Below are 144,179 nucleotides of genomic sequence, written 5' to 3' on the forward strand. Positions count from 1 at the left end.
GTGTGCAGGTAAAACCAGGTTGCAACATAAAGCAATGTGTTTTTTAAGTTTATTTCCTTATTGTGGTTTGATAATAAAATGAACAGATGAGTAGACCACAGTTTTTCAGTGCATGATTTAAAGAACTAAAACTTTGTGGAAGGTCACATTAGCAACTACAAAATCTTTGTGGACCACAGTGCAAAACTATAATTACTGTTATTTCCCCAGCTAATGCTGCTGTTCTGACAAACTGTGGGTGTTTTTACAAACTGGAGGAACAGTGTCCAGTGCAGTGTAACTGGAAAGAGCAGAAGGGAGTGCTCTGGGGGTCCTGGGCAGCATATGGCCTGTGGTTCGTATTATGAGGACCACCTATTAAATGGCATAGTTAAAAGCTAAAATGCTCTTTAGTCGGGGAGATGTCCAGGGAACAAGCTTTTGGCCAAACATTCTACAAAATAGTTCTAGATGTCATCTAAATATTGGTTTAAACTAGCTGCTATATAAAACACATGCACACTTTTCAGACGTACAAAGTTATAATGTGTGTAAAAAAAGCATATCTTTATCAAAGGTTTAGTTTCTAATTCATTATAAATGCCAGACAATGATTCGCTTAGACATTTTGGATTCTGCTTCCAGTTTCCAACATGCATAGCTTTTCATAGTGCTGGAGATAAATGAGCCATTGTCAAACCCAGTGGAAAAGCACTTTCAGACCACGAGAATGATCTCACTTTACTTATCCATATCAGTTATTGTTTGCAGTGCATGTTCCCCCGAAATGTGCCTTTTTTTTCTAGAGGCTTAAGACGTTTACATTGTAGGTATGGTCTCAGGAGTGAAATGTTTACATTAAGCTTTGTACCCGATGTGTGTAATAATTTGGGAATGGATTCAGCAAACATTACTAAGGTTGCACATGTACTGTTTTTGAAATGAGCTATGAAGGAAAAAATGCTAGCCATGCACAAAGTATGCAGCTGTGGTGCAACAACTCTTTCCTCTTTAACACACTGATTTGTGTATTGTATCTGTGATAGAACAATACAAACCTGTGAATATCAGGTAAGGGTAAATACTGGTTGGGTTCATTCTGTGGACACCTATACAGAACTCACAGACTAGTTTATCAACACCAAAACGTTTTAGGCCTGTATGTTTTTAAAAGTGTAGTCATCCTGTCTCTATCCAGTTATCTAAAGTCTGCTTCAATGCCTTCTCTGTGTCAGGCCTGCAAGGCATATCTGAGCAGGTCATAATGCAGGAGAAAACATGCCGACAATGGAAAGTTTCACCTGCATTTCTTTGAAGATACCCACAATGGAATACAAAGATGCCAATTTGTCAGATTGCTCTGTTCTGTACTGTATAATCTCTAAATTAAGATGTTCTCCTTAGACATTTGCCAGGTTTCAACAGAAAATAATGTCATCACAAATCATTTTTCTGTTGAAGGTATAAAGGAACTCTCCCGCCTAGACTACTGCAACTCCCTCCTGGCCTACCTGCCTGCGTCCACCACCCATTCACTCCAGCTCACCCAGAACTCCATTGCTCACCTGGTGTTCTCTCTGCCTCACTTCTCCCATGCTACTCCACTGCTCCTCTCACTCCACTGGCTCCCGAATTAATTTTGTAATGTGATATTTTGTAACAACTGTAAGTCACCCTGGATAAGGGTGTCTGTTAAGAAATAAATAATAATAATAATAATAATAATAATAATAATAATAATAATAATAATAATAATACCTTGTGGACCAAAGATTAAATTGCTTTTAAATTGCAAAACAAACAAACTCCTTGACAAGCTTTTCAGAAATGAATTGTAGTGTGGCATGAGATATCTCTCCAATGATCTCATTGCTGACTGCTGTATAATGGAGAACAGCTGGCAAATTTGTCATTATGCACACTGTAACTGAATTAGAAATACTGTTGAAAAGAATAAGGAAAGGCGAAATGGTGGGAAACATTTTGATGATAGATATATTACTCCTACACAACAATGTATGAGAATAATTGGAGGCAGTGAGATTGGCACTTGAGTTGCCCATTAAAGTGCTCTGTGTGAATTCAACATTCATAGCTATCCAAGCTCTGTATATTAAATCGTGAATGTTACCTTGTTTGATGTTTGATGTTTCAATTATTATTATTTTTTGTTTGTTCCCAAATAACTGGACTGTATTCATTATTCTATAGTGAAAAGACCTTTACATAGTTATTATAAGTACCTGTACACAAAATGTGATTTTTGTTAGAAGTAACATTAACACACAAAAATGTAGAAAGCAGTTCTCATGCCTGTCAGTCACCAGGCACTTCAGCTCATCTGAACAGCATTTCGAACAGACAGGGGTATCGATATCATGAAACCTTTGTTATACAATGTGTTATGCATCACAGCGTGTTGCCCCTTTTATTAAATGTTTCCACCTGCAGAAAAAATAACTTCAGTCCCAAAGCTAAGTACAGATTTCTAAGGTTTCTTAGAATGATGCAGCTTTCATGGAATCTCTAATGGAGATTCCAACAGTTCAAATTATTTGAAACCTTCCTCATCCTACACAATCGCATATATGGTAAAACACCACTTCTGACTGCATTGCATATCTTGATTGTCTTGTCTCCCAATCCACACACTCCTATCTAAATTGAAAGGGGTGAAAGATCTGTCATCACCCCACAGGATATTCAATGCAGTCTCAGTCACTGCTCAAGCACCAGTTTCAGGAACTCAGTTTGGTTATACCACGTTATAATCAATAGCAGGAAGATTCCTAATCTACTGTATGTATTGGCCAGACTTCCTGACCTTTTGGGTTAACTCCTCTGTTATATATTGAAGACTGGAATGCTGGGTGTTAGTGGCAATCCTGTGCTGTATCTGGTGCTCATGAAAAGTGACTTTCTGGGGTCGCTCAGGGCAGCTGAGCAGCGTATAACAGTAGTGTGCTAAAGTAATTGTCATGTGACCTTTGAAGACCTGACCTCCATATGTTTACAGTTTTTTGAGTGCCACAGGCAAAATGTATGTTAAATATTTGGCTAGTAGTACAATTACCTAAATATAATTATTTGATGGATTTCCCAACAGATTGCAGTACTTAGTATGTACAGGAGGTTGTGTGGTTTGGTGGTTAAAGAAAGGGGTTTGTAAGTAGGAGGTCCCCAGTTCAAATCTTGGCTCACTCATTATGTGACCTTAGGCAAGTCACTTAACCTCCTTTTGCTCTGTCTTTTAGGTGAGACGTTTTTGTAAGTGACTCTGCAGCTGATGCATAGTTTACACACCCAAGTCTCTCTAAGTCGCCTTGGATCGTCTGCTAAATAAATATACAAATACAGCTATCAAAGTACAGCTTCCACAAGTTCTTTCATACTTAATAGAAGGCAACACAAATAGCATGGTCTTGTAACTATGACTCTCGACCATAGCACTATATTATGGTAAATGTGTATTTTTTTTTTTTTCATGATCTTGCAGATATTCCAATGCTACACTTTTGCTGCATCCCTACATTCTACTTCAGTAAGTTGCTTGAACGCAAATAGAGACATTTGAAACTATTTTGTTAGCTCTGTGTTCTTTAAGTGCAGAACAAGTGTGTGCATGTATATGCATGTGTGTGTGTGTGTGTGTGTGTGTGTGTGTGTGTGTGTGTGTGTGTGTTTGATCAACACATATACACAACCAGTGGCACTTTCAGATTGCAAGATTAAGCTGTAAGTGGACACAGTCAAGCTCTCAGGAACTTTAGTGTTCTTTTGAAACAATTGCTTCATTACAAAAAAATTGGACCACCATAGCAGAAGGCCCAGGTGGACAGCTAATAGAACACTGGTCACCTCAGAATAACCTGTACATTAACCACAGTCTAGATAAGGAACACACACTACTATTGTCCAGATATTTCTTACAAAAGCCTTTGAAACGTTAACAGGTACATTTGAGCCTAGAGGCTATCCTTACATAAAATTGATTTTGTACACAAGCCACCTGTTGTAATATCTAATTTAATGTCATTTTTGTGTGGCACAGTAGGTGCCAAAATGATTTGAAGATTTATTGTGCTAGGTAGAGGAAAACAGGTTAATACTGAAAAAAACAAAACAAAAAACAGTAATTTACTTTTGAGACATGAAGGTCTTTCTGTGAGGAACTCTTGCACAGCTGTATGTATAACCAGGATTCCCCTTCTCACAATTATCTCTTACAGGTTGTTTGCCGACCCAAATTCATTTCAAGGACATATTTGCAGTTTCGCCATAGTGGTCCCATTAATCAAAGCTTATCCAGTTGTGACAGAACATTGTTAAAACATTGTTAAGTTGTTCAGCATATCAGAGCCTGAGGGATTTTGGAGATGCCTGTCTTTACATATGTAGGTATACGGCACGTTTGTGTGCAGGTCATGGTTATCAACTTTTTTGTAATACTGGTATCTCTGATTTCGTATTTACAGCTGTGGCTGAGAATGTATGGCTCCAGACTCTTTTTTTGGTAACATTTACTAGTGCACAATGCATCCAAGTTAAACCAGTGTTAAACTGCCTAGCATCTTCAAAGTCAACAAGATTAACATAGACCCACCATTTGTGTCTTGAGTGAGAGTAGAGCAGGATTCTTCTCATTGGGTACACACTTCACCTTCTCAAAGTCAGAACTGATATTTCTATGACTGTTCAGCTGATCTGCTTGTCATCCACTCATTCAATGGAAATATGAAGGATTATATGACAAGAGGAATCTTTCTTTCATTTGGATTCCAAATTATGTTATCCTGCAACAACAGGACACAGTTCAGTTTTAATAAACAATAACAAAGGACCCCTTTCACAGCACATCACACACAACCTGCCGCTGAATGACTGATTCTGTTGAAGGAAGACTTCAGAGCGGAAGCAGCACATGCCTCTTGCTTTAATTAAAAGCATTGGATATCATTCCTTCAACAGTTGATTTTCTTTTTGCCAAAAATTGTAAGGACCTTGAAAATGAATATATTTAACATTTATTTGACTATTTTAATATATTACATATTAACTGGATATAAACCGCAATACTGCAATTGATTAGGGTTAATATAGGCTCTATGTGTGTCAAGGTTGTAAAAATCAAACATACCAGTACTGTGTAAATAACTCCTAAGTTTATTTTTATCTATTAAAATACACAGAGGAGGGACTTATTTTAATAACGGAGTGCTTTATAATTTGAATAGACTCCACTATTATTTCAAATGTGTCATTATTTTATTATACATTGCTGTATATTAAGAAATAATATTTTTGAAGAATCAGATAAACCTCTTTGAATTTAGCTTTTATCTATTTTACTGAATTCAAAAGGCCATAGGTTTAAATCCCGAGGAGACTGGGATTATAATCTACTTACACAGTGAAGAGCTGAGTTTTGGCTGCCATTTCATATTAGCCCATTGATGTATGGCAGAACATCTTATTTAAAGGACACTTTGAAACTGCAGTTCCATTCACCATTGAATAGAGGGGTAAAGATGATGGCATCATAAAGAATCATGTGGCTTAGCTTTGCTGTTGGTCTGAAGGATTAACTGTGAATAAAACACTATGGTGCTGCATAAAATAAATGACATCTTAAAATAAAAGATTCAATACAAATACCTTGATTTAATTCTGCCTGCACGAATACATTTTTGCACATTAGAGATAATCCCCCTCAAGTCATGGAAAATCTGCTGATATCTTTCCATAATCATATGTTGAAGATCATATATAGTTGTCAGACTTGATGCCTAAAAAAAAGGTTATTATAAACGACTTAACGAACAGCAGCTGTAAAACCTTATTATTATGAAATAGTGTACAAAAAACTCACCAAAGCCTTGCAGTTGCCATTGGATTTTAATGTCATTTTACTTGTTTATCAGACCAATGTACATTTACCACTTACTGAGATCTCTATTATTTTTGCACTTATTGTTTTAAACCTTGGGCTGTTACACTTTATAAAATACAATCCAGTTGCCATGCTGAGGCGTTAGGGAGACCACATGGTGGTTGATCCCTGGAGCCAGCATCGCAGCCGTTGTGTGTGCTGATGTGCCAGGGAGGCAAAATAATCTGATTCCTGGAGCCAGCGTTACACTTTGGCCATCAACACCAGGCAGAAGAATATCTACATCATCAGAATGGAAGGAAACACAAATGCATGGAAACAGGTGGATCCCATTAGTTTACTGTAAAGCTATGTCTTAGTTGGTGCTTATCTTGGCGAAAGCCTAGTTCAAATCAGAATGAAATAAGTTCTACTATCATGTAATGGAAATCATGAAGATCTGGACATGTCCAGTGACTGCTGTGAATAGTGCAGCTGGTAACAAGGGGGAGGACTATGTGACAGCATGGAGAGACAGCTGACAGGAGGAAAGAGACCCCATTGGGGCTGGTAGAGGTTAGCTACCCTTGTCGACAGTATCCAGCTCTGTGTTTTCAAGGGGAACAGGATGCTAGAGGAACTAGCCCAAAGCTTCTAAGACATTAAACAGAAAAATACCCCTAGAGGCTGCAAGAGCAGGGGCTGATGATGACTGAATGTTAGACAACATGGTTAACGACTTAGTAAAGTAAAAGGATATGAGAATGGAGAGTACTTCACAAAGGACTAGCTCAAGATCTGTAGTTAACAAAGACTATCTGCGGCTGGAGCAAGGCGACAATGGTCAGGTGTTTGAAAATTCATCAAGGGAGAATTAAATACTTGAGGGAGAAGGGACAAGGGCCTCAGATTGATCAATACTTCTTATGAAGTCAGTCAAATCAGTCGAATGTAATCCAGTGACAGGAGGCAAGAATATCAGCACCCCTTTCATATACGTGAGGAGGACTTGCATCAATACAACTAGTGATGAAACTAATGATCCTTGTGAACTTGATCAGACAAACCAGCGTAAGAGAGAAAATAACCTCAACAGGCACAAGCCTGGAGTTAAATGACCAAGAGCTTGTGAGAAAACTGCGGGGGACACAGTAAGGATCTTTGTTTTGCGTTGGAAAGGTTAAGTGGAATAGTTGAAAAGAAGCCGGATAAATTTGGTGACATCATCTACACATATGGAGGCAAGAGGTTAGGAGTTGGAAAAAGGAAAGAAAAAGTATAAACTATTACTAGAAAGTCCACATAGCAGCAGGAGATTGAACGCTTAGTTAGAGAAAGGAGGCAGCTGAGGAAGCAATAGAGAAGAGCAGAACAAAGTCTGAAGGAGGCACTCAATCAGTTACAAAGGGTCATAAAAGATAAGCTTGCAACATTGCGCAGAGCTGAGCGTCTAAGGAAACGTTGAAAAAAGAAGCAGCGTGCAAGAACTAACTTTTATAAAGACCCATTCAAATTTGCAAAGAAGTTATTCACCAGTGAGAAAAATTGCACACTAAAAGCATCGAAGTTTGAGCTGGAGAGATATTTTGAGGAAACACACACAGATTCAAAAAAGCACGAGCCCATGTCAATTCTTTCAGACATCCCACCTATCAATCCACCAGAATACCAAATGGAGGAATGTGCACCTAAGTGGAAAGATTCCAGGGCCTAATGGAGTTCCTTACAATGTACAAGAGTGCTTCTGGAGTTCTTTGAATCCAGTGGTAATTGATGAAAGTAGCATGGAAAAAATAGGTTGTAACAAGAGCATGGTGCAGAGAAGGGGGAGTCGATGCGTCCACAGCCCAAGAGGGGGGAGACAGTGCGTCCACAGCCCAAAAGGGGGGAGACGGTGCTTCCACAGCCCAAAAGAGGGGGGACGGTGGGTCCACAGCCCAGGTACCCAGCAGCAGAGGGAGAATACCTGCTGATTCCACCTCCACCTCAATGGGAGGACTGCATGCCGCTCCCACCTCCACCAGTAGAGGGAGAGTACCTACTGGTGGCACCTCCACCATCTTGGGAGGACTACGTGCCACTCCCTCCACCAGCAGAGGAAGCATGCCTGCTGGTTTCCCCACTGCCACCAGATGGGGAGGTGCTCCTGTTGCCTTGGCTGCCACAAGGTGAGGAGCCCTGGCCGCCTTCGCTGCCAGGACGGGAGGAGCCCCTGCCGCCTTCACCAGGAGCAGAGCAGCAGAAGCTGCCTCTGTCTCCACCACCACCTGGGGAAGAGCAGCAGGAGCTGCCTCTGTCTCCAACCCCACTAGAGGGAGAGAAGCAGGAGCTGCTTCTCCCTTCAGCATTGGAGGGACCAGGGCAGGATGCTGCCGGACCTCGGCAGCCCCTGCATAGGTTGGTGAGGGGAGCACGGGGGAAAAGCACCCGGCCACAGTGGCTGTGAAGAGGGCCAAACTCCGCACCACAGCCTGGCCTTGCTCGCCTCCAGCCATTGGCTCCCGAGGGTCCGCTGCTGCCCTGCCTCGCAACGCCCAAGGATGCCTGCATCACACCACCCAAGGATGCCTGCCTTGTACCACCCAGATGCCTGCCTCGCACTGACCAAGGATTCCTGCCTCGCACCGCCCAAGGATGCCTGCCTCACACCGTCTAAGGATGCCACGTCCGCATCGCCTGGGGCTGCCTGTCGCTCTGCATTGCCTGGGAATGCCTGTCGCTCCACTTTGCCTGGGGCTGCTTCTCTCTCTCTTTTATCCCCAAGGGTTGCCGAGGGTCCCGCTTCGCATGGGGTTGCCAGTCTCTTCTCTGCTCCGCCTGGGGCCACTACCGGCACTGCTTCGCCTGGGGCCACTGCCTGGCTTGCGCCGCCTGGGGCCACTGCCTGGCTTGCGCCGCCTGGACCTGGTACTAGTCCTGCAGGACCTCAGGAAGCACCGGGGCCAGCGCCTCAGAAAAGGGGGTGGCCGGCTACAAAGAAGGGGGGGGGGGGGGTCAGGAGACCAGTTCCACCAGCCGCACATTTGCGGCAGAATGTACGGTGGCTGGAGCCCCACAAAGGGGAGCTGCTGGCCATGAAGAAGGGGGGTGGGGGGTCAGGAGACCAGTTCCCACTGCTACAGTTCGGCTGGAGCCCTGGAAGAAGGATCTACCAGCCAGGAAGACATGGGGGAGGAGGACCTCCCACCATGGCCACCCCCATGGATTACTCTAGACCCCTCTTCCGGGACATTGAGACTAAGGGGGGAGGTGGCCGTTGGGGCCATGTGTGCTTCGCACAAGGAGGGGGATATGTAGCAGGGCTGTAGGAAAGCCCTGCTGTTTATCATATCGTTCGTTTATTTTTAGAAGGGGGTCTCCCCCTCCGCCCCTGTGTTATTTTGTATTTGTTTATTGTATTGTGTTTTATTTTGTTTATAGATGATGGCGAACCACTGTGTGTTTTGTTTGTTTATTATCTATTGTATGATGGTGTAGCTGTGTTTTAGTTTTGTTATTGTTTTGCAGCGTGGATGGGAAGCCCTGTCCTCATTATAAAACCTGTGCAGAAGGTGGCCATCTCCCAAATTAATTAATTGATTAATTTGTTGCTAATTGGGAGATGGTCACCTGCATATATACCTGCAGCTCTCTGCACTCTGGGTGGGAGTTCGGAGGTGGAGAAAGGAAGAGCGAGAGGAGAGAGGTTCATTTAAAAACAAAACCAGAAAACTATAGGAACAGTGAAGGCGATCGCCCAGCCTGACCTATAGAGTATTTTGTGTTTGTGATTTATTTTTGTTTATTTTATCTGACATCACCACAACGCCATTTCCTGCCACAGGGCATGAATCAAATTCAAGCCTGCTAAATTAAAGAGTGTTTCTATACTTAAAGGTAAAGTAGTGGATAAAAAGTTCTACATTAATGGTAAGGCAATACCAACAGTGTCTGAGAAGCCAGTCAGAAGTCTTGGGAGATGGTATGACGGTGACATAAAGGACACAGCTCATGTTGGATAAGTGAGACAACCAGCAGTAGAAGGGTTGAAGAGCATAGACAGCAGCACTTTACCTGGCAAACTGAAACTCTGGTATTTTCAGTTTGGTCTACTGCCAAGACTGCTGTGGCCACTGATTGTGTACGAGGTTTCTTTGACAACAGTTGAGAAGCTGGAAGCTTTAATCAGTTCATATGCCAGGAAATGGTTGGGAGTTCCACGCTGCCTCAGCAGAGTGGGACTTTATGGTAAAGGAACGCTGCAGCTACCAGTCTTCGCTCTAACAGAGGAGTTTAAGTGTGCCAAGGTACGACTGGAAATGACATTAGTAGAGTCAAGTGATAAATGCATAAGGAAGGAAGCACCTGTGTTGAAAACTGGAAGGAAGTGGGCAGCAAAGGAAGCTGTGGAAGATGCTAAGGCTGCCCTTCGAATCGGTGATATAGTGAGGCAAGTTCAGGTCTTGGTCTTAGTTTAGTTCCTCCTACATGGCACAAGACAACCCCAGTTCAATGGTAGCAGCTGGTAGTCAATGAGGTGCAAAAGCAGGAGGAGAGGATGAGGTGCGTAAAGGAAGTTTCCCAGGCTAAGCAGGGAGAATGGATGAGATGGGAAAGTGTGGAACATCGCCAGATTGGCTGGCAAGACCTATGGCTAATGGAACAGAGCAGGATTAGTTTCCTCATCAGGTCACCACAGAACCTAAACCTCGGGGTAGGCAAGGATCTGTCATAAACTTCGACCAGATATTGTCTTCTGGTCTCGATCAGCGGATTCAGTGGTCAAGAGTTGCGCCACACAGTGAAGAACTTATCTGAAGCAGCAGAGAGGAGCAGCAACTGGCTGTGGTTGAGATGGAACGATTCTGATTGGAGAGTCCAAGTAAAATAGGAAGAATGCAATGTTGATGCACAGGTAAGTCAGCTGGGCTGAGCTGAGTGGTGGAAGGAGGGGGGTGATGCTGGGACGCCAGAGTCACTGTCAAGCCCTCTTGAGGTGTTGTCGGCTAGTTGATGAAACACCAAGGATGGAGGGTGCTCACTTGAAGACCCCAGAGATGTACCCTGCTCAGCTCAATCCAGACGGTTGTCATGCAGAGGTTCTTGGGAGACCACACTGTGGTTGATCCCCAGAGCCAGCATCGCAGCCATTGTGTGTGCTGATGTGCCATGGAGGCAAAAGAAGCTGATTATTTACAGATGGATCACATTGGTTTACTATAAAGCTACATTTTAGTTAGTACTTATCTGGGTGAGAGCCGATCAGCATGAAGTTTTTTTTTGTTAAATTTAGAATTTAGTAATCACCAATTATTTTCTCCCAATTTGGCATATCTAATTATTTTTTAGGCTCAGTTCACCGCTACAACCCCTGCGTTGACTTGGGAGAGGTGAAGATGAGCACACATTGTCCTCCGAATCGTGTGCCGTCAGCCGACTGCTTTTTTTCACATTTCACAGTTACCGTGCAGCCACCTCAGAGCTACAGCGTTGGAGGACAACACAGCTCTAGGCAGCTTACATACAGGCAAGCCTGCAGGAGCCTGGCCAGGCGCTCTGCCAATTGTGCGCCGCCCCCTGGGAGCTCCTGTCTATGGCTGGCAACAGAATAGCCTGCACTCGAACTGGTGACCTCCAGGCTATAGGGTGCATTCTGCACTTCACTTGGAGTGCCTTTACCAGATGCACCACTCGGGAAGTTTTAACATCTACTCTCATGTAATGGAAATAATTACTGGTCTACAGCTACAATGGGATACCAATACCAACTTAATGTGCCAGCAGTACTACGTTTTAGTTTTTAATTTAATCTTTTATTAAGCTATTAAGTTGAATGTTTTTGCAAAACAAAATGTGATAAATAATTACACTAATGTGTGTTATTGAGGACAATATATGTGTACTGTATCTAGGAAAACAATTTTTCAGGATCTCTGTACAGTATTGTTTGCAATTCATTATAGTCACTAGTCCTAGCTAAAATGTTCTGGTTAATGCAATTGAATATGTGGTACATATGTTTAATATTATGTTAACTGAAATATAAATGAAGTCTAGATTTCTAGGGAAATGGGTATTTTTGTCATTGTAATCAAGCAAATTGATAAGCACAGTAACAGTTGGTTGTTTACAAAGCACTATGTTAAATAATAATAATAATAATAATAATAATAATAATAATAATAATAATAATAATAATAATAATAATAATAATATTTTGTGCATAGAGTTGAGATATGCTTTGGAAAACCAATATTGAACTGAGTTTCTGGATGCAATTTGGAATGAATGAGCACCGAATTCAATATTTAATTTTGTACTGTACCAAATAATGAATGCAGCATACTTATGGTTTTGTATGTACTGTATGTATCCACACATTGATGTAAAGGTTGCCCTTATAAAAGCTTACCATAGTAAAACCATTGGTGAAAGCATGGTACAGCATAAGTAAGCATTGTAAAGAATAGAGAGGTATGGTAAAGTGTATACATAAACATGGCAAACAAATGTAAACTATGGTAAATTCATAGAATAACTATGGGAGAAGCAAAGGAAAACTGCAAAGATACTGTGACAAAGACTTTGTTAAACTTTTATAAGGTTGTAACCTGCAGATAAAGACGGAATTGTTCTTCTTAAACTTACATACAAACAAAAGCATTGGCACCCTACATTAAATATAAGACAATTCAAGAAAACATGTTGAATGCATGCATTTACTTACATTAGACACTAATTAATATGACAAAGACCACAATACACAATTTCTGGTAGTTTAACAAACAATCTTTATAACATTTTTTTTTTTTTTAAAAAGCACTTAAGCATTATGAAAAGTGAAATTGGAAATTACATTATTGACCACTTTGACACAAACCGTACACTACTTTCAGCTATTTAAAGTAAAGCGACTTATGCGTAACGCATACAATAAATGCTGCAAGAAAGTGAACTAACATAAAGACAGTGTGATTCGAAAGGCAGTCAGTTGAATCTTTCTTCGGTTTAGTCTCAGTTAGACTAGATTTAGTACGACTTCTACCACTGCAACTGTAACAACAATAGAATGCCGGCAGCCGCAGTTGTGCAGTGCAAGTGGAAGAAGTGTGTAGAAACAGTAGTATGTAACAGGCTGAGAAAGGCGCACGTGTGATTGGCGAAGCAGCCCCAGGGGCGGACCTAGTGTTTGATGTTGGCTGTGGGGTAGGGGGTGTTCTATGGATGGCCAAGGAAAGTTTAGCTGGCACCGATCCCTTCTGCTTACAACAAGTAGCTAAGCTAGCGAAGTAACAATACAGCTGTTCGATTTTTGGAATGCATGGTAAATCGTACGTTTTGCTGAAGATGGTGGATGTGGCTGCTTGGTAATGCGATGAAGGGACTTCACTTTCCGAGATTTGTGCTGCAGAGATCATCCACAGACCTGACGACCTGCTGCTGCTGACAAGCCGGGAGAGCAGTTGGGGAGACGCCGGGTAGATTGAGCAGGCACTTCCCTGGAGACTAAAGCCCTCGTTTCTTTGCGGAGGGAATCATGCAGTTTGCAATCTGGCTAGTTGGGCTCCTGTGTCATCTCTCAGCACTCATCTGGAATTCCATGGAATTTAGATTTCATCCCAAACAAGGTAAGCCTCTTGATTCAGAGGGTAAAATACACTGGTTATAGAAATATAAAATTGAAAACGTTTGGGGATAATGGCGCTGAATAGAAAGCGCAATGTTAAAATGATGCTTAAATACTATCATTTGTACTTGCTGAAGCAGTTACTTTATCTGTTGTGTGGCTTGAAAAGTACTGGAAATAAAACTGCATGGTATGCTAACATAGAGTAATCGGCATCAATTTTGCAGGCAGTAGGTTACAGTACGCATAATATCTACACCAGCTCTAGTCATGCTTCTGTATAATATACACCACATTTTACAGTATTACTAACTAGTTGGATTAGTGTTAATACAATTTTATTTTTGTTTTAGAAAACTTCATCAAACAGCTGTCATCTTATGAAATTATCACGCCTATCCGTGTGAATGGTTTTGGAGAAACATTTCCAACCACGCAGCACTTCAGGAGGAAGCGCAGAAGCTTAAATTCAGACTTTTGGGGGTCAAGAACTCATTACAAAATTGATGCCTTTGGGGAGCACTTCCACCTCAACCTCAGCGCTGACTCCAGATTTATCGCACCGGCCTACATGGTTTCACATTTAGGGGCAGAACACAGCAACAGGTCGAATTTACAGGAAGATAGCTCTGAGATAAGACATTGCTTTTTTAATGGGCATGTCAATGCTAAAAGCGAATACACCGCTGTTTTCAGCATCTGCACTGGCCTTGTAAGTATTATTGTTGTTGTTGTTTATTTATTTATTTACTAAATGCCCTGCTAGTTGTCATAAGTACTGCTGAATGAGTTTGCAAGAGCATTTGAACTTCATTTTTGAAAGGCTGGCTGTTGAGTGCTGGTAAGTAGTAAGTAAACCATATCAAGTGACTTACAACAAAACCATGGTATTGTCACTAGTATGCAGTGGTACATGATGCATTAGTCAAACTGTATTGGAAAAAAGTGAAATATGGGCTGATAGCTTAAGACACAACAAAAAGCAGCAAAGTGTAATTGGTAGTCTAAAAACTAACTGCAAGAAGGGGGGGGGGGGGGGGGGGGGGGGGGGGGGGGGGGGGGGGGGGGGGGGGGGTGGAATGAGTTAATAATGCGTAAGAGATATCAGGAGTTTAAATTAGCAGAACACATTTTCTATCTGTGCCAAATCTTCAAAGCTTAACCTGGGAAATGCAACCTAAAACATATTACATTTTCTGTTGACTGTGTGATGAAAGCACTTGGGACTTGTAAAAATAGTAAATACTTGGTTTAACAGGTATAAGGAAAAAATACTGCAGTATGTTTCCTGACAAGTTTTATCTGAATGTTGTGCTTCTGTGGACTTTTGCCACTGGCATTTAATTAGCTCATTGTAGAATGTAATCTGTGACCTTTCAACTCTGTTGGTCCACCTTGTCTATTGGTAAATAATAACAAATAACATGGTGTACAGCTATTTATACATAATGGTTTCCTTATAAAGTATGAGGTGAAGCCAAGTACTGCCAGTATATCAGCAATAGGAAAAATATACTAAACATAGTAAAACGCTTCCTGACAGCTTCTAATGTTTATCTAATCAGATAGATTTATTCAGTGCCCTTTTAAAAAGCTGTATAAAATAACAGGTATTAGATGAGTCTATACATTTGAAAACTCTTTGGACATACTAGCTTGTCAAACCCAACAGGACTAAGTCTGGTGTGATAACAGTAGCGTCACTGTGCAGCATGTCTCAAAACGTTTATCAAACAAGGGAAAACCTTGTCAATCGGGAAGTTATTGGCAGCAACACCTAATTTCTCTGATAACCTTTACAGCTTTTCAAGTTGACATGACATGACAGGTTTTGTTTTAAAAGCTGGTTAAAACTGTCCACGGAGCGATTTCTGTAGCTACTGCTGCCATCTATCATTGACTGTAGGTGGGAGCATGTCACAGAAGCTGCATAACATATGCACTCTGAGAGATGAACACAACTCTCAAATTCCTATGCTGAGGTAGGATTATATTGAGCTTAGTATCTGAACAGTAAGGAGGAGCAGGTGAAGCCTCACAACAGCACGTGACTTAGCTGACAGACAGAAACGACAGTATATCTGTATAACTACTGGTGCAATGAAACTTGGAGCAACTCTGTAAAATGGTAATGGGGAGTTAAAACAAAACTAAATAACAAAAATAAGTAGTATTTTAAACCATCAACTCTTCAGACACTGTCCTATTTCCTAGTGCGGTGGAAATCAAGTAAGCCCAATGACTTCAATGAGAAGATGTTAAATGGTTAGTCTTTCCTACTTTCAGTGCTGTTGACTGCCACCCATATTTACTTTATTGCACACTTGGTACTTCAAGCACTTTTTCCATAGCACTGCATTAATGCAGCATTTTCATACATTTTTGTATCCAATGACTGTATGCTTTACAACCCTGTGAAGGATTTGTAGCCAGGTTCTTACCCCCAATGGTCCAGTTTTTTTTTGTTTCCACCAGGAGCTAAATATGTTTTATTATGCATCACTTTCCAGTTGTGATATAGTATGGGGAAAAGTAGTGGATGGGAGGTACATAGGACCAAAATTATTATGGAGCCTGTGTCCATAATAAGGAAAATGTAGTCCTAACTTAATTCCTAGACAGGAAACTACATCTCCCAGGAAGCTCCACGTTGAGGGTCAAAATGAGGTACAGCGGGAGGGAATTATAGGGTCAAAATAAGAGATTATGTGGGGTACCTCGGGGAGGAGTAATCAGGAGGTGTGGTTGGAGGTGAGGATAAAAGAGAAAGGAAAAACAAAGAAAGAATTACAAAGTAAAAGAATTGCGACGGTTTTGAGAACCCGAAAATGGATTAACTGTCGGGTTATAGCAATAGCCCAGACGAAAAGTTTAGTCAGCACTCCTTGTTGGAGTTAGGCTTTTGTTTTGTTATTTTGTGTTTTTGCATTATAAATAAATATACAGGTACCGCCCTTTTTACACCTGTCTGTTGTTGTGAGAAGTGTTCCTTTTACACAAGGAAGACCGTGAAGACTCAAAAAGTGGCAAAGCAACCCCACTTTGCCACACAGTGCACACAAGACATCACTTACTGCCTCTGGAACTCTAAACTGTGTGCCGCTACAGTGATTGCTAGAGCATATCTTCATCACCAGACTGCAATGCAAATAATAATAATAATGGACTGTTGACAGTGCTTGAAGACCACAGTAGGTTCAAAACATCTTGGAATTGTATGGCAATAGCAGGGTTTATCCAGGATAATTAAGGTCTTCTGTGAACAAAAATCCCCCTTTCCTAAAGTCCCCTTGACAAACTGAAAAGGAGAGGGTCTTCATAGTAAGCTGTTAAGTATAGATACCTGTCTCCATGCAGAACAACTTTCATAAAAATGCAGATAAAATTGACATTTAAATTGACCACCAAAGCAAAACTGTACAGTACAATTTTATGACCATATCTCACCACAAAGCATTGCACTGTAATGACAGGTACAACCTTTGTTTTTAATTTTGATTCAAAATGTACATTGAGCTGAAATGTAAACCAAAAATTCCTGAAGTGACTCTAGGGGATAGTTCAGACAAAACAAATACTGTGTGCTTCAAATCTAAATGGATTAAATTATTGAAAGAATGCTGAAGAAAAAATATTCTACAGGGGAAAGGTGTGACAGAAAATGAAGAATCTCGGAAACTGAAAGACAATAGCAATGTTGAGGTAGATGTCATTGTGTTGAAGCAGCTGTTGTCCATGTCCCTGGGGGAAGCAGAAAGGCCCAATTGTTTGATTCACCTTTGAAGTGTCAGAGACAGCACACAGAAAATGATTGACTTGGAAAACAGGGCTGGTATTTATACAGCGTAGGCATTCTCCAAGAACATTCTGCAGAAGAAGGTAGAACAATGTTCTTGTTAAAATGTGTACTCTGTAGAGTGCTCTGTGGCTTCCTGTTCTCAATTGTGTGCTATGGGGCCCTATTCACAAAACCTTAAAGAATTTTAAGTAATATTTAATATTTAAACACCATTTCAAATGATTACACCAAGTTTGCAGTTTAGTATATTTTTCAACTGTATTACACTAAATTCACACTACCTATATAATGAACAAACGTCACATTTTGAAAATGTAATTGTGAATTAAGTAATTGTCATATACACAGTAGGTAGTGTGGGCAGGTTATTAGATCAGGTTTAATTTCATTTTTCAATGCACTGTTTGGTAAGATTATGTTTATAAACACTATTCAAAAACAGGTCAATGGTTATGGACAAACCCCCAAGACCTAAAATTTGGGAATAGCGGTATTTGTATTGATGAGTATGGATTGGAGTATCCCTCTTTTTTGTGTTAAATTGGTACATTTATAATGATGTTCCCTCTTGGGGTACTTTGGATAAGCTACACGTAGCTCTTGTGGCACTTTGTTTCCTTAGTTCATAACAATATTTTCAAAGAAAATTTTAAAGTTCTTCAAGCAAACATCTTAAAATTACGCACAGGTACGTTATTATGGAATAGCTCTTTTCTCACTTTTTATGAACTTTACTGTATCCCTAAATGACATTGCATGCCAACACTCCTCTATATCTTCATGTTAGGATCTAGCTGATGGTCTTCTCTATACAAACTGAATGCCATCATGTAGTAACAGTAACATAGCTCCTTTTTGTTTCTACAATGTACTCTTGTAGTGGTACCGAATGGTCCAATAGGTCAGAAACAAAAGTACCAGTATCCTTTACATCCTGCTTCCTGATTTAAACTTTTAGAATGTTAAGGTTCTCCTCGAGTGATGTTATCCTCTAATGGTAGCCACATACAGTACTGTGCTTTCTTCTTGCATCAGTAACATGACATCAGACCTGATCTGTTCAGCCTTGAAAACCATTATACTAGCAGTCTCGTAAACTGAATAACAGTACTACTTGAAAGTAAACTTGAGTGGAAGTCATTAGTCATCTAATATTTTGGTGTGTAATCATATTGTAAAGACCCAAGTGTACTGCACATCGCTGGCTGGGTGCAAGAGCATTACAAACAGAAGATACTTCATGAACATTCGTAGAGTACTGCAGTTATTAACCCACAAGCCCCTGAAGCGATCAGGTAATAAAAATGTTCACTCAGGACCACTGAATATGGAAATGTTGTTCGATGCTAGATGTCTCAACTCTTCTTGTATAACTGCAATTATTAAAAAAAAAAAAAAAAAAAGTGCAATTGTATTTTATCAAAACTAATGTTCTTGCTCTCAGCCAGTGGCATGTTAAATACAATGTCTTAATCACTAAGGTCGGTGGATTACTATAGAGATGGTACTTTTCATTCTGTGTGTGACAGTGAGGGGTACCAGATCAGATTTTTACTTCAGATCATGACATGCTACAGGTATGCTACAGTAGTTTTTGTGTACAGTACTGTGTGACTAAGGTAGTGTAAAAGAGTATTTGACTTTTATAGTACTGTGTAGGTTTTTCAAATGAACTTTGATAAAGCGCAGAAACTATTTCTTAGAACGGATGTGTTCCAAAACACATAATGGTAATATTTACATTTAAACATGAACTGGAATTACTGTTAAGTTGCTGGAGCCATTGCCTTTCCTGATAAGCACTATTGGTTCTGCAAGATAAAGCCACAATGATAAAGTTTAACTGGGAGATGGGTTCTGTCTTTGAGAAATTAGTGTAAACACAAAAAAGGGATTGGCTTAATATACCTTAGATGAAAGTAAGTTTGTAATAATTGAAACCCTTTTTTTAATTAAACCTAATAATAATAATAATAATAATAATATGATAATAATAATACTAATTGTAGTTTTGATTATGCCTATATGTTTCGAGATTTGATTTGTAAAATTGTAACCAAATTAAAAAATAAATAAATTATTTCACACTTCTGTTCCTTTAGGACAGCATGACAGTATACATCGCAGAATTGCAATGGATTGAATCGCTGTAATAGTCCTGTGGTTTTGGCATATTTGTGTGGGGGGTCTAGTTCAGGTGAAGAGCTCTTAAAATCTTTGTTTTGGGGAGAGGTTAATTTGTGAGCATTGCCTAGGAACATGTAAGTCGACACTGAGAAGAGATTTTAGCAATAATGTTTGTCTAAAAAGTATTACTGTGTATGCGCTTTTATTTAAAAATTGGGTACTTCTATTCAGGTGTACCAGTTTCCTTCATTTCAAATGTGCTACTTGTGATCACACCTGGTTGTCTAATTCTTGATTTCTAAGTACTTTATGCGATCAATAATAATGACCAGTCAGGTTATTTAATATAGGGATTATAGGGGCTTTTTTTTTTAATGTATCTTCCGTTAAGGTAATTCATGGTTAAATTATAAAAGTTTGTTTTGTGGGTGGGACTACATTTGATATCACATTCAGGTTTTTACTTGCTGCCTGGCATTGCCTTTCTTTAGCATTCAATTTTAGTGTATCCTGCTTGTTCACTGGGTAAACAGGATCAAGTGTGTCATCATTATCATGTTCACTTTAAACTTCAGCTTCTTCTTTTATAAATAACAGACTGTAGCCTGGTGGTTATGCTCACCTTCATAGAGCAACATAACAACTTAACAATAGAGTACATTTACATTGGACAAATCTGCAGTAGGAAATGCTCCAACATGAGAAAATGGGCTTTCTGTAATTAGGGATTGAGCTTTATATTTTAGTCTTCAGCAGACAGATGTTTTTATAAGTCACGTGCTCCTGTGTGATGTTTAAGTACATTCTTTGGAGTCTCTTTTGTAGAGTTGGGATAATGTATAACCTGCCTGGTTGTTTTAAAGGGGAGAGCTTAACCAAGGCTACACTGAATGTGGTTGGTTATTACAAAGACGTTCGTAATGGGTATGTGTTTTTCTATTGGATTAAGTCTTTTATAGGAGTTCTAGCAGACGTGTTGCAGCTGTAGATTATGGTACTTCATTAATTGTTTTGTTACTTTTAATGTATACAGTATGTGATGTTGGATTGTGTTTAAATATCACAAGTACAAGTGATATTGGAGAGGGGGATATTGAGGGATGCCAATATATTTACTTAGCAAAGGTCAACAAATACCCACCCCCAGTTTTCTTTATTTATGTTGCTGCCATTGTGACTTCAAACACTCCTATATGGTGACAATTGCAGAAACATATTTTTGGGATAAAATGAGATACAAATGTTCCAACCAGCCATTCTGCATTCCTCGAAAACATAGGGGTAGCAAGGCTTACTCATTCAAATATTTTCCATATGTTGAAAGTGGAGTCAGTTATCTGTTTGGGGCTACTAAGATTTTTAGTAAGAAAGGCATTAAAATAAAAAAATGCAAGATTCTGTTTTATTTCATAAACATTTAAACTTTAGGATTAAACACACTTCCACTTAACAAACATGAAATTAGAAGCCCTCCATTTGGGCCCTCTATATTTGACATTTTTACTTTTTTTATTTTATTTTAGCAAAATCTGACCACAAGGAAACCATTCAACTGTTAACATCCCTTTTTTGAGTGTTGTAACACAAGCACAAAATGGCCAGTCCTCTGTTGTTTTCCATGTATTTGTAGGTACCAGTGCTTGTTAAAATGATGTAGTTTTCAGTGCTGACTCCTTGATGCGGGTCTGCTATGACACAGTTTGGCAGTGGCCTCTATGATGAGCTAGCTCTCTGATGTAAAGTGGTGAAAGCACAGCTGACATGTCACCAGTCTAAAGAATGTTCACTACGCTGTCAGAGCCCACAAAGCTGAAAAGTGTAGATCCGATTCCAGTTTCAGGTGTTCATTTTTTGCCAGTAACCTACAGAGCTTTCATTCAAATCAGCAGTTCATTGTCGTTTTGTTCTCAACTAGAGTTTTATAATTTATCATGGTAACGCACAGTAAGAACATGGTTTAACTTTACTGCTTGGGGCATTACTGTTTCTGACCATGATTAAGTTGTTAATTGTTTCGGAGTGATGTTCCTTTTTTTTTTTTTTTTTTAGAAGAAGCCCAAACCATATTTTCTTTCCATAAAGATGATTTTTTTTCATGTTAAACCTCCAGAAAATCTGAATTTCTGTGACCTCAATATTTAAGTTGGTCTTGCTTTGTGTAGTTTGTCAAGTAAACCAAGTGGATTAATGTAGACAAATGTTTTGGCTGAAACACGTGTTTACTTGCCGAAACAATTTTTTTTTCCCCTGCTTGACTTTCTTGCAATTTTTGCGTTTGAATCTAGGATTGGTATTTTATCAGCTTTTTAAAGTGATATGGTAATTTTTGCTTTTTTCCATAGATTGGCACATTTAGAACCCACAATGGTGAATATTTTTTAGAACCACTCTTGAAATCGAATGGAGAAGATTATGAAGACGAACACAACAAACCTCATCTCATGTACAGACAAGAAATAAAGAAAGAAAAAACACTGGAGGAAAAAGTTAAACCATGTGCAGCTTCAGGTAAGGATGGCAAAACCTGAAATCATTTTGTTAAAGAGGTTAGGATTGAAGCCCTACAGACAACAGCTTCTTTTGTTCAGTTTCTTTTGTTAAATTGAAATGTGTAACTAAGGTAGTCGGTGCACAGTGTAATTTACCAGGACCTCTGTGTTAGCCTTGGGGTGCTTTGGTTTGACCTCATTGCTTTAAAATTATGCCATTACAGACAACATAGTATGTCATCATTATATCTTTTGTGAATTGCTGACTTAGTGAAGATCATTTATAGTGTCTTGTGAGGTTTAGGATTTGACACTTTGGGCTTGATATATTAAGTAAAGTAAAATGTGCTGGTGGCAGGAACATTCACCACCAACACTCTGCTCTATTGTGGTTACTAATGAGAGAACTTGGGCGTTTACTAAAATCCCCAGAATGAACTTGCCCCAGCAAATGTATTCAGCCCTTATTATTTTGTAGCCAAAAAATCAGTTACCTCCAAGGAACAAGTTATATTTCCGATGACTCTAACTCTAAAATGTTGAAGGTGGTTAGAATTAAGCAATAATACTACACACATTAGTCCAATTTTAATACTGCTGTATAGTTGTACAAAGGTTTCTCTGTAAGAAAGGCTGTTTGGAAGAGACCAGTGGGTACTTATGCATGTAACTCACTGAAGGTTGAACGATAATAATGAGACAAGAAAAAGACACCTGCAACCATCATCAAAGTGCAAAATCCAGACAATCAAGCTGGATTAAAAGGGATTTAGTTGGAATAGTAGGTGTCCAAAGCTCTGGTTGCTAACGCCGTAAGATACCGTCTGTTTTCAGATATAATGATAAAGAGGCCTTTGAAGGGCTGTGTTTGTGTAGAGCACTTCTTAACCCTCAGCTATTGTGCCATTTTAGAAGTGGTTCTTTCTTCGTCTGACTTGACACAAGTGTACTCTCTCTGCTGCATGGTGTGTTTTAGTGGTTCAAAGAAAACATTGGTGGATAAAAAAATGCAGTATTGACAAGGCTAATGAAGTAGAGAAACTCTTGTCTGTCACAAAGGAATCACCAACAAAGTTGCTAAATATACACAGGTCTGAAGAATGTTTACATGTCTCTTTAAGTTCACAGCTAGTGTCTTTCCCCAGGGGTAAAGTGGTCATAGGATGCCATAAACCTGTCCATTTCCTCCCCTCAAGCACAATGTAATTAGAGGCCACAGAGCTATTAGGCTTCTATATGTAGGTGTGTCATTGACTTTTTATGGATTCTGTGCTGCTGTAATACATTGAAGCAGAATCTGTCAATTGGTGTAATTGTTACACTTTTAAAAATAATAATACATTGTGACCTTGCGATAAATTGAGAGATACTGTGTCATGCTAATTTGTGTTTTGGACTTTTTTTATCTCAAGATTAACTCCATTACACCAAGTGGTTTATTTTTTAGAGTTCAGTGGGAAATGTTGGCATGCAATTCCTGCAGACACTCCTATAGCAAGTGTCTGTTAATTACTGCACCTGGTACTCAGCCAGGCAGTTTTTGCTTGTGCAGAATCTTTGATGAATTTCCTGTCTCCTCCTGCAAACATTCAACCCATGACCCAGTAATGTGAATCTCTGACAGGCTGATATGTGGAGGAAAAAAAAAAAAATCCAAACAATATAACAAAAGCTTCTGCTGTATCCATTATGCTGGTATTCCCTCTACAGCTAGAAAACATGTTTTTAAATAACCATGAAAAGCAATAAGTGCATGGTTGCTCTTCTGATTTAATATGGAAACGGTTCACTTTAATTGATGCAAATTAAAGGTGTTTGTATTTGGCCACCACAGGGGGTTACACCATAGACCATAGAGATGAGAGCAGCATGAAGCCCAATGTATATATATTTTTTTAAATAATGTTATAATTGTTAAAGATGAAAGTCTGGCATTACTCAAGGCTGGAGCCCCCTCCACCAAATCCACAGGCCAGGTACCTACTGCAAGTTGGTATGTACAGGCACAGGCATTCTCTATTGCCCTGCCAACGAGCATCACTCTTCATAGGAGGGACCACTGTGGGAGATGAGACGGGAGTGTAGCCTTGGCTTATTCAGTCCAGGGTGCGCTTTAGCAAACACTGCCAGTTGTGCAGAATTATGTCAAATTGTGTGAAGATTTTTTTTAAGGTGAGCCCCAGTCCGTAAAAGAACTACCAAGCTCACTTTGCTTGTGAGGTTAGCATTGCTCTATTTTTATTATTATTGTCTGCAGGAAGAAACTTTCCATTTAATCCAATGTTGTTTATTCAAAGACACCCTGATTTTGTTATACAGATATTGAATAAATACAAAGTTTGATCTATTTTTACTGATGTGACCAGACTGTCCAGATCTTTTTCCCTTCGGGTGTGGTGTATAATCAAGATCCCACTTCCTCTGTGGCTGTCATTGACCCCCTGGCATGTGACTCCCCCGGCACCCTTGAGGCTTCAATTGCATGGAGAATGTGTTCAGAAAGGCTCTGCAAAATCTCCAATCACTATTTGCAGATATCATGCAGGACTCAAGACTTCTTCATTTTGATTGCTATGGGCACCTGCAGTAAAAAGTGACTCGTTGTCTAAATTTGTATTTGAATTTCTCAGATAGACGAAAATGCCGGTAGTCAACAGGCCCAGAGGCCACAAACATTGATTGCATTATTTTTCATGCTGGAAGCTGTTGTAACATACATCTGAACCACAGCGTGTTTTGAGCAAACTTGAAACCAATCAGAAATTATGTCATATCTCCAACACCAGTGTCTGTTACGATAAACAAAACAAAAAAACTCTACCATTAGACAAGGATTAGGCCACTATTCATTAATGTATCTCCAAAAGGATTACACTTTGTTTATTTGCCTTAAATTAAGCATGCTGTAATAGTGTTGTATCTCAAATTCCAGTTTTTGGACTCTGTGCACATTGCTCCTCTGTGTATTTAGTAATGCCTCTGCTTTTCAGTGTTTTCTTTTGTCACATTGTGCAGAGCCTGAAAACCAACACTTAAATGCAAACACTATTGTCTAAAAGCCTGGGCAAGCGTTTTAGGTTTGCGTCAGGTAAACTTGAAGTAATGCGTCTTTTAACATGCTCTACTGGCTTGGAAGAAAATCATTTTCACTTCAGAGTTTCTTTATTGGTCTTGAATTAAAAAAAAATAAAAATAATAATTTGAGGATGCCTGCTTCTGTCCTCAGAGTCATCCATCTGTTGCAAAAATACAATTGAGATAACTTTATTCTGCTAATTTAAAACCCTTAAAACAAGATGAATCTCTAGAGACTACCACATTATTCCCAACACCATTTTTGGGAATTTGATAGCATTCCCAAAACTGAAAAAAACACCTGATGATTGATTTTATGTTTTTATATTAAAACTTTTCCAAATGGCAAATTATTTTATCTTTGGCTCAGATTGTCAGTAAGCATCTTGCCCTACCATATTGTATAAATACATTGCACAAGATTTGAAGTGCAATGCAAAGAGAAAATCTGCCAGTTGGATGGGGATACAATAATGCTGAGTTTTCTTGGCAGGTGCTGGCTTCTTGTATCAACTTGTTGCTAAGTAACTGGAGGAGGGTTGCAGTAACGTGGGATCTGCAAGAAGGCTAACCCAGAACACATTCAGCATTAGCTTGTGCCAGCTTTATGTGACTCACCCAAGACTTGAACAGATACAATTAACAGATTTAAGTTGCGTAAAACAATTATTGAACTCATTTAAGATCACAGTTCAGAGAATGCAAAATGCTGCACCCTGAAAATATTAAGCGGCATTTTTAATTTGGTGTTTGTTCTGCTTAAGATTTTTGTGACTTGATGCAGACAGTGATTTTTCAAGTCTTCTGAAGTATAGTAAACACTGAAATACTTGCAGTACTTGGATTCAGTCCAACAATACCAATTTCATGGTATTTTCCCCCTGTAGTTACCAGTGTCCTGGTCTAACTGGACTCTAGAACCTTTCACAACGCTTTTACTCAGCCATCTCTCATTTTAATAAAATATGGATTTGTTTTTATTTTGTTAAACAAACATTCCTCTTGCATTTATTTGACTGTATTGGGTTTTCTGTAGTAGTTCTGTAGTAGTTAGTATGTTAAATCTAGCTGCCTAATTTTTTTATATATATTATATACATACACACACGCACAGACACACACAGTAGATGCCGGTTATTAGCAACCCTGATAAAGACAACTTTTGGTTATTAACAACATTTACACAGGAACCTATCCCATCTCATCGACTTTAATGTTGATGGGTTTCGGATATTAGCAACTGTCTGCCGCTTAAAAACTTTTTTTTTTTTTATTATTATTTTAAAAATTTTTTTTACAATTTTTATGGCTACATTGCAGCGTCTATTTTATGTCGGTTTTCTGTAGGCACTACGTGAACCCAGTGCTAAGCAAGAACGGGCAGCAGAAAAGATTAGCATCTCAAAATCTGTTGGATCCTACATTTTGAAATTGGCTACGAAGCTGTATGCAAAATGGAGAGTGATTTACAGCTGAAGGTGGTGAATCATAAAAAAAAAAAAAAAAAAAAAAAAAACATTGGACTAGTTCTTTTAAAATGATGCTTCAGTATTAAATGTAAGCCCTGTATACCGAGTGTGTTTTTACTGCTTTTAAGGATACTGATAGTATGTTGTTGTTGTACTATGTGTGCAATACAGTACTGTGTTTACATTTTTGTTTTACACATCCGTGTAGTATTAGTTAACAGTTGTTTGTTCTGATATTTGGTGTTTTTCATGTTTATTTTTTTAACACTGTAATGAACCAAGACGTGTATTTCAGTGCGCTGTTTCTACAACTATAGTATACATTGTTTTTTCCATATACATACACTTGCAAATGTGGCTTTTCACTTAACAACAACATTTGGATAATAATAACTTTTCGCTGGGAACCGAGTGGTTGCTAATAAGTCTACAGTGTGGCAAAGCCCCCGGCCAAGGTGGGTTTGCACCCTTGAATTAGTTACCAGACACAAGAATTGCAGGTTTAAGCAATTGCATGCACTTTTGTTACTTACAAAACAAAACCTAACTCCCCTTGGAATACTAACTAACTTTTTCCAAACCCCTCAACTATGAGCCGGATGGATAAGCCGTTTACCAGCCAAAACCACATGTTTCATACACAGGACTGTGGGCTTCACACAGACAGCTCCTCACCTCCAACACCTCTCTATGCTGAGAGCACAGGCCTGCTTTTATGCCATATGGCTGAGACTTAATTGATAGGCAATTACCAAATCATGCCTCAGCCACATTCCAGTCAAGGACTCGTTAAGGCAGGATACCTATTTTCCTGCCAACCAACACTCACACACGTGCATATACACAATCTTCCTTCTACAGTCACCCACCATGCCACTATATATATATATAGTGTTTATAGTGATGGTCCAAAAAAACAAACATACACACGCACACACACACACACACATAACCTTCTCTGTTTGTAATAAATTCAGACATTTCCTTTTTTTAGTTATACAATTACAATATCTCCAGGCCATTTTTGTAAAACGTTAATCTTTTTTAAAACTAAAATACTAGTTCTTAATACAACAGTAGCTCTACTAGTGATGTTTTATCATCTTTTCCCATCTGTATGAAACATACATGGTTACTTTTGAGGATCAGTTTATACTTAAAATAAAAATAAATAAATAAATAAATAAACACTGAATTAGTGTTAAATCACCCAAACAACAATTCCATAAAAACAAAGTGTACCATTTATTTTTTTTTTTTTTTACTGTACTGGTGTTTGTGGCACGACTATAAGCCTGCTGAATATTATCCTCCATTATATATTTATTTCACAAAGCAATTTAAGCTCAACAGCATTCTTTTTAAGCAGTTTAAAAAAAAATATATATATATATGTATGGGCAAACAGTTTTTAAAAATGTAAAGTAAAAAAAAAAAAAAAAAAACTATTCTGCTCTTTTCAAAATTGATGCTTTAGTTTAAGTCAGCCTTCATTTGTGCAAAACTTGCATGTAAACAAACAAACCATTACAGTAATTTTTTTTTTTTTTTTTTTTTACTGTGTTTATAAAACCCTCTTATTTTAGACTGCGTCAAACCTTTCTCAGGTTAAACAAATCGACCCGTTCCATCAAGGTAAGCTGTTTCTTTTAATCCATTAGAATGTCTCTGATTGTTTTTTAATTAACACTATATGCCTCAGTTAGGTGAGAAAACATTTGCGATGTCTTGCTGACTTGCTTTCTTATTTTCAGATGCATGCATGCAGATTTTTTTTCTTTTGCTCTGGTGTTAAATGTGGGGTCGACTCGCCATGTTGTACTTTCTGTTTTGCTTTGGGAGTGGGAGTGCTGATGACATTGGTATCAACGTTCAGTTAAGAACTAATTAGGAAAGCGAGTCAAAGGTTAACTGCATAACGTTGTTTTAATTGCCCATGATTATTTCGCTGGCGCTACAATAAGGGAAACTACAATGCTTATGTTTACGTTTGCTTGGCTTGGGAAGTTGGCAGGTGGCGGACAGCGGGGTGGCGATGTAACGGGTACAGATAGCACTGTTTTTATATTAGTGACATTTGTTCAGAGAGAATAGCTGTCGGAATGCGAGGGTGGTGTTATAAAGGGGGCGGTATAACACGGGACAAGTGTGAGTGTGTGTGTCTCTCTCTCTCTCTCTCTCTCTCTCTCTCTCTCTCTCTCTCTCTCTCTCTCTCTCTCTCTCTCTCTATATATATATATATATATATATATATATATATATATATATATCAAGTTACTGTTGTTACTGTAATACTTCCTGTGGTGTAGGTCAAATTGACTGTAATGGGCAGTTGGCTTCATGTCTTAAAGCACAGGTGGTGATTAGGTATGTATTAGTAAGCAGTAGTTAATCTATATTTAAGTGGAGGCTACTGTTTAATAATTTCAACAGATGTTTACTGGTAGTCCTTCACCCTTTCAGTGGAAAATCTTTAAACATTTTTTTATGCATCATCAATATTTACAGGAGCTGGGTTATAATATATCTTCAGTTTGTTTTGTCAGGAAGTCTCACTTAGATCTTTCACCACAGATCTCTGTTAATAGTGGCTGGCTGTATTGAGGACGTCAGCTAGAATTAGCCTGAAGTGGTGTTGAAATTGGACAGTGATATGGGTTTTGAAAGTAAATGTTTCAGTTATACAGGTTTGCTTTTCTTTTTCTAAAATCTATTTATCTTTAAAGAATCTGTCATTGAGTAGTGCACCATTAGTTTTTGGTTTTACGTACAGATCACACAGACATCCCCTATAATACTTCATCAGGGTTCTCAGCAAAGAAAAAATACCCAAATATGTTTTGAAATCTTACTTGACAGGCAATACATTTGAAATTGGATACTAAGTATGCTCATAAATGTTTTCTTTGTTTGTAACAATTCTGTCTGCTCATACCAAACAGTTTATTGGTTAACAAAGAGTAAACCAATTACAGTGTTTTCCATAAAGGACCATTTTTTTTTTTTTTTTTTTTAATAAGCAATAGAACCTAAGTAGAAGGCACCTACCGTGTTGAGCTTCCTGATTGATAGAGTTTTTTTTTCTTCATTCAATTCATTGGAAGAGGGAAGAGAATTAACTGGATCTGGTCCCATTCTCCACAGAAGACAAACACATAAAAGGCATTAGTCATCGGATTCATTTGAAGTACCTCAATTATAAATAATTAGGGCATGTATCTGAGGTGCAGTTAATATTCCTCAGTTGTACGTTGCCATTCAATGGTTGTCACGCATCCTGGAAACATTTACACTACTATGTATACACTAACAAAATATAACACTGTATACTTTTGTACACATTTAGAAATAAATAACACCAAGAATGTGGCATTGCAATTTTAGTAGGTGATATTTCACCATGAGATAATTGAGTTAGGTCATGTTTACAGCATGTAAAAAGTACCATATTTTACTATATACTCTAAGAGCTCTTCAGTGTTTTCAGTATGTCATGTAAGACTGATTGAAGTAAAGATAGAGCAATGGATTTTATGATAATGTGTAGCCTGGTATTAAATGTTAGAACTAGCTATGTGTATTTAGACCAGTAGCAATGGTGCTGCTCATTCAGCCACTCCCATTGTTTAACATGCTCTCTCTGCAGAGGCATGCACGCCACAAGGACCACACCCCTACTGGAAAATGAAAGGCCATGAAGTTCAGGGGTTATGCATTGAACACAGAGCTATGAATAGCCTGCCACACACACAACTGAGGACACTCTTGAGACCAAAGTTTAATACATAAAACTTTGAAAGGACCACTCAACCAGAGTTTGTTTATTTGTTTGCAGCCTGGTTCTGTAAGGGAGATTGGCACTCTGGCTCTTTCATTTTCATCCAACTATATGCTTGCCAATACGAACAGATTACCCAGTTGAAACATTTTGTGTTACTAGGTTCTTGCATGTTTTAAAAGTATTACTTTTTTAGACATAGCCATCTTGATTTGCTGCAGATAATTTAGCCTTCCTATTTACAGATTCATAACAGATTGAATACAGAATCAAAAATGAATGAGAAGCTCTAGCCAGCTGTGATGTACCGGGGAAGAATACTGTATGTTGCAAGCAAGTCTTTATTTCCAACTTGCTTTCACTGTTGGTCAAGCATATTTTGTTTGATTTCTTAAATAATTGAGCCAGTTTACTCACAGTTGCCTTTACTGGTGTGCTCAGTGGCTAACCTAGTAAAGGCACCATGCATGCTCAGTGCAGACTGAAGACTGTCCGGCAGACTGACTCTCCTGCAGACTGAAGAAATAGGCTGGGTTTGGTTTGCTTCACCAATCCACGGTGACCCACACTGGTGATGACTAGACTAGACCAGGCAAGAGACCAGTCAGACTGAACTTTTGCCTCCAGGGTTCTGTGGCTTGGCAACCTCTGAAGAAGTATTCAGAAACACAAGTAGTACGAGGAGAAACTGTACTGATGCACTTGTATTTATTAAATGAAATAATACAAAACAAAAAGGCACAAGGGCCAAAATAAACCAACAAAAAATAAACACAATAAACGAAACGAGTACCTTTCAAATAAATACACCAGCAGCATTTGTTTGTCTTTTCTTCTCCGAACAGTCTCCTGTACTCTCCAACTCTCTAACTCTCCACTACCCAGACAGAGGATTTCTCCTGGCTTTTATAGTATGGCTGGAGCCACATGATTTTTATGGCAGGGAGGAATTTAACCAAACAATAGTAAAAATAATATATATATTTGAGTCATGGCATGATTTGTTTTGTCCTTTGGTTAACCTTGGTATTGCTATATGGTCAGCATGGATGGTAAACAAAAATCAGTCTATACAAGGTTCATTTATTTATTTTACTGGTGGAGTTTGTAATGGCCTCATCTCATTTTGTTTGTTTTACACAATAAAGAGCACCTTAACTGCTGTAGTTTCTCCATTTTAGATTTGGATATATCCCAGGAAAATTAATAATTTGGCTTTCAATTCAGAGTTTACACTTGGGGATTCCCAAACATTTTAAGCACAGGGATCAAAGCATACTTTTCATTTTGTTTCAAAAGCAACAAAGCAAACAAGAAAAGACAGACAAGGCCTTCTGAAATGTTGTTCAATCAATTTTTTAAGATGTATTGTATGAAAGTTCCTAAACTTTCCATGGCTTTAGTATTAGTGTGTGAAACATCATCACCAGCCCCCTTCCTCTCACTGGATGACAACTGGTTCATTGCTTATTCTGTTTTCTTTGAATAGTGAAATGTGTTTCAAATTGCCTCTGAGCAGCACACACTTAAGAGATAGAGCCCATTGATATTGGCCTTACCGTGTGATAGTTGAATGCGATGGGATTTACTTGTCCCGAGTCGAAAGCGAGGGCGCTATTGAAAGTCAAGGTCAGCTAACACACAGTAGAGCCATCATCGAGAGGGCACTATTGTTATTAGAAAATTATTTTACCATTGTTTTTTTTAAAAAACAAACAAACAAACAAAAAAAACACACATATTAAAGCGTAGATTTACCTTAAACTTGTACTGATTCGTCAGGTACCTTTCCGCTGGTAAAGACATTCTAAGAAAATAGTACCAAACATTTTTTAAAACAAAAAACAAGGATGACGTACATATAAAGCGGAAAAACAATGAGTTTTTATTTAGTAAATTGATTTTTTTTTTTTTTAACTTATTAGGGTTTTAAACCCCTATTTATAATCCGGACATCGCCTAAGGAATGAACGGAGCCATTACTGAACAGTTCGTATAAGATGGAGTCTGAGCTACCAACACATCTCATTAAATACCACTCTAAAATGCCTCCAAACTCACCGTGTTTCTACCATCAGCCAGAGCCTTTCTCTCCTGAATATAAATGAATGGATCAATATTACTGAGCTGTCTGCATCTCGCTTTGTTTTAGTTGAAAGATGCTTTGTCTGTGCTCCAGTTGAGCTGACAGTCTGTGATTAGCTCTCGGCAGTTGCAGGTACTGGATTGGTTGCTTTCGTCAATGCAAAGTATTGATTCATTGGTTTTGGTGGATAATAAAATGTATTTTTTTACTGTCCAATAGATGTGAACTATGCTTAAAAATACAGCAAGTCAAAAAGAAAAAGCCAGCACATTGATTTTTAAATTTGATTCACAGCTGGTGCTGAAACGTTCCAGTGGGCTTCTACCGTCCATTAGAGCTGCTAGAACTGGAAGCTGATTGGCTGACGGTACTGAATTGTTTTCTAATTTCAACCATATAACACCCAGATTAGACTATAAAAACAAGCATATAGCTTACTATACTCTATGCTTGATACTAATAAGAGATGGAAAATTGATTTTAAAACCTGGTTATCACTCTCATAAGACAATTTAAGCTGAGAAAAGTGGCATGTGACTAATTCTGATGGAGTAGGTCACTAATAGTGATACACAGCAAGTCAGCTGTTACATTTTGTGCAGGATTGCAACATGGGTCACTGATAACAACGGATGGTAATGGTTGAAAGCCTAGCAAACAAACTTCCCAGCCGTTTGAATTCAGCCCTACCTTCCTGTCTACTTTTAAGCTTTGAGCATATCAATGATTTACTGTAGACATGAGGGCCAATGTTAATACGTTAAAATTGTTCCTTTTGAGAAAACTGTATACTCGTTTTTCAGAATCTGTGACTAAAAGCAATAACTTTTCTTTTTTAGAGCCCTTACCCTACTCAGTATTGATGTTTTCATTAAAAAATGAAACTGCCAATTTTATCAGTATGCTACTGGCAACGTTCTTTATTCACAGTAGGTTGTAAGGGTTAAAGAATGTTAATGAATATACTAAATAAACAGATGTCTCTTTTTATGGTAAAAAACATGTCAGATATGTAACCAGTAGATTAGTGTAAGGAAAATACATCTTTTCACGCTTTTTCCACTTTACAAACTTGCTTTGAGAGAGAGATTTTTTTTTCTGCTTTTAGGCATCTAGCAGTCAAGCGCCAAACTAAGCTCCTAAATGATTAATAACTAGCTCTGTCAAATTAAGCTTGGTGTAAAGCTCCCCTGCAATTCGCACGGTGTTAGTAGCAGCTAATTCTTGCATGATAAAGTAAGCAGATTTCTTAAGAGGTTTCTGGCTAAATTGGCATGATTCAAATAATGGTATTATGGTGATGACTGAAGAGAGGCTGCTGAAACCGCTGAAAGTGTTCACTTTAAAAGCTTTTAAAAGAATAAATATTCAGATTGCATAGCATTAAATTAAAGATGGCTGGTTATATGTATGTTTACTCAAAGCAAGGTCATATTACTCAATTGTGAAAGAGCAAGTAGCTTCAAGTGGCATTTTTACCATTTGCTTTACACTCCCTTACCTGTAATGGATCAGTCTGAGAAGATCGTATGTCTGTCACTCAAATATTTGCGTTTTATTGCTTTCCCCACCATGAGATGGGACTGAAAGGTCAAAGAATGCTACAGTACAGGTAGCCATGAAAACCCCTACCACTAGGAATCATTACACATATCCTTAAAGATAAGGGAAAGTTAAACAGAAGAACATATAAATATGTTAGTACTATATGGAGTTATTGCTCACCTTTATTAAGTCTTTGACACATGGGGGGGGGGAACAGTGGGAGGGTTAACGCATAATTCACACAGTCCATTTGTATTGCAGTATTATAAATAACTACTGATCTGTGCAATCCAGAACCCTTCACTCAGTGTAAGGAAGTCATTGGTCTGCTCACAATCGAAGGTCTTGGGCGTGTTGTCTAGCAGAAATGCTTCAGCTGTTTCTCAAGGGCACAGCATTGGTGAGAAATATGAATACATATAGTACAGTAAGGAAGCTGGACACTCGGAGCTAATGCAGTGAGTTTGCTGGGCTCTGTGTGCTGTGTTTTCTGAAGAAGTAATATTTCCCATATTTCTGCATATTACAACAAGGGACGCAATACAATCCCAAACCTGAGTCACATTGTCTAACGGCAGTATGGGCTGTAGGGGGTCATTCGTCTGTGGGTGAAACATGTTCAAATATAGGTGAGGTAAGGGTCCCTTAATAAAATAAGATAGTCAGCACACCTGCAAACATATATTGAAAGCTGTAATTCATTTTCAGAGTCATTTGGAAACCCAGTTTTGAGCTGGTAAGAATTGCCCACTTGCTATTTTTTTAAGGACATGCTTCAAGGTAAAAGAATACACAAGTCAGCAGTTTAACCCCATACTGTTAGTCTGGCGCTGCCCACCCAAATACCAACACATTTACACTTCCAATTAGCAGCACCTGGATCTAATTAACATGACATTCCTCTGGGAGCTTTGATTGGATATTAATGCTGCTTTTTATAAAAAATTTTAGAGCAAGTAGCTTCAAATTAAATAAGTATTGGTGGCAACTGAGTAGATAAAAGGGATTTTAAAGTTTTGACTACATTTTGTGGAAATGTATTCCACCCTATAGCGTTTTATTATTTGAATTAGGTATCAGATAAGTCAGAGAACTAAGGGGAGGCCATATCCTTCCTGTTCAGAGAACCACCACAGACTTTTGAAGAATTCTTTGTGTCATTATCTTGTTGAGAGATAAAGCCATGGCTATCAGCTCTGTAAATGTCCCCAAACATTTAAAGGGTAATGGGCTTCAGTAGATTCGGCACCGTCTGTAGCAGTTGCCCGAGGTGACCCATTATAGTGAAAATGATAGCTATTTCTTTTGAGACGGCACTTAATGTAGTTGTGTTTCCTGAAGGCTGTCTGTTATATGTACTTTTCCACTGTGGAAGGAAGTAGGGAAGGGCAACATTCAAAACCCATTTGCTTCTTAACAACAGTGTTGATTTATATATTGTATCCTATTTTTTAATTAATTTATTTTTTGTATAATTCAGTGTACAGCAATGGTGGTCCAGCAAATTGTATCGGTTAACCTAACCTAAAATGAACACGTTTTTTCTATTTGTTCGGAGTTACCCTGGTTTAAATAAGTAGTAGTAATTTTGTAGTTGTTTTTATTTTGTATAATGAAGACCATGTACGTCAGTTTTCCTCTTGACACTTAAAAGGAATACAAAGGCCAGGGTATCCTCGTCTCTCCACACACCAGTGACCACTGTAGACTGGCTGGGTGCCTATGGGTTTGCCTGCAAGCTGTCCAGAGCTGCATTGTCCTCTGACGCTGTAGCTCTGGGCTGGTTGCATGGCAGACCTGCAGAGTGAAAAGAAGCTGACGGCACACACTTCAGATGACGGTGTTCGTCTTTGCTGCTCCCGAGTCAGCGCAGGAGTGGTAGCAGTGGGCTGAGCCTAAATACAATTGGGCATTTTAAATTGGTAGTAAAAATTAATTGGAGAATTTATAAAAATAAAATGCAAAAAAAAAAAAATGGTTTGCCCTGCCTTTCTGTTTAGACAGTTAAAGTTTGTGTCATTATTTTTTGTACGGTATGTAACACTCAGTAGTGAAGATAAATTCAGAAGTTGTAAATGAGCAGAAAATTTCCCTCATGTACTGAATTTTATAGCCAATGATAGCTGTAGAACATACAACATCAACAATGATGGGAAACAAGATACTAGGATGACGAAGCCTGTAAATGGATTGCATGAACTGTTGTAGAATTGCATTTTAAAAGTACAGTGAAACCCGCTCATATGCTGTGCAATAAATATGCAGAGCATCAGCATTTACCAACCGACCAATGGCTGGCTGGAATTGTGTATAACGAAGATTAGTAGCTAATACCAATATACTGGATGCCAATTTATTTTACTTCAGACAGCCTTGAGGTCGATGAAGACAACTATAACAAGGTTTTGTGATATGAGTCCACAAATTACTTCATATATTCAAAATGTTTTACCAGCAAACCCAGTTTAATGTGGTTATAATGTAATTTTCTCCTGATGTTATCGCAGTTTCATTTCCTTGAGTGAAAATGGCAGTGACAATGTCTGTAAGCTATGACATCAGCAGAATGCATCATAATTTGAGTAACACGGCTCAGAAGCTTCACTGTGTTACAGTTAATATGAGAAATTGGGGGGTTTGTTTGGGTTAATGTGAATTTTTTAGTTTACAGTGTAACTTATGAGTTGGATATAAATGTTTGAAAAGCAGCAGTTGTGTTTCATTGCTTAGACTACAGTACATCTGTGGTTTTCATTTCAAATGCATATGCAGGCACTAAATTCACATTCATAAACATGTTCGATGTCTGGGGAAAATGTCTCGCCTTAATATTGAACAAGAATACAGTACACACTAACACGTTCAACTCTTAACTTCCTTATGTTGTATCAGTCAAACTTTGACACATTTTTTGGTTTCATATATATATATATTTTTTAAATCGTCTTTTTCTATTCAAATAATTGTTTTGGTTATAGTACAATATAATTCCTTATCGGTATATGTTATCCTTACTTCCTGTGATACATGTCACTTTTTTTGTTGTTGACAGAAACAAACATCAGGAAACAAATTAAGTTTCAGGACAAGAACAGCATTGGAGAGCATCTGCATTCTATCCATGAAGCCATGATTTCAGAACAGTTTTCAAGCCACGAATCCAGCTTGAATAATGGATCCCGTTCCCATTCACGGCACAAGAGATTTTTGTCATATCCAAGGTTTGTGGAAGTGATGGTAACTGCAGACGCCAAAATGGTAAACCATCATGGGGCAAACTTGGAGCACTACATCCTAACACTTATGTCAGTAGTAAGTAAAATCTTTCTTTAAAAAAAATAAATAAATAAAAAAATAAACACTCTTTTTAGTATTTTATTTGTTAATATACGACTAACCGATAGATGTAATGTGTTTTATTTATGAGTACTGTATATACAAGCCCTATAATATCTGGGGGCCTCTGTTATACCTTATTTTTGTGCCTGTATGGAATTAAGAGGCAGATATAATGGTGCAGTGATTTAACTCTAAATTATGAATACCTTTGATGTTTTCCCTCTGTATGATATATTGACCCCAATTAATACAATTAAATACAATAAAGTCTAAAAGATATTTGTGGTAGATCGTGTTTACAAGTATTAATATCTACTGTTTTTAAGATAGTCCAGATAACACCCTTTCATTCAAAATACCTGCATTTTATACCTAAGCACATCTTAAGACTTTTTTCAAACAGTTGAGTGAGGCAGGAGCAGGTTAGCTTTACTGCAGTTTTGGGATCTCTTGCTGATGGGATATCAAACTCTATAGGCTTTGACCCACAAGGGAGCAGCACCATTTGTGTCGCTGAGGAAGACGGCGCAATCAGGAGAACCCCTGCTGGGACATGAACTTGCAACACTAGTGCCAAGGTTCAGACTACCATGGCATAGTAACACTAGTGCAAGTAACTCTGTGGACGTCATAATGTATGAAAACAGAGCGCAAGAAGGCAGATAATTTGATGAATTTGGGTCTAGCAAATATTATTTGAATTACTGTTTTGTTGCAACTCTTTTGTGTGAGACGATCTTTTTTTTAAATGTTTGCCCTTACAATAGTGCATTTAGCCACTAAATTTGCAAGTGCCACTAAAGTTGGATTGATGGCTTTTGTTTACGAGGCACCAACATGACATCTTCTAAATATTGACATAACAGCAGGTGTCAATTCCATTGTCTACCTACTGTAGGATTACCCTACAGCAGATCTTCTAACCATTTATAACCGTTTACTATTTCGGCAAAACAGCTTACAATGAAATACATTGATGTATGTTACACCATTAGAAACATTACTACCAATGGCATTGTGATTTATGTTGTCTTCATTTGCACAAAGTGCCTTACTGACTGACCTTTGTAAAAGATCCCCTGTGAAGGCATGACCAGCAAAATATTTATAGTCTGCTAATTAGTTCCTGTCAGGGCGGTTGAAATAGCCAAGGGCAGTGAATGAACGAGTAAAACGATGTCTCAACTTTTTAAGTGTGCGATGGTTTGTCTGTTCTTGTAAAGTCCAGTACTTTTCATGCAAAGATTAGGGGCAGAAAAGCACTTCATGATATTTGGCCTGTTAAATATTAGACATATATATTTATGAATTCCTGTCATGTTGGTTTAGTCATAATAAAACCAGTGGGGGATCCATGGCCTTTCCTGAAAGGACTGCTTCCCTTCTATTCCTGTAAAAGCACTTGGTGGATAGGTTTTATTAGTGCAGGTACATTGGGAGTTCAGGTACTGTAAAATACTTGGTTGTTTTTAAGCCAAGCTGCAGTTTCACAATCAAGCTCAATTATAGGGCTTTCAAATTATTTTTTTAAAGCCTTTTTCCTCCTGTGAGGACTTAAAGGATTAATAGCACCAAGAACCCTATGGCGCCAACAGGCATTTTAAATCAATCCCCCCTTTGTAATATTTGAACAGTGTTTTTGTGTGAAAGAGTGAAGATTACTTACACAGTAGCTCGTATACAAATGATGTTCACCTAACCCAGTTTATATACTGTAATTGAATCGAGTACTGAATGTAGATTTAATGTAACTTGACACTCCTAATGTGAATGTCGGTAATATCTAGGTAAAACCTGGATGTAAAAGCTGCTTTATACATTATGAACACAGAACATCATCAAACATCACTCAAGTTGTTGAATTTTCCCCGGTCAGCTATACTTTGCTTTGTACAAGTCTCCCATTAGAAAACATAAGGTTTTTAAATAATGATTTGTCTTTCATATTGTTCCAGGTGGCTGCAATTTACAGAGATCCAAGCGTTGGAAATCTTATAAATATTGTGGTTGTGAAATTAGTTGTTGTCCACCATGAACAGGTAACGTAGAGGCCAGCAACATGGTTCAAGTTCCATTAAAGTTTAAATTAATTTTACACTGGAGATATCTGAAGATGAATTGGAGATCTCTTGTCTACTTTTTGGATAGGAAGGACCTTCTGTCAGTTTCAATGCGGCAACTACCCTCCACAATTTTTGCGTGTGGCAGCAAACACAAAATGTTGTAGATGACACCCATCCTTCACACCATGACACAGCTGTTCTCCTCACCAGGTATTGTTATTTGAACTTACAGGAGAATAACATTCAAAGGGGTAATATGCTGTCTTCAAAACAGTTCAGTATCCAGCTGCAAACTATTTATCCACCTCACTTCTCTTCCTGCTGCTTAGTACTTTATTACAATACCTTTCCTGTCCGGTGCTTCATAACGGCTGTGTTATATGCACATACCCAGTTTGCTTTCATGTCAGTTTCAGAAGGTTTATAAATAGAAACGGCTCAATCCATCCATCACCTTGTTACTCGGGACATGCTTATAAATTGTACACAATATATCATATTAAATATGTACCATTATTTAAGATACATATTGTGCACCTCTTTGCATGTGGAATTGGCACAATATGTGCACAGGGAAGTAAAATTCACACAGCTGCATGTTATATGAGTGTGCTTGTATGGGTTCATAATAATTGAGATGTTCATATTTCAGGGAGGACATCTGCAGAGCACGGAACAAGTGTGATACCTTAGGTGAGTGGATTGCTGATTTCTGTTTTGTTTTGTTTTTTGTTACAGTTCTTGATTTCTGAATTTAAAGCTTGTCAGCTGTTGGGAGACCAAATATTAAAAAAAGTCTGTTTTGACCAGCATTGCTACCTGATTGTGATTTATCTTTCTATTGTGTTTTGACTTCTTGTTCCCTGCAAGGGAAGCTATGTTCTTTCTTGCACAGGATAACATATAATCCCATTGTTATTCATTTGTTGCTCTAATGACAGAGTCACTTTATACTAATATTAAAAAGTGAAAAGCAATACATATCCGAAGAACATCCTAAGAGTGGGCTTGTTAAATATTAGTCGGGTAATCCTTTGTTTTTGCTAACAGCATTTTCAAGAAGACATTTGTTTAACCTGTTTCCAATATTCATTGTGCAGGCTTAGCTGAACTCGGTACAATGTGTGACCCCTTCCGTAGCTGTTCCATTAGTGAAGAGAATGGTCTTAGTGCTGCATTTACCATTGCCCATGAGCTGGGGCATGTGTAAGTATTCCCATGGCTGTGTTAACTACAAATAAAAGGCTTTTATATACAAGCAGGCATGTGCATAATGAAAAACCTAATAACATTGCAGGCTTAATAAATACATATATATGTATTTTATTTTATGTTTTTGCAGTACTGATTTTAAGCATGATATTGAGGCAAGCACCTGTTTTTTTTTTTGTTTTTTTTTTCTTTTGTGAACAAAGCCTTGATAGAAAATCTCTTGTTCTTGATTTAAATCTGTTTGTATTTCTATGGGTTCTGGATACCAGTGTTTGTCTTTTTGGGATTTGCAATTTTTATATTTGAAACGTCCAAACAAAAAGTCCCAGGCCCAATACACTCGGGCAACACAGTTGCTAGGCTACTGACCCACTGGGACATAATTGATGCAGAAGGATGGCAAAAGGTATATGCTATGAGTTACTGAAAGGGGGGTTAACAGGTAAATATAGTTTGAATCTAAATAAATGTAAGTTATGGAAAAAAAAAAACATTTTAACATTAAATACCCAGGGAGTGAGAGAGAGACTTTTACGTATAGAGACATTTGAGGTTTGAAGTTCGAGATATTTTTTTGATACCAGAGTCCAAAAAAAGACTGTACAGAGAGATAATTAAATATTTAGCATCAGGTACTTTAAAATGTACGGGGTTCAAATAATTTTGGCAGGATGCTAAAATGAGGCCTACTTGAAAGCACTTTATGTAAATTTTATCTGCTCTGTCGTCGTTAAGTGCAGATACATGTACTATATAGAGTAAATATAAAAGGGGTCGAAACTACTGGCTAATGGGCCTTGAGAAGTTAACTGCAAGTTCCAGTATTGGAATTAAATATTAACTTTACTCTGCCCAGATAAATGAATGTTAAATTAATGCTTAAAATTTAAGCCCAGTCAGGAGTTAATATTGAAACACGTAGTAAATGTGGGAAATACAGCCACTTACTAAATTTTTTTTTTTGGTTTTTCAAACACCTGTTAAATTATAGACTCACATCCAGTAATCTTTACCACTTCAACTTGTGGTTTGTCTGTCATTTCACATGTGTAATGTTATATAATTAAAGTTCCAAAAAGATGGACAAACCTGACAGAACTGAAAAAGCATTTTTAATTACTTAACCTTTTGTTGTACTGCTTCTTTTAAACTATCATACTTTTGCTTAATTAGTTTAAATAAAGAAGGGCATTCTTGAGCAAGAGTTATGGATAGTTTATTTTTTCTTTTTTTTTTTTTTTTTTTTTTATGGGGGCACAAGTCTGAAGGTCCAAAGGACCCACAGTAACCATGAAAGACCTTGCAGTAAAATGTCCAGCAGGGTGTTGTGAAATATTGTATGATTATTGTACAAAAAATATGTAGACATAGAGCTCCCAGTCCTTCCAGCTGTAAGCATAGCCACAAACTGCTGTACATTTTCACTACAATTTTGCAATATTGAAAACAGTGAAGTACAGTAGTTATAATGTACTGTCAGCATTGTCCTAACCATAAATTCACCATATTTGTAACTTATTATATTGTGAAAAAAGCAGGAGCTCTGTAATGTTTTATAATTGCCAACAATACAAGTAATATGTTGTATGGTAGTTTTGACAGGAATCACAGTAAATACAGGATTTTCTTTTGAATGGTTTTACAACCAAAGGTTGATTTGACAGGAGTATTATTTATTTGAGGTCTATGAGTCAAATAAATAATTTAATGTATACAGGTCTGTATTGATAGTATTACTTTAATGAACACTCATAATCCTGCTATTCAGGTTAAGTAAGAGGGATCTGTGTTTGCTTCCGAATAGATGGGAATGCCAATCATTCTGATCTCCCACAGACTGCCTAAACATTCCTTCAGAAACAAGACTTCAACTGTAACACTTCCTGCTGTAGCACAGATGCTTTTTAACCGAAGGATGTTGTTCATTCAGAAGTTCACACAACTGTTTTTTTTTCCCCCTATTTTGTTTTAAACAATGAAAATCACATTTAAAATAAAAAACAACAACAAAAAAAACCAACTGTCATACTATTTTGGTAGTACTTTTTGGACAATTAAGTTTTACATGTGTTTTTCGTTTTATGGAGAGAGATTCTCCTGCAAAATTCAAATGAGCTAATTAATATTAAAATGAGGGAGGCATATTTAAATATTTCTGTTGCTGTTCCAGTTTGGCCTTGCATGGCTGCTAATAGTGCAGCTTTCTTAAGGTTTCCTACAAATAGGTAGCTTCAGTAATTCTGATCCTTATGGTAGTCGATGAACGGAGCTACAGTCCAGCATCACAGGTGATATAGAAGTTACGTCACAAGCAGGATCTTCACGGCAGAAGTCTCATGTTATGGTATGGCTTTCAAACTTGTTGCCACACAGCTAGTTTTTAGTCAGTTTGCACAGCTTTCAAGCGTGAGGTGATTTACCCACCCTTTTTAGCTGTACCATGTTTTGGCCATGTGCTTCCTATAGCGTGAGGAATGTGCATGATATGTGGGTGCTATGTCACATCATCACGATAATGGAGAGAGAATCTCAAGTTTCTAAATTGCATGCAAACCAAGCAATGGACAAGTCAAAAATAATTTAGTGTAATGTGGGATATAAAAACGAAATAGTCACCCTTTCTTGAGGGGGAAACAAACCTAGCTTTTTACAATAAGTGCTGCTTATTGCAATTCTTGCATTTTTTTCACGTTTTCTTGAAGCAGTCTAATTGCTTTTTCGTTGGTATGATATATTGTTCTCATCTGTCATGGATAAAGCCTAACTAAAAGGTCAATCCTTTTTTTTTTTTACTTTTAGTTGAATTCCATTTGTAGTTTTCCACAGTTCAGATTGGTGAAATCTACTTTTTTTTTTTTTTTTTTTTTTTTTTAATTGCCAGGGCATTCAACAAAGAATGTGGAACTCTACAAGGCAAACGATGCATCCAGCAGGATAGAAATTAGAAAATGAAAGTGTAAACCTCCTCCACTTATCAAGCCTCCCACAGGAATACCTACCCCATACGAGGCTTGAGGTTTTATGGTTCCAGGAATAGTGTAGATTGTGTAGATGTCAGATATTTCTGGTAGTCTTCAAAAACGTCCAGGCAGTATTCCTTATCTTTAACTTAAATCATCACTTCTCTATCGGTGACATTTGCCAGTAGGGTTTGAGTAAGCCTCTAAATGGTTCTACTTTGGTTAGGTATATCTTGTGATTGCTGCTGTTTTGAAAGGACTGTTTTCATTTAACATTTTCTTTTATCTTGAAGAAAAAAACTTGTGTGATAAGCTACAGAAAAAATCTAAGTACTAAAATGTTTCAAGTAAACAGACAGCAAAAAGCAAGAGAGACCCAACTAGAAGCGGCCCCAAAAAGAGGACTCTCTTCTCGTGTCATACATCAAAAAAGCCACTGCACAAGAGCGAAGAGCAGCACAGACAGTCTGGAGACGACTTGCTCTTGCGCAAGTTTAGGGAGCGAAGGAATAGGGAAGTAATACATGGAAATGACTTGAATCTAGCCCTCAGATCCACTTAAAAGAAGGTTGAGATTATACCTTGAAATATATCAGAAACTATTACAAAGAAACTTTGAAGACATGAAGATGCAAACCTGGAAGTGACATGTTTCACAGTTACTGAACAAAAAAAACACCCTTAAACCCTTAAGTCTCTCTGAAGCCCAGTATCACTGCTACTTTCAGAGAAATTAATCTGTGGTCGGGAAGGGACAAGATGTGTTAGCGGTTACATATTATGTAATAAAAGCACTACACTCACTCACTCTGGAAAAATACAGCATTGTTTCATATACGAATATTTTATCTTGATGCATTTGTTTGACCTTCGATGCAGTATATGCTCCCATCCATCAATTATTTGGACAAGTAAATGAACAGCTGGACAAGGGGGTGGTGTCCCACCCGCATTCTGCGTTCCGAGCAAAGGGAGAACACTTTGGAGTATGACTGCACTAGTGAGACGTCTGTTCAGTAATAACAGGATATTCAGTAAGAAAGGGGGTGAAACAGGCAAAAAATGCCCCACCTGCGGTCATTCTGCATTTATTAATCTGTCATCCAATGCATGTGCTTTGTAAGGCCAATGTGTGGAAAATTCTTGTATGATTTACATGGGGCATTGTGAGCAGAGGTTCCAGACACAAAATGATGAAATAGACAGTGATGTCAACAATTGCATCGTGGGAGCTTTAATGAAGGGTGGGAACAGTGGACACATGAAAAAATAGCACTGTTCACACGACTGTCTCACTATTGCCTGTTTTGCCTCTGTTCAAGTTGTGTTTATACCTTAAAGCAAAATCCACAACATATCTTCCTGTCCATCTGCATGCATACATGGCCCTCAAATATTATGTAGTGTTTTTTACAGTAACATTGATTGTTCTAAATTACGTTGTTGTTGTTGTTGTTGTTTCAGGTTTAACATACCTCATGATGATAGTTTTAAATGCAAAGAAGCTGGGGTGAAACATCAATACCACGTCATGGCCCCAACACTCAACTACAACACAAGCCCATGGTCATGGTCCAAGTGTAGTCGCAAGTACATCACTGAATTTCTTGAGTAAGTTATTTACTTCACATTCTATAGGTGCCTGTGCAAAACACGTTTTGCGTGTTAAAAAGTGTCTTGCTCAAACAAATTTGCGTGTTGTTCCCCTTCCTTGCTTGCCCTGTTACACAGATTTAAAAGTGGCTGGACAAACACTCATTTAGCCACCACATATTTTCCCTGTAAAAATGGTAACTAGAGGCAACTAGAGTCTTTCACTTGCTATAAAGCCAAGTAGTGACCACCAGCCTCTCTGAAGGGCTTCCATTTAAGATGGGAAATGTCAGTTATAATTAGATTTCCCCTGATGTGACCCTTTTGATCTTTCTCCATGCTTTGTTGATTGTGAACCTTTTATAAAAGGAAGCCTTGTTGATGAGTGAGTCCTGGGGTCACGTCATTCTGAAAGCGTTATAGGGTTTTAATGTTATTCAGCTCTGCACGTAGATCTCTTTCCAGCCAATTTTGCATGGTGTTTGATTTTAAAGTTCTGGTTTTGTCAAATATCTGCAAATGAATAAAAGCAAAATTACATTTTTGGATTGAGACCTTGGGGCTCTAGTGGAGGTAAACGTGTACATTGTTCTAGAGTTTTTGAACATTTCTGACAGTTGCCTCCCACTCAGTGCTTGGGAATAAAACACGACTAGTCTAACAATAGTAATATTTATAAACATACATGGTTTTTAGGAACAGATAGTGCAGAATTACAGCTTGGTGGGGAAACATTTATGAAAAGAAACGGCCGATGGCTTTTGATGCATATATTTGATGAGTAGCACTGATCAAAACTGCATGCTATACTCTCAAGACGTTGTTAGGTCAAATGCATCAGTGTTTTGACTGCCAACACTTCATTGGGATATTTATAATAAATCTTTTACTAATGATACCAAATTTATTGCTTAAACTTTTAATTAGGGTAAACTAGTGTCTGTTGCAGTTCTTAAGTTTAATACAAATTGTGTGAAAAAAAACTACTGTGTTACTATAAACAAAACACACTTTTCATGACAGATTCATTTAAAGAACATTTGTTTTGTTGCTGGTAGGTTTACTTGACATTTTTAAGCAATTTTGTTGTGAGTAACTACTGAAATATTTTCCGTAATTGTCCTTGGAAGGGTCTGTTTATGTTTCCTTGGAAACTAAGTAAGAGTTGAGTTATTAAAAACTGTAACCTGTATTGTGTTGTAGAAAGCCATTGTACATAAATGAAGTATAGACAAATATGAATATGTATTGTGAAGGTACACTTTCATAGAGAGATATATATATATATATATATGTGTGTGTGTGTGTGTGTGTGTGTGTGTGTGTGTGTGTATATATATATATATATATATATATATATATATATATATATATATATATATATATATATCATATATATATTATATTATATATATATATATCTATATATCGATATAATACAATATAGAAATATGGCACACACACACACAAACACATGCAGTCCACGTTACAGTTGGAACACTGTATTATAGATTTACCTTATAATGACATTATATTTGTGATTAGAGATGATTCTGTAAAGCATCCACAGCTTCAAAAATGCAATACCACTTACATTATATCACTTTGTATTTCCATTACACTCCACCATAAAATCTTTAAGTAAAGACGTTTTTGACAGACTCATCTTCAACCCTAGTTTATATATATATATAAATAAAAAACTAGCTTAGTAACCTAATTCTGTATGCTAACATTATGCTATATTTTTCATCATCAGTCTTTAACCCAACTTGTATTGTGTTGTAGCAAATCATTTTATAGTTTTTATATGATAAAAACAGATTTTTTATATTGATGAAACAGACATCACAGAATCGTTGGTCCAGGTGCAAATAACCCTAATACCAGCAATGGTAGAGGGTGTGTTTTATTTACAGGAACGCAGTCCAAAGCTACAAAAAATACAAATCATAAGTCCCAATGGAGCGAGTCCCCCTCAGCTCTACTGTGCACTTGGGGGGTGGTAAAAAGTGCAGGTGCTCAGGTGCTGACGTGTCCAATTCAGTTGTGCAGGGTGTGTGGTGTCCAAGGTGAAAGTGCTCGCAGTAGTGCGGCAGCTTCTTGCCGTGACGACTCACTCCGACCCTGGTACTGACAATAAACAAACCAAAAACACGTTGCAAACAAACGGCTCAGCAACCCAGATTCAGTGTTACCTCCAAAAGCCCTGCACTTGCAAAATGACTGCCCTTATATACCAGAAGACTCCACCCCATGATCAGCGCAACTCAGCACACCTGCCAGTTGTCTAATGCAGCACAGCTGATCACAGTAATCTCGTTCCCTAATATGGTCATTCATCCCTGCACCAAGATGGCTGACTTCCTTTTCCGCCCCTCTCTCCAAGCCAGCCCGTCTCAGTACAGGGGTGCAAGTACCTCTACTTAGCGCGCTTGGGTCAGGAGGGAGATTTACAGCTCAGATCCTCTCTCTCTCTGTCACCATGACATATTGAAAGATATAAGTATGTTTGTAAAGGCATTTATTTTCTTTCACATAAAATAAAATAAATAAAAATAATATATTTTAAACTCGATTTTAGCCACTTTAATTGCACATGTGGAAGTTTGCGGGCCACATTACAGTTGATGGGCCATGTTTGTGACCCGTAACCTTGTGAATCTCGGCTCTACAGTGTAATCTAAACACCAGGAGGTATTTTAATTCAGTTCAAAACCTTTGAAAAACCAAATCACTCTGTTCCGGTACACAACAATTATTAAGATTGTAAATCAATATAAAAAGGGATTTGATTAAACCAAATGATTTTCCTGCTAACGATATTTTGTTTATCATATAGTAAAGGGCATTTTAGTAATTCATGTTATACAATTAATCAGTCAATCTCATTCAATCACTGTCAGAAACTCAATTACATTTTTAATCTTGATGCAACTGTTGTATATTTGTCTGAGAAATTGACCTTATGATATTAACATAAAGGGTTAATTTTCTATTCTGAAGTCTCTGAAAAGGGTACAGTATATCTGTAATGTTTGCAGTACAGGCTCCTCGCATATTGTTTCCCTCCATTGAGGATGGAACATTGGGTACAAATATTGTAATAATATTTACTTCAAAAGTGAAAAGAAATACAAAGGGCTGCGACAATGGTTTCTTTAGAATTCGGATTTCTAAAAGTGTAAAGACGGTCTTTTGTAACTAACTGCATTTTAAAATTTGAAACTGGTGACAGCCAGGTGCGTTTTTTGGAAAGTTGCCATCTTAAAGAATTTGTGTCCTGTAATGATATATGTATATTCTTCACATTGCTGAGCAGCGTGCTGTATATAATATCTCAGCATTGCTGTTTTTGTAGTTTCCAACCTGGTTTTAATAGTAGACTCATAAACTATTGTCTCCCTTTGATTAGTTAATAAATTATTGGTAAAAGATATCCTACGATAGTTTTTGTTTATCGCGTTCGTTATTGCTATAGATTTTGGTTTGCTATGAGGTGTTCAAACGCTTGGTTGCATAATGTGCATAATTGCTTAATGTAAGTTAAACATAACTGTGATGTAATTTTACAGAAGCTCAATCTGATTTTGTTTCCCCCTTAGCAAGACATTTAGTAGAATGTGCACAATCTTTATTGAAAAACAATGGCTTTTTATAAAATTGCAGACTAATATAAAGAAAACTCATCTAGTCACAAACCAATAATCCTTTGGAATTAATATGTTGCAGGTGGCTTTTGACTTGGCACATGAACAAGTTAGAAATGCTGCAGCAACTTGTCATGTAATTATACATTGTATGGCATATTGTTTGATCTTTTTTTTCCCCTGGTACAGAAGGCCTTTTGAACTGGAATACTTCATTTTATAAGTACCTGGTGTGGGACAGCACTTCGTAAGAGTAGGATAAAAACGGTCTGAAATTGTGGTATTCATTCACACAAAAAAAAAAGACCATGATGTGTACATTGAAGAAGGTAAATGCCGAAATGTTAGTCTACTTGACTTTGTTTCTGATAGTTTTATCTTAATATCCTTTAGGATTATGAATGGTCTGCAGAATCTTCTCAAACGCTTACTGGTATATTGGATTTTTCGTTTCCCTCAGCCATAAGATTTTATATAAAAAAAAGTTTACTTTAGTAAGTAAATATTTTTATTTTCTCGGTGAACAGCACTGGATATGGAGAATGTCTCCTTGATGACCCGGTTAGTAGAACATATGAACTTCCTTCTCAACTTCCTGGTCAGCTGTACAACGCCAACAAACAGTGTGAACTCATGTTCGGACCAGGATCACAAGTTTGTCCCTACTTGGTAAGGCTTGTTTACTACTGCCGGGCTGCATAACTAAAGTGGCAGTGTTTCTGTATCGCTAAAGCCTTGTTTTAGTCTTGTATATTTGTGAATAATAAATTGTGTCTAATTCCAGTTCTTGTATGGTAAAAAGGAATGTGTGCAGTGCTCCACTTTTATAATGCTGTAGTCAGGAATCATAGTTAAAAGGCCATTTCATTTTTGTTCTGCCTTTTACAGAGAATGTGCATTCTACAGCATTTTGAGGAAAACCTGTGTACTGGTTCTGTGGCATAAAGGGCTCTCCTTGTTTTCCATTAGATGCATAAAGGAATAATAAGAACTCTTAATATAATAACATATACAACAACTAGTACAAAATACCCAGTTTGTGTACAGGTACTATTATAAAATCATCAAGAAAACCACTAATAATATTAACCGCACCTAAGATGAAGCATGTTTTCCCCAGGTGCAGACCGATACAATACATTGCATTGGCTCTGTGGAAATCAGTTAAAAATGAATTGCTTATCTTTCTCCAGAACCAGTTCAGTTCTCATGCAGTACAATGCATGTCTTTTGACTTCTAGACTTCTTGCATGAAGGATATAAAGCAATGTAATGCGTAGACAAGGCTGTGTGCCAACCAAATGACAGTATGGGCCTGGTTTTTCAAATTTCTTGAAAGGGTTGGGTAATAATTAGGGTCTTTTTTTATGACATTATGAAGAACATTGTTTCAGCAAGCTTGTAGTCATTTATGTAGAGTTTTCAACAACATTATCAACCTGTCAGGCAGGTCCTTAACATCTCTTTAACTAGCTGCAAGGATTTATTGTGGATAATTAAAGAGGGGAGGCTGCCAAGCTGGCATTAAAAGTTTGATTTCCAGTGGGCTTAAAATCTACGTTCATGATGTATTTAAGCAAGACCGTTCTATTCAAATTAAATGCATATTCTTTTTCTTAAATACTGATTAGTAAAAACATCTTGACGTCTGATTAGATTAGCGTTGATTTTGTTTTTATAGCGCTGGACAGCTCTAATCCTCTTGCCATCTGTGGTTTTCTTTTCACAGAAGCAGTGCAAGAGGCTGTGGTGCACAAGTGCAGAAGGGGTTCACAAGGGCTGTCGCACGCAGCATATGCCTCTGGCTGACGGGACTGATTGCGGCCATGGGATGGTAAGTTTACTCTGGTACATCAGAGTAAATTCAGGGGTATAACATTTTGACTTAACACTCTTCCAACTTCCATATTGCTGAAACTCAGAGCATACCTTTGTGCCATTCGTCGCTATGCATAACAGTGTGTTTTCATTAAACTAAAAGCAAAAACAAGAAGTTTATTTTTGCCCTTATTGACCAATGTGTTACTTTTTGAACACTGGCAAATGTGAGTTTACTGCTGCTGCTGCTTATGATCCAGAAATGTAAACTCGTTCAGGCTACCTAGGTATTCCAAAATTTTGTTTAAAAATGTCATATGTAATTTGGAGAAAGAAGTACTTTTATATTAAATACATGTTGAGTTGTAATTCATAGCTTATATATATATATATATATATATATATATATATAGATAATTATATATATATATAATATATTGATAAAAAATACGTGAAAGAGGATTACAAAAGTTATTAATAAATACCAATAATGTATTTTTATTTTAAAAATAAAAAATTAATAGAAAATGACATTTTTTCCCAAGGAATAGGGAAAAGCAGCTCTGCCTTCGGCTTTTCCTCCACATTTTCCCAGACGAGTTGGGAAATATTTATTTTGGTAACCTTCATTCATAAAGACATAATAGTCTTTCATAGTAGGATAATAAACCAGCATAGAAATCAGAATAAGAAATCCCAATATGGTCTGTGTTCTTTAGGGTATACCGACACACACACACAAACACCATATATATATATATTATATATATATATATATTATATATATATATATATACACACATACACACAGTAACTCAGTCAATATTGTTTGAGTACACCTGCTTGAAACCAGGTTTTTCATGATTATCTATGCTTTTAACTGTATAAATTTGTCTATAAACACTTAATATTTCATTATATGATGCGTGTACTTATATAAACTGATAATCGTAAGTGAATTGCATTCAAAAATTTTATTTTTAAATGAAAATGTAATTCTTGTCAGTTTCAATGAAATGGTCACCCCAACCAAGTGGATTTCAGTTTGAAGCCCAAGTCAGTTAAAAGTCTGAAATGTGTATAACACGGTGTTAGAACACTGGCCTAATATAAGTGTCTTTTTTTGTTAGATATTCTCTGAGTTAACTAGCATGTTACCTAATTAACCTTTTGTCACCAATTATTGTTAACAGGTGAGGGTCCATGGTTACTATAAATATAGGTAGCATAGGCACAACTTTGTCATTCCTCAATGTAAGGGAGCAGAATATGGGAAAATACGCTCAGTTAAGCAAAGAAAAAAGACTAATTACTTTAAGAAATGAAGGTCAATCTTTAAGACCAGGCAGGCCAAGGATGACCTCAGAATCAGAGAACAAGTTCATTCGAGTCACAAGTCTGCGTGACCGACGATTACATGCCCCTGAAATACAAGCTTAGCTAAATGCTACTAGAAGTACAGATGTTTCAACATCAACTGTTCAGAGGCGATTGCATGAAGCTGGCCTAACTGGAAGAATTGCTGCAAGGAAACCATTGTTAAGAGTGCAGAATAAGAGGAAAAGACTTGCCTGGGCCAAAGAACATCGAAACTGGACGTTTGAGGAGTGGGAGTCGGTTTTATGGACCAATGAGTCAAAATTTTAAATATTTGGGTCCAACCACCGAGTATTTGTAAGACGCAGAGAGGGTGAGCGCATGAGTTCTGCATGTGTGGTTCCCACTGTCAAGCATGGAGGAAGCAGTGTTATGGTCTGGGGTTGCTTTGCTGGTGACAGAGTACCAGAGTACCAAGTCCATGGCAAGCTCAACCAGCATGCCATTCCATCAGGATTACGGCTAGTTGGGCAGTCCTTCATTCTTCAGCAAGATAATGACCTGAAACACACCTCAAAGTTGTGCAAGAAGTATCTCGCGAAGAAGGAAAGTGAAGGACGACTCAATCTAATGACCTGGCCTGCCCAATCTCCAGATCTCAATCCCTTAGAGCTTGTATGGGACGAACTGGACAGAAGAGTCAAAGCAAAGCTACCCACAAGTTCCCTACATCTCTGGGAATTGCTGCAGAAGTGGGAAGACATGTCAGGTGATTTCCTGCTGAAACTTGTTAACCGAATGCCTCGTGTTTGTGAGGCTGTTATTAAGGAAAAGGGTGGCTATTTTGAGGAATCCAAGATTTAGAGACAATTTTCAATTTTCTTGAACATTGCTTTGATACTCCTTATGTTTTGTTTTGTATATTGTAACATGTGTTTTCATTTTCAAGTATTTATAGAAACGTATATGACGTAAAACATTGTCAATTATGAAGAAAACCTAGTTTCCAGTGTACTCAAACTTTTGACTGGTACTGTGTGTATATATATATATATATATATATATATATATATATATATATATATATATATATATATATATATATATATATATATATATATTATCTAACCATATAAAGGTATATTTCAAAATGGTATTGTATCTTTTTTGTTCTGTAAAATCAATATTTGGATTCAGACTTACAATAAGCCATTAGGATTATTTCCTTTTTTTGTGTATTGAGAAGAACCATAATATTTGCAAACTTGGAACATTTGCCCACCCCACCCCACCCAAACAATAAATTAATAACTGAATCTGGAGGTACTAAGAACATAGATGGTATCTGATGGAAAACTAATTGGGGTTAAACTATTTAATGTATGCTATACTATTGGTGTTTGGATAAAGAACTTGGTCGCACTGGGTGCATTAAAAGCTCAAGGGAAGAAAATGTCAAGCTGTTAGAAAGACTTTTTTGAGAGGAAATGCAGTCAGGGTCAACTAGCCACCTTGTTCTGAACCCTTGACCCAAACCCATTTGAAAATCAGGGTGAGGAGGTTAGTGGTTTGCATAGTGGAGTACAATGTTAAAGCCAAGTTGAGGCACACAGAAAACTTGTACTGAAAGGATTCAGCTGCAATCGGGTTCTTAATTGAATTCTAAAGTCTGTGAGGCGCAAGGCTGGCTGTATCTTTTTCATGTTGTCCCTTCTTTTATATTTAGAAGTGTCCCAATAAAGAGATTGTTCTATAGGCCGGAAAAGTGTTCTGTGTACTTTTGTGAATGGTATAAAAGTGAAACCAAATGACTGCCACTGTAACAGAGAAGCCAAAGAACTTAATTGTGGTTTGTCGAATTATTGCTCACTCAATCTCATTGCAAATTTAGCTGTCATATTTAATATTTTAACAAATTATTTTTAGACATTGCTTCACAGGTACTGTAAAACTGAAAGAAAAGACAAGCTGACAAACATTTTGAGTAATGCTTTTCATCAGTGTTGCTTCAGAATAATATTGTGCAATAAATACTTTATATATTTCAAAATAACGGTTTTATAAATATTACCAAAGTATGAGATCATCTGGTTTTGATTACGTGAACCATACATCTGTTAGCAGTTTTGCTTGGAAGGCAGTGAGATATATTTTCTTTTGCGATTTGATTGACTTTGTCCTGAAAGGCTTCATTTGGACCATTCTGTAAACAGACATTAAAAGCATTAAAACCTGCATGACCGTATCCTGGAAGACCAAGCATTTCAATAAAAGATTTCCTTGTAGTTATTTTAACACTGGAAAGATGTAGTCAACCAGAACCACAGTGCCTGCCAAACACAGTTACACCATATACTGCAGTGTCCTTTCCAAGCAAGGCAAATATAAAGATCAAACAGTGCTGTCTCCAGAATATTAGCAATATATTATTTTCTTTTTTGTTCTGATATGTCATCTTAACTATAGTCTTTTGAAGTCGAAGAAATGAAAGACAACTGTAAGCAATATTTTGGCTTACCTAAATGTACAGGGAAGCATTTTATGTGGACATGGGGTGTGTGTGCATAATTTGAATGTCTGGAGCTTTTCAGATCCGTTTTTGTCATATTCAGCACTCTGCAAAAAAGTCAGGTGGCTCCAGTGTTCTGTAATAATATATTCTCAGGTCAAAATAATGGGCCTTATTATATGTGCCTGGTTATAGGCTGCTAGGTGTCCCTTTGGGGCACTGAGTAAGCTATTATTACTATCAATGGAATAAGGCAGATTTAAAATAATCTTCAGCAACCCTCTCCCACAGGATCTTTCTGAAATGTAGCAGGCTTTCCTTGGGAGAACAGGCCTGTTTTTTATATTCTCCAGATGGAACCTATCATTACCGACTGCTTGCTGTGTAATTCAACATAATTAACTAGCACAGATCTTCTTCCGATCAGATCAGTATAGTTGTTCTTCATTATGTACAAGAAACTATAAAGAAACACTTACTGCAGTTGTCGTTTAAATATGTTGGTCAGTGCAGGTGCCTTTCCTCCAGGACTTAGTTCTTGGTTTCAGTTCAAAGTTTGTTCGGTAAAAGCATTAGAAACTTAACCAATGTCATCATAGAAAAAAAAGAAGGCAAGCTCCTAAATTAATGTTTTCTTAAATCATTGTAGACTCATTTTGTTTTAACAACGGTATTGTGCTACTTAAATGTAGTAAAAAGGTAGAGATAAAAATGAAAAGAGAAATGTTGGTATGGTTACTACGAGAAGGAATATGCTTCCGTTGAGGTGATGGGCCAAAACAATTTGCCCATATCATTGAGTGGTAGACAATATGTTGTTCCAGAAGTTGTTTTGCAAATATATGCAAATATAATATTGTCCTTTTAATCTCCGTGGTTCTGTTTTATGATTCATTATGTCACTTGGTCATCACTAACCCTGTCATCTCACGGACTGAGGCTTGTTCTAATGAGGGCATCTCATTTCTTGTTGTCTGTAAATACCTCTGCCTCACTCCTTCTCCAGAGTTCAAAGCCTTTCTTATTCTTTGGGAGCGGTGAAGCGGTGAAGCGGTGAAGCATGAGAAATCTGTCCTCTTTCATGCCTGTCCATTATTGCTTTTTCCATTCCTGTCACTGTCATTCAACAAGAGTGGAAATGATAGCAGCACACCGCACACCACATCAACCCAAATAACTACTCTCTCCAAATAAGAATCTATTTACTGACCAACCCCACCTTCTCACCCCTCCAACTCCAATATTTTTGACAGATTTATAGATTGATTTACATTCTTAATCATATCCACACATACATACCCACAGTTTTATTTTGCATAAAAAAGTAAATAAAGTATCAAAAAGACCATTTCAATATCTGCTAAAAATAAAATTAAGTACATAAGGCAGTATACAATAATACATCATATGCCAACAGAGCATAATTTATTATACTTTACTTATTATAGTGTGCGTTATATATAGTATAGTTCTTAGCTGTTATTTTTTTCTCATCTAGATGAAACTCACAGAATAATGTCCTACAGTTCAAGAAGGTCTCATTTTTGTTTACTGTTGCTGACATTGCATTTTCTTGTTTTTAGTACCTTTTCTTCAATGCAGTAAATAATTGTTTCTTGTTTGTTATTTGCTAGAGGTGACACCTGGAGGGATGGGAGACTGACAAGTTTTTTAAAACTTTGTTTTAGAGGAAATCCATTCTGTAGTATTGTTTGGCAGTCTTTAATGTATAGTGGTTGACATCACAGTTTTAACATAAACTGCACTGATCAAAATGTATATATTTTTCTAGAATAATATGCTGCATTATAACATGCTCATTTTGAGTAACAGTGGTGTTAGAGCAGGTAAACTCTGTTAAAATCTAGAACACAGAGTCCTGAACAAAGCACAAACGTGCTGCTTGATTGGCTTGATAAAGCTTGGATCTCCTCTTCACAGCAGCAATGTTCATTCTGATCCAGTATTCACTCCTGCACCTAGACTTTAGTAATCCAGTAAGGCTTGTCTTCCAGCAGTGTAAAATGAGTCGTTAAGAGATGGCTCAGTTGTGAAATTATTCCAGTACATCAGAGAGAAAAATCCTTCCTTTGGTGTTTTGAAGTGAACCGTGGCATGGTATAAATAGGTGTACATTTCTAAGCCATTCCATTTGCAGACGTTTCATTTTGTTATCATTCTGTATTGTCAACATTGCTATATAATTGCACCCATATTATACCTGACTTGTTGTTGCAGTCTTCAGCGTAGTCAAAGCATGGAAATTATTACCAGTGATGACATCAATCACAAAGCTAGTCTCACAGCTCACCAATATACACTGTGCAGTAGTGCCTTAACTAGCTAACAATGTGCCACTTCTAAACCTTCCAGTGCTTCAGGTTGACATTGTTTCAAGTTTCTCATTTAAAAACATGTCAGATTGATAACGGAACAATGTCCATAATCATCACTGCCATTACTGCAGCATTTTTGCTTGTGTTAAAGTGACATATGAAAAATGATTACCATATGATACACGTGGGTAATGTGGGTAATGTGTCCAACCTTAGAGCTGAATAGAAGTAAGTACAGCAGCTGAAAAGAAGTCTGTACAGCAGCTATTCATAATAATTTTGACAAAGATGGAAAGGTGTGGACATTAAAGCTACTGATAATGTAGTCTTAATACTAGCTTATTATCCTCCTGCAGTTTTATGTATGTTAATGTAGGTTCCCGGTATGTTTTTGATAACATTCTCACATCTTCATATATGAGCACATATAGGCACTTGAGGGTATCAGCATCCTGATCAGGGTGACCTAATTTTTCATTTATCTTTTAAGATTGGCTCTAATAATGGCTATATCTTAGGAAGCGGTTGTCTGAACTTTGAGTGGTCATTTCTTAACAGAGTTATTGAGTGTACTATCCATTCACCACAGGAGAAAATTGTTCATGGTGACATTTTCTTTGTATGTCAGTCGTATACAGTTTTCTGGTTATTCTAAAAATTACTGCTGCTTGTAAATACTGTGAATCATCATAATATTTTGTATTTTGAAATTTAATAGTTTAAAAAAATCATACCAAAGCTGGCTGTTACGCAGCTAGGCCTTTTAAATGGTCAGAAAGCAAATACCGAAGATGATAAACTCTGAATAGGATATGACAGTAACAATGGAGCTTTCTTGCAAATTGACATCTGCTGGTGTTTGATGCAGGACTTCAGAGAATAGTATGAAATATCTTACACCTTGTAATGGCATTGGAGTTAGATCTAGCAGGTGCTGCAGACTTTTACATTATCGGTATTAAAGTTATCTGTGATTGGTTAAAATGTCTGCAGCGCTGTAGAATTCCACATATATGTGTCTCAAGAAATTGAACAGACAAAAAAACATATGCCAAGTTTTGTTTGTCAAAACACCAAATGAGAATCACATGTTGAGAATAGCTGGAGAACTTTACCCTCTCACAAAGTATTGATACCCCAGTGCTTTCTCATTAAAGTGGCCTCTCATATGTTCAAGGAAGCTTTCTGATTGTTTCTTGAGGCACAGCACTGTTATAAACTGGCTTTGTAGTACATAAAGCACCTTTACAATCCAGGCCCTCACTGCTTGGAGCACAACTGTCAGGCATGCACTTTAGTACAGCACGTCACTTGTTTCTGACAGTCATTCAGTCTCATGGCAGAGTGCCCCAGTGGTCTTGTTCAGTTTCTAGCTGGTCACAAACAGGCACCCTGTTTTAGCATTCTTAGTACAGTCAGGAAACAGCAAGGTGGGAAATCTATAGGTGAAAGTGCTCTCTGAAAGTTGACAATTTTGAGATACTGTAATCCAGCTTTGCCAGTTATGTGTGTGTATGCAGCATGCTGTTATCTTTAGTCTAATATACTGTTAATGTGATAAGCACCATTTGAGTTATTTCCACTATAATGTATGATGGAAATTTAGAAAAACAATTGCATTTCTGTATTACTGGACTGTTTTAGTTGGTTCTCTAGGCTTGATGAAGCATTATTACTGTGTCATGTTAGGTTGTTGGTTTATTGACTTTTGTTCTGTTATTCATACTAATTTGGCCCAGGGGCTGGTAAAACCGATTTAGATAATCAAATTATTACTTTAACCTCCACAAATAACTGAACCACTCAATCTTTAAATATACTGTAGACTAGATCCCAGAAAAGGATGTAGGTGTGTGGAAGGGTGGTGGGTAATTCACTGACGCACGGGGGACAGACAGGTGTAATTGGAACATCACGCAGGTGTCAAGTTTTATTTATTTTCTGACTCTCGTCAGTGATTTGTTTTAGCCCGCAGAGGGCGCTGTTGTCTGTGGCCTGACTATCAACAATGATAGACAGGAGCACGGAAATATCAATCCTGGTACTTCAGTCAGTTGCGGGCGCACTCGCAGGTGCTCAAATAATAAATGGGAAAACAACAGGAGAAAGAAAAAGGGAAAATAAAACACTAATAAAACTACAAACAAAAGGTGCTGCACTTCGCAGCTTTACCCCGGTCGTTGCTACCAGCTCCCCGTCCTACACTCCCCGCTCCCTCAGCCTTCTACACACACAGTACTTTGGGGTCCCGCACAATGTTAACCCGCTACCACTACGACTCTCTTGTTCCTCCCGGGTTTGTTTCTCCCGGCTGTTCTTAATCCCGGAACAGTGCTTCCGTACACACAGCATGTCTAAAAGGGCAGACCTGAGGGAACAGCAGAGTGTTATTTTATAGGGCTAACAGTTCCCACAAGACCCGCCTCTCGGCCACTCGGAGAGAGGGAAAGCCACACACCCTCTCTCCCACCTCTCCGTGTCACTGCTGTGACCGCGGGGGCGGGTGTTGGACAACCGCTGCCCTCTTCCTGCAGCACTGTGAACACGCCAGCAGAGTCAGCACAGATCTCCCCCTGTTACAAGGTGGTATATGCATTTTTTCTATGGCAACAGGGCAGAAGAACATTACCCAAAACATGACGGTTAGCAGGGAACTTTTATTGATAACTGAGATGTATGTAAATTTGAGGTTCAGATAATATGCTGTATCATGTGTGTAAGAATGTCATCAGCATAGCAGTGCTGGTATTCTGTGTGTGGTATATAAACCACCAAATTCAGCAACAGATACCACACCACAGGGATTATGTGTGTGTACAATTAAATAGTGTATATTGACTATATACAGTATTTATGTATGTACTGTATTTGTAGAATGCACTCATACTTATGACTATGAGGTTAAGGATGAATTAGTAGGCTAGAAAAATTGTCCCATTTTAGGAGTTTACAATGTAGTTGGATTAGGAGGCTTGCTTTTTAACTCACAGATAGATATAGCTAAGTGGCAAGTTTCGTGAAATTACTGCTGTGAAGCAGCTACTATAAAAAGGTCTGTTTTTTATAATATCAGTATGAGAAAAACGCGATGACAAGATAACCATCTGGCACCGGTGCAACCTGTAGTCGTGTGATATTTGAAACATTTTGTATCTCTTTAGTGACAGAAGGTCTTGAAGTAAATTAGTAGGCAACTGAAGGCCTACTACTAAAGAAGCTTAAATTACATGCACATCGATGCAAGTTGTTGCTGGAGTAAGACAACATTATAATGCTAGGGCTGAGGTCCTTTTTGTAGAACTTTTTTTTTTTCTACGATTGCACGTGTTACCTTTCCACTATATTTAAGGTGATAATATATATATATATATATCATATATATATATATATATATATATATATATATATATATATATATATATATATATATGTGTGTGTGTGTATATGTGTATATATATATATATATATATATATATATATATATATATATATATATATATATATATATATATGTGTGTGTGTGTGTATATATGAGGTTAATCAATCCCAAGTAATGTTTAACATGTACCTTTCGTACTTATAAAGTGTCCTAGCAGCTTTGAGACTGGAGCAATGGAAAGTGCTGATCCACAGGCCAAGCAAGACTGAAAGATAGCATAGGAAATGCAGGTAGGCCCACTTTAAGTAGGGTTGTTGTATGAAAAGTAGGACACACAAAACTGCTCATTTGCTATTTTCTCAATAGCAAAGCATTTTTTGACTGTTGCTTTAAGCTGAGCTAAATGAAAGACGTGTATCCCCAGTAAGGTGTTACCTGACTTGCCTAACTGTTTTTTTTATAGTTCTGTGCTCAGACTATTCCGTGTATGTTCCCACCTGTGCAGATCCACAATCACACATCTATTCAGTGCCACAGTAATCTGTCAGATTTAAGTACAGAATATAGAATTTACAGTAATAGAAAAAGTGTATTACAAAGACCTAAGTCCACAGTTTGCAGATGATCATCAAAAAAATGTGAGTGTATTATATATATATATATATATATATATATATATATATATATATATATATATATATATATAATTATATATATATATATATATATATATGTGAAAGATGTGGTTCACCACTACTTTGAATAGGTTTAAAAAATAAATAAAAATACCAGTCATTAAATGCAGCTCTCACGTTGGTGCATGCAGGCAAGCTCACCTTCACAGTTTACTGGCGTATGTTAACATTCTGTTTAATTATCATTCTCACTCAGATAAAGAGCAGAACTTTGGGTTAGAGGTAACCTGAATCTTTACTACAAACACAAATTAACAACGGTATTGTCCAAATATCTCCAACAGGCCATTAAGTTGCCCACACTGGTATATAGACGAGTTGTGTATTCAAAGCAGGAGCGTTACCCAAGTGTACGGTATAACAGTTATAAACAAATGTAAATATATATTTGTTAAAGTTTGGTCCTGTAACAGACTACCAGATATGGATGCATTATAGCCAGAATGATTGCACTAGTCACATATCTTGTAATGCGCTTTATGATGGTGGTCCACCCTCAAGATTATTATTATTCATTTTAAATAGAAATCTAATATTCAGGATCACTTATTATTTAAAATTGAACTGTAATAGTTTACTCTCACGCTTCTGTTTTATTTTTTGGTCTTCCAGAAGTATCCTCAAGTACCCTGTTGTACTTTTGCAAGTTACAAATATGATAGTATAAAAATGCAACACGTATGTCTAAGACTTGCACAGTGGGGTGTGTGTGTGTGTGTGTGTGTGTGTGTATGTGTGTGTGTGTGTGTGTGTATATATATATATATGCTGTATATATGTAAGCAATAAGGCACGACGGGGGTGTGGGATATAGTCAAATATCCACACACCCCGGGTGCGTTAAGTCACAAGGCCAAGCCGAGTTACAGTATATCCCACACCCTGATGTGCCTTATTGCGCTTATAAAATGGATCAACCAACATTACAAAAATAAAAACCATAAAAACATGTTTTACTTAACAAAAAAAGTATTTTTTTATTAAATATCCTTCCACCTTTCCCTGAACTTAGAAAAAATAAAACATAAAAAATAAAAACAAAAATGCATTAATTAAAAAATAATTTCAGCTGTTGAGTTGAACATTGCCATTGAAAGTGCAGTTTTGATTTGTTACACTTCTTGGAATTCTTGGTTTATTCATTACATTTTAAAGTAAAATATTACTGCCCATTTTCATCATGACACATCTCAAATGAGTCTGTCTTTAAATCACGCAGCACAAATAAGACTACCTTTAAATCACGCAGACCTTTCCTCACAAGACCTGCAATAGTATCAGATGAGAGTGCGTTTTTTTTTTTTTTTTAAATAATCCTTTGTTATCCAGGGTAGTAACCGGAGGTATCCATAACAGATTTGTGCTACAGCTTCACAGTGGTGAGAAAGACGTTATTTGCATGGAATACTATCAAACTGACTCTGCAATTTACAGCTTGGTAACGTGGAGAACTACTGGGCCAGTGTTAAGAAACAATTTTAAACAATGCAGGGCACAGCAGAAAACATGATACAGTCGTCCCTGGACACATTTAAAAGGTATGGCAGATACTGTCGAGGTGAATTTATAAATGTTCAGCTTCAGATCACACAGCTGCGAAGGGGGTGGGTTCAGTGACAGCGGGCAGGCAGGCAGGCAGACTAAAGAACGGACAGCGGGAGCAACGGCAACAAAACATCTTTTAACCCCAAAGTCTCTTTTAAGAGGGACCCAAATCTTTTGTGAAAAGCTAAAAGTTTAAGAGATATTTTTTAAACTATTTATTTTCAAAATGGGATAGGGAAACTCTGTAGTTCAGGTAGAAGGAACAGAGCGATCAGAATGATGAGTTTTCAATAACAATCAGTCTCTCACAGCACCGTGGAGGAATTTTGGCCCACTGCTTCATGCAGAACTGCTTCAACTCAGTGACATTTGTGAGGTTTTTGAGCATAGAATGCTCGTTTCAGGTCCTACCACAACATTTCCATGGGATTTAGGTCTGGACTTTGACTAGGCCATTCCAAAACTTTAAATGTCTTGTTCTTCAACCATTCTGATGTAGACTTGCTTGTGTGTTTCGGATCATTGTCTTGCTGCATGACCCAGCTGCGCTTCAGCTTCAGCTCACCAACGGATGGCGTGACATTCTCCTGTAGAATTCTCTGAGAGTAGAATTCATGGTTCCTTCAATGACAGCAAGTCGTCCAGGTCCTGTTGCAGTAAAGCATCCCCAAATCATGACACTACCACCACCATGCTTGACCGTTGGTATGAGGTTCTTACTGTGGAATGCAGTGTTTTGTTTTCGTCAGACATAATAGGGCCCATTTTGGCCAAAAAGTTCCACTTTTGAGTCATGTCTCCATAGAACATTGTTCCAGAACTCTTGAGGATCATCCAGGTGCTTTTTGGCAAACTTCAGACGAGTATTGCTACTCTACCATGAATCCCATTATTGCCTAGTGTCTTTCTGATGGTGGAGTCATGAACACTGACCTTAGCCAAGGTGAGAGAGGCCTGCAGATCCCCGGATATTGTTGTAGGGTTCTTTGTGTCTTCCTGGACGACTTTATGCCTGGCTGTTGGAGAGATTTTGGCAGGATGTCCGCTCCTGGGAAGATTTACTACTGTCCCAAACTTTCTCCATTTGCACAATATGGCTGTGACTGTGGTTTGGTGGAGCCCCAGAGCCTTAGAAATGGCTTTGTAATCTTTTCCAGACTGATAGGCATCAACAACTTTTTTTCTGGAGGTCTTCAGCAATTTCTTTTGATCATGGCATGATGTGCCTCTAGAACCTGTGTGCTGACAAAAAATTTGGTTGGCCCAAATCAGGCCTGATTGTTAACCAAAGTATTCAAACAGCTGACCCTAATTGGGTTGAGTTAACTAGGGGGGCAGTAGCTTTTTCACACCTGAAGATTGCATACCAAACAAATGAAAGAAGCACCAAACTTTTTTGTAATTTTTTGGATAGGTCTCTACTAGCTTTGCACAGTAGGATGGTGAAATTTTTGCCTATTCTTCACAGGAAAATTGCTCCAGTTTTGATAAGTTTGTTGGGGATCGTCGATGGACTGCAATCTTCAAGTCTCGTTATAAATTATCGATTGGATTCAAGTCAGGACTTTGACTGGGCCACTCAAGAACATTCATTCTCTTCTTGTTCAACCACTCCAGTGTGACTTTGGCTTTGTGATTCGGGTCATTGTCCTGCTGAAATGTAAATTTCCTCCCCAGTTTCAGAATCTTGACTGACTCAAACAGGTTTTCCTAAGGGATTCGCCTCTACTTTGCACCACCCATTCTCCCGTCTATCCTGACAAGCTTCCCAGTCCCTGTTGAAGAGAGTCATCCCCATAACATGATGCTGCCACCACCATGCTTGACAGTTGGGATGGTGTTGGCTGGGTTATGTGCAGTGTTGGGCTTGCGCCAGACGTTTAACGATTGGAATTTAGACTGAAAAGTTACATTTTTGTCTTGTCTGACCACAAAACCTTTTTCCACATGTCTGCAGTATCATCTACATGCTTTTTTCGCAAACTTCATACATGCTTTAAGATGAGGCTTTTTGAGTAATGGCTTCTTTCTTGCCACCCGTCCATACAGGCCAGCTTTGTGTAAGGACCAGCTTATTGTTTATGTGTGAACACTGACTCCATCTCAGACACAGAACTTTGCAGATCTCTCAAGGTCATTGTTGGCTTCAGAATGACATCCCAAACCAGTGTCCTGCTTCCTGGCTGCTCAGTTTGGGAGGGCGACCTGATTTGGGTGATATGATGCATCTTCCACTTCTTAATGATGGACTTCAGGGATAATCAGTGCCTTTTGAAACTTGTACCCTTCTCCTGCTCTGTGCCTCTCTACCACTTTATCCCTGACTTGTTTCGAAAGCACCTTGGTCCTTCTGGTTGCTTTGTTGGGTCACTATTTGAGTTGCAGCTTGAAAGTCTTTATATACCTGAGGGAAATGATCTACAAGTTAAACCACTTTGAGTACACACAGGCTTAAACCATTTCACTCATTTTGTGACCTTTCAAACAATCATTTTGCACCTAAGCTGATTTAGGGCTGCAGTACCAAAGGGGTTGAATACTTATGCAACTGAGATTAATCTGTTTTTCTCTGTAAATCTTACTTATTTATATTCTATATGCTTTTTTTTTTTTTTTTTTTTTACTTTATCAATGTTGAGTAGTTTGTGTATATTCTACATGTAAAGTCTAATTTGAAGGCATCGTGGAGTACATATAAGTTGCATTTCCAGAGTAGTTTAGTAGTTATATTTCAGGGCTGAGAGAATTTTCTCTAGACCAATGTCGCTGCTAGAGGAAGTGACATAACAAGCACCCATGTACAAATAATGCACAGTGCCTGGCATGCTACCAGAGTGCAATGATTGTGGTTTGACTTTAAACCAAAACAGAACAAACTATTGTTTTATTCCTTGGTTTGACATAATGTGTTTCAGTGATATGGGCTGAAGTTCATAAAATGGAGGGAACTGTCATGATATAAAAATCGGAGAGCTGATTGGTTTCTGCTGGTGGAAATGATGGCAGCCCGACTATAGCCACATATCAAAGCGAGGTGGAGAATTTGAACATTAGACTCATTTTACACTCTTGAAATAAGTAAGGTGAGTGGGGAAACAAATGCCGAAGGACACATGGAGAGAATCTGTTGCATAGTGTATTTTTCCATAGCTGTTGTGGTTTAGTTTATAAAACTACAATATCGAGATTCTTCACACATATGCTGGTAATTGTATGTAAAGCCTGGCTATCCAACTCGAACCTGACAGGACTCGACTAAATGTGTTGGATTTGGGTTGGGTCGGGTGTATGTTCAGGGCCCGGCTGGCTCTGTGTTTTATAAATAAATGAATTATTACATTTTAGCAAGTGTTTTTTTCCTCTTGCTAATGCAAATGCCTGCTAAAATTACTTATGACTTATCATGGATCCCTCGTGAGCAAATCGTTCTCGTGTTTGTGCTGTAAAAAATACAGCCAAAAAGTGATTCTGCATTACAAGTATGGAGGCTGTTGATATAAAACGAAAGCTGTCTGCTGGAGAATGTTTAGCAGTGGAAAGTTCTGTCACTGGAAAGGGTAAATATTCTGTTTGGAAACATTTCGATTTTGTTGTTTTCCACGATAGTAAAAGTCCAAGTGGATTTGTACAGTGCAGTTCACTCATTGATTTACTGTGGTGGTGAGTTCTTAACTGTCTTGGGATACAGTATATAGAGCACAGGAAACCAAAGCATTTTAATAAAAAATAAAACAAAAACAGAAGGGAAATAATAGTCAGTTTTAAAATACTAATATTAATACCAATATCAGCAATGACATTTCACTTCTGGTTTTTGCAATAATTGTGAGTTGTTCTGGGTTATGTTTCTTTTAATAGTTATCATTTTTCTCTAATCCAAAGTGCCAGGACTGAACAGTCTTCTTCATGCCATTCAAATCATATGACAGTGTGACCTTTCAACTCTGCCACATCCACCTACACTGTCTATATAAATATAGAGCGTGTGTGTGTATAGCAGAGTTGAAAGATCACATGATTTGAATGGAATTCGGAAGTCTGTTCCATCCCAGCATTGGAGCAACAGAATCCAGAACACCATACACCAGTCAGGGGAATACAAAGAAGAGATTCCAATAACAATTGAAGCTGCATTCTTACTCTTTGATCTTCCTTCTGTTACTCCATTCCCTTCCACAGCACTGCCGACATGGACTTTGTGTGAATAAAGAAATGGAGCTGCGCCCTGTGGATGGGGAATGGGGGCCCTGGGGACCATACAGTGCCTGCTCCCGATCATGTGGAGGGGGGATTAGAAGTGCAGCTAGAGACTGCAATAAACCAGAGTGAGTGCCTTTTTAAAATCTCGTATTTATTCGATTTTTTCTCTTCAACTAAGTCAAGTGTGTCTATCTCATTAGTTAAGAGTGAATGGAATGTGTCCTACACTGTGTTTTATTTAAACTGATTATATATATATTATATATATATATATATATATATATATATATATATATATATATATATATATATATATATATATATATATTGTGTGAGCAGGGAGAGGGTTAATTTCCTCCCTGCTAAAAAAAAAAAAAAAAAAAACATGTGAGAATGTATGTCTATTGTGTTAATTGTTTAATCATTAGTTATCCCCTGCACCTGGTGTTCATTGTAAATTAGAGCCAGGTGCAGGGTATTTAGAGGAAGCAGCCAGTGTGCTCAGGGCTGCTGGTGTGTTTGGAGCCCGGTTGTCGGTGAATTCAACCGTAACTAAAGGTAGTGTGTAAAAGCCTTTTTGTGTGTACGTGTTTTGGTGTTACAGGTAAACAGCTTAGCTGTCCTGTTTTGGTTAGGTTCCCATTTGTGTGTAGTTAGTGCTCTTGTAGAGCTAGGTGTTTGTTTCTGTTTGTTATTTTGTGTTTGTGTATTGAAAAAAATAGCACACTGGAAAAATCAATTTCTGTGTCCTGGGTCCTCCTTGTTAAGGGGCAACGAACCATGGAGAGTTGCAAGCATGTTTACAAATGTTTTTTTTATTTCTATATAGTACTCTGCAAAAGTTTTAGGCAGGTGTGAAAAAATGCTGTAAAGTAAGAATGCTTTCAAAAATAGACATGTTAATAGTTTATATTTATCAATTAACAAAATGCAGAGTGAGTGAACAGATGAAAAATCTATATCAGATCAATATTTCATGTGACCACCATTTGCCTTCAAAAAAGCATCAATTCTTCTAGGTACACTTGCACACAGTTTTTGAAGGAACTCGGCAGGTAGGTTGGTCCACACATCTTGGAGAACTAACCACAGTTCTTCTGTGGATTTAGGCAGCCTCATTTGCTTGTCTCTCTTAATGTAATCCCAGAGAGACTCGATATTGAGATCACAGCTCTGTGGGGGCCATACCATCACTTCCAGGACTCCTTGTTGTTCTTTACGCTGAAGATAGTTCTTAATGACTTTCGCTGTATGTTTGGGGTCGTTGTCATGCTGCAGAATAAATTTGGGGCCAGTCAGGTGTCTCCTTGATGGTATTGCATGATGGATAAGTATCTGCCTGTACTTCTCAGCATTGAGGAGACCATTAATTCTGACCAAATCCCCAACTCCATTTGCAGAAATGTAGCCCCAAACTTGCAAGGAACCTCCACCATGCTTCACTGTTGCCTGCAGACACTCATTCGTGTACCGTTCTCCAGCCCTTCGCTGAACAAATTGCCTTCTGCTACAGCCAAATATTTCAAATTTTGACTCAACAGTCCAGAGCACCTGCTGCCATTTTTCTGCACCCCAGTTCCTGTGTTTTCGTGCATAGTTGAGTCGCTTGGCCTTGTTTCCACGTCTGAGGTATGGCTTTTTGGCCGCAAGTCTTCCATGAAGGCCACTTCTGACCAGACTTCTCCGGACAGTAGATGGGTGTACCAGGTTCCCAATGTTTTCTGCCAATTCTGAGCTGATGGCATTGCTGGACATCTTCAGATTGTGAAGGGAAGTAAGCATGATGTGTTTTTCATCTGCTGCAGTAAGTTTTCTTGGCCGACCACTGCGTCTGCGGTCCTCAGCGTTGCCTGTTTCTTTGTGCTTCTTCAAAAGAGCTTGGACAGCACATCTGGAGACCCCTGTCTGCCTTAATTTCTGCCTGGGAGAGACCTTGCTAACTTGTTACTGTGCTCAGTCTTGCCATCGTGTATGACTTTTGACAGTGAACTGTCTTCAGCAACCTCACCTTGTTAGCTGAGTTTGGCTGTTCCTCACCCAGTTTTATTCCTCCTACACAGCTGCTTCTGTTTCAGTTAATGATTGTATTTCATCCTACATATTGAATTGATGATCATTCACAAGTGTTTGGTACAATTGTTTAATCATACACCTGACTATATGCCTACAAAATGCCTGACTTTGTGCAAGTGTACCTAGTAGAATTGATGCTGTTTTGAAGGCAAAGCGTGGTCACACCAAATATGGATTTGATGTAGATTTTTCTTCTGTTCACTCACTTTGCATTTTGTTAATTGGTAAATATAAACTATTAACATGTCTATTTTTGAAAGCATTCTTACTTTACAGCATTTTTTCACACCTACCTAAAACTTTTGCACAGTACTGTATATTAGAGGTTGGCACGGATACCTGAAAACCTGAGTAAAACCCAGGTTTTAAATTACTGGACACTGCCTACATAGATCTAAACTCTCATAGCTCAATTGTTATGTAGACTGCCCACTGTTAATCACACATTAAAAACTACAAATCCAAAAACCTGCCAATTTCAAAGTCTTTTGTAACAAAAGTTTTGCTTTTGTGGATGAGGAAAAAAGTTACAAGAAATGATGTCTAAAATGATTTATTTCAGCAATTTTTGTTTTTTGCAAAACTCCAAAAATACTAATTCAAAAGTATTCATACCCTTTGATACTCTGATAGTATTGTCTACAAGAAATGTCAGTATGATAATGCAGAACCTAATTCTAGAAAATGCTGGATTGTAGGTGAACATTCTTAGAGTATAAAAGGGTTAGGCATAGGATGATTGCTGTCATTACCAATAAGTCAATATGGGGAAAAAATAAAGAGCTATCTGAAGACCTAAGGCAGAAAATTATTTATTGTCATAAAGCTGGAGATACAAGATACAAGAAGATTTCCAAGCATTTGAGTATCCCAATTTCAACTATTGTTTCTATTATCAAGAAATACAAGACTCATGGTACTGTCACAATGCTCCCTCGGTCTGGAAGAAAGAAGGATCTTTCACCAAGAATAAGTAGAATAATGTGAGGAAGGTTAATAACAATCCGAGATTGACAGCCAAAGATATTTAAAGTGAATTGGCTGCAAATGGGACTGGGGTTTCCATAGCAACCATAGGTTAAGTGTTGCATGGTGAAGGTCTGAATGGTCGTAGGCCAAGGAAAAAGCCAGTCTTAGGAAAACGTCACAAGCACAATTGCTTAATGTTTGCAAAACGGCATTTGAATGATGGATATGAGTTATGGTAAAAGGTTGTGGAGTGGTGAAACAAAAATTAAGCTATTTAGTCACGCTGATAGTCCTTCTGTTTAGAGAAGGTCTGGTGAGGCATACAAAGAAAAAAACACCATACCTACTCTCAAGCATGGAGGTGGTAATATCCTTCTATGGGTCTGTTTTTCCTCTAATGGTACAGGCAATTTGGTTCCAATCCATGGTAAAATGGATTCCATAGTATACCAAAAGATATTGGCCAATTATCTGAAACTTGATTTATAGCGCAGCTGGATGTTCCAGCACAACAATGATACAAAGCACAGATCAAAATCTACTTCAGAATGGTTAAAGAAGAATAAAATCAAGGTTCTGGAATGACCTAGTCAGTCCCGATCTAAATCCAATTGAGAAACCTTGGTATGAGTTGAAGAGGGCTGTGCACAAGAGAAGTCCTCTGAATTTGAATGAATGGTCAAAAATCACGAAAGAATCATGCCAAAAGCTCATTGACAAATATCCTAATTGTTTAAAAGAGGTGGTTTTTGCTAAAAGGTGGCTCAACTAACTATTAGTTTAATTTTCCTTGATAGGGAATGAATACGTTTGAATTAGCATTTTTGGACTTTTGAAAAAAAAAAATGCTGAAATAAATAATTGTAGACATATTTCTTGTAACTTTTTCCTCATCCACAAAACCAAAACTTTTGCTTCAAAAGATTTTTCCTATAGTTATTTGTTTGAGAAATTATAAATTTCCGTTGGGGTATGTAAAGCTTTGACTACAAGTGTGTGTGTGTGTGTATATAAATAAATATATATACACACACGTTCATCACGTGTGGACCCCACAAAGTGTTTGCTGTAAACATGCCTATTTAAAAACACCACCTCCTGGAATCCAGTCTAAAGAGTAGACACATAAATATGCAAAATGGTAGTGCATTACGTTTTCAGTACGTCTGCAAATGTTGACGTGAACTTATCTTGTTTTAATGCAACCCATTCTACTTAGGGTTTTAAATGTTTGAGAAATGTTCCTTAACTTCCATGTTTTATAGGCCAAAAAATGGAGGGAAATACTGTGTTGGGCGTCGAATGAAATTCCGCTCCTGCAACACTGAACCATGTCCAAAAGGCCAGAAAGATTTCCGAGAGGAGCAGTGCTCAGAATTTGATGGCAAACATTTCAATATCAACGGTCTACCTCCTACTGTACGCTGGATACCAAAATATAGTGGCAGTAAGTAGCTGGAACAATATTAATATTGCATCAGTCAAAACACATGAACAGGGTGGCTAACCAGTCAGTAGGCCAGCTTGCAATGCTGCTCTGAAAAAAAAAAAAAAAAAATCCTAAGATTAAATAACACTATGTAACACAATTTTTGTTCCTGGGTAGTAAGTGTTATTTTTATACTGTAAATTTACAGTATAATCGTAAATCTCGAAAAACTACTCACTTCTAAATCTTTTGTAGTCATTTTTGTATTACTTTTGTATAAATACATGTTAATTTGGATTCATATGTTTTTTTCTGACTTTATGTGAACGAAAAGACACATTTGCCCGTTTTCTCATTGGAAATAGTGATATTTTGAAATGTACCTGTCCTGGTCACAAAAGCAAAGTTTGTGGGGAATAATAGCCATTTTCTATACTTGAGGCATAAGCAATTAGGAAATAACACTTACTACCCAGGAACAAAAATAAATAAAAAATTTGTTGCACGGTGTAATCAGTCAAGAGGTACTGTTAGTTCCAGAAATGTTACATTCTTCCCTTTTTGTAATGTGTGGACAAAGAAGCCCATCTTAAGAAGTTAATACAATAACTCTTCTAGGTGTCTGCTATGAACAGACAATGGTGGTGGTCCCACCATTTGGTGGAGTACTTGATTAGTTTCCTTGCTCTTCTGTTAATGGTTGTGCAAAGTAGCTGACTGATTTAGAATATGAATAATAGAATAGAATAGTTGACTTGTATTTTTGTTTTGTTTTTTATAAATGATAGCAGGCACTTGCAGCACTAATGAAAAGGTGATCACTTGTCTCTATAGTTCTAATGAAGGATCGGTGTAAGCTGTTCTGCAGAGTTGCAGGAACCACTGCTTACTATCAACTTAAGGACCGTGTGGCCGATGGAACCCAGTGTGGACCAGAGACGAATGACATCTGTGTACAAGGCTTGTGCAGGGTATCCGTGAATAATTACCCATATTTCGATTGGTCTTCCAATTTGTTTTCAGCCCGTAAGGCCGTTGCATACGGGAAATGATTCCAATGGAGTTTTAGGTATTGACAGTTTCATGCTTTCTTTATAGCAAGCCGGATGTGATCATGTGCTGAATTCCAAGGCGAGGAGAGATAAGTGCGGAGTCTGTGGTGGCGATAACTCCTCCTGTAAGACTCTGGCTGGTACTTTCAACAGTGCTCAATATGGTAGGTCGGGTTTAGGGTTACACCAACATTATTCATAGCAGTGCATTACAAACTGTCTTGGTTATCCAAACTAATTGCATCTAGCTCTGTACACTGTAAACATATATACAATACACTATGTAATCCAAATAATTTGGTTGTGCAAACAAAACATGTGCTTTGGCCCGAAGAGTAACTGATTGGCCACTGTAATTGTAAAAGAACTGATGCCCTGCATGCATTTATTTAAATATGTTTTTTAAAATGCTGTTTATATCCACTGCAAAATCAGAATTGGCAAGACATTGGCTAGGAAGGGACCAGCATATGGTACATTGATTTACCCAGAATCCAATGGGTTCTCGTACATTGAAATCCTGAAATCAGTTAAAGTAAAACAATTACATTTGAGTAAAATAAACAAGTCCTCCCCAATAAATGATTCTTAGACTGTAAGAATATAGCATGTGTATAGATTGTATCATTGTTTTACATGAAGGAGCTACTGGTAGCCTAAGGAATGACACCAGGGATAAGAAGGGACTGTATGGGTTAGAACAGCACAGCACTGCTACAGCTACATACGTGCAGCACAGTAGAGTGCTTTTCAAGCTACTGTATGTCAGTATGTTTCATAACTTTGTTGGAAATACTATACTTTGAGCTTTATATCTTTTGATGTAAAGAACAACAGGAAGACTGTTAATGACAGGTGTTCAGTGCTCATTTGCTTCAGTTCCAGAGCACCAAAAGGGTTGCATGTCAAACTGACGTGAGGGCGTTGTTGGGTTAAAAAGCAAATCGCTATTTAAATGGCAACAATTAAAATAGCAATGCTTTTTGTATAGAGTCAGTGAATTAGCAGATCCCTTGTAACTGATTTAACAATGTCGCTAGGCTTAAAAGCAAATTGCTTTTTTTTTTTCTTAAACTAATGCTCCTTACTGCTCAGCGTGACCCTGATGTTAATTTAAGGAGCGATTCTTGGAGACTTTGGTTTTGCTGTTCACAATCCACTAGTGTTCTGTGGCCTTGTTAATTGACATAAGTGGTCATGATAGGAATCTGTGTTTAGAGTCCTTCTTGAGCCTGTGCAGGATAACGCTGTAGACATAACGTGTTTCTGAGGCTTTCAGTTCACTTTTTATGTGTACACTGTCTCTTCATGTCTGTGAAAGATATTTAGCATTGTACTTAACTGGTACTTTACTGGTGTTTGCTATCTATGCTATTGGAATTTAGTTTAGATTATGCCAGACGGATGGGATGGATTTGAAGATGGCCCTGGTGGAAGCTTTGGGATACTTACCAAGATCATTTTAAAGCTCAGAAAAATATGAAACATTTTAAGCTCAGTACTTTTGTATTTACATGTAGGTGCAGTGTTATCCTGTAGTTAATGTTACATCATAATAAAAAGATTACTGTAATGGTATAACTGGGTTGCCTTTGCACAGTTGGAGGTCTGTTATAACTTTCCCTTATTTTAAATGTCCTTCAGTGGTAGTTATTTGGTTATCATTGAGAAAGAAGAAAAAAACTTAACCTACCAGTATATGGTTTATCATTCACATGTATGATTTATGTTTTACGTAGCATTTAGATATTTATAATTCTGTCTTATACTGAAGAAATACCATTGATATGGAAGTTTAACTGTTAATTGTCAGCGTAGGTTGACCATAAAGCTGACTGAGACTGCTATACAAGGGTTAATGAAAGGCTTTATTTTATTTATGTATTTATTTTTAAGTCTACAGCTTGTTCAGTCATGTTGGATATTAGACAGAACCTTTACAAATACTGTCCCCTAGTGGTTGATGTAGAATTAAGTGTATTCAATAGCTAGATTGTAACTTACTAAACACACAGAAACAACACGGAATGTCTATAAAACCACTGACATGTTAATGCAGTTGAGGTAAAAGTGTTTAGCTAATTTTCCTTAGAAATGGCCTGTTTGAGTTGAAGTTTTGTTACCCTAATGTACAGTATATCCGTCCATTTGGCAGAGGCGGATTTACTTTGCCCTCCAGTTAAACGTGTAATGTGGTTTTTCTTGTTTTTTTTTTCTTCTAGCATGGAACACACACACATTATTGAATCCATTATTAGGTGGTGGTGTGTGGTGGTGGTGGTGGTGGTGGGGTGGGTGGTGGTGGGGGGGGGGGGGGCAACATAATGCTTAGGATCTTGAATAAAAATGAGTTTTAAAACTCAGTCTGTACAAACACTTGCAAACTATCATTATTGCTTACATAGTCGTTAATATCACTTTGCCTTTGTCGAGGTGATAGCCTAACAGATGTATCAACCATTAGTTGTTATCCTGCCTCTTAATGAGTTTGTCTTTGTTTAGGTTATAATGTTGTTGTGAGAATTCCTGCAGGAGCTACCAGCATTGACATCAGACAGCACAGTTACTCTGGGAAGCCAGAGGATGACAACTACCTCGGTAAGTCATGTGACCATTGGCAAAATTCTTTAAAGGCTTAAATGAAAGTAAAACACCCTAAACTGTAAATGTACTGTTTTGTGTCTTGCAATGATTTTCACATTTTTTTTCTAAACGTTTAATCCTTTGTAATGTATTGATAAACTGCTACTGGGTGCCTTCTGTTAAAATTCAATACAAAGGATATATCTGTTAGACTAAACACTTTTCTTGCCATATCCAAAATGACATACATATCTGTACACACCCTCAACACCCTGCAAGAAGAGTTAAAATCAGCCACCTTTGTCACTTCTAACATTCAGTCATAGGACTGTGGATGTTACTTGTTGGCAATTAATCCAATGTCTATAATCCAGATGCTGGCCCCAGCGTTCCCTTTTAAAATTGCTCTAACTATACACATCATACATGTTTTGTTTTTCATTCATGTTTTCTAAATAACAATATTGTTTAGGGAGGGTTTTATGATGTAGTAACTATTCTGTGTCAACTATTCTGTAGCTTGTGTGCACCTACTAGTTAATTAGAGAAACTTTTGATGATTCTGAGGGTTTCATGCTGCAGTAGATTCTATTGTAGAATAATCAACATAATGTTCATCATTCAAACCAACAAATAGCAGTACATTATTTAATTGAGATCAATTAATCTATATACACTTTTTTGTATCTCTAGAGAGAACACAGTGTGTGTGAGTGGAAATAGAAGAATGCATGCAGCATAGTGGGCTGTGAAGGATAGGGGCCATAGGGATAAAATAACGAGGAGGGGTAAGATAAGTAAACAAAGGGTAAAGGAAAGATGAATGAAACCAAAATAGGTGATAATTAGGGGTAAACATTCCCAACACTGATAAATGGGAGTACAGGAAGAAGGAGATAAGGATTGTCATGATGACATTTGTAAGCAGACTAGCCCATTCTTGTGCAGCTCCCATTGTTTGCCATTGTTGAAAACATGCATGGTATTTTCAATTTGGAAAATGTATACCCACTTTAAAGCCCACTCTAAAGACAATTCAACATAGTAGCAAGATATGAAAATTGGTTTATGTTTAAAATGTTGTTTAGCAGTTTGAATAAAGTAATGTTTCAATTGTTGTGAATGTTGCTTTACAAGGTGTTACTGCATGGGTGAGGCAAGGCAAAGCAGTCTAAATAAGTGTGGAATTACCTTGAGCTAAAAGGTAAAGCTCACACGGGAAGAATTGTATTATTGTGAATCACACTTTCTAACTTTGTGTATTTTGTTTTTTTTCTTAGCATTATCTGACAGCCAGTCCACTTTTATTTTAAACGGGAACTTTGTGGTGAGCATGTTTAAACGGGAAATCACCTTTCAGGGGACCGTCATTGAATACAGTGGATCAGACACTAATGTGGAACGCATTAACTGCACTGAAAAAATAGAGGAAGAGCTGGTTCTGCAGGTAATAATTTGTCCTTGGCTCCTGCTTTTTGCCATGTACACCTTCAAGGGCATTAATCCTTACCCATTACCTGCCACACTGCACTGATATCTTGAAGGTCTGTGATGACATGCAGCAGCTATTGACACTAAATCCACGGTTTGAATGGTATCTTTAATTAGCAACAGTATTTGTTCACTCGGCTGCTCAGCAAAAGGTGAGAACCATCCTAAGCAGTCAGGATCATTTTGCCCCGCCCCCTTTATAAAGCTGTGGTTAAGAGACCGTGCTGTTTGTGTTCCACCTTATAACAAGACTACTAGTGTTAGTGTAATGGCATTATGGGACAAATGGGATGGACAAATATATATATACTACATAATATATATATATATATATATATATATATATATATATATATATATATATATATATATATATATATATATATATATATATATATATATATATATATATTTAACAAGTATAAAGGGCCACCTCATAAAGTAAGAGCACTGTATATGTTATTTACATTGTACTTTTAACATGCTAAACATTGCAGTACTTGGAAATCCATCAACAATTATCTTAATACTATCCTAAAGTACTGTTACGATATAGGAAGCAGGATAGTCTTACCCAAACCAATCTTAGTACGTGGACTGCAAAGTACAAAGTCAACTTTATACAAACATGTTCTATGTACATTGTAAGAACCTGCATACCCGCAATACACCTTGTACTTAGTGCAATGTAATTAGAAGCTTTGTATTTTGTTTGTTGTCTAACATAGCTTGATGTGAATAATGCATTTAAAGGCATGTCCAGGTTACTGTCTTAGAGGGTTATCAGCATGTATTTGTTTTGGCTTGTTTATGTCTCTGTATGCAAAATGGTTGTCATAGAGCAGCAAGTATCAAGTCCTACCAGATGGACATTTTATGTACTATAAAATGATCAATTTAAGCTAAATTCAAGAAACAAACTTTTAAGCAGTTCAGTTTCAGCTGATTTGCATGTCTTGAAATTTGAAATGATTTTATTTTTGAGGTTTTGTATTACATTTAAAACTTGTTTGTTTCATCAAGGTCTTATGTGTGGGAAATTTGTACAACCCTGACGTGCGTTACTCTTTTAACATACCAATTGAGGACCGCAAGGAGCAGTTTGTGTGGGACTCCTACGGCTCGTGGCAGGAATGTAGCAGTATGTGTCAAGGTAAAGAAAAAAGAGCTTTTATTGTGGCAGTATGCTAGTGTAAAAATGGATTGTGTATACGTATGTTTGTATCACTGCCGTTATTGAACTAGACACAGCTCTGTGCATCAACTGCATTCATACAATCTACTAGCAGTATTAATGGGATGTAATTACATTTTCATCAACCAAAAAAGAAAGAAATATGTAAAGTAGCATAACAATACAGAGGAAACCAGTGGTTTCTCTTTCTTGAAGAGCCAACATTTGGATAACTTCTACTGTTTAGTTATATGGCACTTTAAGGCCTTGTTACTCAAGCATCTTCGTTCATAGTGTCATGCAATTTGTCAATCGCATATTGCTCAAACTGGTTGTTTGAAACTAGACACCAGTTTCACATTATTGTCTACGCTCATCAATTTCATCACTTCTCAAACGAAAGACAGTAGTTGCTTGAATATCTTTTAAAGGAAAAGCAAGCTCACAACAGGCAACAAACATAAGAAATATATATATATATATATATATATATATATATATATATATATATATATATATATATATATATATATACACACACACACACTGCAAGTTGGCTGGTGTTAAATGAGGGCTTCAAAAGGGTAGCTTTGGGCTCCCGAGTTGCACATCCAGTAAAGGTGCAGGATGCGCCCTATAGCTTGGAGGTCGCAGCTTCGAATGTTATTGACGACCGTGACCGGGGGTTCTCGGGGGGTGGCGCACAATTGGCCGATCACCGCCCGGGTAGGGAGGGCTCAGGTCGACAGGGTAATCCATGGTTCACCGCGCACCACTGACCCCTGTGGCTGATCGGACGGCTGCACGTCTGCAATGGAGCCATTCAGATCTGTGTTGTCCTCCGGCACTATAGGTCTGATGGCTTCACTGTGGATCAGTAGTACGAAAGACAGCTTGGCAGGAACACTTTTCAGAGGACGCGTGTGTCTGCCGCCGTTTCCTGAGTCGCCAGGGGCCTTCGGTAGTGAACCGGGATTAATAATATCACAATTGGTGATTCCAAATTGGGGAAAAAATGGGGTAAAATCATTGGTAACGACTAAATTTAAAAAAAAAAAAGGTTAGCTTTGTTTTTGCTTGTTCCCTACAGCCTAGTGTAGCATCCACAACCTCATGCTTGGTTCACAGTTTTCATTAGACCTCAGATACCTGTGCGTATTTAACAGCATACTTGTTTCACATGAAGGTGAACGGAAGAGGAAAGCAGTATGTGTGCGCAAGAGCGATCACCTGGTTGTGTCGGAACAGAGATGTGAGCATTTGCCCCAGCCTGCCCTTGCCACAGAGCCCTGTAACACAGAATGTGAACAAAGGTAAATACTTTGAACATAATGTTGGAGGAAATAGAAAAGTCTTTGTGGAATAAACATGTTATATATATATATATATATATATATATATATATATATATATATATATATATATATATATATATATATATATACATGACATACTGGGGACTGGGGGGAGCAGAGGGTTTTCCAATAGCGTTCTGGAGCGCTATTTGTTTTTTATATACATGGGATAAATAGATAGAGATGTATGTGTCTTTAAAAAATGAGAAAAGCTGTTGTCTTCTGTAGTTTATACAACTAGGTTGTACATGTGAAATGCATTCACTGATAGATGACTGTTTGTTCCTAGGTGGCATGTAGTTGGTAAAAGTGAGTGTTCTGCTAAGTGTGGCCCAGGATATAGAACTCAAGACATCCAGTGCATGAAGTACAGTGCATCCAAAGGGCAGAGTGTTCCAGTAGAAAGTAGGTTCTGCAGTGACCAGCTGAAACCTCAAGTCAGAGAGCCTTGCCATGGAGACTGTCACTTGACCAGCTGGCATTACTCCTCATGGTCACAGGTAAGCACTAGAATTCACTGAGCCAATGCTTTACCGATGTCATCGTATATACTGACAAATGTTTAAAACACATCGCCCAACAATATCGTAGCTAAGCTGCAAAGTAAGTAAATCATTTGTTTCTCTTGGCTTATGTTTCCAATCAATGAGTGGCCCTGAATGCAATTACTTTGAGTCTGTGTTAAAGAACTACTAGCTTCCTTTCTGTTTTATAGTGTTAGCATTTAATCTTAGTGATTCAGTTTTTTTTTGTTTGTTTTTTTACCCCAATGTTGAATTATTCCATTCATAATATCTTGTGACAGTGTGACCTAACCTTCTTTGTCTGAATATTTCCAGTGTTCGAAGACCTGTGGAAGGGGCACCAGGACTAGAGATTCTTACTGCATGAACAACCTTGGACGACGTCTCGTTGACAGAGAGTGTAATGAACACCAGAGAGTTGTAACTCAGACCTGTAATGATATTTCCTGTCCAGAGTGGGCTACCAGTGAATGGTCAGAGGTAAGAAAAAACAGTTACTGTGGTAACACTTGCTTCTGTCTGCCTTGGGTCTGGACTATGAGCAAGAGGGGTTACTTCAAAATAACTTAACCATACATAGTAATCCTTTCTTATATGGTCGTTTCCCTATATGCAATGAATGTGTCCACAATACTGTTTTCTATTTTTCTTTTCTATTCACACAGAATAATAATTTTTTAAAAATCCATATGCTTAATGGCAGTTTTCAGAGATCCTGATTAGAATAGGTAAAATAGCCAAGAACAATGGAAATCGTGGTCTGTGGAGCCAGTCGTAACTCTTCTTTGTAATTGTATACCTTTCACATGGGTAGAAATGCAGGTTATGAGTCTGGCAAGTAAATTTAATGTCCACAAACTTGCATATTCTGCTTTTTAAGGCCTATTTGGAATGCAAGTGGCTAATAGAAGGTCTTTTCATTGTCAATGCCTGTAGGCCCTAAAATCTTTGTTTTGTCATGTTTCAGTGTCTCGTGACATGTGGGAAGGGTGTGAGGCATAGACAGGTATGGTGTCGCCTGAATGAAGATCGCTTGAGGGATAACCTCTGTAACGCAAACAGCAAGCCAGAGGCTGTAGGAGCTTGTGAACTTCCAGAGTGCGCCTCCTGGCAGGTTGGGGTCTGGGGAGTGGTGAGTTAATAAACAAAGTCAGAGTAGCAGTGTGGACGTCAGTGGGTCACTAGAGATGTATGCCTGACTGACAGTTTCTATTCAATATTGTAAACTCTGCTGAACTACTGTATTGTGCGTATATGATACAGCAGCCACAACGTTTGTAGTCACCTTTGTAGTCACCCTTATATGGACCAGCAAACCATACACAAGTACGTGTACCTCACTGATATCCCAATTTGTCTTCAGTAAACTGCCTGCCTATGAGTGGCATACGGTTTACCAAAGTACCCAATGAATTGTTAATTGTATAACAGTTAATTTAAAACAATGACTTTAAACAGGTCTGTACATTTAAAACATTTTAAAAAGTAATGTATAATGTAATTTATGCGTATTACCTGTGACTCAAAAGGTTATTCAGCTGTCTGTTATTTTTTTAATTCTATTTATGTATATTTGGGTTAACCACCTTTACTCATCCTTGAAATCTGTCAGTAGTTATTCAGTAGGGGTTAGGACTGGAGACTTCAGGCAAGGGTCCTATCTTCCACGTACACTGAAGCCTGTTTCAGGTCTTTGTCATGTCGAAAGATATCTGTAGCTTCTTGACTGATGGAATCTTCTGTTATTTCAGTTAATCTGAGGTAACCTTCCTGTCAGTGACAGCTCCCGTCAGTCTTAACATCACACATTCCACTTGAACCCTGTTTCCCCTACTATCACTGTACTATAAAAGCATTCTTTAATGAAGTGTTCTATACAATCATCTGCTAATAAGTGCAATACAGTTAGTCATTGCATGTAGAGAATATATATATATATATATATATATATATATATATATATATATATATATATATATATATATATATATATATATATATATCAACATTATTTTTGTCCTTATTCACCTCGTGGATAACGTTTTTTTTTATTTTGTTTTGTCATATAAAACAGTTTTTATAGAGAAACGGCTCTTTGGGTCGCCACCTTCAGTGGTGTGTCAGAACACATTCTATAAATGGTTAACAAGTAAAGTTGGTGTTCCCTATACAGGTTTGTTTGTTTGTTTATTTATTTATTTATTTATTTATTTTAACTTAGTTTAGAAAGTTCATGCTACATGAAATGAATGGGAATTCAGCCATACAGAATCTATAGGAATCCCCTATACAGCGATATACTGTAAGTATCACTGGTCGATTATTAGCAATCTGCTCGATTATTCCTACTGGCTCCACCAAGTGGTAATCTGTGCGTCTGCAAATTTGTATTTACATTCCAATGTTATGTCTCACAGTGTGCTGTGACCTGTGGGCATGGCTATCAGATGCGGGCTGTAAGGTGTGTAGCTGGAACATATGGGGAGGCTTTAGATGACAGAGTGTGCAATGCTGCTTCCCGACCAAGAGATAACCAGGTAAGCGCTTTTGTCTTGATAGTAAAAATTGATTAGGTTTTCGTTTCACTCAAGCCAATGTTTTATGTCTTTCACAAGTCAAACATTTGACAGTGTAACCTCACACAACAAAATATATTAACTGTATTCCAACAGGTTTAGAAAAAAAACAAACAAAAAAAAACTGTTACATTAACTAACAAATAAACTTACCAATTTGTTACTGAATTACTTAAAACTTTAAGTATGGATGGTGTGATTGTAAGCTTGTTTGGTGGGTGACAAGGAAAAAGAAAACTCACTCAGCAGTGGTTGGATACTGACTTATCGTATTAGGTTTAATTATGGAAAAATGACAAGTTTGGTGACCAGTTTGCAAAAGTCACTTCATTTTCAAAGCCTACAATTCATGCCTATAATCTTTTGGAGGTCTGGGTTCAAAGCTGGCTGCTGCGATCAAAATAATTTCCCCTTAGTCTCAAGCAAACCTCCAGAGCGTGTTATTGTAATCCACATCCTGACACAAACACTGTTTAGATTTTTTTGAATGTTTTAAATTTCTTTAATTTTGAGTTAGCTGGAAAACAAAAATGTAATTTGAACTATGTTGCAGTAAAATAAAGCTAGTAATCCTTTGCATATCGTTTTGATACAGTAATCTATAAATTCTGTTATATGAACGAGCATGGTCATTTTTGCCACTGAATATATTCCAAGCAGTGTTTGGTTGAATGTTTGAATATTTGTCCCAGCACTGTTTTCACTCTAAGATCACTGTACATTATTAAAATGAGGTTGTCCCACTTTCATTTGTGAAGCCGTTCAGATGAGGAGCTACACCATGTTTCTCAGTAGTTTTCTTAATCTTGCCTGATCAGGAATGTGAGATGCCTGCTTGCCCCGAATCTCCCAAAGTTTTTTCTACCTCCCTTCCTGGCACTCAAAGGGGATTCATGACACAGTGGAGATATGGATCTTGGACTCCAGTAAGTAACAGATCTGGCGGCCACCATCTTTTATAAGGTTTCAAAACAACTCAAGTACAGTATGAGTCGTTTAACCCTTATATCCTCATTTCCAGTCTTTTCAGATGTAGGTCTAGACTATTAGCCAAGGTCACTTAGACACCCTGTTATTAGTGGATCAAGATGTTTTGGGCAGATGACATATTGATCCCTGAAATGTATTGTCATGAACAATTACTGATACAATTATCCATGTATTGCTTGTAAAGGAAGGCCTTGTATTGCTCTATAGTTTAATATAGTACAGTATATACTTTCTGTGCTGAAGTTCAGTTCCATGGTCTGGTCACACTGGGCCTGGGTGTACACACAATAAATAATACTATCAAAGGGAGTGACTTTGGCCTTGGTTCAGTAGGCTTTGCCTCCAGATGCATCACTAATCCATTGCTGTCGTCGGCTAATTATAGAGACTGCCTTATTTGGCGTTGCATTGTCATGGTGGTTTTCACTGAAGAATCATTCACTACATCTAAAGAATCTCCCCTTTTCCTTTGATCACTTACTTACCTTGCATATTGCCAACATGATGCAATATGAGGGTACAGACTCATAGATAGGCAGGTGAAAGAGCACAGGCTTCACAGAAACATGCCTTTTAACACCAATACATTTCAAGTTAATGAGATCCGTAACAACCACTGTCCCTTTTCATTGCCTCTTTTTATCAGTACAAGTACCCTGGTGTATACAGTAATGAAAGTCCATCTGTCTCTTTCTTTTCTTCGGTTGTACCCGTCACTGTTGTATTAATTGCAGTGCTCCGTTACATGTGGGAAAGGGAAGCAGGCTCGCTATGTGAGTTGCAGAGATGCTCATGGAGGGGTAGCGGATGAGTCGTATTGTGCACACCTGCCTCGTCCACCAGAAATCTCCACCTGCTTCAGTCCATGTGGTCAGTGGCGCGCTGGCGAATGGTCAACTGTAAGTAGTACTTATTTATTCTATGTTAGATACTAATTCAGGTTGGCAGTTGATTGTGATATTAATGCATATAAGCATAATGTTTATTCCACACCTTATGACCTGGTTATTTATATGTCCACAGTAGAGTTATTTCTGTTTATACAATGGCCGGTTTGAATAGCCCTTAAGTTGTTACACAGTGTCACATTCAAGCTCAGACATTGCGTGCACTACATTTCGATTTGCTTTTTCAAGGAATGCAATCGAACACTAAAATATGAACCAACTAAAAAAGGGGGAGGGTTTTTAAACATATTACAAACCAAATAAGGTGATTAAAAGCCAGCCAAAGCCTCAAATGCCAAACTTAAGAATAACTTTCACATTCCCAACCTCTGCCTTAATATATATTAAACAATGTATCTACATTCATCTCAGATAAAACACGTTGGAAATCTTTTGAGCTGCACCTGATTTCCCTCCAGGCAATTTACACATGGTCAGTATATGTTCCCACAGCAACTAGGTGCCATTACTCCTATTATGTGTTTATTTGTGTGTGTTTCAATTGTTCGGACGCTACTTTTAATATGCAACACTAACTGTAACACAGCTGTACCCATTAATCAAATGACAACACAAAAAAAAGAACAAAACAATTTTCAATCAAAATGAATTCCATATGTGATGAATAAACATAATTCGTGATGTTCGAGTGGAATGCACTAAACAAACACTTATTGGAAAAGCCTTTAATTATAGACTCTGGGGGATACAGATGCCCTGTCACCATCCTTACATTTTGTTTGAAAGTTGCTAAATCTTTAGAACCGCTCACTCAATTATGATGAAACTCAATAGCACATTCTTTTGGGGTATCAGAAGGTCATGGTTATAGCTTTGGAATTACTCGATTAAACTATGGTTTGGCATTTCTCTGATCAACATGTTTTGAATGTTAATAATAGTGCCATGCGTTGTCATAGTACTGATGTTGCTCACATACCTTGTACTATCGTTTGGGCTTCTTAACCAGAATTATCATAGTTAAATAAATGATTTCTTATCAAATATATAAACTAGGGGTGGCCAGTCACTGTCCGGGAACGTGATTGGACAGCCTTAATACTAACCCTAACACTAACCCTGAATGCTGCCATCCTTTGAATCACTGGAGGTATTTATATCCGCTGCTAAATCTCTTGAGTGGACCTCTTTGTTGTTTTACCAGTGCTCAGTTACCTGCGGTTATGGGAGGTCAACACGGCAGGTGGTTTGTAGTGACTACCACCATCAGATTGATGAAGACCTCTGTGATCCAGATGACCGCCCAGCCTCAGAACAGGAATGCATCGCAACTCCGTGCCCTTCCCTGTTTCATCTGTTTCCTAGCAACCAGCCGGCACATTTCCCTTCTGTTGACTACCAGCGCCCCCACCTGGATCACCCTCCCCAGGACAGTGCCAGCCACAATAATTGGAATGTGCTGTCTGCAGACAACCAGTGGAGGACTGGCCCTTGGGGAGCAGTAAGTTGTTGTTCTTTTAAGGGTGTAATTCAACCAAGCCACTGACCATTTGAGTCCACACTCAAAGGCATATAACATGCTAAGTGAATAAATGTCATTGCCTTAGAAATCTATATATATATATATATATATATATAATATATATATATATATATATATTTCACTATACTTGGGTTTTACCGCATTAACATTTATAACTATTATTTCAGTGTTCCAGCACTTGTGCTGGAGGATTCCAGCGTCGGGTTGTAGTGTGCCAGGATGGAGAAGGACGAACCGCAAACTACTGTGATGAAAGAATAAAACCAGCAGAGTCGAGAAGCTGTGATTCCGGACCGTGCCCTCGCTGGAACTATGGGAGCTGGGGAGAGGTATGCAGACTGAAGCTCCAATTCATAGTACCAGGCTCTACAACAGAGTTGTAAAACATACAGCCCACAAATCATGTTTTCATCAGGCCCGCACAACCATCTACTTATTATTACTAAAGTCCGTCCTGAGGCATTGTGCTTGGACTGTCTCTATTGGTATAGTTCTACGTCTTAAGACTATTCCTCATGGCTTCCAGTGCCACATAAGTGGTAAAAATAAAAATGCCTTTATGCACAAGTGGATAGTCGCATCTAAAAAATGTACAACTTGCCAGACATTCAAGAACAGTTTGAAAGAGCAGAAGAAAAGTTAGGTAAGCTACACAGGTTTAGCAGCATAACTTGTAGCTTGCATCATTGTTATTTATATTTAAATGTGAGAACTTTATTATGATTTAATTATAATGTTGCCTAATAAAAGCTAATACAGTAATACAACATTTATCATTTTACCCGTAGCTCTGTTTATTTTAATTTAGTGTGAACGGATTATTGTATTTTGATACTGCATTCAGTCTTAAACGTAAAATAGAATTGTTTCCATTTTTATTTTTTGCCGGCAAAATCAAAGAAAGAATGAGCAACTAAAAATCCTGCCAACAAGGAGCAAGAACACATTTATGTTTAACGTGAGGTTGATTTGCCTCTGCATATTAAAAGCTTGCACAGACATACAAATATGATCTGTTTTGTGAGAACTACACACCAGTTGCCGCAGAGCTGGCAAAGGAAGTTTGACATCCCGTTCTCTACAGCATTATTTCCAGAAGTTTGGGGATGTTGTAAGCACTTGGTTGGCAGGTCAGTCTGTATACAGTATTGCACAAATTACTAGTGTTTCACATTGAAAAGACCTAAACGTGATGTCTCTAGGGTCAATTTTGGAGACCAGTTTTTACCTAATATATCATTGAGACATAGTCACGTATCGCTTTGCATGATTAAACAGTGTTATGGCAGGTGTTCATATTTTTGCCCAACCATTGCATTAATGACTCTGATATTTAAAATGTCCCTTATGTATGTATGCGTGTGTGTATCTCCCTCGTATCTATCAACACATAGTTAAATTAACTCTGGCTCACTGCCGTGGTTCAAGATCACGTTGACCAACCTATAAGTGAAATACCTTTTATAAAAATGGAAAGTGAACAAAAGGCATCTTTTAGAAGCAGGAAAGTGACAAGTTTTCCAGTTTTAGGAGAAACTGGGCGGTAGGTTAATTTACCGTTTTGTTGTTTTTTGAATTCTCAATGTTGACCAGTTAAGTCCCACTGCTGATTTTAGCTGTCAGAAATAATGAGTGTAATACTAGATCTAATCTCATGCATTTATGTTGATCTACTTTTTATTTATTCAGTGCACTCAGACTTGCGGAGGTGGAACAAGAACAAGACTAGTAATTTGCCAGCTGACTCATGGCAAAAGATTAAACGATCACAACTGTGAAATTCTGGATAAGCCTCCAGACCGGGAGCAGTGCAGCATGCACCCTTGTCCAGGTAGTGTTTCATGGCACCGAGGACCATGGAAACCGGTACGATAACATTCCTTTTTTGTATTGTTTTCTTATAAGGAAATATCAGTTGTGCTTGATTACAGGGAGATTATTTCTTCTGAACCTGGCTGATATGTTTCTGTGTATCGAGTCCTAGGTTTCATTGTAATTACAGCCCACTCAGACTGAATTTACATTTTAATCTTACATGCTGCTGGTTAAAATGGTGCTTATAATTGTTACAATTATTCAAAACATATGTATCAGATTCCGAGAGAATCTGAAATTTAAAACCATGAAATGGTAATGTCCTGTTTTACTACGTTCTATTTTAAAAGCGAACAGAATGAATATAATCTGGAGTATATTTATTTAATAAGTTAAACATTCTTTATATCTGTAATTATGATTAGCCTGTAATCAAAGTACACAATGTATATTTGTGTATATGAGTTTTAATATTTATGCCTAAAACAGCAACAAGTGGTGATCATTTTTGTATATTGTATATGCAACTTTTTGTAAATGTGTTTTTTTTTAGTTAAGTCAAACCATATGATAAAAAAAAAAACCCAAAAACTATTTTTATTGGTGCTTCCAGGCAAGTCTCAGGCTTGTCTGTATATACAATTAAAAAAAAAAAAAAAAAATTTGTACAGAGGAAAATATTTTATAAACCAGCAGCAAGACTTGTTTTAACATTAGTTTTTTTTTTTTTTTTAAAGAAACAGTATTTTAAAATAAAATATACAGTCATTAATATGCATCTCCTTTAGCGTGTGCACAGTGTAATACCAGGGGCTGCTGTATCATCTGAAACAGGGTGTTCAAAAATGCAGCATCTATTCTCAGAACTTGCCTTTAAACGTAATTGGACTTGCCAGTGAACACTGAGGCTAAATGTGAGGAGCTGTTTTTAAAGCTAAGAAACACTATACATAATTCCTTACCTGCAGTACTTTATAATTGGCTGTGTGAGTTCCGGCATACGATAGCACTTGTCCTGAAATAAACTTTTTTTTTTTTTTGCTGTGCCTTTTTTAAAATAAATAATAATAATTGTGTACAAAAAATCAACCAATCACAGTGGATTTATTAAAATGTACAGTATATCTTATCCTCTGCATAGAACATTTGCCACAACACCACTTTTTAATGTTTAATGGCCATTTCTGAGTATGAGCTCCAGGTTTTTAGCTTTGCTTTTGCAAGGTGATATGTTATATTAGTTTATATGATGGGCATACAGTGTTTCATATTGCAGAAGAGAAAGCATCTCATGCAGTTTGGGGCGGGAACAGGGTCTGGCTGCTTAAAGTAATTGTAGCTACCAAAATAATTCTGTAAATAGAATGTGTGATTCTTTTCAGAAACTAGAATATACAACCCACACAGCTTATAATAATGAGTTTACTGTCTTACTGTTTTCCTTTTAATTCACATGTATATTGAAATGTGATCTGTAAATACATTGAGTGTCTACAGTGGATTTAGTTTCTTAAATGTGGTCCTGGGAAATTAGGTTTATAAAGAAAATCTAATTGTTTAGAAAGTATACATAGATAAATGGTTATCTCTAAACTTGAATACATTTAAATCATTCAAGAAGAATTACAGGTGGAACCCTTAAGTAGCATTGATATAAAATATTATTTTAGCAAAAGCAATAGGAGGTATCTGACAAGAGGTTTCCATTATATCCGGTGCGAGGCACTGCCATTCACGCAAACGTTTTCACTACTCAACTTAAACGATGACTAGCACAGACAAAATGGAACTGCATTAATTAAGCTTTTTAATGTGAAATGAAAGGACCAGATGCAACGTATTTAGCAGTCGGATTAACTGCCATAAAGTCTCTATGTGAAATAAAGTTTCAAGGTACGAAAATGTCAGTGGGCAGTATAGCTGCCACATTCGTACGAAGCAGGCCCCTTTTGAATGTTCTGTTCTGTGCTTTGCATAGCTTGGCACCCATAAATTATCTTCAAACATCAGGATACAGCTAAATGTACCATCTACAGTGCTCCCCCTTTATAATGCAGCCCTTTATACTGTTTTAAGACACAGTGGATGTGGTTTAGGATTATGTAGCATTCAAAATTCAACAGTAATGCACTGCTACCAGTGAGGTCTGTTTTAATAATTCACAGCAAACATTTCAAATGTTTAACAAAAAAAAAAATGCAATCCGATGACCTATGTCATCTCTTAAAATGTACTTCTTCTACCAATAAAATAACCAGACTTGTGATTAGCAATGGAGATGGGGTTGTGAATGAATCTATGCATCGTGATGATGGAATGGCAGTGTAGTTTTTTTAATGTTTCTGTGAATCACATTAATGTCTTAATATTGAGTGTAAACTACAAGCGCCAGGTTTAAAGAGCCAGATGCCTCATTCCAATGCTGTTTGGTGAACCCAGACATGTAAATACCTCTTTAAAGATTACATTAATTTGTTGCAGTCTTTAAAAAAAAAGTGTTTTTTTTTACCAGTATATTGTATGTCTCACAAATTTCTCTTACAGTTAGTTTTTTTTTAGGGATTAGTGGGAAAACATTTTCTCAAATAAGTTTTAACTTGTTTACAGTGATAAAGAGCAAAGGAGTGTTACCAAAAACCACTCTGCTTTTACACAAGCTGAATGCTATAAGTCTCATTTGTTTTTTGCCTCAGTTCTGTCTTCTCTGTCATATACCACGCCTGTTTGTTCAGTCCATGTTGGTGCATTTTCGCTGTGGTTGTTCTGTTTTGTTACTCACTGTACATCTAATGTGTTCTGTGAAGCCCCGGAGATCCTTATGGCCAATCTGTTTTCAGCCACAATAAATCAGCTGTAGTCCTGAAGATGCTCAGTGAAATTTGTGGAAACGCTGCTTAATATGAAAAACTTGTGTAAAATGTATTTATTTTCACCTTTTTCCAGTGGTTTTATATATTTATTAGGTGAAATAAATACATATGTTTTTAAAATACCTTTTTCAAACTGTAAAATATTAAAAGACGCATAAAGGATATACAATTTGTGTTTTTAATGTATTGTCAACGCCTAGTTCTCATTGGCCAGCATAAGTGAACCACATGCCATTTTGGCACAAACTGGCATATGCTGCTGGTAAATAGACTCCAGTGCTTGGGTATGAGTGGAATATGAACTACCCGCCTTCTGTTTCAACCTCACATAATACATCTCTCCACTACTGTGTTGAGAAGGCTCATTGTGGTGTTGCCAATGTAGCACCTAATTCTCTAGTTTAATCTAAAGTGTTTCAGGTGTGTCACAACTGCTGAAAAAACTGTGCAAGCATGTCTTTGTCACTGATATTTTTAAAACCTGAATTTGAAAACTATAGCCCACCTTGTTCTTTCTATAAAACACAAACATCTCAGTCTAGTTTGGCAAAAACAAATTCTTTGTAATCCTCGTTTTGGGGTTAATGTATTATAATTTGCAGAAAGACGTGTTTAACAGTAACTATTGAAAATAAAGATTCTTGTACCATGACAAGTAGTTATGTACCATGTTTTAGGCAAATATCAATAGCAAGTGCAGCATGTATACAGTAAATTTAATAAAAAAATGTACATCAGACAATTTCTCTACTTTTAAACATTCTCTGCAATGTTTTCTGCTCCACCTACATTTTCCCCAGCAGCACATATCGGTACAAATGTAATTTTAGCAGTTTTAGCAACTGCATTTAAAGTAATTGTAGCTAGCAAAGTTGTTCCTTGAATGTACTCCGCCATGCACAGCCATTCATTATAAAGGTTTTAATTGTGCAGTTTTGAAAAACACATGTTTTAGCAAACATGTATTTTCATTTTAAAACATGATATCTGATGCTACGCTAAATTAAATAAATCTCTGTTTGAAATCATTCCAGCCCTTCCACTGGCTTCTTTCCTGTCAATCACTAACTTTATTATTATGCAAAAATAATTGTTTGCATGCAAAACTAATATGTGTATGTAAAGGCTTGCAGCAGTTCCATTGGAGAAGCCCAAGGCTGGTTATATAATTATCTATGCAGCAGAGAGCAATTAAAAAAAAAAAAAAAAAATGTGAATTTAGAAGAGAAGTATCACATCAAATATTTAAGTCTGAGGGCTGTAAGGGGCCCCTGTATTGTCTTCATCATTCACCCCTTTAATAATTGCCAGTTGATTAGTATCGCATCTCTGGGAGCCTGCACTGTGAAGGCTCATATTTAATCTGATTTGGCAGAGCTGCTGTTATGTTGTAGTCTTGCAATGCTTTATTGTAGTTCGTTCGTCCATAACTCTGAAGTAATGCTGTAGCAAACTCAAAGTCCAGTTGATGTATTTCACAATGTTTTTATGTTGCATCTACATGATAATTATTATTCTTTGAATGATACAATTTGATAGCAATTTATTCATCGACTATAAATAATTTGAGTTTGACCCAGCAATATACATAGGTTAATAATATTAATAATACAATAACAATATCATTATCAAGCTTTTTTAGTTTATTAACTGTTACCAACAAGCTTATCAACACCTTAACAAATGTTGTCTATTTTGTTTATAAATTCATTAAAATATATGAACCCGTAAACTAATAAAGAAAATGTATAATAAAATGAAACCTAATTTGCATAATATTGCTACAGTAACCTCGAAACAAATTATAACCCCATTTCACAGATATGATCAATGCCTAAGTAGGGGTCTGATGTTTACTGAACAGTTTCAACTTTTTGTATTAGTTCATGAATAGGATACCATATAAATAAACATAATTAAGGACAAGCAAGTTGTTAATAGATAAACAAAAAATACAAATGTGATCTCCGGGGTTACATTTAAAAATAAAGTAAAATGAATAAAATTAAGCAAAACTACTTAATCATTCAATTTGTAAATAGAGGAGACCAAACTAGTTATGTGTTTTTAATTGTTATAATTTTTATTTCAGCCTATTGAAGAGGCATACCCAGAAGAGGTTGAAATTGTAACATAGAACACTACATCTGTTGATCATTTATTAATAAGCCTCATATACCTTAACTTGTATTTACTTGACAAGCAATTGAGAAGCCATTGCTTTTACAATAGACATAATTGCTATTAATCAATGCAGGTATTTTTAATATTCTCAGCAGCAGCAAGTGAAAAACTTTCAACTTGTATTGGCATGGAAATAAGTGTTTTTATTTTTGGTACCTATTGTGAATTGTTTATTGTTTTATTCAGTACATTTTATATCCCTCAGCCATCGGAGATAGTGTTCTCTTTTGTGTATTGTTGCAGTTTCATGACTTGGCATGTAGTGTCGTTAAATCATTTTAATTTCATAGTATCAGTGTGTTGCACTTACCTTTGCTTTATAATCTTTTTTTTTTTTTCTTGTGCTTTCCTTTCTGGTTATTTGACTTTACATTCATATAAACCACAATATTCATGTGTCTAAATGTTCCAGGGGTGCAATCTGATGATTTTTGTATGTGTATATTGATTGATGGACAGTCCTGATGGGTGCACAGTGTTTGATTCAGTTGGAGGCGATGCTGACTCAGCTTGCCGTTTCACTTGGCTCAAATGGCTTTCCCCTCTGGAGGCATGGGGTGCTGTCTCAAGTCACAAATGAAATTAGTTTGGTGGTCTCATCCAAGTTTACATTGGGCATTGTTCACATCACAAAGCCTTTACACACACACACACACAATACAGAACTATTGTCAGATTTTGCTTGAGAGAGAACCAGGAGGGCAGAGGGGAGTTAGTATTCTTGCTGAGCTACAGTAAAACACCTTGTTGTGCTTTCCAGAAATCTGCCTGACTTTAGCGGATATATATATATATATATATATATATATTATATATATATATATATATATATAGATATATATATATATATATATATAAACTATTGTCAGATTTTGCTTGAGAGAGAACCAGGAAGAGGGCGGCAGTCGCCCAACAACCGGGAGTCATGAGTTAGTATTCTTGCTGAGCTACAGTATAAACACCTTGTTGTTTCCTCAGGTCTGCCCACTTAGACGCGCTATGCGGACTGCTTTGATTCGGGACCGGGAATCAGCGAGACAGAGAGAGAGAGAGCGGGGATATATATATTGTGATATAGGCTATATATAACGCTGCCGATGCAGCACCTTTTATTTGTAGTTTTATTACTGTTTTATTTTCCCTGTTCTTTTATACTGTATCAATTTCCCAACAAGCTTGTGTTATATTCCCCTGCCCTAAAATACACCAGTGTCAACCCCTGGATGTGTACTTTTTGTATTCAGATTGATCCACCAGCATTGTTGGTAACCTGTATGCCCAAAACTCTTAACCCTTAACTCCTTGTTGGTGTGTCAAGGGTTACAGGCCCTCATGCATATTGGGCCAGGCAATCCCAATTATCTGAAATAAAGTGCTTCTGGTGTTGCTATAGTTGAAGTATAAAGCAGGAGTCGGTTTTATGAAGTAATTTTTATTTTCATGGTTTTCTTCTTGACTCATTTCTTCCCTGTCTGCAGCTGGGGTGTTTATTCTGGTTTTATATGGTGCTTGAATGTGCAGAGGTACATGCTTTCTGTACCATTACTGCAGAACATTACCAGGAATAAATTAAGTCTGATAAACTTCACTGAACTATAAAAGTCTGTTTCCATTACAGGGTGTTATTTCCCTCTAGAAACTGGCATTCTGTTGGTGGTCTGAGTTTACAATAAATGTATTTTTTTTTTTTTTTACTTGTCAGGTTAGGTTATTTATTGTGTTAACATGATTACTTACTGTACACTGCCTGGAAAGTTTGATAGAGTATTGTAGATCAAGCGGAATTGTTTGACTATATGTGTGACACATCTTAGTGACTGTTTCAAACTTGCTCAGTGTGTGAAAGATAAAATGATGATGTACATTGGTTTTGACAGCTGTTACAGAAGCTAGTGGTATAAATGGCCTTTCTTGAGTAATTAGAAGAAAAGTAACTGTGAAACCAACCTATGCAATATTCATAAATTGTGTTATATTATACTGTATATAGGGCTACTAACTGTTGTGGGCCTGCTGTAGATATGTACCCTCTGCTACAAAGAAACAAAAATCCCACTCCTTGAAATGACAGCTAGTTTAGAGAGGCATCATTAAATATAATTGAGTGCTGATTTATGTTGAATATTTGCATCTATAAATATTAAGGATTACTGTGCATATAAGAAACCTGCTGTTCGTTTTTTTTATTTATTTTTTTTTTTAACTACAGTACATTCAATTTGCATAAAGATTACAAATCAGTGGTCCTGCAAAAAGATCAGGTGGCAACGAAGCAATCAGTGTTTGGAAATTCTGGTGTGACATATTTTCATTATGAGAATCTGCAGGCCTGGAAATGTTTGTAAATGTGGCTAGCAATTGTAATAGTCATATGGTTTACGCAGGAGTTTATGTTGCAGACTTTGTAGAGAAGGAATAATGGGTAAAGTTCAAGTCCCTGGCCACGACCATTTTTTTTTTTTTGTGTTTCAATTGTTGAACATATAAATTACCAAGAACCTGTCAGATATTTAAAAATCTATTAAATCTTGTCATGAAAACCATATTGTGTGATTTTTTTTTTTTTTTTTTTTTTTTAGTCATAACTTTGTTAATACGTCCTTAAGGCGGTAACATTAAAAAATAAAGTTTTGCTTTCCTTTCATGAACATGAGTGACCACACTAGACTGCCACTTATTTACAGCATTCACTGGAGCTCCATTAAATAATTTTCACATCACATTCAATAAAAAAAAAAAAAAAAAAAAAATTATATATATATATATATATATATATATATATATATATATATATATATATATATATATATATAATTTTTTTTTTTTTTTATTTTTTTTTTATTGAATGTGAAAATTATTTAATGGAGCTCCAGTGAATGCTGTAAATAAGTGGCAGTCTAGTTTAATCTCAAGAAGCCAATGCGTGCTGTGAAAGATAGACTGGAATTAATAACCCAAGCTGTTCCCAAACATGTGATGCATTTGTTAAATCAAAAACACATGCAGAACATATAGATACATATACCTGAAGCACAGTTGTGCCTATGGCTATTGAGTAAAGTTTTCAACGTGTTTAATCACTTGAAGGTCACATGGCCATGACATCATTGGACTAGTGTTTCATGATCCACTCCATATGCTGGCCTCAGTTTACACTGTTGTGTAAGACCACTAAATCCAGTATAACTTGCCTGAAAAAAAAAGTTATAAATGAGCTTGTTCAGTGTGGAATTGCCATTTTCCTGTGTTGTCTTAAACATTTTGCCTGGTATCATGTTGAGTTATTGATCTAATATCAAAAATATGGAATGCATTAGCATGACAGGCAGGGCATTGAAAAACATATGAAAAGTATTGTAATAAACAAATATATACAAATGTAAGAACGAATGAACAAGCAAATTAATGTCCTGTTGAATTAACAGTTTTTTACTGTTAACAATTGCTGTGGTAAATGTTTGAATATGACACACTGTGTCCAGTCTAGTTGTGAATACTATGTATGTCTTAGAATGAATTACAGCATATCAATCCATACTAAGTATCACTGTCTTATATTTACAGAAATTATGTTAATATTTGGTTATTTACATCTTATATGTGGCTTTACAAGTTTATGTGCAACTGTTTTTCGCATTGAAGTGTATTGATTAGTCCTCTTCTACTGGTTTTATCCCCAAATACTTACCAGTTTTTGGTAGGTTAATGAAACAATGGAAATAGTCAATACAACCTTGGCCAATAACAATTAAATGAAACTGCAAAGGTATTTATCAGATAACATACAGGCCATTTATTCTCAAAAGGAGCCACATGATATTATTTTCTTTATTATATTGTTCGCTCCCCTAGAGCTACAGTACTGTCTTTGATCTTTCTGTACAACAGATGAAGCGTGTGTGTGTGTGTGTGTGTGGGTCTAAATAAGAAAAAAAAAAAAAACATCCTCATGCTGGTGAATGGAAAATGTTTCCTTGAGACCACTTTTACCTGTAAAAAAATAAATAAATAAATAAATTCCAGAACACAAATGCACAACAAATAAGATTTGTATTTTTAAAAAAGCATTACAGTTGTGTTCTTGATGTTCATGTTCAATCAAGTTCTCGGTTTAAGCTCTTTGTTGCTTAAAGGTGCTTATTAGTTTCTAAGGAAAAGTAAAACGGGTTTTGTACTGGATAATTGTCAGCAATACATATGTGTATACATATTTATAGTTACCATGTTTTTAACAAACAGAATTACATCTACGATTTAGAAATTAATTCAGTTTGAGTGCAGTGTAATAACTTTTAACAGTATACATAAACTATAGCCTAAAGAAAGGTCTTGTTCACACAAGAAAACGTTTTAACAAACAGTAACAAAAAAGCATATCTAATCTTCTCCTCAGCCAGTATTGTGAACATGGGGTTCTTGGTTTGCCTCAGCTGTGTGATAATTTGTTTCACACTAATGTGTCAGCTAAACATTTTGCTAGACAGTTTGATAAAGTAGACAACAGCTTGTGAGCATCATAGGCTAGGCTTCTTTTTATATTTATTTAAAGTTACTTAAAGTGATTGAAAATGTACCACATTTCATTTTAATTCAAAAGAAACCTGCAAAAACTAGATAGGAGAACACAGCAAGTTCCCGTGCTTGTAAGACGGTGACCTTTGCATGGCACTACCACTAGGCATGAAACAATAACTAAATAAACTGCATAGCCCCCTAAGAAACAAGGCCATCAGTTTAAAGGAATGCCACGGTTCAGCCCCGTGGACAGAAAGTATAACACGTAGTATAGTTGTATATTTTTTTGTTTTAAGTGGGATAAAGTTAATAGGGGTAGTATTAAAGGTCACTTTTGGGTTGAAAAATGTAAATAAGGTCATTTTTTTACTTTTAGTTTCTATTCGATTTTAGCTATTACACAATGATGTCATTATGTATTGTATTTTAAACCTTGGTTGGTCTGTTTCTGCTGTGTTTTGGCTCCAAACGAGAGGAGAAGCCATTTCATAATAGTCAAAATGTGCAAAACAAGATGGCACCGGGTATTTCCAGTTGTCAGCAAAAGGGGCATGTGCCAACAGTTTAATAGAGTGGCTGTAGGCAGTGTGAGATTGATTTTTCATAATCCCCACTGTTTATTGTTTAGGAAATTATGCAAAAGTAAAAATTAAGAGTACACACCTGAAACTTGGATTTTTTAATTAATTAATTTTTTACTTCAGTATTTTTATTATTACCATGATGTGCCTGTTTCCTTTTCATGTAACCAAAGGAGAGACAACATGGTCTAGAAATGTAGAGTGACAGTTAAGAACCATGGGGCTTGGCAGATACATGTATGGACTTGTTCAAACGTTTCTGGTGTAGTAATGCATTCTGCATAATGGCAAGTGGTTTAGAAACTTGAACACGAAACATGGATGAAAGAAGAAATACACTAATTTTTTCCATGCTGTTACTAGAGCTAAGTACGAGTTGTCATCCTGCATTTTAAACAGAAATGAACCTTACTTGAACTTAGAATGCTGAACTGTGTATATTATGTAGTAAACTAATGCCTTGGACTTATTGATTATTTATTGATAGAAAAACAAAAATCAGAAAACAATTCAACTTTCTAGCAGATTAAAACAAAAATGAGTTGCTGCTAGCATGAAGATTGTTTGCCTTTTTTCATACACTGATTTTCTAAATACAGCAATGCTGTCAGAATCACGAATAGCATCTGTTAGGTTGGAAGTTAAGTTTTCAGTGCTTATTTTCCACTGAGGCATGCAAACACATTTCAAATCCAGTGGAGCTTTACCAATTTATGGCTTGCCCTTGAGGGATACACCGATAGATTTGGAACTCGCTTTTATTATGTTCAAGACTTTGGTTGTTTGCTTGTGTTTTATGATTTATCATGTATGTGTTATAGTTCAAGCCCACACAAATGTCTGAGGTATGTAGAGAATTGAGGGTCTGGAATCAACTCCCCAGTAATGTTATTGAAGCTGACACCCTGGGATCCTTCAAGAAGCTGCTTGATGAGATTTTGGGATCAATAAGCTACTAACAACCAAACGAGCAAGATGGGCCGAATGGCCTCCGTTTGTGAACTTTCTTATGTTCTTATGTATATTTTGGCAAAAGGATAAATCTCTTTAATGGGGGTTGTAGTTTAAATATTTTCATATACTGAATTAATACAAAAAAAATCGAGTGAAGAACCAAAAATATTATTACAACAATACGAGGGACTTGTGAGATTCCCTACTTGCCAGCATACAATGACACTACTCAGGAATTAACAACAATGGTGGTTTTGTGATTTGGGACCTTTGAGACTCATTTACTAATACTAGCCAGGTATTTAATCAGCAGCTTATAAATGTTTACCATGGTATTTCTGCATGATAATGGTGCAGCTTTCCCGTGCATTGCCCATGGTTATACTATGCATTTACCATAATCTACCTTGGTATTATCTTCTGTCAGAACATTTGCAAAGGCCAAAAAAATAATGTCTTGACTGTAATTAAAAGGCTGTTTGCAAATCTCATGCAGTCAGATTAAGAGATGTATTGGATCAGCTGCACCCAGCTAGATAGTTTAAAATGTGATACTGTTGCATGTTTTCTAGATTTTTTTTTTTCGTTCTTCCCTGGGTGAGGAAGCAGTGTCTGCTTCTGTTTAACTGAAAGCTGCCCACTGCATAAATACACACCAACAATACTATATTGAGGACAAAATATTCCATCATACTGCAAAATAATGATGATTTACCAAGGCTAACCAAGGCATTCAATTTGAGTACTTTTAATTAACCTTAGCAACATTAAAACTCTCCCCCTTCTGTTGTACTATTTTTTTTCAGGGGGTGCAGATTTTTAAATTGTGATTCTAGAGATTAACAAGTTAAACGGCAGTGTCCTGGTATATATTAATTTCTTGGGTTGAGGTTGTCTTGCTTATAGACATTAGACAAGGTGAACCCATAAGGCCTCATGCGGGTTCCCCAATCAAGATGGCAGTTGTACACTAGTTCTGCCAGAAGTGCACCTTGCCAAACAGGGATGGAAATTACTAGTATCATGTAAGCAGTGCCTTTAACCACTGATCGAGAACAGTCAGAATGATTGTTAACTAGTTTACTGTAGTTTATTGTCTTGGAAACAATGCTTTGGCGTACCTAAGGAATCTTGAATTTCTGATTCAAAGTTGGCATGAATCCTTTTTTTTTTTTTTTTTTTTTTTTTTTTTTTTGGGAGGTCTGAGGATGTAGAATATGCAAGAAGGAAAGCCTAGTTTTTGTTTTAATCTCTCTTCCTTAAACTTCCTTATCTTGCTTCCTTGAATCTGTCAAGATACCAATCTACATAGCTTTGGGCTTTCCGCGAAGATAACCGTTAACTTTTCAGTGCTTATTTTGGTATCTTAGTGTCACAATTTGTTGGTCCTAAAATATAAAATTCCTCAATGTTATTACACATTTCCAGATTCATATTTTACAAGCTGTGTTTGGTATGTTTCCATATTTGTTTTTTTTAAATGAATATACTGTATAGTATATTGTTATTTTTGGCATCCTTTTGGCAAAGTGTTGTGTTGCCAGATTTCTTTAAAGCAAATTATTTCAATTTTAAAATGTAGAACTTTCAAAATGTCAATCACAAGATTCTCTCCCACAATCCATGGTAGATGCTGTTTTACTAGGGTTGCATTTTTTTAAATTGCTTTAATGTCCATGTACTTTTCTTCCTGTCTTATGTGCCTGTCATTGTTAATGTTTAATTAATCTAGCTAACTTTACCATAAAAATAAACCCTACTGCCTCTTCTCTGATGTGTAATTAGCAATGGAAATCCAAGCCTGTATCTTGTTTAAAACAGTTCTCACACACAGCTTATAACCTTTCTGTTTCAGAAAATGCATAGACCCCTTTAAAAGCAAACTCTTTTCAGTTAACAACAAATCAGATTTGTGTATACCTTGCATAGTCTAGATATTGTATACTTTCTGTACTTGCACAACATATGCAATGAAAAATATATAAAATTAAAAATACTACATAATAGCTGCAAGATGTTAACATACCATGTCTGTTTATTTTGTCTTTCATATCTGTGCACTGGAAAGTGTTTGGCTCTGTTAATAGTCAAAGCTGTATTACAGGCTTACCTTGCTTGCCGTTTGTCTGCTGAAACTTTTTCCTAGACAAGGAACTGATGGTCAAGCTTCCACTTGAAAATGAAGTTGTCCTTGGAGCCCTGTTTGCAGTGCCTGTTCTGTGCTCTAGGGATTAACATCTTTGATTAACTAATGGCTTTCAGATGAGTGTTTTTGGGAGGAGGAGGAGCAAGCTTTCATACCATATCTTATCCCACTGTTGGCTGCGCATGTAACCGAGTGACGTTGCCCAGGAGGTATGGTTTAGAGCCTATTAAAAGAAAATAGTTTGACAAGGAAGAGCTGTTTTTTCTGGCTCTTGTTCCTTTTCAGTTCTGTCTGTGCTGAAATGACAGGAGTGTTCACGGTGTTATGGTTTACCAGTTTAAGGTTTTTTAAGACCAGACGTTATCTGTGGATTGCTTTGATGTCCCCAGTCTGTTGACCTGCAGCCCTGTGTTTAAAATGCCTCAGTAATTACAATGTTTATGAAATATATACAGGGTGTCAAATGCAGCTAAGTCCTTTACTGAAAATGCTTACACTGGATGAACTGAAGGGTATTTGTGTATCTGTTTTCAAGCATTGTAAAACGCCTTGACGTATTTGACTGACAAATATTTGGGTCCAACCTAAAAGTGGTTACAAGGCGATGTAAAATTGTCAGTGTCTTGATTTTGATTAATAAATGTACACTTGCAAATGAACAAGTACAGTATCTGTATGATTTGGAAATTCAGAGGCTGTCTGAAATATGTTGACTGTGACTTAAACAAAGATAACTGTATACACAAGGTCGTTGCATTATGTAATCAGGCTGAACAAACAATGCAATGTTATATTAATCAGCTTGACTGGAAAATATTCTTTAATAAAACAACACGTTAAACATAGGGAATATTTTACACAAATGGTTCATTCTGAAGCCCCATACTAGGTTTGACAAGGAACGCATATAGTAAATTGGTTTGTAATTACTTTCATCTTGTACGAATTTAAAAAGACAAGCATGTTGCTTTACTAAACCTATTCTAGAGTTCTTGTGCTCAAAAGAGAAGACAAAAAAAACCCACCAGTTTAAAAGGTTTCTCAGGGGATTTTCTTCTAGATTTAGAGCTTAACTTTGTTGAGGCATTGTACACACCTTATTGAGACCAGATGATGCTTAGTTTCATGCATGCATAGATAATAATGAGAGTTCCCTTTCACTCTCTTCCTGAAAGCTATGCATAAGGCTTAGCTGTACACTTTCACCTAATGGGATCTGGAGGGGATTGAAACCACATTGCATTTAACCTTGTGTGCTGAGAGGAAAAGCGTGAAAGTCTTTTTTATTTTTTATTTTTTTTATAATACAGAAGGTTAATTGCTACTTACAATTGCCATACAAAGATTGCTTTTTTCTGATTTGGTTCTGAATAGGATTTTTTTCTACATGATTTGGTACAATTTGGGGGTAGGGGTGTTTTTTTTTTTTTTTTTAAAAGTACATTTTAATAAATTAAAATAGAAATGCATTTTAAATATAAAGCTATTTAAACATTATATTACGAGTAAAATATCAAAGTATAGATACTTTAATTGCAAACATAGTACCAGAAGTTGAAAGTCTGATTGTCAACTGGTTACAAAACGTATTTGCCCATAGATTTGGGTCTGAACAGATTCTCCATGCTGTAATGAAAGGTGAATGGAATGTTCCCAGGTTCATTTAGATAAACTGCATTTTACCAACTTGAGTGCCTGAGAGTCTATGTATACACTGTGCTACAGTGTTTACAGTGAGTATGGATACCACTGAGATGCTGTCACTTGCTGGTAGAGATTTATATTTTTGAATGAGTGAAAACAGGTGTAACCCTAAACACGCTGTGTTCCTTTTCTTTCAGTGTTCGGTGAGCTGTGGAAAAGGCACCAAGCATCGGGATGTTTACTGTGCTGATAAAGACCAGGCCCAGGTGGAGGAAGAACACTGCAAACAGCTGTCGAAGCCTCGCAATCACAAGCCATGTAGGTCACAAAGATGCCCTAGCTGGAAGGCCAACGGATGGAAAGAGGTATGCATGGTTTACTTTAACTGCACTGCAGGTATTGGAATGCACTGACAGAATCAGGAGTCTGACAAACAAACTCCAGAGCTATTAAAGTGTAGTGAACTTATTTGATTGTTTTAATAAAAAAAAAGGTTGTTATTACCAACAAAGTAACATGTCAGGATTAAGTGGCAGTGAGCATTGCATAATACCTTCCCACACCATGGCGAGCTGGCGAGGGAAGTGGAACAAGTCTCTCTATAGTTGATTTTAAATTCATCTCAGCTGCAGAATAAATGTCACTTCCGTAACACTGAATCCAAAAAAAAGTCTGTCAGGAAATGCTTTCACCACTTATTTAAACCTTACAGACCAAGTAGTTTTATGCAGTTACCACTAATTCAGAGGAAATGCTGAGGCCGGCCAGTCACCCCACCCTCCGAGTTGCATGAGAGACGATGTGTGGGCCCATGATTAGAGCCATTCTCCCTTACCACTTCGAGGCTGAAATAATTGGTAACAGATTGGGTGGAACTCACAAAGTTTTTTTTTTAGGGTCTTTTTCTCATGGGACCTGGATCTGATTTACCATAGAAATGCCGTAACTATTTCTATGCAGTTGCACCTGTACTGTGCATATGTAGTCAAGTGTCCAGTCCACATGTGCATGGTAATGCAAAATTCTGTGCACTCTTTTCACATTCTGAATAAGCCCTTACTTAAAGTCAAATACCAGACGCAGTGCACACCCCTATCAGTCACTGTAGTCATTTGATGTGCTTATCGCAATAGGCATACCCCGCTTGCATTTTCATACTTAAGTTTACTGTTGCCTTTTAGTCATTACGATGCAATCATTGAGTGGTTCTTGTTGTACTTACTCAAATATTGTGTCTGCCATAAATGTGTAAGGTTTAAAAATTAAGGTAAACATGACATTAATTACTTTGTTGTGCTGTAAGAGTGAGACCAGACCATGTTTCAAATCATTTACCGTTTATTAGTTTCAAATGCCAAACAGTACATTGAAAGTTATTGTTTAGATATGATATGTGCCAGCAGTATTAACAGAGATATGCAATTGATCAAGTTACCTCAACGCCTGGACAGACAACCTCAGACTCTGCACAGATGGTCTTGATGATCTGGAGGTATTGGGAGCTGCTTTGTTTTTGTATGCCTCTGTGCTTGGTATTTATGCTTGTGTAGACTCGGAGCCCACTTGACTACAGTTTGTTTGTTTTATCTTACTAGTTAGAATTGTCTGCAATAGAAATGAATTATTCAACACTTCAATCACTCTGGTGCAACCAACCATAATCTACTAAACTACTCTCTTTTACAAGGTTACGGTGGTGAATTCTTTACCATAGGTCTCTGACAGGCTACAGTCTATGTGTTTTTGTGGTGTTTAGAGTGGATGTGAGTCTGCTGTGTGGATCTGAGTTAATGAGTTTGTGTGAGGAATGTGTGAAAGGTGCTGCAGCTGTGATGAGGTGCGAACTGCCCAATTAGCTGCAGCACCTGTATAGAAGGGAGTGGTTAGGAGTGTTAGTTGGTGAGTTTTGTGAGAATGAGAGGACCGGGTGAGTGGGTGTTTAAGCAGTGTTTTTGCTAGTTGTTTAGACTGTTTTGTGTCTTTTGAATTGGCCGTTGTGCCCTTTTGTTTTGTTTGATAATTATTATTTAATTAAAAGTATTTCATTTGCTGCACTTTCTCTGAGTCTCCTCACTTTGGCTACCGTGCCACATTCTCCTTTCCCATATTTTCTAGCACATGCCTGATCACTTAGAATTCTAAGCCTAAGGCCAAGTTGGTTGTTGCCTTAGCAACTGTACTTAAGCCAATGTCACATTCAGCAAACTGGTTTAACATCACCAACACACTTTATTTCATGTGATTACCAATACATGTTCACTCCTCTTATGTAACTTAAGTTAGATCAGCTAGCACCAAAATGTAATTTGAAGCTACTTACTCTTAAAGTATAGGAAGGGCAGGAAGTAAAGTCTTTGATCCCAGGATCTTATTGTGTAACATGACTGCTTTCTTGTCTCAACAACCACAGTAGTGTTGAGCACAATCATGCTGATTGTATCGTTTTAAGTTAAAGATCAGAGGGTTCAAAGCAAAAGTCATGTTCTTTTCCTAAGATTTCCATTCGATTGACTGTAGATCGTGCAGAGTTTCTCTTGCTTTAACGTTTACATTTTAAATGTTGTCAAAGAAAACCCTCCATTTATCGATGTCGGTACAAAGACTTCTTCCTCATGCAGGTGGAGATTCAAAGGCACAACAAAGCTTCAGAGAGATCAAGATTCTGATCCTACAGTAACTGTTATGAAAATTGCATTCATAAAAGAAACACTTTTTTTTGTTTTATATTTTTGTAGAACTTGAAAGTGCTGTCTACATGCTGGTGAGAGAGTTACCTCACAAAGTCTATGTATGTTTATCTGTATTATACAAATTAGAAAAGCGTGTCAGGCCTGCTCCAAGCCCTGTCACTCTGGTTTTGTTCAAGCACAACATTGGTGTTTCTATAGAAGCTAGATTTCTTACCCCATAAAGTACACTATGTACAGTAAATACTTTAAGTACAGTGTTGTATATAAAGCCTCTGCAGAAAGTTCCAATAGTGATAACGACTTGGATACTAGGAAAGGTTCAACCCTATAATTACAGTTAAATGGTATGCATGTGTTGTAGTATAGTAAGGCAGTCATGATCGTGTTTAAAATCTGCAGACATGTATTGCTGAACTTGCATTTTATCCATTAATTTAATAACCCCCCACCACAGGTTCTAAAGGAAATCTATTAAGGAAACCATGTCAAGTATACAAATGTTTAAACTGGTAGTTGTGCCTTGGGATGTTTTTCAGTGCTCTGTGACCTGTGGCGTGGGGATTCAGCAAAGGGAAGTCTTCTGCAGACTGAAAAGTTTAGGTCGAGTTGATGAAGTGATGTGTGATCCCCTCGCCCAACCTCCTCGTACACAGCCGTGCCGGTCTTCTTACTGTCTTCGTTATGAATGGATTGCAGATAAATGGCAAGACGTACGTATTGCTTGATATGGCATAGGGACATAACTTTTGCATCTGATACATTAAACCAGTTTCCTTTGTTGGGTTTTTTTCTGACTAGACTTCAAATAACTTCCAGCCTGCAACTGTTGCCAAAACCACATAAGTACTTCCAAATAATGCTATAGCCCAGATAACGCCCATAACATGACTGTACAAAGCCTGCTTATATCAACCAGTTGCTGTGTCTACTGGTGAAGCATATATAACTTTAAACACTGAAACATCAGATAGGTAGTTACACTAAAACAAATCTGGCAAGACAAATGAGAAGCCTTTATCAATGTCTTTATATCGCCTTCAGTTCTCTGGGGACACAAATGTTGATATGGTAGAACCAAGGCCACTTTGTCCATACTTCAGTGTGATTTTAAAGGGGCAGGGGACACAGCTGGGTCGAAGCAATGCAATTTCATGGGCTGTACATAGCGTCTAACTACATAACTGTGTAATTGCAGTATAACCTAATTAGTTCCCAAGAGACATCCTTGTTCTAAATACATACATACTGCACTAGTAGTTAACTGGCAACTACATTCTACCTGTTTGCATGAAATAAATATATACCACACGTTTTTTTTAAAAGCCCTTTAGTAATTTCCTTGCTGCGGGTTCAATGTACTGTTTATTTTCAGTGCCCTGTTGCCTGTGGTGAAGGGATAAAGACACGAAAGATTGTGTGTGTTGATCAAGCCAAGAAGCCTGTAGATGACAGCCATTGCAACTCTTCATCCAAACCTCTTACTTCACAAAAATGCAAAACAGTACCTTGTGAATATTTATGGATTACAGGAGATTGGTCACAGGTATGAATTACTTGCAGGTCTTTATATTTATTATGTTTTCCCGTATACGTTATAAACCATATAAACCTTACCACCATTATCTCTTTAGCATTGGTTATTTGTTCTTATTTTTTACTCTTTAGGCTCTCGTATAAACTTTGTGCTGGACAGAGTGTAAAATAAATATATAACTATGTGCCATTTGCCTGTCCTGTAAAGAAAACAAGTGCAGGCCAACATGAAGGAACAGCCTGTTTTAAATGTAGAGATTTGCAAAGTCCATCTGCACGATAATGAGTGAGACAGTCAGTTAATAAAGAATATAGAAATTACTAGCTGGCATATTATAAATATCAATGCTTGAAAAAAGGGGTTCCATTTGTCCACCCTCCGTATCTGCCTAATTATGCAGCTTCTATATCTGCCCACTTATCCTCCTTCCATATATAAATGTGATAGCTGATCACCATGGACACCAATACAGTCCTCACATACTGGAAAGGAGTGTGTCTCAGAATACCTGTATAGAAATGCTTAACAAACACATCCATGGATATGGATTGGAACAGTATATATTCAGTATTATGCCATGGAAATAAAGTACATTTTATATAATATTTATTTTTACTGAGGAGCCTTTCAGTTTTCTGGGGTTCCATTGCATCAGGTCCTGAACTGGATTAGATCATGAAAGCTTGCTTCTCAAGGCTGTTTATGATTAAGTATAGGCCATCGAACATGGAGTAGTGTAATGTGTGTGATTACAGGAGGTTTGTTTTAATATCAGTGCACATGCAGAGGATTGAGAAAGCCCAATGATTTTACAACAGCCCTCTCGAAATGGAATCCCTCTGTGCGAGTTATATAAATGTCAGGTGGTGTGGCCACAAAGAAACCAGTACACGTGGAAAGTTAATAAGTTGCTCAAACGTCTGTTATGTAAATGTATCTACAGGGTTAACGTAGTGTCTTGGGCACTTCGGACAGCAATAACGTTGGTTAAAAAATTGTGGTTAAAAAAAAATAGACACCAGTATAATCATACTGTATATATAAAATATTAATACAATTTTGTTTGTACTTTCCGTTAAACATGCAACAAAGCAGGAAATGAACAGCACTGTTTCTGCTGTATATTTACAGTGCTCAAAAAGTTGTGGCTCTGGATACCAGCAAAGGATGATTTCCTGCTCTGAGGTGCACTCTATTCAAGATCATTATTCCTATGACTCCCAGTCTTTATCTCGTGCCAACTGCCCAAAGCCACAACCTCCAGATATCCAAAAATGTAACCTTAGGGAGTGTCCCCCAGCTGCATCCTGGAAAGTAGGCTCATGGAGTAAGGTGTGTATCCTCTCTCTTTGAAATGACGTTTCTATTGAATTACAAAAAGCAATCAGTGCAGCTACAGTATAAGCTTGACTGAGAGTCTCACACCTGAACTATCAGGCCTTATTCAAGCTTGAACAGTCCTATTCAGATACTGTTCTAAAATGTTGTTAGCTTCTTTAACCACACTGTTATGTGCTAAAAGGACTGGGAAGGGAGGCTTGTATCATGTTTTGTATAACTGGATTCACTTCATTTAATACTTGAAGACATGTTTTAATACTGGCTCATTGCAGTGTTCTATGACCTGTGGAGCTGGTGTGATGGAGAGAAAGGTGGAGTGTGTGACCTCCAAGGGTTTACATTCTGAACCGTGTCATCTAGACGAGAAGCCAGAATCCACGGCTGCTTGTCAGGATAAAGAGTGTGAGTAGTATGTTAATGAGTCTGGGTTATGTTTATAGACAGCTGTATATAAACACATTCAGGTACCTCAGACTCAGAAGTCATAATAGAAATGGAAGAAATGCCAATAAAGTAGTAAATTCATGTCAGCAGGGTCAGGTATTCGTAAAAAGGGGTGCAAATCTATTACAAGTTTTATTCAACATTAATAAAAAGAAAAACAGATCGTATAATTGTAATTATTTTATTTCCTGCACAGGTGAATTATTGACAAGCTGCAGTGATGTGCAGACTAAACAAGGACTTAAAAAAGATGGTGAATACTTGCTTAGGATTAAAGGGAAAATTATTCAGGTAGGTTATGCAACACATTTTCATATTGGTACATTATATTTAAAGAAGCAACTTTCTGTTACAATTCTACTTCTGCAGTCTCAGTGTGGGTTTCATTGCACTGTATTTAATCAAAGTCATTTTCAGTATTTTTTTTTTTTTACCTTCCCTTTAAACACGATTTACTTCCTACTACTTCTTGCAAAAGGAATCTAGGTTATTGTTCCAACATTTTTAATATGAGCCTATAATATAACAACCTTCCTAAGGTCTTTAAAACATTTAAAAAAAACATTTTCATGTATTATTTTTTTCCCCCCAGATTTACTGTGCTGAAATGCAGTCAGAGTATGCAAAAGAGTATGTTACCTTACGCAGTGGGCAGACCGACAACTACTCTGAAGTATATGGATACAGGTGTGTCTAACGGGTTGAACAATAAAGCATAATCCACTTTACACACTCAAGCTGTGATATACTTTGAAATAAATTAGCCCCCCCCCCCACCGACAACATTAAATGTGTAAATGCCACCTTTTAATTAAACGTTAAATAGCAGAAAATCTGTATCATGTTATCCCTAATGCATTTTCTGTGAGGTAGTGTTTAATATCCAAATGATATTAGCATTTCATTCTTGACAAGGCCCCGCCCATCTTTTAAACAGTGAGGTTCAGTTTACTGCAAGTAGTTTACATGTTTACAAAAAAATCTAAACCTTAACACTAAATGACATTGCTTAGTTTCTTTTCAGCTGGTAACACTGGGTAGTCCAAGATAATGTTAATCAGGGACTGTGATACCAAGTTTCACTTTAGAGTTTTGATTGAGCATTTTGAAGTTTTATGGATAATACTAGATATTGTAAAAGCTGAATGTAAATGTTTTTTTTTTCTAGGTTGCAAAATCCCTATGAATGTCCATTCAATGGAAGCAGACGACAGGATTGCTTGTGCACAAATGACTACCCTGCAGCAGGATACACACTTTTCTACAGGGTTCGGCTCGATGTCAGTTCCATGCGGATAATAAGTAAGTGTGAACCAGATTCTAAACTGGATGCTTAATTAAACAGATATGTTGTTATTAATATTTGCAGTTTTAACATCCTATAAACTTTTTAAGCAACATTAATGGTGTTGTAGACGGCATTCTGTTCCACCCTCGCCCACAATGTTCTCATCTTTTAATATCAGAACTCAAGGCACCCTTTATTAGGATGCTGGACTCACAGGTTTTGTTTATCTTCGTCCCAAGTTGGGGGTCTTCTCTATTCACTGTCAGAATGTGCCTCTACCAAGCAGCTGGATTGAATTCACAAGTGTCCTCCTTTATCCCTTCTAAATACCTGTTGAAATTGGGATTTGGATCTTGTTACCAGGAGACATTTTAAACTCCATCTTAATCTTTGGAACCCATGTAGGCAGCTTTCAGATACAATCCTTTGTTGTGTTTGTTGATGCATGTTAGTCGAATACACAATGTATTGAATTATAAACTCTGTGTTCTGTTTCTCAGCCTCCTGTGTGTCAGACACTATTTATATGTGAAGAGAATGCCTGACCGATCATATAAACAAAGCCAGAAATCCAGGACTGCACAAAATAACTGTATTGACAGTGTTATGGCAGGTCCAATTTCCCCTATAAATACTGTATATTATAGACTGCTGAGGATCTTCCAGCCAAACAGAGCTCACAGTGTTCCTGCTGTATGCCATGACACATCATGGAGGAACCCAATTCATGAAATCACCTGAACCATTTTGAGTTTTTGCGGTTCTGTATTATCGGTACTATTGACATCATTAAAAAAAAAAAAAAGAAATCATACCTTAGTCCATTCACCAATACTGACACCAACATTACCCACATATACAGACCTTCATTGTCCTAAAGCCCTATAATAACATTGTTAAATCCTTCTTTAAACAATGTAGCATTTTGAAATTACAGCACACAGTTGTCTACCTGGAAGTCTAGCAGTCGAGAGTGAAATTATATATATATATATATATATATATATATATATATATATATATATATATATATATATATATTGCAGTATCTTCTGTGTTGGATGTTTGATTTGGGTTTTGCAGGCTGCACAGATGTTTGTGCCATTGAAGTAGACACAGTTAGGTGTTTTCAGTAGTTTTTAATCGTGCAAAGAGTCCTTGTTAATCTCTTGGTGTGGGTCAATTAGAATATACTATGAAGCTTGGTTAGAATCTGGGGGAATATAGAGGCATCAACATTTTCTGTCATTTAACTTTTTAACTAGCCTTTTTACAGAGTGCATGTTGAACTACTTTTTCACATTACTGATTTTGTATTTGTAGTGACAGGATATGGATGTCACCAACGTGCTTGTTTTGTATTTGCAGTTGTGGCAGGGCATGTATATTACTGTAATACTGCTTTCTGCTATTTAAATGGAGGTACTGCCCAGTGCTATTTTTTCTTAGTGCTAACATTTCCTATAGAAAGAACAATCCTATCATCTAATTTTTCAATGCCATTCAAAAAATATTATGACATAATTGTATTGCTATTAGTAGGGCTCTTTCCACATGCACACACATGATATCATGTTACGGAACATGTTATGCACAGTTGTGATCCTTTCCCCTCATACTAAATGCATATATAATAGCACTGTACCCCATACCATATGTCAAACCAAGACAGCACATGTTTTCAGTAAGAAGCCACTCAGACAGTATGTTACTCATTTGTTATACTCTTTTTTTTTCTGTGTAATAATGAGTTCAAGATGTCTTGAAGATTATATAGTTACAGTTCCAGAAAAACTGGAGAACACTGTAATTTTACTTGAGGGGCAGTCTAGTTACACCTTTACAAAACCTGAAGCTTTTCCTGAAAAAGTCATTTGTATCTGGCCATATGTTCATAATTTTTTTTTAGTTTGTATTTTGCCCTATGTCTGCTACTCTGTCGTATTGCCGTTTCACTGTAAAAGGCTACAAATGAGATCCTCCCATTGCCTTATTAGACAAGTTTAACTAGTTAAGTTCACATTAAAACCTGAAACGTTTCAAAGCAGATATGCAATTCAGTCTTCTTTACATACATGTTATGAGGTTCAATGATGGAGATACAATGAAAAAATATACAGTATATTTTGTTCAATGGTTAAACTTCATAAATGTATGTCCTGTAGCACAGGGTATATGCTGTCAGTAGCTAACCTACAGCAGTAGGTTCTTAAAGGACAGTACAGTGACTGTGTGTGCTTGTCTGTCTCGCAGCTACAGATCTGTTTTTCACTGAGACGCTGCTTGGGAGAGCAGTTCCTTTTGCCACAGCAGGAGACTGTTACAGTACAGCCAAGTGCCCACAGGTACGAAACTGAGACTGCATCTTGTAATGTGATCTTTTACATTGAGCTTTATGGTGTATTCTTTGTATAATTTCCCATTAGAAAGCTGGAGATGTAGACAAAAGTTTAATGAGCGTAGTAGGGAATAGGCAAAGAAATCTGTTTCCAATGTATCATTAAAGAATCCGTTATTCACAATACTAGCCTGTGTATTTGAAAACTGAATTCACTTCCTTGACGGTTACAGACTCCTGTTTTAAGTATTTATACTTGGCCTCTATGATAAATACTGTACTGAACTTTTACAAACGAATGTGTCATGTTAATTCAAACACCTCAGCACATATATTTTTTCAGTTCATTGGATGTACCACATTAATAAATATCATTGATTTAATAAGCCAACATTATTTTCTCAATATTGGCAGTTAGTTGAAAAAGGGTTTCCTTCATATTAAAAGAACATCATTCAGTATATTACCAGCTTCCATGGATCATTTGAAACTGTCAAAGTGAGATTGTTTCTGGCTCTGTCAAGATCCTTACATGAATGTACAGGTAGTTTATAAATTGGATTCATGGCATAATACAGTAATAATAATTTAGCTTTTTTATGTTTACTAACATTTTTGAGTATTTATTACAGAAAGCTGGGCTTTAATCTGAGATAATAAGAATATTATGTTTTGGGCTTGACCTCAGTTTGTTCGAACTTGCTTCTGTACATTTTAGAACCATTTGCTTATGCACAGTCCTTAAATAACCATCTGCTATCTATTTTTATAGGGACAGTTCAGCATCAATCTGACAGGTACTGGACTGCGAGTATCTGAATTAACTAAGTGGATAGCTCAGGGTAACTATGCGGCAGTCAAAGTACACAGGTCTCATGTAAGTGAAGTGCACTTGTTTTTAAACTCATACATTTCTGTTTGATGCATCTGTTCTCAAACAGTTGCAGAACTGGGAAACATTTTTGTTCAATTTGAAAGTTTATTTAAAAAAATACATGATGAAATAAATAAGCACATTATTTAGACAGTTTAGACAGCATACCAAAATGGGCACTACAGTAATTAATGCCAAGAATAATCCATCTAGCTATTTTATAAGTTTTAAGTGTAACTTGATGCAAGCAATAGTAACGTGATGGTGATTGTGACTGTCAAGGTGTCACATTCTACATGACAAACATGATAACTGCCTTCAGTTGTTATCAATATTCTGCACAATGTTCTCATCAGCTTGTGATATGCTTTGTGGATTGCATTCGAGTATACTCTGATAAAGTGGTGACTGGGCGTTTACTGGTCTACAATCCTATTAAGTCGTTTTGACAAACAATTTGATTAAAGCATTGTTTGAAAAAACATGGTACATTAATAACTATACTGTGTATGTAATTGCCCATGATATTTTGGTTATGGTTTTTATGCGGTGGGCTGTACTGCAATAATCACGTAGATGATGTTGACGACCAGTGACGCACTATTTAAGTTAAGATGAAATGGTAGATTAAGTCAACAGCGTGGCATGACTCTAGAATGCTGATAATAAACATCAGCACAGAGAAATGAAATGAAATGGTAGAGAAATGAAATGGTAGAAATAGCCTGGAAATTTTAGCAGAAGTGGCAGCCTAGTTTAAAGGTGTAATAACTAAGGCACAACATTGTTGTCTGGTTTCACAGATGGAGATTATTTGAAAGATTATTTGAAACGTACTTTTCCTTTAGATTAGTGCTGACTAGAGCCTGTGGAACATGTGACTCCAACTGACACCATAGTTCCCTACAGGTGTCATAGAACACAAGGGCAATGCTGAGGTCTTATTACTTGAAGTTAAAAATGAACTTGTAGAAGGGGAAACAAGCCTGAAAAACAACATATCCACAGCAAAAAAGGGACTTGTTAGAAAGCTGTTATGCTAATGAGGTGTGTGTGAGAGTGTATTTATTTATTTATTTATTTATTTTATACTTGGTTATTACCAAAGATAGAAATCATTTTGGGTCGATAAATAAAAAAGGTCAAGCACTCCTAGAAAGATGATTAACAAAAAAGGTAATGAACTAAAAACAAAACCACAAAGCAGCATTAACTGTATGTATTTGTCAGCTAGATCAAATGCATAGAAAGCTCATGGTGCTGATAAAGTGTATAGAACTCTCTGGAGCAATACATCTGTTTGTGTCTGCAACTGCTCAATAAATACTTTTAATCTTTTACAGGATGGTACACGGATCTATGGAAGGTGTGGAGGCTACTGTGGGAAGTGCATTCCTCAAACTAACTCTGGGCTTCAAGTCCAAGTTCTATAAAGAAGTTAGGATTTGAAGTACTAGGAATCAAAAATGAAAAGCATATCCGTCCAGAATGTAACGTATCTTGTGTGTAAAGACAAAGATATTTACTGCTTATATAATATTGCATATTATTTGTCTGTTTTGGCAGCTACAGCAACAAGTGATCCAACTGAGTTTAATGGCCGCTTCAGCATAAAAGGAATTAATATGAAGATATTTATTCAGTTTCTAATAGTGACAATGATGATTAAATGCACTGGTATATTAATGCAAGCTAGAACACACATAGAGTAAAAGCACTATGGGCTGGTGATGTTTAAATTGGTTTAAAAGTGTCTTATGTCAGTCCAGATTCATAGGGACAGGTGCATAGTAAAGATGCTGGGTATAACATACAAAATAAAATACAAAACATACGGTATGTTACTGATAGAGGTTTTCTCATGTATCTTAAATCTTTTTCAGAATGCATGACCTATTTAAAGACACAGAAATTGGGTGCTTCCCTGAAGGTGTAATGTCCAGTTACTGTAATTGTAATTTTACCTGATTTTGCAGTACATTCCTTTACTAATCAATGGTGCTCATTATCCAGCAGCTGGTTAAATAGCATTGTATTTACATTGACATTACAGTCATATTCAGTAACTGAGTGAATTACACTAGAGATGAATAATGGTCAGATAAGTCATGTCCCCAGTAGCAATTATAGTTCAGTGTTGCATGCCTTACAGAAAAGACAGCACAAGGCAGGCCCCTTAAAATGGTAAGAGGTAGCCTTGAAACTGCATTGAATTCCATGCTGATTTAAATATACCTGGGTCTGTGTTTTATTTTTCATTCATATCGAAACAAAAACCTGTGAAATCAGTAGAAAAACCAGTGGCCGTTCTTGTTGAATTAGGAAATGTAAGGCTTAAGGATCATTGGTACCCACCTCCGCATTCTTGATCACCAATCAAAAACCCTTTAGTTACATTTGTTGTTTTGTAAAAGAAACAACAAACAGTTTTAAGTTACTTAGAAAGGAATTATTAAGGCGCACATAAGAGCTTCTAAACCAACCTCCTGGGGTTTTACTGTGAGTCTTTGTAACATCAATGCTTTTTTGTTCTCTTTTTTTAGAACAAAATCAACTGGTGTTTGCTTAGCACTCAGGTAAATGCTTTGTGAATACAGACCTGTGTGTTTTCCTTAATCTTTTATGTTATTTCTTTTGGGGGGATTCTTAACCCAGCTTCTTGAAAATGATGAGTTACAGTGCATGAAAAACCTAATTTAGCCAGCTAGCGGACAAAATATAGGTCCGAAAAAAACATCTTGCCAATTCACTGGTGCATAAACCCTACCTCTCATAAGCATGTAAATAAGAGAGACGTATTTTATTAAGGTGTAAAATATTTATTTATTCTGTGCTGTTTTGTTCATATGTTGGATGTTGAGTACTGTCAGCTAAGAAGCCATTATTTGCATTTTTGTTGAATGTTTGTAACCACTAGCTAAACAGAAAAGAATGATGTTATTTTTACGGTGCTGTTAACTACTGAAATTACCTCTCTTTCAAAAACAGGAGTTATGTGGTGATGTACCACTACCATCAACTCTGCTGCCAGGTTTATGGGAGTAGTATTAATATTTACAAAGCTTCACACCATTTCACGCTGATACAAATGCAGACAGTAACTCTTGGTGCTAAAATGTTTGGAAATCCATATAGTATTTAGCTTCAACCAAAGTTTCCTTTTACAATGCCTGAGTTGCACAGTGCAGAGATATATATATATATATATATATATATATATATATATATATATATATATATATATATATATATATATATATATATATATATATATATATATATATTATATATAATTATATATAGACAAATCCCTGTTTAAATTACTCAAGCAGCTAACTTAACTGTGGCTATCATGTTCTGTGAGACAATTCTACCTATGAGATCTGTATCAGAGGCAGTGTCTGAGTACTTGATGCACTGTGTGCCTTAGATTTTTAGAAAGGTAAACTTGGGATACTCCGTTCCTACTTAAATTTTTTATTTTTATTAACAGTAAAGTTTCTTGTAAATATTTTTGTAAAAAAAAAAAAAACTGTTTTTATAATTGACTTAGTGTATTTTCTGTTATATTTTAAGAGCATTTTGGCAAAAAAAAAAAAAAACAAATGTATGAAATAAGATGCTTTTGCAATGTATTATCCAAAGAAAACACATACTTGTTGAAAATTGGGTATTCACCCTAATGTGTGTACTGCATATTAAAGGAATCATTTTGGTGCTATAATAACATTTACTGGGGTTTTTTTTTTGTTTTTTTTAAGATAGTATCTGGCTGCTGTACTAACAAAGACAATTATATATTAAAATTATGTTTTGTGTGTATTTTATTAAAACATTTTATTAAAAACTAGTATTTGTCCAGTTTTAACTCCAATAGCTTAGAAGTGGATCTAACAGGTTTACTCTTAATTTATCATTTGTAGTAAACATTTAATAACAGCAGAAAACAAATTCCAGAATAAATCTTCCATGAAAATGAGAATATATAAAGTTTCCTAATCTTTTATTCAACACTTTCATGCTGCAAATCATAGTGCGGTCATAAATACTTATTGGGTAACCTTCACTTGTCCAGATAGAACCTTACAGTAGTACATCTTAAATGGATAACGATGATGTTTGTTACAGTAATTGTGATTTATAAAAAGTTTGATAACTAATAATAATATGTCTTAACCCTATGTATAACAACGAGGCAAGATAGCTTACAAACTGGTTAATGTCTAACTTTCTAGCCAACAAATACATGGGACCCAGGGCACAGGCTGAAGGCGAACATATTCCAAAGAAATGTATATACTGTAATGTACAGAAGACAGTCTATGTTCATTTAAGTTTTAGAATTTTTGGCGTCCTTGATCCACATGCTCCAGATACTAAACTTAATCTGTTCAGGTCCAGGGCTACAGAAAGACAAGTCAAGGTTGACTGAAAACCGAGCTGCTGCCAGTTTGATGTCAGAAATGGAGGTCTCAACATTTTGTAAGAATGCACCATAAATTACTGTGATGCCAGACAAAGTTCAAATCAAACAGAACATATGGCTTGAAAGGAGGATTCTTGATACCAGGGTTCTATTTAACGGAAAAGTATTTCTTGGAAAGCGAGCTGCAATAAATTAATTCCAGGTTCTTATTACGGAGCTTCCTTAAATATTTAAGGGTATCTATTTGTTTAAATGTGTAAACAGATGCATTGAAACTAAAGTGATCTATTCGACAGTATTCTAAAAAGCTGTGTGGGTGTTCACAAACAAAGGGACAGAGATTCAAGAAAAAGAAAGCTCTTTATTCAGCAGGCACTTGCAGGTATAAGCAACACTCCATAACAACCAATGTGCTCACTGTATTACTTACATACATCGCAAGCAGACCTGGTTGTAACCCCTTCATGTCCTATGCGGCAGGCTAGCGCAATGTCAGCTGAAAGTCCCAAAGGCGGGCTAGCACAATGCCAACTGGGGTAAAGAACAGCTGGTACCACAGTGCTGCCCAGACTATCACAATATTATTGTGTGATTACCTTGAATTGAAATAGTTATTTTAGCATGTTGTCAAAAGTTAATATAATAATGAATAACATGGTATAGACAAAAAAAAGAAAGATTACTTGTAGCTTAGACAAGGGGCTGAAATAATCTTTTCTTTTCATTGATGGATAATTCCCAGATACTGTTCTCTTATTGTGTTTTCAACGGGGCCCCCTTTTTAGGGCAGTTATTCTGTTGTTATTTAATAGAACCCTAATTAGAGGGCGTTACCATTTGGTAACTGACCGCAATGGGAGGGAAAAAGCTGTTTTGACAAGGTCAGCTATCACAGCACTGCCCAATTATCTTATTATTCATTCTGATTAGAAACTGGTAATAAGAGCCTTTTGTTATTTTAAGCATCTTAAATCTCCAGTTAGAGGTAGCCACCAAACACACACACATAATAGAAGTAATTAAATCAGAATAAAACCTAAAAAGTGACATTAACATAAGTAATATAGAAACATATTACATGTTTTAAACGTTTCGAATACTTTGTCATTGACTTTGACGTTGAGTGTAGAAGTGCACTCTTGTGAAATTGTAAGTGCAGTTGCTGCTAATAGGTCCCAATGAAATGTATTATACATTTCTTGGAACCATACAAAAGTGTAGCTGCTCTCATTATCTGTGCATGATGGAGTTGTGGGAGACTCATACTGTATGGATTTGTTTAAAGTAACAATGGGTAACTATGAAAACAAATAACTCCTCTTAAACTTGAGTTTTGAGCAATGCTATTTTGACACTTTAATTAAAGACGCCTGTTTGTCCACGTAATCATTCAAAGTAGCAGATGATTACTGGACACAGTTAATTTTATACAGTACTGCAGAGAAGTTGAGGAATGCTGGTATCTGACTTATCCCAGGTGGAACTAGTTAGTGGTCACATATCCATATGCCCCACTGTCATGTACATTCAGTCCTACTATAATGTGATATTCAATTTTAAAAAATAAAAAATAAAAATCTTGTAACATTAACAGCTTGCAGGTCTAATGATAGAGCACATCTGTTGTTGTTTTTTTCACAGTCCACCAGTGACAATAATCTGTTGTGAACTGCTTTTTGTTTTTGTTAGCAACATTAGTTTGGCAAGTTGAATACTAGAAACTATTCTTTAGATTGTGTATGAAAAGTAAATGTGTTCAATCTGACCAAAAGCTAGCGAAGCTGAAAAAATTCCAGCTGTACCAGATGCCACTTTTGTATTTCTTATTCAGGTTTTGGCCAGCTGAGACTGGAAAACATCTATTTATCAATGTATTTACTTAAATTGTAATTCAAAACAAGCCTTCAGCTCAGGAAAGGCTAAAAAAAAACCCAAAAAACCAACAACAACAAAAACACAATAGAGGCTAAGAGTGTGTGGTAAAAGAACATAATAGAATGCTGTCAACTTAATTGAACCAAGAGATGGAAATATGGTCTTACTTCCGGAATTATCAAACAGAGGACAAGGCTTTAGGGAACATGGAGGTGGAACTCTGCAGTCGTGCTGCAGAAGCACCTGCCAACCAAGTGCTTACTCTCTATCAAAGTCAGATCTGCTGAGGAGATGTTGACAGGTACACATATACAGGATATATTACATGTATGTTTCAGAATGCATGTCAGGGATTCTACCGGCTTAACAAATTACTCAGATTTGTGAAATTTGAAAATTTGAGGTATAGCTCATGTACACAAAAGTGTACGCTATACATTGCTGGTGCTTTTATTTTATTTAAATTTTTTTCTGTACACATCTTACCACAGTTTTGAAGGGGTTAAAAGGATGCTAAATCTGTTATGCTGTAGTACAAGCATGAAGCACCACCTGGTGGTTGTAGCAGATAGTGTAGGCTAATGTATGTAACTGTATACCTAACAAGTATGCATCCCCTGCCACAACCGTAAATACAAAAGTATCAGTATCATGAAAAAGTAAATCACATGGCCTACACCCACCATATTCAAAAAGGTGTCTCTCCTCTTAAATTCTGATATTTCAAATTTCAAATGTATTTATTTCACCAGATAGAACCCTTGAAATATAACTCTCATTTACAAGAGGATCCTGGCAGGAGAAGGTAAGAAGAAATAGCACTGTAAAATCAATTGTACAGGACAAATACACCTAAAACAATCATAAAACAGTAAAACAAAATAAAAGCATCCAAAACAGAACAATTCCAATTTACATGAGCCTGGTCATAGTCAGTACAGGATTTGCAACCCTGGTCAGATTTAAAAGAAATATTTGTGACAATTTTATTCATAAACAAAGGAGATCTGGGGAGCTTGTGAACCACGCAATAAGGCAACATGATTCTGAGAGCTCATTCTGGAAGCCATTGCAAATAGCAAACACTGTATGCCAGTTACTTTATTGATATTAACCATTTAATGTGTGTACAGAATACAAATACTCTCAAGGGGCATAACTCAGGAAACATGAGTATCTTGTACAGTATAAGGACAAACTCTGTGCTGAAGCTATCTGGAATGGAAGTAACACACAGGTGTGCTAATATGCATATTATAACCTCCACAGTTGACTAACTTGTATCCAGTTGAATTCTTCGGGAATTCTTAAAGAAAATTTGACTTAAATATTCCAAAAGAGCTTCAGGTGACACTATACTGTTTCAAGGTTTTCCAACTGTCATGTTTAAGACTGAGGGGACGGGGGAGGATTGCAACCCAATCCAATTGAGCAGGTGTGCGATGAACTTGAACAAAGCCTTCATTGCCACAGTCCTCAGCCTACTTCTCTGCGCCAAATATTAATGACTGAGTAGCACCTTGTGCAGACTGTGCCTCGTTGTGTGTCGAAGCTGTGACAGGGCAAATAGTGGCCCAACTTGATATTAGATACATTAATTAAGAAGCCTGGCAGTGTATATATTCATTGTAATAATAAAACAGAAAAACATACATCATTGCTGTTTATTTAAGAAACCATGTTGACAGATTGTTATGGGCAAAAAGGTTAAATTTTTCCATTAAAATCAAGGATTGTCAAGGATGTGAAATAATAATCTTTTCCCTTCAGGAACCGTTCTGCTTACGATGATTGATGTGTCCCCACGTGCCTGAGGGTTCTCTGTAGTTTATTTGATAGATTCTGTGTGATTGAACAGTATTTGATTAGCACTGACTGTTCAGTCTGTTTTCATAAGTTTAGTTTTTTTCTGCCGAGACTGAAAACTATTTACATTTGGTGTGGAAGCACATTTACACAGCCAAGCACAACAGATCTGTGTGTATGTATGTCTGTAGCAGCTATGTATGTATACAACAGATTGCAGTCAAGAAAGGAAGGTTCATGAAAACTATTGGAGCAAGTCTTTATATATATATATATATATATATATATATATATATATATATATAAAAAAGAAAAGAAAAAAACACATATCCCTTTACTACATGACTTTTTCTAAATATCAAAATACTTAGATATCCCATCATTTATTTGCAAAATAAGTGGAGGGAGTTGCCCTGGAAACAGACTACCATGCTTGTTTTTTTTTTTGGTTTTTTTTTTTTTGGGGGGGGGGGGTTAATATACCATCATCAAAACAAACACAATACTGTCTTAAGTGTAAAACAGTGATAGCAGGTAACTAGAATGAAACATCCTTTTTTTAGTGATCTTTGCAGTAAAGGGTATATGTAACTTTTATACAAAAGCAGTGCTTGTGAACTGACCACCAAATACTCAGCTGAGAATTCAGAGTGCTGGTGTAACATTCAAATTCTGCCAGTGCTTCCTGTGAAATAATGCCTTTTCATCAACTGGGTATGTGTCTTTTTCTACCCAAGGGGCAAAGCTCTTTGCTACTGTCGCTATAGCAATGAATGGAAAGCATACTAGCACATTACATTTAGGTGGTGATATAAGAATACGCGCAAAGTGATTTGCGGGTGCAAAACCTGCATAATACTGCCGTAAATCGGGCTTCGTAGTCGTAAAGTCTAATTTTAGCAGCCACTAAAAATGCGGCGTATGTAAAGAATGGTGTTCACCTGCCGTTCTGCACCCGCTATCAAATTTGCACTTTGCCAACATTAATCCATTAAAATGATACTGAAATGCATTCAAATGAAGAAAAGAGCATGAAATTGGGTGGGATCTGGATACTAAGCGGGTGCGAACATTATAATGTGATGTAAGGGTTTTTTCTTGCACTTAGGCAATTGCTGACCCTCCAAAAACTTTACACCTCTTCTTACAAGGTGCAAACCATTCTAGGAGCGAGTAAGTAAGAGCTGCAGAAACCTGTCACTGGCTTCAGGATGGCTGCTGAGGTGAATGGCAAGATTAAGAAGACCCTGCATATTCAATCCCAGGGTCACTTTGTTTGGAATGCTGGAGGATGCATTACCTCTAAAGCATTATCGTTTCATTCCGCAGGTCATCCTAGACCTAATTGCTGAATTGAGGGGTGAGCTAGACCCCAGCGTCAATCTAGGGACCTCTATCCCTGCACATGTGAAAGTGTTGTGTTCTCTGCATTACTTAGCCTCTGGTTCCTTTCAGACCACAGTTGGAATGTCTGGAGGGATAGCCCAATCCACCTTTTCCAGAGTGTTAGGCACATTTCTGGATATCACGATGAAAAAGACAGACCAACACATATAATTTTCTAAGGACAGTAGCGTAACTGTATTTTTGTTCTCTACAAATGTCATACAGCGACTATTGCTTCCTGTACTCTTGTGGCCTCTAAACAGACCGATATGCTCCTTGAAACCCTCATCATCATTATTTGTGTGTTAATTTGCATTGCTCTTACGCTTATATAGGGCGCAGTGCAATTTGACTTTTGCATCCAAAATTATTGCACTATGCCTATACTTAACATCACCCCCTTAGAGTCTGATTTATGTTTTATTTACTTTATAGCTGCATATATTCAACATTATCCCCCTGGTGGTGATATAGACTAAATGTATGTGCAATATGTTTTATCTACACCCTGCTGTGTTCCAGATGTACCATTACCTTGGGGGATTTGTTGTCTGGGGAACATTTTAAAAGGGTACTGAGTAGAAGCCAAGGTCCTGTTCTTTGTTTGTAAGCCAATGCACATGTTTTAAATTACATTTTTCTTTGTTTTGTTTTTGTTTTGTTTTGTTTTTTTTTTTTTTTTTTTTATTGCAGCTTTTAATCTGAAGTTTGTTTGAAAGTCTAGTTAAATAAATAACAACATGAGTACAGTAACACATTCATTTATTGTGTATTGAATTATATCAACATGAAAAATTAATTGATACAAAAAACGTCATCATGCATGAAAATGGTATACCGTTTGGATTAGCCTTTTTTTTGATCATTATTTGCTTGCAAATATTTTTTTTTTTTTTCAAATAATGAGCTAATAAAATATCGATACCATATGAGCATGTGTTAAAGAAAATCAGTTTCAAAAAGTTGAATTGAAAATGTAAGAAAGGGAAGAATAGGTTTAATGGCAGATAATTGTGTGACAGCACCCTCTGCTGGATGTAGAATGCAATGTTCTAATCATTTGCTGATCTAAGGCTCATTGCTGATCAAAACACATTCTTACTTAATAACATTATCTGTTTAAATTTGTCATCCAGGTGTTTTCACCTTTACTTCAGTCTGCACAACTATTTACCATGCATTTCCAAATCCCAGCATTAAATGGCTTTTTTGTTTTACTTGTACTTGCATGATGCCCTTTTACAGTATCCTGTTGCAACTCTGTATGTTCAGCACAGAACCCGTGACTTTCTGTATCCTTGTAGTGGTATATAAACAGGATGAATGGGCTTCACCCTTGTTACCAATAAAATACATTGACCTGTGGGCAGTGGAACTGAATATTGATGGCAGTGATTGACAAAAGGGTTATCATGCAAATTGTTACAATGCCACACATTGTTTTTACTGGTCGCTTAACGTTTTATGGTGTTTGCATTTACTGTGTGTAGTTTGTATTGCAAAATATATATGTCTTGTGCTTTGACCTGAGTTCAGGCTCTTCAGTTCTAGTTGTATACCGTAGATACTTGTAACTAGATCAGACAAAGTGTTTAAAAATAAGAGCCGCTGTCAGCTGGTGATCTTTTGGTATTTGTTTTACTGGAACTGCACTTCTGTGCTCAATACACAGCCATGCTGGCTCTTTGCTAACATATGGGCCCTTTAACCAATGTTACATACAGTATATCTGTGGCAGTGAAGAGCTCCTGAACTCCAAGTCAAAGCACCCTTAACACAGACTTCTCAAAAACTAAAACAAATAAATACATTGCAATAAGAACCTAACAAAAAAAATCCAGACAGAATGCTAAGGGGTGCAGTATAAAAAAGAAAAGAAACATTCTTACTCTTAATATTGTTATGCTAATGGCAGGATAGAAAGGGTTTTTAAAGACCAAGTTATTAACATTGTATGTACTGTATGTGAATTCGTTGTGGGACAGAATAGGCTTAACCCCTTTATCAATAGAGTACTGTTACCATATGATAACTGCTAAATAGTTTATTCACTGTGATTAGATGCTGTTAATTAGGGATTTAAAACATTGCAGGACAGCTATTAAAAAAGACTTATTCCCTATATATAAAAAGGGGTTTGTTATACAGCTGACAGACAGACTCATTACTTTGTATATTACCATTTCTGTCAGTCATCATTATCAACACCTTGTCCAATGCATAGAACAGTGCCCTTTGTAACTGATTGAGACTAGTACAGTGGGAAGTAATGGATTGAGTGCCGATAATAAAGTTAATCAATCAGTCAAGATGAGACGTAAAACCGAGGTCCTATTGTATGCGACTGCTGCAGCCGTTGTTGATGCATAGTTCACTCCAGTCTCTGTAAATCGCTTTGGATAAAAGCGTCTGCTAAATGACCAATTAATAATAATAATAAAATATAGTGCTTTTCATGGTAAACCATCCCAATGTGCTTTACAAAACAAGATAAGAGAAGATGATTGTTGTAGACAATGAAGTATTCTAAGACTCTGTGGTGTCTGCCTTTTACATATAATTTGACACTCTCACTTTATACGTTATATTATGCAAAGAGCAGTGTCATCAACGAAATAAAACAACATAAAAATGCCGTCTAGTAAAATGCTACGAAAATGGATAACTTAGTAACTTACAGTACAGTAGTCAGGACCATAAAAATACAAAATCACATGAACATCAGGTGGTGCTAAATCACCAGTTACAAATTCATACTTTGTTTATTACAGGAACTGAACATGAAAAAAGAGTCTGAATATACAGGTACACTTTTTATATTAATTGATATGTTAGAGAATAAACTGACTTTTATAATAACCAAACTTTAATGTATTATAGATCATGTACTTTTGTATATCAGCATATTATGTAGTTTGGTGAATTATAGGAGCTGTGCCATATTTTGTCAAATAATAATAAAATATCTTATTTTAACCCCTCGGACATGACTAGTCTGCATCATAACCACTACAGTGGTTTAGCTCCCCCATGTGTTAATCTGTCAGAACTAATAAAGATGTGAAAATGAGGACTCGCTATGGGAGATTATTTCAGAGGCAGGAACAGGGCTTCTGTTAGTAATGTATAGTTGCTGGGTGGACAGCTGGCAATTAGGAACAAAAATATAAATAGTACTGTTCTGGAGTCTTGTAATGGTAAAATAACATATTCATTAGGCTTAGCTCTGGGTGCAAATGGTCATCTACAGTACTTCACGAGATGAGCAGAGCAGGACTGAAAAACTCTTATAAGCTTTCTAAAGAATCTCTTGCAGTGCATGTATGCACTGCATCCACTGTCTCTAACCTTTATGAGCACTAAGCTTAAGCACCAAACTTCAAGAATACAAAGGGGCAGCAAGTCTACCTGTGTTTAATGATTCATGTAGACCATTTTACTGACCATTGACTGGGCTGTTTTAGTTTTCTCTCATTTGGATTGTATATGTACTGGTGTTAAAGAAAAAAATGGTTTTATTTAACTTCAGAAAAGCTTACTGAAACGTTAACTGGAGATATGAATGCATGGCTGCCCCCACATGATGTATATAAATTATGAATTCTCTTTTATGTTCTTTCTATGATGTAAGATTACGTTATCGAAAAACCACGACAGAACCACAAAGCTGTGGGTAACTGCATTTATCAAAAGACCACAGGATCAGGTCAGTTCACAATGACATTTTCAAAGGGCAATTTCAGCAGTCAGTGGGTGACCCTCTGCATTGAGAGGGAACATTGCTGATGCCATGATTGTGTGTTTAGCTATTGAAGGTCCTAAACTGCACAGGGAAAGCAGGGGAATACTATTCCTTGTTTAGTAATGAGATTAATACCCTCATTTCTAACCCTCATTCAGAATGCTTCCCAGCTATTTCCTGGAATTTTAAATTCCAGTGATGTATGAAATGACAGATTAGGTGCTTATTTGTGACTGACAGGGGCAGCAAACAAAGCACATGTATCTACTTGTACTTTCCCAGTGGCTGAAAGGTAGGCAGTGTTTAAAGAGTCCTCAACATCACGTTGGGTGACTCCCCATCCACTGAGAACAATACACATGATCAAGGCCAGGGATCGTGTTTGTAGTGAGGTCAACAAGTTTTCATTTTATTGTAATTGTAACTCACATTCAAATCTTTCAAATTCTTTATTATTTTTCTTTTTCAATAAACACAGAGCAAACATCAAATCTTCAATAACTGTGATCCAAAAACATGAAAAATAATCAAATATATAAACAACATAAACCCAATGACCATGTATTTCTTTGATTTTAGCCCTATACATTTCTATTTAAAGTACATTAGAAACATTAGGGAAAAATTATAAGGAGTGGATAATACAGAATGGCCTGCTTTATGGAGCTATTCACGCCAACAATTCAGACGTACAGTAGAAGTACAAGCCTCAGACACCCACCTCTTTAGCAAGAATGACAAACTCTTATTTTAACAAACATTACAATAAGCTTTTGAATCAAAAAGCACATACTGTACAGTATATGTAGTGACTCTGGAAAATGTTATTAAATGTCGCTGCCAAGGTGTCCCAGGTCGCTGGTAGAAATCACACAAAAAAGAGCGATGAATAGAAAAGGAGCACACCTTCCTGTCTTTCTTACTGTGTTCTTGTATTAGAACTTACACTTCAGACCTGGGCAGGTTGTTTAAAAGCCAGCCACAATGTTAAAAGGGAACTGCTTTGTCCCCTTGCACAGCGCCCTCTTCTCATACTGCCTTTCAGTCCTGTTGTTCTACAACCTCCTATATCTCACAGCCTCCCATTCTCTCCACTGATACTGCACCTGTATGTCTAAAGCAGTTGTGGATCAATTACTTTCCTCCAGCTGATATCGCTTATGGATTTGGTGAAGCCCACATGCATATTTTAATGGCCCCAGGCATGTACAGTATGCAGGTAGAATCTGGGTACTTAATGAAAGAGTTTATATAGTAATCTACAGGGTATGCCATAAATCAGACATCATAGGCATAATTATTAATTTTGGTTGTCTCTGTTCTTTTCAGGTGTGACATACAGATAGGTTTGATGATTGGTGAAGGTAGTCAACTGGGTGTGGTCACCCAGTTTAGCACAGGCCTTCCTAATCAGCATAAAATATGATACTGCCTTTGATGTTTGACTTGTGGGGTACACTGCATTTCTGTACCAATACATTTTCTAATTTCTATCGATTCCATGTCTTCCCTTTGGTAACTAAACAGATTAAAGTACTTAACATTTTATAAGGAAAGACAGCTTGCTCCAGGTTTTCATGCTGATTATTCTCACCTGCGGGGGAGCTGTTATCCTGACACATTAAACCCACAGCACAGGCTTAGAACTGCCACCGTCAGCCCTGTCACTGAAACCTGAGTCAGGGGACCACTCACCCCGTCACAGTTGCTATAGAACAAGTAAATAATGCATTGGCTATATTATAATTTTTTGACTGACTTTACACATAAGACTATAGTTTGAGCAAGTGCAGCAGTTATATGATAACAGTGTTGTTTGAGAATCATTCCATTTATTTCAGTTGTAATGGCATTCTCCCTCCCTCCTTAGAATAACAACAACCGCAGGAATATAAATTAGCCACTTTAGTCCTTTCCATTTGGGGTAAGTTATGCCCTGTTTAGATCAACATTACATTAGGGAACTGTGACAAAATGTGTAAACAAAATGGATAAATTACATTTCTCAGGGAACTAAAAAAAATATTTAAAACAGGTAAATATTGAGGCTTTATAATAGACTTTAGTACTGGCATACAGGTGTTCTACTGTATATTACCAAGTTTTCAGATAGAGTGTTGTTCTTTCTCAAGTGTGAGATGCAATCAAGTTGACAATATACCTTGTTTCAGTGGCCGATACAGTACATTTCTTGCAGGGTTCTATTGGGTGGAAGGGCTGCTTTATAAACATACGTATTCATTCATTGCTGGTAAGGTAAACATTCAGCTAATTGTTTGTTTGGTTTGTAACTTCTCACCTCTTGCCCTGCTGTGTAACACTACCGTTGCTTGATTGCTATGCTGAAATAAATAGGTTAGCAGCTCTCTGAGCTAAAGAAGCCTTTGTTTTAATAATGTTATCACATGACAAATACATTCCACATAGAGGTGTGGTTTTAAATTGCAATATCCTCTATAAATGACACCCAGTACAGTACTGCACCCAATTGTTTCAAAGCCTCTAACTTTTACTAAACAATACACTTGAGAAATAGATTCAAATATTAGAATTGTGCATGTTCACTTGCTATGTAAAAGTTTACCATGATACATTTAATAATCCTTTTTACTATATTAGTTTTACTACATCTACTGTGTTTTTCTAAGCATTAAACATGTTGCTATTATTTTACCATGGGGGACAGCTGAAAATGTCTGTGTTTGCATTGTGTCGATCTCTTTTGGAAATGACAGCACAGATGCTTGGCCAGCCTTTAATCCTCGATAAACACGATTGTATTCTTGTATTCTGTGTGACTAGAGATTTCAGGATTTCTCTTTTGCACATGTTATTGAAAAACAAATACCCATTTTCAATGAAATATGATAAAGGATATTCCCCCCTTGTCTTTGTAGAATGTCTAAATAAGAAAAAATTATCCGTTCTTTAGAATTATTTGAAAAAGCCGCAGTTAAAACATTTTAAAAATTGCCCTGAAGATGGTTTTATATGAAAGACTCCATGTTCAGTGTAAAAGAAAGTGCCAAACAGTTTTCAGCAGAAAGAGCATACATGTTAATAATAAGGGTGACTCTGGAAAAATAAAATCTATATATTTTTTATGGCTTTACTTTCCAACAGAGTGCCCACATCTCACCGCTTTAACATTCTGTTTTATTTCAGTTCATTATGGCACATTTAACTGTTCAATAGAATGATGTCTTTGTTCTGTTGCAATGAAACTAACAAGAGACCCGCAGCCGTGCTCTGCTCAGGCTGTTAATCACAGCTCCCATGCCAAGGTGATGCTACAAAGAAGCACTCAGTAAACTGTCAGCATCATAAAAGAAGAAGAATATAGCTACCTTTGAGTGCCTTACAACACATTGTTAAAAGAAACAATTAAGGCATGTGATGCATGACGGGGCTGCCTTTTCTCTCCTGTTAAGAAAAAGGATATTTTATATGTTGTTCAGCAGCATTGTTAACATGGTTACTTCGGCACGTTAAAAATGTGTCGGGAGACAGTGGCTCTAAATATTATTCACAAAGCGGCAACAAGAGAAACATACTGTATGATTACATTTCAGCTTGCTTTAGTTATAGGTAACAGAAACTCCTTTCCCCTGTCGCATATTATATCATATAATTCTCATGCAGAGAATACATTGAACAGCTCTTCTCCAATATCCCTTTTTATTCTGTTGCACAGAGACTGACTTTTGTACTTCTGTGCCCTTGAAAATGCAAATTCTTGCACGTGTTATTCTCCTTGGTAACCTGTTGTTTCTCGTGATCAAGGCTGTTAAGAAAGGCTACCATCTTGACCGCATATTTAAAAGACCTGCCTTCTAAGTGCTGATATCCATTGACTAAGCATTGTCACTAGTTTCTATGCAGATATAGGATGACTTCCAGTTCAACACTTAAGGTCTTGACCAAGCTGATTAGCTTCTCTTTCTATGTGGTGCCTATTCATGAGTTTCTAGAAAGCAGTACAATTAAACATAATGTCTTCCTTGAGGCATTTAACTTAATTTCATGTTAAACAGGAAGACTGTCTGTCTGTGAAGTCATACAATTTTTATATTCACATTCACCAATATTGACTACAATAACCAGCGCACATATTTGAATAAAAATGGGAATGGCTTTGTGCTTTAATGAATGATGACTGGGAACTAATCCAACCACCAACCCACCTAATACATGCTACATAGTGAGATTCCCTCTACAAGGTACAAAGGGTATAAGTCAAAGAGCATTGGAATTTGATAGGTAGCGTTGCCACATCACAGCTTCCACTGTGGCCAATAGAGAGCACCATTGTTCTCCATTCAGAAGTTTCGATCTATATACTAGTCAAAGTGATTTCCTTTTGTTTCAGTTAGATCATCCATTTCTGCATTAATCACTCGCGACTGGTTTAACAGACACGCTGATAAGCACCGACCTTGAAATAAGAAATGCCATTTTAAATAAGGTAATCCAAAACTAATTGGGATCTGTGCAACCAGCAATTAATCATAATTATGTAGTCGTGGAACTGCTAACCACTAAGACAAATGTTTTAACAAGAAATCTTTATTAATGTCCTCATCTGTTATATTGGCAGGATGTTGTAACAAATTCCAGGAGCATTATCACGGCAAGGGCCTCTTGGAATTCTTGATTTCTAAAACTGCAGCAGCATTGCTCTTGTGGTCTTAATGAATGTACTGTATACAAGGCATATTCATTGTTCCAAGGATGTTTAGTTGTCTGTGCTGGACTGGGAGTTGTACTATGAGTACTAAGACTGCCTTTGTTATACCACACAGATGCTACAGTGGTTAATATACAGAAACTGTTTGGAATTTGTGATAATATGGAGCACTTCAAGTTCCCAAGTGTAGATAACCACCCTGTAAAATATCAGCAATGGGATTCTATTAGTGAAAAGATATGTCTGAGATACTTTATAGCTGCGGGTAACTGTATAGAAAAAGACAGCTTGACTTTACTACTTTGTATATACATTCTATCACCATCTGGTGAACCTAAGGGGCAGTGTGATCCACACAAATTTGTCTCATAGTAAAGTTTATGTGGTTTTAAAACTAGACGAAATACAGAGATAATTAATAATAAGAAGGAATGGGTAGAAAACAGTAAGCAATATAACTTAATTTAGGTTTGTGTAAATGTGAGTTTCCTTAATATTTATAGAAACGTACAGTTTGCATATTTTTCTATTTGTTTTATTTTTTAAATCTGTTTTTTTGTGCATGATTCAAAATTGCTTTTCAAGCTCTCTCTCTCTCTCTCTCTCTCTCTCTCTCTCTCTCTCTCTCTCTCTCTCTCTCTCTCTCGGTCTGTCTGCAGCAATCCGTAATACTTACTTTGACAAGTTATAAGTCAATCCATCATTGCTTTTGACTGCTGTACAAAGCTTCCCTGATGGCTCTTTGCTGATCTTAAAGCGGAAAAAGCTTCCTCATTGTCCAGGGTTGAAGAAAGTAAAGATGTTATTTGTTAAAGTCTATCATCTTTTAATCACATGTATGTTTTATTTCAGCATATCAAAAAAAAAATGTACTCACACTATACAAAGCCAATGTTTTTAAAAAAATGATTAGCTACTTTTTTTTTTAATGCTTATGATCAGTCCATGTGCAACATAACACATTGAACGCTATAGGGCCATATTCTCAAAGCGTTTCCTCCATTCTCTAATTAACTCTTTTTTAAAGGAGAAAAAAATCATGTTAATGTTACAAAATGAGAAACAAAACACCTTGGGGATGCATTGAATTATATCACTTAGTTTGGTTTTAATTTTGTAAAATTAACAGGTGTTTTACCTCAAGATGCAGTTTGTAGAAAGGCAGAAGAAAAATAAAATAAAGCATTTTGTCTTTCTGTGCACCCCTCTATATAAGAAGAAATAAAAAAAAAAGAAAATTATGTAAACGCTTAGTAGTTTAAGATCGTTTTAAAAGTGAGGCAGGCTTGGAGATTTAAAAATTTTAAAACATTGTGAAAGCTGATTAAAGATGATATGCAAAGTATTGCTGGAGAAATCTAAAAAAAATAAAAAATACAGCGAATGAATAATAATACCATAAACATAATGCTATTTAAAAGAATATACTGGACACTTGGAAGTACAATGGGCAACAATATCCTTTCACCACTTGCTGTCAGTCTTTGGTCCAAGTGAAATGGGTTGGGTAGTCTCGGCCTGCCTTCTGTGGACAGGGTCACAAAACCCCCCTCACAATTTGTCACAAATGACACCTCTAGCCAAGGACTGAATAGGCCCCCTAAGAAGGTAGATTTGAGTTATGATCTCTGGATAATGAACAGCTCACCAAAATATATACTAATGTAGCATGAAACAGGCTTAAACATTTCACTGAAACTAGGTTCTACCTCTTGAACACTAGGTGACAGGGATCATTTCTGCCTTATTTTTATAAGTTGTTAGTTTAAAGTGATTTAAAGAGTGTCACTTAGTGGACATAAATAAAATGATCATCTATGGGTGTACACTAGGGTGTACACTAGGTAGGGGAAAAAACACGACAGCGCCACCAGTTTACATAACATGTAATACCAAGGAAACACTTGATTTGATGCAGCAGTAACATACATTTGCAATTTAACAGAGTATCTTCATAGGTGACTTTTCAGTCCCATAAATAAAATTCACTTAAATAGCATTGGTTGATTTTAAAGTTGCTTAAATAGCCCTATATAATATTTCTTGTGCAAAGTAGTTTGTTATTTTTGTAGTTTCACATACAAAAATAGCACATTGAGCATGGAGAATCCTCAATGAATGAATAATTTATTGATTGCAATTGCAGATGATTTAATGAACTGTCATCCGTGGGTGCTCGAGGGCTACCTGCGTGAGGCCAGCTGGAAAAACATGAATAGTTACATGCATCCCAGTGCCGCAGATAGGAAGTGGCTATGGGCCACCTCCCCCCCAAAAAACTGGGCCGCCAACCCATAAATGGAAAAATAATAATAATGATTAACGCACCTCACAGTGGCGCAGTGCCAGTGCCCCCCCCCCCCCCCCCCCCCCCCCCCCAAAATATTGAAAAAGTTATGAAAATGAACAGCTGAGACACAGCCCATCTCCCAGAGCACGACTGCACAGGGGGAAAGAGCCCAGCCTCTCCAGCCTGGCCACGCACCTCGAGGCAAAAACAAAAGAAGCGACATGGGAGAATAACACATGGAGCCTTTATGAGCTTGCTGTTGACATGCTGGTTAGGAGCAGATTCTCTTTGCAGAAAAGCAACCAAGTTTACAAATTTCAACCATGTCCAAAATGGCAATAAAAGCAATAGGCAGACACATATCTCTAACCTCTAAATAAAATATTGGTTCTGCTTGTCTTGAAAGATTACAACTGCTACAAGTTGAAGTATGTATTCCATAACATAATTCGGAATGGATGCTGCACCATTCTTCCAAGTTCTATAGACAGCTGGCCAGGGACAAGAGCAATTTTGTGTGCAGCTGTGCAGAAATAACTCCAGCATTGTTCTTGGGGATTGATTTGAGAGATGAAAGACATGTCATGGCTACAGTCTTGGCTTCAACACCAACCAAGTTTATACCAGGTAAATTACGCACCCCCCTTTTGAAGTTCATCAAGTCCTGCTTCTTTCCCATGCTGCTATGTCAGTCTGACTAAAGTATCAATGATCCACTGTTTATACTTATACACTTCAGGTCATCTGCCATGTCACTAATCGTTAGTTTTGGCTCCTACACAATATGTGGGGGTGGGGTGGGGTGATATTCCTTATAAGAGGCAAGGCAGTAGTGCAACTGAAAATCTGAAAGACAGTTGCTGTTTGAATTAGTTTAATTGAATACAGAAAAAATCAACTTCTGCTACAACTGCTAAGTTATAACATGTTGCAAAGATGCCTTTTAAATTAGCGGTAGCAATAAAATTTGAGGGTGAGTGACCACAAAATATGTGTTTGCTACATTTGCCCAAATTGTAATTTTAATGCTGATAAAGTCTCACACCTCAGTCTCCATAAAACAAAAAGAGCATCATGCATGCATTTGAACCTTGATCATACAGCCTTTGCCCCATTAACAACAAGGCTAATTTTGCAAACATACTTTGAAAAGGAAAAATACAAAATTCTATATTCGATACAATTTTTTAATGTAATAGCATACATTCACCAAATATATATATTGCAGTTAAAGTCCAAGAATATCAAACAGTGACCCAAGAACATATGCTGAAGGCTTAATTAATGGAAACTGTGCCCCCACAAGTATATAACCCCATTCATTTCCTTTATGTTTCAGTTTTGAAGTCCTTACTAGGGGTCAACGTTCCCTGCCAGAATATAGGGCATTAGTTAAATTGGTCTTTTTCAACAAAAAATCTCATACAGAGGGTATAATTGCTATTGCCACCATGCAAAATAAACATCTACTATAATTACTGAAATGGAAACATAATATAAAAACTGCACCAATTACTCTCTTCATTTCCTTCTCATGGATGCTGTACATATTTAACGCTGCGGGTTCCCTACAGTCAGAAGGTTGATTTGCCATCAATTGATGTAAAGTACTTATTTCCTTTCAGCACACCAGATGGTACAAAAAAAATTCAAAATATCTGACAACCAAATTACTATTAAGAAGACTGCCTCGCCCAGACTCTCTGATATATGCATGAGTAAGGAGAAAATGCAGTACACGGTTAAAACAGTTGATTGGATCAATTCATCATTTGATGTCAAATGTTCTAGAATGTTCTCCCCATTTGTTCATCATGTTCAAACCACAATTTGAAAACCATGGCTACATGCTGTAGTTAAACATCTGCTATGTTCCATATTCACATTAGACCTTCTTTTATAACCTTAAAAAAGTTAACTTCTGACCTTTATAACATAAATATACCCTTTAGTTATGTGCATCTGTTACTAAAACAATGGTTTAATTTAGGGCAGTGTCGTCTAAATGTATTAGCATTGGGATATATGCTGTCCTTCAGTTCTGCCTGCTCTACATACTCAGTTCAAGTTCAATCCAGGTCAATGCTGATGGAAATGTTGATGGAAACTCTGTTTGAGACCTGTGTAGATTTAGTCCTGGTGCCTTTAGTCTTGTCAATAAAGAACATTACAGGCAACATTAGTTTCTGAGGAAGGCCTTGCATTGGGTGAGACATTCCCTCACTCGGTGTTCTCTCCACAGCTGCGTAGAACCCTTATTAAGCAGAGTAAAAAAGGTCCCCAGGTAAATTAATTTTGCTTACTGCATAGTATATGCATACAGTATCTGTCATATTGCATATAACCAGAATGGTATTCTGTGCTGCAGCAGTATAGACCTGATGGTATATATTTTCTTGTATACAATGACATGCTATATACAGAAGGTGACTCATAAACGAGGCACTATGCTATCAGTTTATTTCTGTTACAGTACTGGGCTTGTTGCAGTTGGGAGAAGTGCCAAGAGAGGATATGAGTTTCTTGGAAATGACCCTGCCATGTTCTGTCATCCTCCTCTCCACGCCTCACTTCTGCTGGCATTAATGTTGACACCTATCTCAATATGTAGTTAAAAAGCAACAACAATGCTGTATTATATAAAATAAGCATTGTGTATGTGTTTCTTACAATTTCATTACTAGTCAGGCTTGTTAGTAAATGTAACAGAATAGAAGCTGTATATTGTAATGGAGGGCAAGTTAAAAAATCCAACCTAATTCAGAAAACGGTAAATACAAAACTCCATTTGCAGGGCTTTTCCAGAATAAGCCTCAGGACTAACTGTAAAACAGAGTGAAGCTACCATAGTCATTCTGTCATCTGTAGTTTGATTCAGCCAGCTCCCTGAGAAAAACACACACTGCACTCATCATAAGTACTTTTATGTGCCTTTCTCTATTTATCATGTTTATTAGGCTTACTGTTCCCGAGATTAAATTTACCAAGGGAGACAGTAGAATCAAATAAACACACTACAACATGCAGGCATGACATATACAAGGATATATTTCAAAAAAAGAATCAAGAATTATTAAAGTTGTCCTTAAAGCTCAAATCTGTAAAAGCTAATAGTCAGTATACTGAAGTATTAGTCAGTGTTGTTGGAAACTATGCAGAAAACTGAGGAGATTCTTGCACCTAAACTCCAAAACAAGGGAGCATGTATTGTTCTAGGCAGAGCTGTGTTTAGTCTGTCCATCAGTATTTCTATCTCCTAGGTCTTTATTTATAACTTGGCAGTCACTACAGTGTCACTTACTGTACTGGTTTGAAGCTTTGCAGCTTTACAGTTTATTATTGCCTCTAGTCAATACATTGTAATATACCATTGGTAAAAGCTGTAATTTCTGCTCCCATAAAAGCAGTTCTTGTTTAAGTTGGAAAAGCTGTACTCTGCTATACACCAAAAGCTTATCATACACAGGAACAAATACATATCAGACTAAAACAGTGTATACTTAAGCAATAATAATCAAGGATCAAGATATTTTCTGTGGATTAAGGTAAATAAGCTCTGTGTCGATGTAAGTAAAACAAAAATGATAATAATAACAACAACGTAACATTTTTACCAATGTTTCATGTTTGTTTCTTAAGCTCATGGTTTGAATGCTTTGTTCTGTACTGGAATATTCTTCTCATGTAAAAAGTTAATTTAGGCCTGTCTTTGCTGGGGTGTCCACAAGGAGTGTGGAATACAATCATTCTATGTATTTATCATGTGTATTTCATTTGGTCATAAACCATAAACACTGGCAGCTTTTTAGAACACTAAATGTGATTCCAGATGCTGTACAATCTAATGTAAATACTGGACTGTAGATTGTGGCAAAGTGCCCGCCCTGTGTATATTTTGTGTTATGTGTTGTATTTTAATGTTGGTGTATAGTCATCGGTACATGGGATATAAACGGGTCTGTGTAACACGAGTGTTTAAAATGTATATTTATATTTAGGCATGACGATTGCACAGCACTTCATGTGCAAGTAAAATGTAATATGTGAGCAGGGGGAATTGCACTTTATTAATTCACATGCAGTTGTACCGTGACTCCAACTGAATGATTGATTAGCAATCGAGTCTCGGTACAGCTGCATAAAAGCAGCATGTTTTCACCTACTCAGGGTTGTGTGTTCGATGAGTGGAGAACAGGATTGGAGACGGAGGTAATACTTGTGATAAGAATAAACGTATTAAAAATATCTGCTCACCGTGTTTTGTGTAGTGTTAGTCCGTTTTGTTTGTCTCTTTTGTTTTGGCGAATGTGCCGTGTCCTGTATTTTTGTTTGTTACAACCGTTTATTTTCTGTCTGTTCTGTTCACTCATTAAAGGCTGAGCGAAGCCATTCGCTCAGCTCCACCAAACTCCACCTCTCCTGTTGCTTATTTCCTGGCTCTGGTCTGACGTCACCCACTCCGGTTGTCTTTGTGACAAGATTTAAATAAAAAAAAAAAAAAAAAAAAACTAAGGACATTAAAATTTCACCAGAAATACTATATTCAAACATGCTTATCTTCTCTGTATTGTGATATCATAGCAAACAAATTCAGCCGCTCTCTCTTAAAAAAAAAAAAATCACAAACAAGCCCACACACAAGTATGTGTCCCCATTATGAGTTTGGGATGATAACAGTGCTACACCCACAGCATGATGTTTAGATTGTGAGCTGCATAACCCCTTTGCTTTTGTTAAATGTTCTTGTATTCACATGCCTAGTCTCACTACCCATTTTGCACCTTTTGCCTGTATTTTTGCAGTCTTACTCATAAAAGAAAATAAATGATAATGAATTTTAATAGAATATTCACAAATCTCACTCAAACCTAGTATATGGTATTTGATCACATCACAAGGAAAACACATGATAGCATGTTTAACTTTGTGCTTTATTTTAATTTTATGCTGGCACGCATGGGGATATCAAAAGGAATGCAGGTGAAATGTTTGATGTTCATACAGTGTGGTGTTTAGAAAGGGTAAAATACTTATTATAGCATGGACTGGAATTTCTAACATCTGATTTATATCAGGTGTAAGTATTTAAATGTCATGCTGCAAGCACTTTCTTAAAGCCGTCTAAGGGTGTCAGAATAGCACATTGCCATTGACTTGTTTACTGAAGTCTGCCTTGTCTGTCTATCCAGGGTCTGAATGAAGAACTTTAAAAACAAATCACAAGGAATCTACAAGAAGGGCTCAAATTACTGCCAGATCTACCAAAAACATGGTGCGGAAATGTTAATATTTGTGTACGCTATAACCCTAACTCTAACCCTAACCCTAACCCTAACCTTAACCCTAACCCTTTTCTGATATAACTGTGTACTTCCATATTTCATGCAGACAGATTTACACATTCAGTAACTATGAATAATAACATTGTAACTAAGTACATATGTATTTACTAAATAACTACTATGTAACAACACATTAATTAGTGACATTTATTGTAAAGTGTCACCATGTTAGCATCACACAATCATTCTGAATTGGTGTAAGCATTTTACATAGACAGAAATACATTGTTGTCCACAAATTACTCAAATTTATTTACTATCACCAGTGGCAATATTTAGATCTGTCACTGGTTAGTTTCCACCATGCTAAGTTTTTTAATACATTTATCAATAGTCTTGTTTTCAGTGTAGTCGGCTTTGCCCAAACTTGTTGACGGTCCAGCTGTTAAACTTCCTACAAGATTGTTTTAAAATGACACAAGTCCACTCACTCCCACAAAACCAGCCTGGGTGTTCAAAATAAGCACAGAGATGGCATAAGAAGGGATAGTCCACTCAACCTGCTGTACAGTGCTAACTCGGTGTCTGACTGGCTATGCACATTACAAAGTCAGTACCAAGAACAAGTAAACGGGAAAAATACAGCAAGGTGTCAGGTTGAAAGAAAAGGTTTAAAATAGACTATTGATTGGGTTGGATTTATTCAAGGTAACACAAAGTTTATCTGGCTATAAAAAGGCAAGAATTGTGTGTGTAAAATTGAGTTATTAAGTATTTAAAATGTTCTACTGTACTTTCAAGCAGTCAGCACTCACCAAGATACACACATGTCTATGTCATGCTACATTTGCTCATTCCAAATATTTAGAGAAGATTATGTTACCAATGAAAACATTATGGTTTAACAAACTGGAGTTTGCTTCCCATACAAGGAGCTGCATCCTCTGTGCTCATGAACGACAACACTATGATAGATTCGTTGTCTATCTGAGAGGAGTTATGGAGCAAAAATGGAGTAGAAAATGTTCAGGTTTCCTTGTCTGTAACTAGGATTCTTAAATGAAAAACAGATCACCCATGTTAAGATACTCACAATACATATCTCACTCTTAGCCTTTCATACAAGGTCATTTAAGGGCTGCAGTTAATAATACTATGCTTTACAAACACTGCAATGTTTTATTACATGATTTAAGGCATTTTAGAATCGACGTTGTGGGAGGCTCCGCTCGACAGCACTATACTCTTGTGTGTTTTTGGGGCTGGAATACAATTAAGTATGGGAATTACAATTGAACTAAAAACAAAACAACATAATAATTCCCATTTTCAGGAATATGTAATTGTGACGAAGTGCCCGCCCCTGTGTGTATTTTCTGTTATATGTTGCGTGTTGTGTGTTTAATGTTGGTGTATAGTCATTGGTTCACGGGATATAAATGGGTCTGTGTAACACGAGTGTTTAATATGTATATTTGTATTTAGGCACGAGGATTGCACAGCACTTCACGTGCAAGTAAAATGTAATATGCGAGCACGGGGAATTGCACTTTATTAATTCACGTGCAGTTGTACCGCAACTCCAATTGAATGATTGATTAGCACTCGAGTCTCGGTACAGCTGCATAAAAGCAGCCTGTTTTCACATACTCGGGGTTGTGTGATTGGTGAGTGGAGAACGGGATTGGAGACGGAGGTAAAAATAATCATAAGAAGAATAATAATCGTTAAAAAGAAGCTCACCGTGTTTTGTCTGTGTAGTCCGTTTTGTTTGTCTGTTTATTTGGCTACCAGTGCCGTGCCCTGTGTTTTTGTATGTTACAACCTTTTTATTTTGCTGTTCTGTTTATTTATTAAATGCTGAGCGAGACCATTCACTCAGCTCCACCAAACTCCACCTCTCTCTTGTTGTTTTATTTCCTGGCTCTGGTCTGACGCCACCCACTCCGGCCGTCTTTGTGACAGTAATATATATATATATATATATATATATATAATATAAAGGATGTGTTGCAGTAAGATTACCTCTATTAAGAAAGGGGAACAAGACTAAAAGGCTACAATATGCACAAGAACACAAAAATTGGACTATGGAAAAATGGTTAAAGGTGCTTTTATCTGTTGATGGATGGACAACGACACCTGTACCTTCTGCCAGGTCTGCTGTCAAATCAACACTTATCTTCTTTCTATTCCTTAAGGATATTATCTTCAAGTATTGCTCATCTCTGTTTTGGAGAATATAACTGACTGTTCACGGGGCATGAGCTGGGGGTGTAAGGATAGGGCAGAAGCAGCAGAAGGGAGCAGTTAGTAGGACAGAGTGCCAGCTAGAAAGGACAAGACCTAGGACAGAAGAGCAGGCGAGGCCCACTCTAGTAGCAGACCAGCAGAGACATAGAAGCTAGGATAGAAGATGGTCACTGACTGAAGGCGGCATTGCTGACACATCCCAGGGGCAGAGGACCCAGCAACAGAAATTGGATAGAAAGATGGTCACTGACTGAGGGCGGCAATGCCGACACAACCCAGGGGCAAAGGACCCAGCAACCGAAAACACATACGAGGGTAATGAGTCAGGGAGCCACCCCTTGGGAGGAAGATGGTCCCGGTAGACTGGGACAAGAAAGGAGATAGAGAGAGAGAGGTACCCAGCGTCTGAAACTTCTGTAAAGGGGCGCTCGTTAGACCCCCAACTGGCCGAGACTTCACACTGCCTGGGACCTGAGATAAGAACAAGGCATAGAGGTTAGTATGGGACTCGAGCATGAGTAGCCACATCCAGAACTGAGAAAGAGTATAGAACAGAGCCTCAAGTGAGGCAAGATAAGAGCTGGAGCTGCGAAAGGACAGAGTGTGGCCAGGGGTCAGCTCTGACTCACATGGTGAGAACCCCCCTGAAGGTAAAGTGAGGCTGATGCCTAGCCCTGAGGTCAGGGAAGTGAGACTCACTTGCCCCCAGAGATGACCGATGCGAAGGCATGTATGAGAAGCTGGAGGAGGGGAAGAGGAGGAAAATGAAACACTAGACAGTGAAGGTGCAAGTGATCAGGGCTTAAATAGAGAAAAGGTACTAATTGACAGGAAATTGGAAGCCCCCTGCTGCACGCCCCCTGAACTACGCTAGCTAACATTTAAAAACAGTTAAGGAAATAATATGAAAGCTGTATGTAAGCTGCTGTACTTGTTCAAATTGAAAAGGGAGTCAGTGAAAGAAAGAAAGATATACAAAGGAATATATACGTTTTGTGTTGAATGTAAACATGAGTAATATGAACATTAATTGTAAGAACTGCCTAAGTTATGAATATGATTATAATTAATATGAATATTATTTTTGGTTTGCTAGTAGTAAGAGTATTACTGTTGTTGAACAGAAAAAAAGAAAGACGCTATAGTAAAATGATGCAGCAACTCAAAATAAAAGTGTAACTTATTTTTTTTTAGAAACACTATGATTTGCTTCTAACACAGTCTTATCAGCTAGAAGAATATAAAAAGGAACTTGAATGAATTATCATTCCCTCCCTTTATGGAGAGATTGATAGAGTGCAGATGGTTGAAGAATCCTACGCTAGATTAGTGGTCAGGATTTCTTTATGGAGGTTATTTATTACAGAAGTCCAGGGAGTTTTTGCTGCACTTCCAGCAATGATTTTAACAGCTATCTGAAAAAAAAAAAAAATAGTAAATCATAAGATGTCCAATTTTTTTTTATGCAAGCCCCTGGGTCTTATATCCATCATTATCAAACTACTTTAACAAATTATTATGTATAGTAACTATCCATAATTTTGTATCAATTTGAAAGCTTTAAAAATGAATGGCTGGTTTCACAGAGTACCACTTAACGGTACCTTGGACCGCCTTACTTTGGATAATGTAAAGATTTGTGCTATTTGGGTTCTGCGAAACCAACTGTATGTCAAACAAAGGTTTTGGCTAGTTCCTTCATTAGTAGTTTGTAATACGTTTCCAGAGGTTATGTACTGTAGAAATGGAAAGAGGAATATTGCAAAATAAGAATCCAACATGTCGTCGTAATCTGTTCACTAAAATAAATCAAAATAGTTGACATTTTAGACCAGAGAGGTCACTGGTCAGCGGTGAGCCAAGGACATCTTGGCCGACCTAAGCCCCTAATTGTGTGCTGCCCCCTGGGAGCTCCCATCCACGGTTGGCAGTGGAAAAGCTGGACTCAAACCAGCGACGACAGGCTATAGGGCGCATCCTGCATCAATGTGGAGCCCCTTTACCGGATGCTCTACTCGGGAGCCCCCTACGTTTTGTTTTTTTAACCTCACCTGAATTATTTTAAATATATTTATTTACACATTATGGGCCAGAAAAGGCTGTTTGCCAAGAGAGAGATAATTTCTGAAATGAGAATCCCTCCAAGCTGATTGTCCTACATCGCAACTCATTTTAATCAGAAGAGCACCAGCATTGTTGCTGAAGGAAGCATACTGAAACTGGATGCACACTATAATGCTCATAAGCGACTTTCTCTTTCTACTAGCAAACCTGACCAAGTAAAAGCATTTCTAGCTAATCTATAAACCATGGTGTGTGAATAACAAAATCAAAATGATAAGAATTATGTTGAAAAATACAACACTGCGATATGGACAACACAGGATACAGCTAAGGTAAAGAAATGTGCTTCTTGTACACTGCAGGGTGTTCTGTAACACTTTAAGTATGGTTTATTGGTGATAGACATAACACATGCACTGGATGAAACTAATGGGAGAGTTTAGAGTTGTTTCTGATTTTGAAAATCAGGGTTAACAAAACCCTAAAATACTTCATCCAATGAGTTTCAAAGTGTTGTTAGCCAACCATTATGTACAAAAACATGGCATTTCAATGGATCCTGATGTTGTCAAGACTATCATGTCTGAGTAAAGCAGTACAAAATCTCAATATCTTTTACCTTCTACTGTTATTTTGTTACCTCATGTCTGCGGTTTATGTGTTTTGTCTGGTTTGGCAAATTAACACCTTCAATAAAATAAGTGACAGCAACAAGCCTTAACAGGGTTTTAATTTGTATACCACATCTAAGCTTGAAGAATAATCCTGTCTCTTAAATTCTAAAGGGTTTACATTTTTTTAGGTTCACCAGATACATACCAAATACACTGTATTGCATAAAAGTTGTGATGTTTTCAGCAAAATTATTAAATGTGTAAAACGTCCACTGACTGGCCTGTACTGTAATATCTGGTTGGGCCATCGCCTTGACACTATGTGACATAGACTCCACAAAATACTCAGTCAGTAATATTCATGCAGTTGCAGTGGCAGAGGCAGGTAGTTGAACAAATGCTTCGTCATCCCTTTCCCTGCAGAACTTCTGATTTTCTGCATATAAGATATGTTATCAAAGTGGATTTAAACATGCATGCCTACATTATAGACTTCTGTACTGTACTTTTCTTTCACAGTTGAGCCAAAGATTAAAGACGAAAACAGGCAGCTAGTTTTGCAGAACCTATCTACACGTTTAGTTTTTGCTCTTATTCATTTCAGATGGAAAGCATTTTTTCAAACTGAGTAAATGACATCAGAGTGAATGTATGTCAGTTCAGTGTTTTACACATCAAATCATAACATGAATACATAATTTTATTAAAATGTTATCCAGTCAAAGCTGAATAATATTATTCATATTTGTGTTGAAATGTCCCAGCCAGAATGTAATGGGAGTCAATAGGAACAAGCTCCTGATGATACCACTTTGGTTATTATCAATCGCGCTTCATATCAGTCACATAACTTATTCAACTCCACTTAATATCGATCTGTAAATAAAAGCATCAGACTAGAAATAATCTATCTATCTATCTATCTATCTATCTATCTATATATATATATATATATATATATATATATATATATATATATATATATATATATATATATAAGACTTTTTTTTTTTATAATTCTGCTGCATTGCGCTCGAGAAAAAAAAAGTTAGTTTTCAAAAGTTTTGGATATGATGACAATTTAAAAAAAATTAAAATATAAGAGAATAACATCATTAATGATAAATTAAATTTCCTAAAAGTGCTTACTGTAGCTACATATTTATAACTGTATTTTAAAAACAAATTTATTTCAGTCCACAATCACATTTAGAGATAGATATCCTATTTATAGTGTTTTCTGATCTCTGCATGCTGCTGATCAAGCTTGAACCACATGCTTTGTTCTATTGGTGGTACATGTATTTGTAATTTCTAAATGATTGGTGCTAGTAAAATAAATACACAAATAAATACATTTTAAACCATTTTATTTACAGTTAAGGATAATAATAATAATAATAATAATAATAATAATAATAATAATAATAA

General features: G+C 37.0%; 1 protein-coding gene across 1 annotated transcript; it reads left to right on the top strand.

Moving 5' to 3' along the window:
* The first annotated feature begins 13,083 nt into the window (after positions 1–13,083).
* LOC121318125 (A disintegrin and metalloproteinase with thrombospondin motifs 20-like) lies at positions 13,084–115,508 on the top strand. The gene is made up of 39 exons (XM_041254443.1): positions 13,084–13,455; positions 13,808–14,166; positions 21,723–21,888; positions 36,875–37,134; positions 39,117–39,200; positions 39,310–39,434; positions 39,877–39,917; positions 40,325–40,430; positions 44,861–45,007; positions 49,167–49,308; positions 50,369–50,473; positions 66,418–66,563; positions 70,746–70,927; positions 71,744–71,880; positions 72,008–72,125; positions 74,464–74,559; positions 75,825–75,991; positions 77,059–77,188; positions 78,396–78,522; positions 78,854–79,064; positions 79,404–79,568; positions 80,056–80,220; positions 81,506–81,625; positions 82,483–82,590; positions 83,389–83,553; positions 84,767–85,063; positions 85,273–85,434; positions 86,795–86,971; positions 102,012–102,179; positions 105,041–105,214; positions 105,877–106,047; positions 107,170–107,370; positions 107,652–107,781; positions 108,020–108,114; positions 108,416–108,510; positions 108,992–109,125; positions 111,365–111,456; positions 112,222–112,326; positions 113,667–115,508. Exons 1-39 carry the CDS (start codon positions 13,365–13,367, stop codon positions 113,754–113,756), a joined length of 5,754 nt encoding a protein of 1,917 aa, XP_041110377.1. The 5' UTR covers positions 13,084–13,364; the 3' UTR covers positions 113,757–115,508.
* Positions 115,509–144,179: the final 28,671 nt, after the last annotated feature.

The sequence above is a fragment of the Polyodon spathula genome, chromosome 7 (assembly GCF_017654505.1).
Source record: "Polyodon spathula isolate WHYD16114869_AA chromosome 7, ASM1765450v1, whole genome shotgun sequence".
In the NCBI taxonomy this organism is placed as follows: domain Eukaryota; kingdom Metazoa; phylum Chordata; class Actinopteri; order Acipenseriformes; family Polyodontidae; genus Polyodon; species Polyodon spathula.

Bases quoted from the DNA above. Each gene is read 5' to 3' on its own strand.
- LOC121318125 (XM_041254443.1), top strand. From the start codon at position 13,365: ATGCAGTTTGCAATCTGGCTAGTTGGGCTCCTGTGTCATCTCTCAGCA. The intron at 71,881-72,007 runs GTATCCGTGAAT...CTTTCTTTATAG, and splicing joins GTGTACAAGGCTTGTGCAGG to CAAGCCGGATGTGATCATGT. The intron at 79,065-79,403 runs GTAAGCACTAGA...GAATATTTCCAG, and splicing joins ATTACTCCTCATGGTCACAG to TGTTCGAAGACCTGTGGAAG.